At 36.2% G+C, this 144,179-nt stretch overlaps 3 protein-coding genes across 5 annotated transcripts; all 3 read left to right on the forward strand.

The window, feature by feature from the left end:
• Positions 1–21,939: 21,939 nt before the first annotated feature.
• spon2b (spondin 2b, extracellular matrix protein) lies at positions 21,940–35,146 on the forward strand. Its single transcript, XM_006629638.3, has 6 exons — positions 21,940–22,370; positions 23,212–23,442; positions 25,762–25,985; positions 28,761–28,952; positions 29,566–29,749; positions 33,194–35,146. Exons 2-6 carry the CDS (start codon positions 23,220–23,222, stop codon positions 33,370–33,372), a joined length of 1,002 nt encoding a protein of 333 aa, XP_006629701.1. The 5' UTR covers positions 21,940–22,370; positions 23,212–23,219; the 3' UTR covers positions 33,373–35,146.
• Positions 35,147–37,886: 2,740 nt separating this feature from the next.
• LOC102684644 (transmembrane emp24 domain-containing protein 11) lies at positions 37,887–45,309 on the forward strand. The gene is made up of 5 exons (XM_006629714.3): positions 37,887–38,051; positions 38,573–38,664; positions 41,513–41,638; positions 43,107–43,253; positions 44,908–45,309. Exons 1-5 carry the CDS (start codon positions 37,922–37,924, stop codon positions 45,055–45,057), a joined length of 645 nt encoding a protein of 214 aa, XP_006629777.1. The 5' UTR covers positions 37,887–37,921; the 3' UTR covers positions 45,058–45,309.
• A 4,436-nt stretch (positions 45,310–49,745) lies between these two features.
• rnf212 (ring finger protein 212) lies at positions 49,746–75,765 on the forward strand. 3 transcript variants are annotated; one of them, XM_015344819.2, is made up of 14 exons: positions 49,746–50,015; positions 50,444–50,556; positions 55,060–55,179; positions 58,723–58,784; positions 60,916–60,990; positions 62,142–62,198; positions 62,879–62,937; positions 63,062–63,121; positions 63,965–64,026; positions 68,279–68,342; positions 69,378–69,420; positions 71,409–71,466; positions 73,242–73,311; positions 75,031–75,765. In XM_015344819.2, exons 3-14 carry the CDS (start codon positions 55,071–55,073, stop codon positions 75,422–75,424), a joined length of 1,113 nt encoding a protein of 370 aa, XP_015200305.2. In that variant the 5' UTR covers positions 49,746–50,015; positions 50,444–50,556; positions 55,060–55,070; the 3' UTR covers positions 75,425–75,765. The 3 variants fall into 3 exon arrangements, with proteins under 3 accessions (XP_015200305.2, XP_015200304.2, XP_015200306.2); XM_015344818.2 differs by lacking the exon at positions 50,444–50,556; XM_015344820.2 differs by lacking the exon at positions 50,444–50,556 and having other exon boundaries at positions 75,034–75,765.
• Positions 75,766–144,179: the final 68,414 nt, after the last annotated feature.

Raw genomic sequence — 144,179 nt, forward strand, 5'->3', positions numbered from 1 at the left:
GACAATTTGGCTGTGAGATATGCTCCCCTTGTGACTTGCTAAGTTTAGTGTTTTACACCCTGTTGCAAAGAAGTGTTTTTTCTTGCCTTCTTTTCCTACATCAAAGTGTAGAATGTAGCTGCACACTATCATAAATAAAACATAGATAAAAACTAAACTTCATCCTATTGCCTGTAGCTTGGACTCTTATGAAGTCATGTTAAATAAACTTTTTAAGAAATACGGTATATGCCAGTCATTCTGAAGTAGGTTTTAATATGAAGTACAGTCTTGCAAAAATTTGCTCCTGATACTTTCAAAAATTGAAGAGCTTTGTCTAGTCTTCCATGGGGTCACAAACAGGGGAATGACTAGAAGTAAACTGAAAATACTCTCTTAAATTTTAAATCGTTCAAATTAACATTAAGTATTTGTTATTTTAAAATGAATTTTAGTTCTTAGAATTTTAGTTTTTAAGTTCTATTGTGATGCATTTCCATCTTATTTCACATTTATTTTGTATATTTAGATATTTACAACCCAATAAATTTATGGAATTCAGCTAGGAATATTAAGATATAAGCGTTCATTCTTATATTTCATTTTTTTTCCATATTTGTCTGTTATCTTGGCATTCTATAGAAGAGAACAATTATTCCCTATCATTCTACTTTTGTTTGGTACTTTATGGTATTTTAGGACAAATGTACTCATAGTTTGAATGTTTCAGGAGTGGTCATTGTAATCTATGGGGATTCCTTCCTTAATTGTATTCTACAGGCATATCATTTTGTCACACATTTCAACCTGTTTCAAAATAACAGAGCTTGATTGTTTCATGAGAGCACTAAGTAACATGAGCTCATTCTGCAAAAACAGATTCAGGTCATAACATTTCTCTCTCAAGTAGGATTTAAATGTAAAAACCTGTGCATTTAAGTGAACTTGCAGGGGTACCCTTAGTGAGTAGTTCCTATTTTTCTTTTAAAACTCTTGTATGTCCCTTCAGCTAAAATAGCTCATTTGGCCCTATTTTTCAAAGTCTGAGAATCTGTGCTACCAGGAGGCACAATTTAAGGGGGATTGAAAGAGTGAGAGTGAGCTATAACAGAAGTACAGTGTATCTGCCTCAGCGCAGAAGGTCACTGTTATTTGTACCGGAGAGATAAAGAGCTAAAATTGTTCTTTACAGATTAATCACTGTAATACTGAAGGACCGCAATATGTCTAGATAGGAACAGTTCTCACTATACTCCACTGGTACAGTAGTTCTATGATTATACATAAGGGCATCTGAGTGTGTGGATGCTCAATTTGCTGTTCGTATAAAAAAAATCTACCAGTTTTCCAGCCTTACCAATAAAGAGACCAGATTTCCCTTCTGATGATTCATTATTCAAAGATTTCCTTGTCATTACAGAAACTGCTACGTTGGTAGTTTTTTATTTTTTTCCTAAGAGAACTTAAAATTTGAGTCTTTGGCATCACAATCAGTTACCTAACAATTTTGTCAGTCTATCAATATGGTTTAATTTCTTTCTAACTAGCTTAAAAGACATTTTTCTTTGAACCACATTGAAATTACAATTTGTAAACAGGCTGATTTGTCAGGTTAAGCTGACGACAAATGCCTAGTTGCAAATTTCAAGTAAAATGCTAAACCAGTGAGCTCAGTCCCTGTCCCAGTTCTTAGCAATTGAATTAAAGATAATCAACTATCATTATTAGGCAAAAAACTGCAGAATGGACACAATTTAAAGCTATGTAAAAATTATAATACTCCAATAGCCTTGCATGTGTATATTGTATCAGTCCAGCACTGGTTTGGTGGAACATACAGTAGCCACTTCACAAGACAATATTAAGGTTTCAGTTTTTCCTACTGGGAAAATTTACAAATCCCACTGGACGCATCCCCAAAAAGAACAATCTATAGTCTTCACTGAGACCTCAAAAGCAGAAACAGAGTTTAACTCAGTTTCTTAAACAGGTTTCATAAGTCAAGCAAAGCAAGGAAGCAAAAGAAATCACAGACACTATTTACTATGCAGTCTACAGTATCTTGCACACAGTACTAAGGCCACACTCAGGTCTGTCCCAGGCGCACATTTCTCAGGCTACTTATAGCCACTCCCACGCCTTTTATACATTAGCACACATCACAGAACTAATTGATTTGCACAAAGCAATTACCCAATTAACTTATGGCAACAATCAAGTAACTACAGTAATTAAGCTAAATAATTGTCGGAAAACACTAGCTTGCCTTTCAACAACCAAGCACTGTTACAGTTCCTATTTAAAAAAACAACAACTGCTGGACCAAACTCCAGCAGTTGTTGATAATAACTCCATGATAATAACTTATCTTAGGAATGTACCACTGATATCATAAAAGAGGACCACTTTCTAAATGTGCTAAACAACATCTTTCATCTTAGTATGAGACCCTGACAGTATGGCACTTTTTGCAAAATTTTAAAATATCGTCACTACTGTGTCTGTCGCTGTATTTGCTCATCTGATCATCTACAAATCTTGATTTGTACGTGTAGTTAACAACCATATCTGGTATTTAGTATGTCAAAATACTGTAATATACATCCAAACACTGAAAATTTTGGTGAACAATTTTCTGTTTACTCCTCAAGGCGAATGTTTCCAGGCACTTTTCTATGGAGTAAGACAATTTCCCATTACTGTCATTATTTATCTTTTTTTACTGAGATGCTTCTCCAAAGTTCTCCAAAGCAATGATGTCTTAGAACTGTAGTTCTGTTTTTTAGTTTTGTTTCATGATTTTCTCTGCAGCGGTGCTGGAAATGAGTTTGTAGTTCATAGTAGAGGAGTAATATCATTTTAATAGCTATTTAATTGCTTCAGTTAAGCATTCCAATTTAATTGCTTCAATCAAGCATGTATCATGCTGACAAGGACATACATTGAACTCTGTATGTCAAACAATATCACTTTAAAAAACGTTAGTCTGATGGGATGGTTTCTGCATTAATTGTAAGGTACTCTATCTATAGCATATTTTTATCAAATGTACAATTGTATTTCCCTCAACACAGTACAAAAATGACAAATAACCAATATCCCCCATCCATGTTTTTACAGAAGAACTTATATTTCAGAAACATAACATTTCTGATAACAGCCAAGTATAATGAATGACATACTGTCTAGTAATTGTTTTAGGAATTTGAATTTTTAGCTCCTTTTGCATGATGGTTTCCCATTTATTTCATGCTTAAAACAATTTTAATGATTATTGCAGTAAACATTTAATATTATGGGGATGGTATGGTGTTTTATCTTTGTTGCTTTGCAGAGCTAGGGCACTGAGTTCAATTCTGGACCTGTTGTGCTATCTGATTGGAGTTTGTATGTTTTCCAAAACACACATAATTTTCATCTTCAAATCATAAAAGTGTATAATTCAAAACAAGGCGTGTTATGATTAAATTGTACAAATGCAGAGTAAGATTACTTACTTATTTAGAATACTGTGTACAAATAGAATACCGTGTTATTGCATTACAAAAAAAAAAAGTATTGCTGCTCTGGAATCAGTCATTTTCTACTGACTATCGTACCCCTGGGTTTGCCCTATATGCGCATCCTTTCTTTCTCTCACCCCTTCCACTGTTCACCAGGAAATAGGAGGAAGAGGGCAATCATATAAATACTATCCCTTATTTGTTATGTGATACGGTACTATAGCTGTGTCTACACTTCCTTACATACCTCTTGCAACATTTTTGTGACATAGTTCCTCCTGGCTGCCTGATTCCTGATAGCTCTTGCAAGTAGAGTAGCCTAATTCCCCAGTCAGCTCTCTTCCTGACTATTCACCTGCCTAATTCCTGGGCAGCTCAGCTGATGCCCCAGGCAGCCCTCAGTCCAACAGCTCACTTTCTGTTCATCAGTCTACCTATCCTGCCCTGTTTCTCTGGTTCCTCAGCTTTCCCAAATACTCCTGGAAAACCCTCAAGGCCTGTGGCTGTGTTTTAACCTTTCAGCTTGCCTGGCACTACTCTGCAGCAACTGTGCATGTAACAGTGTGGAATTATCTGCACCTTTGCCAGGTGTTTTCCCAATCTTGAATTTAGTCAAGCTTTTTGAATTTCTGTTAAAGTGATTGCTAATTGTCCTATCTTGGTATCACGTGCACAAGTCACTTGTTTACTAACTAAACCAGAATGTGCAACATTGATGTAAATTAGGAAGAGCCGTGATCCTACCACAGACCCTTGTGGCACCTCACTAGTTACAGTACATCAAGCTAATTTCAGCGCGATTTATCTATACTCCTCATTTTCCATCTATTACCCTGTTCTCAATCCAAACACATGTATTACCTTGCATGCCTATTGCATGCAATTTGAGAATTACTTTTTTATGAGGAAGTTTATCATAAGCCACTTGAAAATCTAAAAACCACCATATCATGTGAGTGTCCATTACTTCTGATGCTTGTCCAAAGAACTGTAACAAATTATTTTATGAAGACTTACCTTTTCTAAATTCATTCTGACTATGCCCTTATTTCCATGCAAATGATCCTTAGCTTAATTCTAATTATTGTTTCCATAATTTTGCTCGTAATACACATTAAGTCTTATCGGTCTATAATTGCTTGGTTCAGTTTTGTCACCCTTTTAATACAGGGACGCTACATTAGCAATTTTCCAGTCAATGGGTATCACTCCTGTATTGAGTGCATGTTAGAAGGGTTTTGTTTGTTAATGATCTCTGAATAACAGCTCTTGTTTCGTAAGTACAGTTGGCAAAATACCATCAAGCTTTATTTAAAATTCTTCTATTACTTGTAACATTTCTGCCCCTTCTTTGTTAATGCTCAGAACTAGACTGTTTAACAATGCACTTTGTACTTCCTCAGCCAGAGGCAAGTTGTTGATTGGCGAACACCTGAATGAAATATACATTTACTACATCAGCCATTATCTAAATAACAAATGACATAATAATAAATAAATGACACTTTACCTTATCCTTTATTATAGGATGTTCAGTTAAGCATGTTTAGTTTTGTCGTGCTAAGGTTTTTTAGCTTTAGTCACCACAGAGGAGCGTTTGATTCATGATTCATGTATAGCATTTCAATGTAAGACAAAAAAGAACCATCCACTGTGAAAACAAGAGTGTTCTCAAGAAACACTCAGCATTGTTAGCAGGAAAGGAATAATTAAGAAGGTTTCCCAATGGGAAAAAAAAGCTTTGAATGTCATATTCTTTGATCATTGTTACAACAGAAGAGTAGACACCAATACCAATTGAATATGTTCAAAGAAAGTTTAATTATTATTTTAGTTTTTCTGACCAAGTTTCTGAAAAAAAGTTGTAAAACATGACAATAACAGAAGAACTGTTGCAAAACTATTGTCTTGTGCTCAGCCCAGATTTATTTTCTTCTGCTTTCAGAGATGGAGCATTTGGGTGATATGGCAAAGATCAAGCTTTAATTTCAGTTGTGTAGTTTATTAAAGTTGTGCCAGAGAAGCATTAAAGAAAGAATGAGATTTCTTGTGGATCCCAAGATCAGTGAAAGCAAAGCCTGTGAATATACTGAGAAAAAAGGAAGACAAATTGAAAGAATCAGGATTGCATATGCACTACACTGTGTTCAATCAATTAAAAAGAATGTGCAAATTTGTTTTCTAGATGACCAATGTAGATTTGCATCAAATGATTAATATGAAGTTAATTAAAAACATTTTGTTAATGTTGTTGTGCCATTTCATACCCAGACATAACTTTGCTATTGGTTAAAATAGAATTGCTGTGGTTTGAGAAATAAAGGGAAGAGTGGTTGTTAAAGTTATCCTTGTACAGTTGATGTATTCATCACAGACCACTTGTGAAGGATACAAACACACTTATTAGAAGTTAAATGTATTTTGCATGCTCTGAAAAAAGTTATGTCTGACTTTTGTGTATGAAGCCCTTTAATTTGAGATGTCCTTGAATGTAAGTCTTCTCAGAACTATAATTTAAATCCAAGAACACTTGGAATGAATGTTTGTGATATGTAACCTTTCTATTTAACCCATCCGCTGATTCCAAGAATCATCGGAACATCTGGAAATATGTACTGTTCAAACCTGGAGACTGAAAAAGAAAACGCAACAGAAGAAATTGAGATGAAACAGTACCCCCATCCATCATAAACAGGTAAATGGAAAATGCTTTTCTACAAGTTTGTCCGAGCAATTAAATAGTACTGCTTCCCATCATTGCATTTAATTGACAAAAGCGTTATCATCAGCCAATCTCAGAAGTGAAGCAAGACCAGGACAAGAGATCTACAAGGAAATCCCAGTTAGTTTTGTAAGAGGTGGACCTGTGAGGTGAGTGTTGGACCAGCGAGCTGACACTTTCCTTCCTGGGCCAGAATGTCCAAACAAACGCCCCAGACATGCTCAGACACAGGGTACTGTCCTTAAGATGAGATGTCAAAAGGAGTCTTACGCTGCAGAGCCCCTTACCCGGGTAAGGCATCGCGAATTACTAAATTAACAGTGAAATCCAAGGTCAAGGTCTAAAGGCTAGCAAAAGGTCAAAAGCCAAAAGAGAAACTCGGCAAAAGATATCCAAGACAAAATCCAGAAATCATGGTCAAAAAGGCAAGCCAAAAATCCAAAAACCTTGACAGAGTCCCAGGAAGCCATCACAAAGGAGGAGATGTATAGCTCTCAAGGTCTAAGCCAATCCTGAACACTGTGGGGTCAGAGAGCAGGGTTTAAATAGGCTGGGGAAAGGAGGCGTGGTGATGTTAGAGTACTAGGATTGGTTAAGGATGTCTCATTGATCTACAAACTCCCCTGAGTGGATAAAGTAAGAGCCAGTCATTTAGGGGCCCTCTTGTGTTGGGATGCTGCAACTGTAACACCGAGGTCTTGACTAATACTGTAGATCATTAAAGATCACATGACGCTGTTCATTAGAGTAGGAGCATTACCTTAACTAAAATCCATTTCGAGTTTGCACAACCTGTCCTACCTAAATTTTTCCTTGATTTAAATGATGAAGTGATTTCTCATTGCTCCACTCCATGTGATTGAGGAGGAATTGATGTGGGGCTGCTGGCACAAAATTGGGGCTGCACTTTCTATGTAAAGTGCTTTGGGACACTTGACAAGAAAATCTAAATGCTGGGAATTATTAATACACCGGTTCTTCTTTTTACGAATGTTCTTTTTATGAAAATTTGATACTACGGAGCCTGTGAATTGTCACCCACATTTTGAATAACAAAAACTATGAAGCGGTACAAAGAAACATTTCGAAACCTCCTCCAAATGTAGGGAGTGAAGAGGAAGGTATCGTAAAACTCGTGTCGTATTTAGTGTTTGCATCACATTTCACAAACTCGTATGGGTAAGAGCTGGTAAAGAGCCTAAAGACTGGCAGGAGAGACATTAGTGATGCAGTTCGCCGCATCTAGCTTTGAGCATTGTTCACTACCGTGTGCTCTCTTCCGTTTCATGTAAAAATATTTGTGGTTTAGACTTTATCATGGATCCTAAAGGTGTTACGAAAATAAAAATTGTGAGTGTGGGTGTAATTACATAATTACACCAAAAGAAAATGAAGTAGTCACTGTACAGTACTGTACTTAGGTATGATTAATGATAATAACTAGGTAAGCAGTGTTTTTATTACTAAAAACACAAACCACAGTATGAATATTACTATAGTATTGTTTGTTTTGTCATTTTTTGCTGAAAAAAATAAAAGAAGGGGTGATATTTTTGGGGTCTGGAACAGATTGTAATTTTTTCACCATAATTCATAATGGAAATAGTTTTTATTTTATATCAATAGGAAGAAAAGTACATTTGTAAATAGAGGTACAGGTGTAATTCTTTATTCCTACTTCAATATCAATCACCAATTTTAAACACCAAAATAAAAACACATAGTCCAGATTGAACCACAATTTTGGCATCAGCAAATTGTGAAGGTGAAGTTGAGCTGCAAGTCAGTCAGTAGGCCCATGATCCTAAAAATACAGAATGATTAAAGAAGAAGAAATCTCACATTTTGGATCTGGCACATCAAAGTTCAGACCTAAACTTGAAATGCTGCGACAGGACCCAAAGCAAGCTGTTCATGCAAGGAAATTCTCAAATGTCACTGACTTGAAGCAGTTCTGTATGGAAGAATGGGCCCAAGTTCATAAAAACTGATGTGAGAGACTGATAAGCAGTTACAGGAAAAGTCTAGTAGAATTGTTAGCTAAGAAGGATAGTAATGAGTTAGTGAATCTAAGGATTCTCATGGTTATTTATATGAGGATATTTACTGTTGGGTAATTTAGTTAAGTAATGCAAATATATCTTATGTATGTGTTATATACTGTATTTAACTAGGTTCATCTTCATCTTTTATTAAGACTTTCATGACGTTTTAATTGAATTTGACATAAATGTATGAGAAAAAAGACAAAGGTGGTTTGCAAACTTTTTCTCTGCTCTGTACATTTAGCTAATTTTATATTTCTATTTACATACTCCTTATGTCTTCACTTGAATGTTTGTTGCAAATAAATAGTCCTTGTTTATTAAATAATACTAGATCCCATGGAATTCTGTATAAAGTAATAGGCAATATTAACAATTAACTTTATTGTATTTGATTTTGAAGGTGATTCTGCCTAGTAACTCATTTCTGTCATCTTTTTTTTAAAACTTCGAAAAATGCATATATCTGCATACAGTTTCCAGGGAAATTCAGCTTTTATTTATTACATTTTTTTAGAGATGTTTCCAGTCTTTTATAATGGGAAGGTTATAGTATATTTCTGAATACAGTCTCTTAGGATCACCTGGACATGGAGACAACAGCTGGAAACAATATTGAAATACATTAGTATGGCTGATAACCCTTCCAGCTGTGCCCATTAGAAGACAAAGTCATGGCATTGCTTCCACAGACACTAATAATTAGGAGCGGACCAAAAGACACATTTGTCACCTAGTCAGTCACAAATGCATATGATTAACTGCTGCATTTTTAGTAGTAAAGCCATCAGTGTTATGACTCTCATTTCAACACACCAGCATAGCAGTTGGAGATTACACAGAGCGGGCCAGACCAATTTACACATCATCACTCTGGGAGATGATACTTCATTTCAATCTGACATAAGGTGTAAAACTGTACTTGATAAAACATGATCTATCCCATGAGCACAGTAGCCACTTCATTAAACCATTGCATGACAGATTCACTTCCATCACCGTGTTCTAGATGATATTTTATTATCTTCAAAAATGATTGAAGTATCAGCATCAGTACATCACAGGCACAAAGCTGGGCTATTTAACTGAGGCAATCTGAGCAAAGGGCCTTGCTCAAGGTTACAGTAGTAGTTCAATACCTAGGATTTCAACTCAAGTGTTGAGAGTGTCGAGATTTTACAGCATTCTCAATCTTTTGTCAAACATTTTCTTTGCTAGTTCCTTTGCTTATGCCTTTAGAATTTACTGTTGTATAATCTTTGGTCAAACCTTGAAAGTTCCTACTGAAAGTGAAAGAAAGGATACAGGGATTTGTTAACTGCAATTTTAGAGCACTGCCATGCAGTAATATTAAAGTGATAAAATTATAACAATGGCAAGGTTATTAAATGCACTGTAGCTATAGATTGTATTTAAGGGTGGTTATACTGTAGGTTCAGGGTTATTTAAGTCCAATTCATCACACTTTATGGATTACAGCTGTATGACATTCCAAACTTGAGCAAGGCAACAGAATGACCTTTCAGCTTCTGCACAAAACCAATTACTTTCTTTCCTCAGGTCAACATGAACCGAAGGAAAGAACACAGGGTAAAGACAAACAAGACGGATGTCAGAAAAGCCATGTGTGAGTCAGGTGTATTAGAATTAATTTGCTGACATGCCTATAGACACTTATGATGAGAAATATGAAAAGGCCAAAATCACAGTGGTATTGAAATAAATTAAATTGTTGATTTACTATTTCAGCTAGGTCTCTGTAATACAAAATCCACATAATTAAAAATGGCAAGTCCCAATTTTATTTTTTAATTAGGTTTTTCAAAAGTAGAGTATCTTCCTTGAAGCTAGTTGCCCTAAAGCCTGCATTGGATGTGAGAATTTGAATTTAAATCTTCTAATTGAAGACCAGGTGAGGGACATGTTAGCAAAAAGCTGCTGCTTCATAGCTTTTTGGTTTGAATTTATTCTGAGATACTGTACTTTCTGCGATGGCTCTTTCTCCCAGTGTCCTCAGTAGGTTAATTGGTGTTTCTTCCCAATAATGTCTGTCTAGGTTAATTGAGGTTTCTTTGCCATGTTTGCTTTTGTGTCCTGCAGTAATGTTCTGTCAAGGGTGTAGTCATGCTTTGAGCTTTCTATCTGTATCACTGGATCAGAACATGGGTGATTTTCACTATGAATAAATTGTTTTCTGATAATGAATTAACTATACTCTCTCATCCTAGCGTTAATCCCGCATCAGCAGGATCCGCTTGTCTCCATTTGGTGGTTTGAGCCGACGTTGCCATTAAATGCGACTGAGAATACTCCAACCGGCGCGTCGCTCCACCTGCCATCGGAGTGGTGGGGGGGGGGGAGGAGAACAAAGTAATGTAGCCAATTCATAGAGGGGGATTATTAGGAGGCATGGGAAATTTGGCCAGGGGTTACACCCCTACTCTTTTTGAGAAACACCCTCGGATTTTTATTGACCACAGAGAGTCAGGACCTCGGTTTTACATCTCATCCGAAAGACGGCGCTTGTTTACAGTATAGTGTCCCCGTCACTAAACTGGGGCATTAGGACACACATGGACCGAAGGGTGAGCGCCCCCTGCTGGCCTCACTAACACCTCTTCCAGCAGCAACCTTAGTTTTCCCAGGAGGTCTCTTATCCAGGTACTGACCAGGCTCACACCTGCTTAGCTTCAGTGGGATGCCAATTGTAAGTTGCAGGGTGACATGGCTGCTGGCTAATGAATTAACTATACTAAACTATATATATACAGTAGTAGCACCCACTTGGGGCATTTTGATGGCTGCTCCGTCCCCTTTAGCCATGCGCACGCAAGGTGGGCTGGGAACAGCGCCTGAAGGGCGGGACTTGGGGGAAACTCTTTCCCCCCGTGTCTGCTCTAGTGTAGGTGCAGCGCTATAATCCCTGTGCACGTGTGTGTACCTTTCCTCGGTTCTGGCTAATAACTATGTAAAGCCCTATATATGAACAATATACAGTATGTGTTGTTTAACCCCTCTTCCTGAGTCCTACGCCTGCTCCATCCCGTACCGAACCTCGCAGTCGTTACTATATTGTACAACATAGGAAAAGAGTAAGGTAATGTTTTTTGGTTTCTAAAATTTGTGTTTGTATGTCTTTGGTATACTTTCATAGTCCCATTACAAAGTTTTTTGAAAGCAACATTTTAGAAGGTGGAGATATGGAATGTTTGAATTTGTAGAATTCCCTAATTTAACTGTGATTATAAAAGGAATAACGGATCAAAAAGAATGGAAATATACAGTATGTAGCTGTGTTCTATATAACAGTCTGCCTTTCAGAGCATTTTCCATATTATGGTTCCTGTTTTCTGAGTTAAAAAATAAATCATATGGAACATGAGGAGAAACTACTATTGTTTTAAAATTTCATTAAAAAACACAGTGTATTAAGAAAACACAGCACCATATGTGCTGGAGTAAAATGTGCTGAAATTCACTCAAGTTCAATATCTGCTGAATCTACTTTTCGTGTAGAATAAGGCTGCAGTCAACTTCCGCGCAGTAACTTCTAATTGTTTTTCCCATTTCTGCATTATTTCCTTGCTTTTCTATACCCCGTGTGACTTAACCACAGCCATCTGGATAGCTACATACCCATCTGGAAATCAAACAAAGCCATCTGGCCTGCAGGATCACTTATCTGTAGTGCAGTTTCTAGGAGAAAGGCATACAAGATACCACCAGAGGATTTTTAAGTACTGCTGTTACTATATAGCTTTTCTGGATTTTTATGAAATATCTTTTTTTAAAGAATAAACCCAATGCAGATAATTTATTGGTTTGCTTTTACATGCTTCTCATCTATGAAAGACTCTTCAACATGTGGTGCTGCTAAACCTGTCTAAGGACATTTGTTTGCATAAGCTCAGAAATTATTGTAGCTCACATTTGTTAAATAATTAAGGAGCCAAGTTAAAATAAGTAAAACATATTTTAACAGAATGCTGTTTTATCAGGCTCATGTTGCGTCTAGTCCTGACACGACAATTTACAAGCTACAGTAGCAATCTTATAGGACATGTTTTTTCATTAGCATTTAGCATTTCATCGTTCTTCTGGGGTCCTGTGGTGAGTCCCCTGACTTCTGTGAAACACTAAACTAAAGCCAGTATCAATCTCCTTAATGATCACACAGGAAAAAATACGAGGGTATTTAAACAAAACAAAAGCGTATTAAAAACTTTACTGCAATCATTTAAATGCAGAATGTTAAGCTGTAATTCTATATATTGTTATATTTTACAAAGAGATGCTGAAAGAGAGTACTGTCATTGCAAGAAATATCAGCATACACAAGTTTCCTCTTTTCATCATTTTTGTTTTATGGCAGCAAATGCTTAAAAATCAACTGAATTGTTATGTAATATACAGTAACTCTAAAGTGCTTCACCAATTAAAGATTAATGTCTGTTTTACCATCTTGAAAATCAACCTCTTGTACAATATGTTAAACTACTTTCAACATAGAAAGGTTGCTTTATCAAATGAGAACTGCAATGCTATTTTTCTATTTTGGGGTAGAAAGAATCGGAATTGATGAGTGCATTTTAAATGACAATGAAAGTAAAATGTACACAGTAAGGCAACACAACCTCCATTAATTTGAAGCAGCCTTATTACATTGTAAACGAGAGGGCTTGTCAATACACCTCTTTCAATGCAATAGAAATATTACTCTCGACTTTTGAAAGCATTTTGCTGACAAATATTACTTGTTAATTCTGCATGGAGATCACTTTGGAACAATTCTGTGGTGAAATGTTGGCTCTACAACCTGTACTTTTGTGCTCATCCATCGCACTGTATTAGTCATTACAGTGACTAGTGAGCAGAAACGGCTGTGTCCCATCACAATTCAACCGAACACTTGCTCTCGAGACCAGTGGTTTGCAACAAAGTGGTGACCATACAGGATTTCAAAAAGTTCATGATTTACCATACAGCACTTTCACAAAGTTCATGATTTTGTGCTTAATTTGGAATTTGTAAAATGTTGCAAGACTGTCAATTGATTTTGTTACCGTGCTTTAATAACCGGTCTGAGATATTGGGATTGCAGTTCCCCTTTTAGACAATTCAGTGTGTAATCTTTATTCGATGTGATCAACACTTTTTAGACTTTTGTACATTTGGTGTGACAGGTGTACAACAAAGTCTTACAGTAACAAACCCTCCTGAGTCAATATGAAGAGTCAGTCTTTTCTGCACTGATGTCTTTTTAAACAGTGATCAACAAATAGACTAATCTTAAAAAGTGATACCTGTAATCTTCTTACACAACATGGTGCTCTGTCTAACACTCTCAACTCTGGAAATTAATTTATAACACACATAGACAGAAATGGTGCTGACACAAACAAGGAAGGATATTGTAAGAAACTGCCTCTGTCTGTATACCATGACCATGATGTGAACAGCACACAAACTGATACATTTTTTCACAAAAACCAACCAATTAGCTCTGTTTGAAATTCACTAGGAACAACAACACCCAAAAGCGAGATGAACTATTATGGAGTGGAAATTGACTTAACCTGCTTGGCTGAGGGCCAACCTCCTGGCCATAGGACAAGGAGGCCAGGACCCCCACGCTGGGTAACCAAGGGGTAGCTGCAGAGGTGGATATGGGGTGGAGGTGGGATGCAAAAGTCGTACAAGAGGGAGAGTATGAAATCGTGTTGGTATTTATAGCATTTGGTGAAGGAAGGATGACGGGACCAATTGCTAATTACTGACAGCTAAGTACGACTGAGCTCGGTTGTTGTCATCCCTCCCGAACTTTCGTTATAAACTCCATAAGATTTGGTATGAATGCATCTTTTCGGAAACAAAGCCATACAAATTAACACAGTACAAATGGATAGTACTAGTGACAATCATATAATCAGCAGATGACAATCTGAAACACCTTACTACAGCTGTACCATTATACTACACATATCAATGATTTCAAGAGAGGAAGCATCTGAATCTGTTACATGGGTGAATGACCAATAACACAAAATGTCTATGAAATATATCTATATATTTTGACCAATCCTTCTATCTTTTCAATGACTATTTATATTGGTACAGAAAGTTAAAAGAAGGCTACTTTCACTAACTAGAGCAACACAACATTCGTAGCAGTGCCCAAACTATAGAAACAGTGAGTTTCTCGGGCCTGTAGTACTTAAGCCAAAAATACTAGCAGTGGAGGAAGACAGAAGCAATTATTTTCCTATTTTAAATATGCTTTTAAATCCAAGCACCCATGAGTGCTGTGAAATCAGCTATTTTGAAATGATTTTCTAGTGATTTTCTGAAATTAAGTGATATGCACAACTCTGTCTTTAAAAGCAGTTTGAAACACAAACTCATATATTTAATAGAAAGATTGGCATAACTGCCTGGATTGATAAACACATTCATTTGGAAAAAAACACAAGAATCTATTTGGATGCCTGCTATCCCTTAGTATTGCAGAGTGCACATTTTTATTTTGTAGATTTTTGTAGACCACTAGATTTGTAGATTTTGTAGACCACTAGAAACCAATAAGGCCTATGGTAATCTTAAGCCAGATGTCTAGCTGCCCAATGAAATTATATCTCCTCTTGGAAAAACTTCTACTCCAGTCATTTCCTTTCTAATGTTTAATAAAATACATGCTGTTACATCTGTTTAATCAAAATATTTTTCCAAAGAAAATATCTTTACTGAAATTAGTCTGCTTAATGAATTAAGATGCCTTTAAAAAGCAGCTCATACAGTATTTCATTTTACTTTTATCTGATAATGTTCAATTTTATTCTCTAGTGATCTGTGTATGATATGGTGAAATGGAAGCTGAGTAACAGTTTTCATACAATGAACACACATTAAGGACAAAAGGCATACCTTTGTAAAGTCTTTTAATAAAATAAAATGTTAAACAATCTACATTTACCAAATATAAATGATAGAAAATGAAACAAATAGAAAATAGAAAATGAATAACTAAAACCATACCTATTCCAAAAATAGTTTTACAATCTGTTGTGAACATGTAATGGACATACTGTGTGGCTGGAAAGTGGAAAAAAGTTTACCTTAACCTTCTTAACAAGAATTAGTCCATGTATATATTCTAAATGTCCATATATATTCTAAAAGGCTTTTCAAATGGGAAATTAATGTACACCTAGGGAAACACCTTAAGTACTCATATTTTGAAACTACTAAATCGCAATTAAAGATGAACTGCAATTCTATTTGTTCAGACTGGTTATTAAATCTCGGTAACATAATAAGTTCATTGAAGTTATTAAAAAATTACAAATTTCAAATTAAGCACAAAATCGTGAACTTTGTGAAAGTACTGTAAGTCGCCATGTTGTCACAAAATCACATTCAAGTTCCCATGAATTGCAACAAAATGTCCCAATGTGATCTGAATGCAGAGTTAATAAATAAGTAGTATTTGTGTGCAAAACCTTCCGGAAATTGACAGCAATATTTCTACTGGATTAAAAGAAATGTATTCACAAGTCTGCTTCTTTACATTGTACTATAATATGGCTGGATCACTTCACAAAGTTTGACTGCATGTACCTGGACATGTTGGCTATTTCGTGATGTAAATTGAAGGTTTTACAAGTTACTGTGTACATTTTACTTTTATTGTGGTTTTAAATGCCCTCTTCAATGCTGATTCTTACTAACCCTGAGATATAAAAATAGCAGAGCAGTTCCCCTTTAAAAGGGATTCTATACATGTGTTTCATATTAATTTCAATAATAATTACCAACATGTACTCACTATAAAAGAAGTCTGAAAATCAGCACTTTGTGTGTATCTAAAACGAAGGGATCTAACAGATTTTGAAAGAGTTCAAATAGTTGATACCCAAACTGAGGGTGCATCAGCCACAGAAAGAGGAAAACTAATTAAATGGGCCAGGGGTAACACTGTTGGAAATAATGACAGCATACTCCAAAACAAGAGATAACAGCATCAGGAAAGTGGTAAAGTTATCACAAGTCAAAGACAGGGGTAGAGGGACACTTAACAGGCTAGTTGCTAAAAACAACAAAACAACGGCCTCAAAAATGACCACATAACTGAGTCTACACATGCATGATCCAGTCTCAACAGAAACTGTACGTCGTGAGTTTCACAAAGCTGATATTTATGGTGCGGCCGACATTTGGAAACTACTTGTAACTACTGTATGGCCAACGCACGACAATGCTTAACCTGGTATAACAAACACAAAACCTTGGACTTTTAAGCAATGGCAGAAAGTAATATGGTCTGATGAATCAACACTTTTTCCTACATCTGGATGGATTATTGTTTTTTAACAAGTTGTTGAACAACTGCTCAACATGGTAGTGAGTCCCCTGTGGTATGGACTGCTTTCTCGTGGGAGTCATTGGGTCCAATTATTACTTTGCGTGATAGAATTATGGGCAAGTAATACAAAGCCATTTTAGGTGACAAGATGAAAAACTCCCATATTATCAAGAGTGGTTGCATGAATACCAGAATGAAGTCAAACTCCTTCCATGGCCTCACTAATCACCAATCACCAGCTCTAAACATCATTGAACCTTTATGGAAAGTTCTGGAACATAGAGTGTAGAGTAGATTTTCACCTCCTTCATCTCCCAAGGAACTGGAGACTTTCCTTCTTGAACAATGGTCCAATATCCTACTAGAACCAGTCCAATATTACAATATAACAATATTACAAGGACTGAAGCTGTTCTGAAGGCAACGGGTCACCCAGCTACAGTACTTATGAGTTAATAAATATTCATATATTGCTTGATTTTTCCATTATATTGTCCACCCCCTGTACCTGTCAATACTTTGCCCTGAAGGGGCTCATACATCAGAGGTTAAAAACAGTAATGGCACTCGGAATGACTTCTTAAAAATGTTTTTGTAGCATTTGGTACTCTAAATCATCTGCCAGATGGTAGGTTTTACATTGAGGTTTACTATTCACATACATTTCCTGTAAACACTCCTACTATAAATTTGGTTAAACTTTTGTCCTATAATTTGCAGCCCACATTCATGATCTTTGAGAGCTTGGCTCTAGACAGACAGACAGACAGACAGACAGACAGACAGACAGACAGACAGACAGACAGACACTCTATTGATCCCGTGAGGGAAATTGCAAATTGCTCTACTCTTGGTACCAAGATTCCAAATCAGAGATGTTAAAACAGATCATGCTCTCTACCAGACTTGTGTAGGCCAGCACTAGTGTTTGCTGACACCAAAGCTCTTCAACCTTCTAAAGAGAAATAATCTCTGCATCATGTTTTTTTAAACATACTCTGTGTTGTCTGACAGTTTGTCATCAATATATATACCCAGATATTTTAAACAATGCCTAATCCCCACAATGTCACCATTTATATTTATAGACTCAAATCTGTAGAACTGATTCTTTTGTTTTCTTGATGTGTATTTCCAATGTGCTCCAAAGAGTTACTACTTTGTCAAAGTGAAAGGTTTGTTTGGTATTTTCACATCCCTGCAGAAGGCCAACCAAGGCCATGTTGCCAGCATATTTGGAAAAAACAGTGCTGGTAATGTTTTTTTCTACCATGTAAATAATCACAACTTAGGTATTCTGAGCTAAAGATATCATTCTGTTTTCTTTCCTTTTTGGTTCATTTGGTGACATGTGCTGACCAAAACCATGGTATGAAAAGAGCTTCTGCTCTGACCTTTAATTGGGAAAGCGTTTGACTTTTCAAGCATGTCACTAGTTTTATTGTAGGTAAAGGTACACAAGAAGTAAGGAGTACTTAAGTAGAACATAATGTAGCACATATAAAACATTATGAAAAATATATTTGTGCAGCATGGAAAAACCATCACTTCAGCAATGAGTCATATACAGGATTTTTCTGTTTATGGAAACTACCAGCTACCAGGATGACAAAATGCTATTCAACTGTTACCTTATGTTTTATTGCATATCCACCCAATGTTGAATAGCCAAATGTTTTAAGACTCAGCTTTCTGGTATTAACTCCTGTATAAGCTGGGGAGACGGAAGACCTTCAGACATACTACTCCAATGTGCCCACCTGTTATAGTCATCTTTTGACATGTTGCAAGGTCCACATAACCTTTTAGTAGAGTTGGTACTGACTAGAGGAAAGGCAAAGCTTTTAATGATATCAATGCATCATAGCGCAGGAGTTCTTACGTCAGCACTTGTGAAGACCCTGACCATCTGACCACCCTGCCTGTTACAGTATGTGCCACCAATTGGGGAATCCCAGTCACAGCTGGCTAGTGGCATGGATGAAGCTACTACCTGTGTAACGAAACAGTTCTTTCCCTATCCAGACGACACAATCCGGAATAGTGAGGAAACACTGGGGAGAAAAGTCATGCAGGAATTGGGGATCAAAACAGGGGGCGTGTCCTAGGTGCGCTGGTGTTCAGGGGCGTGAGTCCGGGGCAAACAATTCAGTAGTAATCCAAAGGTGAAATCCAAACACGAGCAAAGTCCAAAGCCGGGGAGTCCATCCGGGAACAAACAAGATAAAACCTGGAACCAGGTCAGAACCGGCGGAAGAGGAATGGGAACAGAGAATAAAACCTTAACGGGACCAGGTACTTAAAGGTCCCGGACTCACATGATATGGAGATCAGATGCAGAGCCGGGATTAACGTCAGCGCCTGGCTTTTAAGGTGGACTGGGAACAGGGGACAGGTGCACAAAATCAAGTCCGAAGTGAAAAGGCCAGAACGCCCTTAAAGGGGAGGAACTACAGTCGTGACACCTCTGATAGGAAAAGTGTGCTTTTGTTGTTTGACCAACCAGACCAACCAGACGCTAAAGGTATTTGTGTAATATGACAAATGTGACACCCGTCACACCACATGCAGACAAGGCCTGTCATCTTGCCTGAATCTGCTAACTCCAAACACTAGTGCATATTTACATTTATTTTGCTCTACTTGTTGGGGTTTCTAAATCCACATTGAACAAACTCCTGTATGTCTAAAATTTGGCAGGCAGAATCTTGACCAGGTCTAGTGCAAATAATCACATTACTCCTATCCTGGAGTCCTTGCACTAGCTTCCTGTCAGATTTTGTGTCGACTTCAAAATCATCATGCTCACCTATAAGGCTCTTTATGGCTTGGCACCTCAGTACCTCTCTGACCTACTATCGTCCTACTGTACTCCCCACCTCGCAACCTTTGCTCTTCCAACTCTGTCCCCAAGCCCATCTATACTCTATGGGTTACCTTCTCCTATTATGCCCCAAAGCTTTGGAAATCTTTTCCTAAGGACATCAGAGAGTCATCTTCCCTAAGCTAAGACTCAAAACCATCTTCTTTAGAAGAGCCTTTGCTTAACTGGTTCTGTTATTAACTCCTTTGCTTCTATCATATTCAGCAGCCCCATCTACTGTCTCCTCCCATTGTGTATTTTCATTGTGCATATTTGTGCACTTTTATTTTTGTTTGTTGTGATTCTGTAAAGCACTTTAAGAAGCCACCTTAAAAGGCCTGATATAATATAAAGTTTATTATGATTTATTATTTCATGTCGGTGTTGCATATCTTTACCGGGTAACCATAGCTATGCTGTGTTGATTCTAACAGAAAAGAAACAGCATTATTCAGTCACCTGACCCACATTATAGATCTACATTGAAGATCTTTTTAACTTCAGTTGAAGTTGGTTGCCATCCCTATGTTGTTATAAATCATGGAAGTATCATACAATAATCAAGGAACAAGTAAAGGTTTATTCCATGCTGAAAAGAGAAGGAAATGTTTCAGCCTGAAACTAGGATCACACTTTCCCCCTTCTCTCAATGACAGACTTGTTTCCTTCTAATCCTCTCTATTCATTTGCAGGTTTTGACTTCACAACTCTCTTCCCCTCTCTCGACTTCACACCACCTGTGTCCACTCTGCTTCTCCCCTGCTCCCACCTCCTCTCCACTCCCAGCTTGTGTTCTCCTGTGCTTTATCAGCTGCTGATTCTCCTCTTTCTCACACACCCAAATAAGGCTCCACAGCCAAAACATTGTGTTTCTTTTCTTTTCTTTTCAGCATGGAATAAACCTTTACTTGATGCAGCTACTGTACCTATTGGAACTATACAATAATCAAATTAAATCAAATGTGAATACTGACAAAATCCAACACAAAATTCTGAATACTACTGTACAGTAATGCCTCTCTTCATACAGCAAAAATAAATCAAAATGTTTTTAAACATATCTCAATTATTTTCTTGTAGGACTGATTTATCTTATATCCAAACGTTTCTTTCCAATAAAAAATCAGACCTCCGTTCACGATCAGGCATGCCAATCCACGTGATAATTCAGCTGCCCATTAATTTAGAGAAAATCCAGAAACTGGATTCACAAGCTATGACAGCATCCAGAATTTTTTATTTTCTTGTCCACTAGGGGAAAGTGATCCCTGTGCCACGTGCCAGCTAAATGATGACATCATCCAACCATGTGTGACTGAAGACAAAACACTTTTTTAAATCCATATAATTCCATTGAAAGGTTCCCAATTAGATAGGTCAGGACTGACCAGAGAGGAACATTTTTCAAGTTATCAAAGTGCAAGCCAGTTGCAGCTTGCTATTTTTCAGGCTAAAAGTTCAAGTATTTGAAAGGAAGAATTTGAAAGCCAGTGGGGATGAGGACGACAGAAAAAATGAACATATAAGAAATGCATGCAAGGCCAAGTAAAAAATGCCTGTTAGTTCCCCACTATATAAGTGTTTAACACGCCACATTAAATCCTTTACTGACAGTAACAGTTTGTAAAATTCAGTTTATTTCCTGGTGAATGTCAGACATCAGACCAGTTAAGTTTAGAAAGTCAGTAGATTTAAAAAGGAGTTTAGACAAAGCAATAGCATGGTAAATACAGCAAATACAATACCCATTAAGAATTAGTCTCTAAATACTAGTGCAGGCTCACATTTATTTAATGTTGGTGTTGCATATGGGCTGATAAGTTTAAGTGATAAGTGTAAGTAAATAATGGATCCAAATGGATTCGGATGATTAGATAGGAAAGACTATCAAAGATAGATGTCTAGCATGGCAGCACTATATAAAGATTGGGGCAGTATTGAGTATTGTAACACATATATTAGATCCAAATTTGGATAGCACTTTCTCTGGATAAAAAAATAAAATAAAAAAAAGTCTGTCACACCACAAGATAGTGAGGAGTAGTTATACTTTATGGAAAAATGTGTCCAGGAGACACAATGCTAAATCCTATACCCAAGGTTGAACAGTGAAAGATAACATGTAAAATATTGGTAGTACGGATGTAATCTTTTGTTCAATGTAGTACAGTACATAATGAAATCATGACTACTTTTTAAAACCAACATTATACATCATATGAATTTTGTCTGTGTGAGCTCTCAGAAAATTAAACACTCCATGTCATTTGGAAAAAAATTAAGGTCAAGCATGTGATCCACTGCATTAATGTGAGTGATTCTTCAGTTAAGATGTGCCTGAAAAGAAAGAAGCACATTTCAATGACTGTTATGCCATAAATGTCTAGTTTATATATAAGTGGAGAGAAGTGCTGCAGTGGCAAAACGAACATGCGGAAATGATCATAGCAGCAGGCTGCATCGTTTTTAACATATGGGCTGGAGGAAACATTGCCTGTCCCACAGTGAGAAGAAATTGACAGAAGCGGTTTGCCAGGCAGCCTGCTGTATTCGCAAGTAAGCACAAGCTCCTCCATGTTCCAGCTGAAGCACTAGAAAAAAACGAAAGCTTGGGGCAACACCGAGTTAAAAGTTTCCTCTTTTGAATAGAAACATCTGGATCTGGGCACTTTGCAGAAAGCTGGAAAGCTGCTGGAGAAATCAAAACCGCTATTAGGCAAAGTATGGTGCACACATCATTGAAACTTTGGGGTCAAAAGGTTGCTATAATTGTTTGACTTGGGGGACTCTGGAAAGGCATAAATAGCCGGCTCTAACTGTCAGCTCTTGCAGTCCTTCCTCCTGCCAGCCCAGACACAGGTGCTGTCTTCTCAGCTCGGCTCCTCTCCATCTACATAAAGTGAGTACAAAGCATTCCAACTTTTTAAAGCTGTAAATAGAATTTAATCTCTTTGTTTTCATGTGGTTCTGATACGCTGGCGAGAAAGGCACAAACGAACTACTGTATAAATAATTGTTCTCAACAGATTATTTTGGAGAATCCTTATGCATGCAATGTAATATAATACCGACATACATTCATTGCAATCAGTTAATTTCCTTTTATCAGCTTCATCCCTGCTTTTTTTAACCAAGAATTCCAATGAATCTGAGCCTTAACCAAGTGTTTCCCTGAGACAGAAAGGTGCCTTTTCTTTCTGTGCATTACTCTTTTATCTGTGAAACATACAGTAGAATCTAAACAAGGCAATTTTCTGAAAGTTGTCGAGCTTTGTATTCTGACATGTTGCATGTGAAAATCTGACTTTTCTACAGATGTCATATGAGAGATATACTCTCTGATTCGATCTTTATTTAAACCCTTTACTGTTTCCCAGCGTTTTCTGAGAAATGATAGACAAGAGATACATCAAACTGTACTCAAAATGTTAAATGTTCCTCCTTACATTAGTAACATATCCCTAGAATAGAACACAAAAATAAAAACATTTAGTTTAAGAATACTTTTAATTATACTCCAACCACTTATACAATCAACGATCTTTTACACACTTTATGGAAGCAGCTAAATGACTGTTTCAGAATTTCGGCCAACCGAATTTAAATTCTTTCCTCCTTAATCATAAGGCAGATTGTCTTCAAACTGTGATGAATCAGGCAACATTTCTTTTCTTGAAACATGTAATCTACGAGGAATTGCCCTGCCGCCTAACATCAGGTTTGCCTCCGTCTTTCCCTAGAGACAGTCATGGAAAAGCTGATGTGTGTCTGTAGATGCAGTGCAGTGTGCTGGCTGGCTGTGCTTGCAGGGCTTTGCTGTGTCTACAGTCTGCCTCTAGATGTAGACCCTGTCTGCACTGCAGAAGGAAATGCCAAATACAGCCTGGTCTTTACAGGCAAGTGGAGCCAGGCTGCCTTCCCGAAGCAATATCCCCTATACAGACCCCCTGCACAGTGGTCACCAGTCATCGGTAGGTTAAAGGTCTATTCACTATAAAAACAATGGATCATGTTTAATTTCCATAGAACTGAGTCCACATTTTCATGTTCCTAATCATTTCTGTTTCTGAATGACAGAGGGCTGACAGAGAAATATTAGGTCAGGCACACAGCAGCACATTTTGGGATTGAGAACAAACTGATGGAGAATAGGACAGATTAAATAGGTGCTGTTTTTTGACCTGCCATTGTTTCAGTGTGGCTGCAGAGTAACACTGTGCACTGTTAAAAAATGTTAAGTAGATGAGTTGTGAGGCAGAAAATGAAATGATTTTGAATTATCCTGTATACATTTAAGCTTGTGAAATCTCTGATTTTTGTCAGTAATTAGGAAATAATAGCCATTAGTTTACTTGGTTCCTAGTAACAAATTAATATCCTCAAACTATTTGTTGAAAGAAGTTAGGGCATCAGTTTCAACAATATGGATGAGCAACTTGTTCCATACTCTCACACCTGTTTGTGTAAGTGCCTCCTGTTCTTAGTTTTGAATCCACAAAACTTACTCCCATTATATAATATAAGGCACCTATGAAATAGCTGTATTTTTAAGATTAAGGCTAATATTAATATTAAATAAAAGAAGGCAGCAGCATCTCGTCTGCACCTCTGTATGCTCTGTGCACTTAGACTACCAAACACGAGGTGGCATGGGGGTTATGTGAATCTCATTACAGCCATCAAGGTTGCAGCCTGATAGCAAAACACCCAAAGAGCTAGGAGCCATGCTGTTCTGTTTCCACATTTAATGAAAAGCTTTACCCTCACTAAGGGTTTAATGACCTTTGCAGCATAGACGTGGTGTCATCCCTCCATCTGTGAATGCAGAGGCAATGGAGAGCAGAAGAGAGAAAAAGTTATGGCTGACCCTACTCCAGATATACTACGATGGTCTCCCTGTACTGCTCATTTACCTCTTAATTTGCCATTTCTTTACCTTTTTGGGCATGTAAGTCTCCACCCGATGGAGCCAGGACTCACTCAAAGGGATGGGGTTTTGTACATGTGTTTTGGGAGCATCAGCTGTTTTTCACAGTCCGCTAAAAACCTCTCAGACCATCCAGGGTGTGCAGCTCTTGTCCTCTGGTTCTAGCTTCCTACAGGGTATAAACACACCCTCCAATTAGCACAAATGATAAAGGTCCGGAAAACACATCTGACTTAACTTTTTATCCACTTACAATGGGCTCAAGAATTATTGGCACATTCGCTAAAGGTGAGCAAAAAAGTTGTATAAATAAGCAGCACAGATAATGAGCTATACAGTATTTTATGCCCCCAAATTTGGATAACTACAGGCTTTTATTCTAATTATTTCAAAACAAATGTGTTCAAATAAGTAATACTATTTTTTCACAAATGTCAAAATGATTGGATCTCCTGTCTCTAGTACCTGGTGTGACCTCCTCTGGCAGGGATAACAGCACAAAGCCTTTTCCTCTAACGTGTGATAAGGTGGGAAAACGCCTTGGGAGGAATCGGAGTCCATCCCTGTAGGCACAAACTTTCCAGGTCCTTGATTTCCTAATGGATTGCAGCACTTCACTGTATTAAAGCTCATACTTTTCCCCATTTTTAGGTAATGAAATCTCATTATCTGTGCTGTTTATTTTCTAGGGATTTTTTGTTCATCCTCATTGGGGATGCCAATAACTTTTGAGCCCTCTGTAACTGGTCCAAGTTATTAAGGTCTCAGAAGAAATAAGAGCCAGAAAAAAACTGCAGCAGTCTAGGGCTAGGGTTACCTCCTATGGGCCATTCCATGGTTCCAGTTCTGACTCAGTGAGAGATTTGATTGGCAGGTAGTGGCAGAGGAGACTTTAGTGACTCCTGACCACACTGGGGGGCTCACCCAAAGCGCTCTAAACTTACTGAAGCTACTCAGCCAGGGCCTGTCTATGCCATCTTCAGCTTATGAGCTGTGCTCTCATCCCCGGTTTGACCCCCGGTTTCTGGCTTGTATTGGCTAACTGGAACAGATCTCTCAATGGCTCGGCAATAATCCATATTGCTGTAACTAGTTTACCCCTAGCAGACACGAATGTCTTAAGACATTACATGTTGGAAATGTTTTCTTGAGCACTTTTATAGACTCTCAGCTAGTGAATATAACAGTATGTTGTCAGTCTAGTCAATTTTATGGAGGGAAAAGTTTGCAATATGGTCAGGAGAAAAATTTAGTTTTTTTTTTAATAGACACACACATCCTTAAAAGTTTATCACTGTTTCTAGCATCTAATGACAACCAACTGAACATGTTTGTAAACACTTTGAAAAATTTCTTTCAAAAGGTGTAACCCATAGCTCTGACTACCATACGTGGCGAAGAAATGAATACGCCAGCAACGGTGTGCGAGAATTTACGGAGAAGGGAGAAGCATGGATGTTAATGAAGGAGGTGCAGTTGGCTGGAGAGAGGATTCAGAGTGTCTATGGTATTTTCTCTGCTTCAGCCATCAGTGGTGGCACTGGACATACTGCTACTGAGTTTGAGGTCTTCGCAAGACACTCTCTTGTAAGTCTGTGTACAGTTGACCCCAGCTGATACCTGATTTAATTGATAATAGGTGGAACAATTGCTTGGTAAAGACACTGCAAATAAACAGTACATAAGTACATAATTGTGATAAAAGATTTTAAATGTAGATCAATCTCACGTTGATTTCCACATCTGTAGGGCAATTCAATGAAAATATATGCAAACAGACTGAGATATTCTTGATTATTACCCAAATCCTTGCGTGCAGCGTGAACATCTGAAATATTCTGTCATTTTAAATACTGATTTTTGAATGCACTGCATAAAGTACACTTACACATAATTTCCATACTTTTCCATATTGAAAAAATGTAACAGGGATTAAATAGAATATTGAGTATTAGTTAAAATTGAATAGAAAATCTTAAAACAGCAGATATATCCTAGTGATTGGAGAAGGCTTCTTTGTAATTATTCCACGTAATTTAGGTATTATTCAGTTAATGTTTTGTGATTTTTTATGGTGAGCGCTTCTCACTATCATCTCACTGCTTTCATTAAAACTAAATCAACAATTATATATACAGAACTTTGTAAAACACAGAAAATAATACACTTCCACACATACAGGCTAAATGTAATAGTTGTGTTTTCTGCTTTCATAATATACCGTTTACAAAATTAAGTAAAATTTGATCCCTTTTCAAATTTACACATTACACGATTCTGAATAACTAAGGCCTAGGTACTGTAAATCAATCCAGCCTGGGTTCACAAAAATGAAACCACTCATAATATGACTAAGATGTAGTTTTCCTTAAGTATGCAAAAATATATTAAATTCCATTTTGAACATGTAGAAGCCTTTACAAATCATTAGGAAATTCATTATAGTAGATTATCTCATGGCTGTGCCACATCTAGACCAAGGTTTTATATCATGCTTTGCCATGTTTGAACTTTTACTTTGCTGTTACTATGTTGTACCACAACAATTGTTTGTAGGGGCTCATTGATTTTATGCATTCAGTCATAATACCACAGTTGGTAGCAATATACTTTTGGATAATCAACCAAACACAGATATCAAATGCATGGACATGTGGTTCCTCTCATTCTGTGCAGGATTATTAGTGTCACTAGAACACTAGAACACTGTGATAAGCCACTGCCTTGTTGAACTAAGACCTAAGTGCTAAGAATGTTTGTGAAGCCCCAGTATAATGTAATGAATTACAAGATCTGAACCAGAGAGGTTCATTTACAAAGTCAAATTTTCTTGACACGCAGTGGTACTGTACATGAGAAAAAAATAAATAAATAATGAACAACCAGTGTATGTGAAATAATAGGTGAACTTCTAGTTTACTTGGCACTGTTAAGGGGGTAATTGGAATCAGGTGGCTAAATAATTTGAGGTAAGTAGTATATGATAAGAAAGTTGTGAGTTTAGTTTTCCATGGTTTTCCACATAAAGGTTAGTAGAAAGACACCATGCTATGCTGAAAAGAAATTTCAGAGGACCTCAGAAAGAGGGTTACACAATTATTTGAAAACATTCTGGGATGTCCACTGTTACTGTCCTACAAATGGAAAATTTAAAGACTGTGGTGACTATACCCATGACCTCATTATCCTGCCAAGATTTCCCCAAGAGCAACCTGGAAAATTATCCATGTAGTCACAAAGAACCCAGGAGTAATATTTAAGGATCTGCACGCCTCCCTTGCTACAGTTAATGTCAATGCTCATACCTCAGCCATCAGAAAAAAAGACTCAAAAAGAATGGTTTTCTTGGTTGGATAGCCATAATTCTAAAAAAAAAAAACAGTGTTTTCTGTCTCAACTTTGCTGAAAAGCACTTGGATGATCCAGAAGACTACTGGAAGAACTTTGTCTGGATAGACATGTCAAATGTTGAACTTTTTGACCAAAATGAGAAACATTTCACGTGGCAAAACAAAACAGTGCTTTCCAACAGAAAAACTAATCCGGACTATCAAGCATTGTATTGGCAGCATCACGATTTGGAGCTGTTTTACTGCCTCAAGACAGTTTGTCATCATTGATTGAACCATAAATTCAGTGCTGTATCAGCAGACTCTGCAGAAGAATGTCAAATCATCCATTTGTCAACTGAAGCTGTGTCAAAAGAGGGTCATACAGCAAGAAAATGATCATTAACCTACAAGCAGATCTACACAGAATGGTACAGGAATAAGATACTTCACATTCTGGATTAGCCAAATCATTGCATGGATCAAATTAAAATTTCCTAAAGCTGATGCAAAAGACTAATAACCAGGTTCGTCACAAATCGCACGCAAGCATCACCACATACCCACGTGCACTGTACACACATACACCACACATACTCATGCACTAATTGATATAACGCTCCTTCCTATTTAAACCCTCTCTCCTCAATCCGTCCGAGCTCACCATTGAGCCTTTTCTCAGCTAGAGCTACTCAACCCTTCGATCCTAATTTCTAGTTCTCTCTCGACCTTTTGATAACGACCTTGGCTTTACGTCCAAGACTTGCTTGGTTTGCTGTCTAACTGTCTGTACCTCACCACACATGTAGTTGTTGGTTATGTACCTGGAGAGGTGGACAGTGATGCAGCACGATTCGTGTCTGTTCTGCTATTGACATTGTAAACCATATAATGTTGAGAATTAATGTTCTATAATGTTGAGAATTCTGGTGTGAAATGCGACAGGTTTAACAACGTGACCAAAATCAGAGTCATGGATGCTCAAGTCTGTCTTAGTAAAAAGAAATCTGCCATCTTTTTGCCAATTTTTCAGCTCTCCTTCATCGTGCGAATTGTACCCAGCCCAGACTGGTTTGTTGGCGTGGACAGTCTGAACCTTTGTGAAGGAGACCACTGGAAAGAGAGCATAACCTTGGACCTGTATCCATACGATGCTGGAACAGACAGTGGCTTTACATTCTCCTCCCCAAACTTCGAAACCATTCCTCAGGAAAAAGTCACTGAGGTGTTGTACTGTTGCTAAACTTCAATTGGAGTGAGCTCTCAAATGCATTGAGTTGTGCCTTTCTGTAAATTCAAATATTTAATACAAGACCTATCATTAATTGGCAAATAATAATAACCTAACTGTTTGCAATATATTTTAACAGAAAATACAACATTTCATATTTTAAAATAAAACCAACTGTTTCCACAAATCCACGCTACATTAAGATTGAATTCAAGTATGTTTTTTTAAGTAAGTTTTCAGTACCATAAAATTTATTTTCAGACTGGTAATTCAATAAGATTATAAATGCCTCAGTTTAATGTTTGTAAGTTGAATGTACTGTAATTTACATTATTTTCATAATTGTGTTTAAACCACACATACACACCACAAAGTAACAGATTTATTAGCTTGCAAGTGTTTATGTCAAAACAGTAAAATGGCTGTTGAAGACCCCTTTTCATTGAGCACAACTGAGCTTTGAAACTTCCATATTTCCATAATTACCACATGCTCGGATTTTTGTTTTTATGTGTTACACACTTGATGAGGCGTTTTAACGACGGCACCTTCACAAAAACGAAGCGGTTATCAAATGAGTAAAGGATGGCTGTTTCTGTTTGCACAGATCACGTCGTCCTTCCCAAGTCACCCTGCCAACTCCTTCTACTACCCCCGGCTGAAGCACCTCCCCCCCATCGCACGGGTGACCATCACCAAGCTGAAAGGAAACCATATCGACAGCGTGCCTGCAGCACACACGACCCCCACCCTCATTCCAATCGACAACGAAATAGGTGACGCCCTTACAAGTAAGCTCTTGACATTTACACTTATCTAATGCAACGGCCCAGAATACCAGCTGTCGGCATGACAACAAGATGATGGCTCTATTATCTGGTAGTTGGCTTCCATTGATGCAGTCTGGTCTGTAATTGCTTAATGTTGATCCCTTAAAACACATTCCTTTGAACTTCATTTTGTCTCTGAGGCTTTCCTTTAGCTTTCACCCATACCAGATGATTTATATGATGATCTTCTAGTTTTATACCATGTGGTATTTATATCTGATATAAAACTGTTGTACTTAACAGCTAATGCTTGTTTTCATAGAGTTTCATTGGCCCAGACTTGTCTAAATCCTTCTTCAATTCATAGTTTGTGACCTGTAAATTCACCTAGTCCGTTATCTTCAAGTTATCTGAAAATGTCCGGATTTTCTAATTTTACATTCCAAGGTCATTTTTGTAGATAAAGGACAACAATGACCAAAATACTGCTTCCTGTAGATATCTGCTAGGCTCTGGCTTCCAATTAACCCAGTGCTGTAATATTTTGGCTGTTTTAAAAGCTCATGGAATCAGTGGATGTTTCCATTCAATCTTTTGGTAGCTTAAGAGTTGACAACATTTAGTCCAATCATTGCTCAAATCCTACTATTACAATTCTACACAAATAATTTAAAATTAACATCAGATAAAAATAAACCACATAACATAATGATTATTGACTGACAATATTACCAACCACATTTTAAAGGTTTACCAGAATTATGAGGCCCACAGAATATTCAAAACAAGAAAAATAAGAACTGTAGTTGTAGATCTGTCTTATATATTTCAATGTCAAATATATATGTAACATTTTATCAGCAAAAAGACTAGTTTTCTCTCTGTCTGTATGGTAGATTAAAGAGATTTAGAAAAATGTTTATTTTAGGAATAATGATCTGTACCATATGCATGACAATCCATTTCTAAATACAAATACTGTAGGTGTTGAAGACAGGGTAAATACATCACTTATCATGCACCACATGAACCTAGTACTCCTGCCTCACATTATGTAAACAATATATTTGCTAGCATGGAGATCATCCCAAACAAGACAATACACATTGACATTATGAACAAAACGTTTTGTGATTAAGTAATCAGGAAATGTTTGTAATGGAAGCAAGGGTTTGATTAACGGTTCAGATTACTTTTTCTCTCTTCTTGTTTCAGTGTTTTGTACGTCGTGCACATGCCAGATCTGTAATAAATGTCACATTGCTTTTGAGTCACAGGTCATTAGTTCAAACTAACTTTGTTATTTACACAGCATATTAAAGTTATAGCAAGCAGAACACAGTTCCAACTGCTAGGTAGCCATTTTGACTTTTAATACATATTCAAACGTTCTAACAAGGGGCTTTTGAAGAATTACATTTACTGTAGTTAAGAAAAAGATCACATTACAGTATCCACCTTTCTCTTTATGAAAACATTACAGTACATGTGCATTTTGCTGTAAGTATCCATCTTCAAAATATGTATTTTTCCAAATGTGTCTAAGTTTAAAGGTTATAGTCTATTTCCTTAGGTTTACAGTATGCTGCACTTTCAGCCTTACGACTAATTTATTCAATGCAAAGGAACAGGTAACAGGTTTATTCCACGCTGAAAAGAAAAGAAAGGAAACAACGTTTCGGCCGTGGAGCCTTCTTCAGGGTGCTATCAATTATTTGCAGTTTACAAGTCAAAATACAATGTCTTCTGACAGTACTGTGACAAAGCAGGAACAGCTGTGGCACATTCACTCTTGATTTCTGCCCACACCCAGAAAATAACTGTACAGAAACAGGATCAGATTTGTAGGCTTTTTCAAACCTTTCTTTACTCTGCACGGATCTAAAGACCTTCTCAAGGATGATGCAGTCCAATTTTTTACACTTTTCCTACAAAAACTTCTATTACTGCATAACAGTAACTCTGTCAGATAGATCTGTTGCATAAGAAGCCTAATCTAAATCTATAATGCAACCACAGGCTTTTCTATGGCAAACTCATTTGTACAGTATATGATTTCTAAACTAAAGAGCCAAGTTATGTATTTAGCTCTGGGCATGACAATGTTATATCACAAGTGATCTGTAAATAATTACATATTTTTATTATGCTGGAGCACCTGTCTTCAGACTGCACAGTCTCACCATCAGATGTCTAAAGCACAGTACATGTTTTACCTGTTAAGGGAGGGGCACAGTACATGTTTTACCTGTTAAGGGAGGGAAGAGAGCTTCTAGTTATATTTCATGTTCATTTTTACAATTTGTCCTTCCTCAAAGAAAAAAAAAAACGACACATGTGGATGCAGGTTGTTTCTTACCTGCGTACACGCCATTTCTCCAGCAGGTCGTCAAGTTCAGAATAAGTTCTTACTGGTGGGGTTTGAAGATGGAGTAGAAACAAATGGCTTCCTCCAATTATACTAACAAATTACATCAAATCCCTCCTGACCCCCTTTGCGTATTTTGTGTTAAATTTGTCAAATAAATGATGTTCTCCTCTGTTCACTTTATTTCTCCAGTAGTGTGTGCGCAATTGATATGAGCCTTCAGGACAGAGGACTCCGGGGACATTCATACTAAACCGCAAACTAATACTACTTCTAATGATTGAACCCTGATAGGCTTGAGCATCATTAAAGCAAATGACTTATGAAAAGATACATTGGACATTAAAGCAGAATTCATTACCATTAGGGGCAAATTACTGCTTGATGACAATGGCAAATGATAATGGAAACAATTGTTTTTCTATTCCCATTAACCAAAGGCCAACAAAATCCACTTTGATTCCACTGCTTCAGAGACTTGTCATTATCTGAGGAACATGGCACATGAGCTCCCTTGGCAGTTCCAAGCTAGCGGTTTCACTAGGCCGCACACAGAAAGGGATTTATAGTTTGTCTTTTAATTGCCAACAAATAAAAGAAATGTTTACACATGGGAATTTGCATTGTAAAATGTAGAAATTAAACAAAGCCAAAGCACAGATATTTCCAATGTTGCAGTAGAGTGGTTTGGGACATTTTTAAATTGTAACATATTTCACCATACACCCACCAAGATAGGTTCAAAAATGACTTCAATGACAATTACACTGCACAATGAAGTAGATTCAATCCCATAACAATAATTAAGGTATCCAAAAACTAAACCGTTTGAAAATATCAGAATGTGATTCGTGATGAGGAAGATATCAAACGCCTCATTGGTTTCGGTCACACAGCTGAGCTTTACTATCAATTCCTTTGAGAGAATGCAAAGTCACATTCCTAGGCTCTTTTAAAAACGTGTGCCACGAATTCCATTTGCCACCTTTGTAATTGCTCACCGTTTGTACAGTACTTACTGTATATCTCAGCTCGGGCAACATACAGTAGGAGATGGGGAAGCGGACAGTACTGACCAGCCTGTCTTTCGGTTTCAGACACCCCGCTGGACTGTGAAGTCTCGGCGTGGTCTTCCTGGGGATTGTGCAAAGGGAAGTGTGGGGAGCCAGGCATCAGACACAGAACGCGCTACATCCGCTTGAAACCGGCCAACAACGGCGCTCCTTGTCCAGACCTCGGGGAACACACGGACTGTGACCCCGACAACTGTGTGTAAATCTCACACTAGATCCTCTGTGTTTGGCGTAGCCTGTATCTCCAGCTGCTAGATGTTTTTTTTTTAAACGGAGTATAGGTACACTAGGATGACTGTATCCCTATGTGCTCCCTGGGGCTTTCTCAAATTAATTAACTGATTTATTTAGGTATTTGCTGCCTCGACATCTTTTCCCTCTCTCACCATTCCCTGATCTTCTTGAAAAAGTCACCTTATCAAATGTAACCTTACAGCATGAAACTTGATCCAAGAGCAGGGAGGATCAGCTGACATACCAGTTTTTCTAAAACAAATCTGCATTTTTCAGGACATGTTTTTCATTATTTACTCTTGATTTAACAGTTTTAAATCAATGTCATCCACATTTTCACGTGCTGTCCCCCCCCCAAAAAAAAACCCCACAATTTTAGTTTCTTTAGTTCATTCCAGAGACAAGAAAGTTTAGCATTTTAATGAGCAACTTTCTCTGGATAACCCAGATGTTTAATCATTTTGTATTTTGGTTTTTATATTGTTTTCATGAGCTAGTGCAGTGCAATACGTTGCAATTAGAACATTAAAAATATCTTTTATTACAATCACATGAAATGCCATTGACTAAATGCTCAGTCTTTTTGGTTACATGGCTCCCTCTTGTGGCTAAAAGTAAACACACACGGATATCAGCAGAGGTAACCCTACGCTACTGTATCCTAAAACGAGCGGGAAAGATTTCATGACGTGAAGAGCTTAAACTCTGGAGTTCTGCCTGTCCTGTTTTAAGATTAGTACATGACTACCAGAAATATTTTTTAATGTAAAATATTGATTTAAAATTAGCCTAATAATACATTTAAAGTTTCTAAATGTACAGGTAAATAATCAGAGATAAAAAAGAGATGACGTCTTTGCTATTATTATCAATACAAGTACATGCGTAACACCTGTGCAAGAGACAATATTTAATTCTTTATTAGCAATTGGAGAATGGTAAATCTAATTTGATAAAAAAAAACATATTGTATAGGTAAACTACAGTTTGAATTATTTTTAATTCTAATTGCTTGAAATGAACCATGGAGATGAAATTTACATGCAATATTATTAATATAAACCTATACTATGAGATACATATATGACTTACATTTTTTTAAAATTAAAAATATTTGCTGTGCAAAGACAAAGTGACTTTTACATTGCAAATACACATCATTTTAAGGTATGTAGCAGACATTATTTTCTTTCTAGTTTTTGTTTTAATTCAAATACATTTTCCAGATTTAGTAATCGAATTAATAAAACACAATTCATTTTTTAAATACTGTCCAAAAATAATAAAAACAAAATACTGTTTATGTAGGTGTCAAAATGTTGCTAAGTTATTGCAATAAAACAATTTTACTGTTGTATGGCTTTTGTTACAGAACACTTTCATTTACTGGGATATCTGGGAAGTAAAGTGAAACCTGTTTTAAAAATCCATTTTGTTCTTTATAAACATGACAGAGATATTGAAAATAATGTGTTATTTTCTAACTAAATACATCATAGTTTCAAAGCTATACTTGGAGAAAGTAGTATAGTTTATTTATGATAGTGATAACTTCAAATGAGTCTTTGTGAAATTTGTAAATAAAATGTATAGTCATGTTTTTTTCTTTCCATGTTTGTTTCTTTTTTTATGGGGGAAACTGCCTTTAATCTTCAAACTATACATAAAACGTCTGTTGGGTGGTCTTAAAAGTGCAACATTGTGGGTGAATTAGGATTAAAGGATTAAAATCCTCTTCATGAACCTTGTGTTTTTTGTTTAATATAAAAGGAGTTCAGAAACCATCAGACTTCACCACAAACATCTATAAAAATCTTCCATTGCTTAAACAACAAGTTTGATTTTGCCTTTAGTGTCTGATAGACGAAGAACACAAGATCTGAAATAACTATACATTTTGATGAAAAGCAAGGGAAAGAGTATTTCTTATTTGCAATTAGATATCAATGGCTTTATCTATAAACATACTGCCAGTTGAAGAACATATCTCAGGTCTTATCTAACTCTAAATGATCTCAATTGTAGTGAAGAGGACAAGAACAGAACAGGCCATGCCACTCATCAAAGTCAGTGATTCTGTAGACAACACCACACAACATCAGACCTCGACCCGGAAGTTACCAGTGTGTCTATATCCACAACATACTTTGGTAATCCTGATTTTTGGGTAATCCCAAATACAATCCCATCCATCTATTTTCTGACTGCTTTATCCAATTAAGGGTCACAGTGGGCACAGGGCAGGGAACACACAGACACGGACAGACGCTCACACCAGGGCCAATTTTCCCAGAAACCAGTGAACCCGCCAGTATGTCTTTGGACTGTGGGAGGAAACTGGGGCACCCGGAGAAGATTCACTTGAACATTGGGAGAGGCACCGCAGGTCTGGAGATGAATGAGGGGCCCAGCAATGTGAGGCAGCAATGCTAACCACTGCGTCATCATGCTGCCCACTACATTGATAACTCTCTGCCAAAAAAAATGTTTCTTGTATCAGTATGAAACTCGCTTTTATCAAGTGTACAACTGTGCCTTGTTTTTAATTTAATGTGAAACAACTTGGGATCAAACTGATTCCCTTCAAAAAGCTGAAGACCTGAGAGAATATGTGACTATTATGTCTTTAACCAAGACTACAAAGATTTTGTTCCTGTTGCATGTCCCCATAACTCATCTGCTTAAGCTCTGTTATAAAATGTGATGCCGCTTTCTGGAATTTCTCTAGTGCTCCTACTGTAGGTCTGTTTTACACAGTGGATCATGTGCTTTGTTATACTGTACTTCATAGGAAGACTTGAAGTGGCTAATACAATTACAATAAATATAATGCCATATAATTACCCTGATGTGGCAATTAGCCTTGCTGCCTCACAGCTTCAGGGTCCTGCGTTCATTTAAGGTCAGGGACACTTGTTGTGTATTTTATCTAAGGATAAAATGGTTAATGCAAATGCATGGATAGATAAATAATTTGCTTTATAAGCACTGATTGATTAAAATGTGTGCACATATTTCCAATGTTGCAAATGTCTTCAATTATTTAGTATATAGGGGGCTGGGAATTTAGTATTTATGCAGATATATAAATATAAATATGTGAATATAACATAAACACATTTAGTTGGTGTGATGATAATTTATTCTCCCAAGCAATTGAGAAATTTCTTACATTGAAAATGTAATATGTTCTTTAACATAACATGCCCCTTCCATTTTAGCCACTGGCTGATTTCACATTTGTACAGTATGTGACCCTGTCAGAAGCTATTGAACTACATTAAAACAGCACTGAAGTGAAGCAGTGTTGCAGTTAATATTCCTGTTTCTGGGCATTCCTGTTTGAACAATCTCAAAGTGACAAAACAAGCACCCTAGAGAAAATAACTTGACAAATTGTTGTTGGTACCGAGTAAAACTATCAAAATTTGTTGTTGAACTCACCTTCAACATGAAGAAATAGAGGAGAACTACTTAACTTCATATTTATGTCATGTCAGCCACTGCCTTAAGAATTCTGTATCACTATTCTACAAATATGCAGCTTCTTTCCCTTAAGGACAATGTTTAAAATACAGTAGCATAAAGGACTTAGTTACAATAATGTAAATGACATAGCATTACTGATTCATACACTACTTTCTGTATGGCCATCTAATTTAATAAAATCTCCTGTAGTTAAAATCCCTCTGTGGAAAACAATAAGATCCGCTTTCAATTTATGTGCTCATTTTGGGTGCTGTATTAAAGTACTTGAGTGTCTTGCAGAGTTTCATGCAGTGAGCTTACTGAGTAATGGATGAATGATTCATATCTTTGTTTTACAGAATGTTTCAAGTATTTCAATAAAGTTGCCATTGCGAAAGAGCATAGTTCAATTTATAACTCCCTTAAGGCAAATGTATTGCCTATTTTCAATCATTTAAAACATAGAATGTAGGCAGGTCATCCAGTAATACTGAGGATGAGAAACATGCAGGCTTAAGAGCTCTTTATTCTACATTTTGTATTTATTTTTAAACCACAAACCACTTTCAAGCATTAAAAAAATAACTGAATTTAAGAACTGTATGTCCCTCTGAACATAAGGCACAAAAGTATTTAGCAATGGTTATTTATATACAAGTATTTTAAGTTACTGTAGAGTTCCAGCTGGTCTCAATTTTTGGATTGTGGTTTTGTTTGCAAATGTTTATTTTTATTATATAGCATTGTTTGACATTACACAAAGGAGGTACATTTCGAACTGTAATCTGTAATCTACTTTACTAGTCTAGAAAATATTTTCTATGTTACCACCAAGAAATGTCCTTACTTATATGTCCTTAAGATACTATATGCTTATCCAAGTTTTCTTTTTAACTGCTCTTATCAGGGCAGCTGGCAATTAGCCTGTTTTCAGAAATGTCAGGTGTTGACTTCTCACACATGTGCTTCATGTTTCCTCCTATTCCATCAGCTCCAGGTTTCAGCTTTTGCTAATTCCTGTTTGCTATTGTTGTGTGCTACGTTTAGAAAATGAGAGTTAGAAGTATTGGACTGTTACTGATTTCTTGCTTGTGCTTGTCGTCCGCTATGTTTTTTGACTTGGGAGAAAGAGAAGAAAAGTGTATAATTGAAGACATTCCACAAGACACTTTAGTGACAGGTGAGTTTGTGCTGCAAAAAGTAACTCAACAAAAAAATCCTACAAAAGGATATGACAGCTGTTAGCTCACTTGGACGGTTTTAAATGTTTTCCAGGTGATTGAATTAAACAGAAATATCATCAGGTAGAAAGACATTCAGTTCACCGGGTGTGATGTAACATTCCCTCTGACTGCATGCCTTACAAGTTTCAGAACTGGAAAAAAAAGTTGCTTTATCATTTTTTATGCTTTCAGAAAAGGGAACGATAGACATTTCAGTGTGCTTATGAAGAAGAGAAAAGGGTATGCATTTCTTAAAAGCACCCCTGCTAAGTAGGAAACATGTGTAAGAAAAAAAGCAACACACATACAGTATTCTAATCACTTCTTCCAATTCTGGGTCCTGGAAAAAAAACAGTGGATAACACTTTTAATTAGATTAAACAAGGAATTTTAACTTAATATTACTTAATGTTATCAGATCTTACCAAATGTAAAAATATACTTGCACATATACAGCATATGATTCCCTTCTCTTCAGGGAATTTTAAAATGGAGCTCTGGGGTGGCAGCAAACGGGACTCTGCATTTCAACTCGGCATGAACGTAGCGGTGAGAGACCCGGACTTTCAGGTAAATATGATGATTGGCACAATTTCTGTTTTAAAGGTAGACAGGCTGGTAGTTTAAATCTTAAATACTTTGTAGGGAATGCAGGCTTTTCAACTAGCAGGCAACAAATATTGATGGAAAACCATGCATATTTTAAAATGCCTTATGAAAATGTTCCTAATGTTGCATTAACGCATATTTTATTCACGTAAATGACATTTGTGATTATCATCCTTTTCCCATCATATGACTTGTTTAAATACACAATGTTTCTATACTGTAAATCTGGGTTCCAGAAATATTAGAGTCCAGGATTTGAACCAAGCAGTATCTAATCATACAGTATATTTTACATTCTTATTTATGTGAAATTTAGAATGTGTGAGCACTGTCTCTTCTGAATCTCCAAACCAGAAGTACAGTGAGTGGGGAGGGATACTGTAGTATAGGAGATGTTGTCCTTGGTATGAGCTGGTAAGCCATCACTACTTGGTCATTAAAGATTCTGCTGGGATAATTGTATTTTCATGGTTCAGTAGAGTAAAGTATAGCAAATGCATTTGAATGTATAGAAAACCTATGGGTATATAACAGTAAAGCCAGGAGAAATATTATATTGTAAAAATAGCATGATAAATGTTCATGAGGGAGTATTTTAAGTCAAATTGATATCGGGTAGATACTGAATAATAAGCAACACAGAAAAGAAATCAAATAGTAGACTTTAATTTATGATTAATAGTTTAGTCAAACTTTTCATTTAATTTGGTACAATATGGTATATACTGTATATCTAAAATATTTCTGAATAAAAATGCTCTTTTTAAAAAAAATAAAAGTAGGTGAATGTTTCAGTTACTGATTCCTTACTCATCTTCATTAGCAATGAAGATTAATTTAGGAATCTAGTTTTGTGCCTCAAGTATTTTCCTGCCTTCCTATTTTATTATAATAATATCTAAATCAACATTATTTCAACTCCTTACATTCCTTTAATTATCACTGTAATTGTTTTGAATTGTTGAACAAAACAACTGAAAATGTGACCAAAAATATAAAGAATTATATGTTTTCAATATGAAATATAACATACAGTTTTATTTTATACAGTTACTGTATAAAGTTTATATTTCAAAGCTATTTACTATCCGGTATGATTTCCTTGATCATCAACCTGATTCTGTCAGTGCTGACACAGAGACCTGATCAGCCTCTGGACAGACTGCTGTGGGCTGCTTCACTACTCTCCTGTGCAGCTGCAGCCAACCGATAAGCTTTGGCTGATTGCAGTTGTCTCATGTCGATGGAGTGGTAAGGAGATCACCCAGATATTCTACTGGACTTAGGTCTGGAGAAAAGGCAGGATTATGGCATTGTTTCCTTGAGATTGTGCAATTGTAGTCCCAAATCACTGTAGGTTCACATTGTCCTGCTGGAAATTCAGCACTTACAGAATGACATGTTGTGATAAAAAAAACTGTTGGATCAAGGACTTTTTCAATGCATTGCTGAGCAGATTTCAACAACTCAACAGTCAGCAACTCTCACCATGTCGTCTCCTTACTTTTTGTCTTCTGTCTGATCTCTAAGGGTCAAAACTTTATCAATTGGAAAATAAAGGTTTCCTCTACTTGTCACGATCGCCACTCCTCCAGACCTTTCTCATTCTGCCTCATTCCCCGCACCTGTTCCTTATTCCAGCCCCTTTTCAGTTACCCCTTAAAAGCCATACGCAGACAATAATCGGCGCTCTACATTGACTCCCGGTTCATGTGAGCCCGGGTCCTGATACGTCTGACTCCGTTATGGTTTTAACTTTCTGTTCCCGTTCCCCCTGCCGGTCCTGACCCGGTTCCCGTTTTTAATCTCCTGGATGGATCCCCTGGTCATGGACTTATGCTTGTGTTTTGGAATTCACCTATGGACTTATTTGGATTGTTTGCCCCGCACTCACTCCCCCTCTCCATTCCCGTCTCCTGCATGACTTTTCCCCCAGTGTTTCCTCACTTCTCTGGATTGTGTCGTCAGCATAGGGCCCAGAAAGAACTGTTCGTGACACTACTCTTTGTTTTCTGACACACAAACGATGTGTGCTTAGTGGCCCTTGTGCTGCCTGTGTGAATGCACAACATTTTCAAGCAGGCAGAAATCTTCAGTTGTTATATTAATGTGCAGGCTATTTCTCCGATGAACATCTTGTACTTTAGCCACTACAGTCTAAAAAACTTCAGAGATCAAATTAATGGAATGGTCCTGTGGTGGTGTGTTCAATATCTGTCTTCCTGGATGTACCGTGTTTATGTCTCTGCACAAATCTGCTGTTAGTGGAATTACAACTTTTCCTTCTTCAGGCAACTTCTCTCAAAGACAGCCCACCTTCATTTGTGCATGCAATGCACATTACTCAGCATGACATACTGTAATTTTTCACTGTTCTTCTGTCGACTAAAATCATGTCTTTCTGAATGGTCATTTGTACAGATTCTTCATTGACACATTTTTTGAGTTATCAAACACTGATGTTTTGCATTTTTGTGAAATCACGTCTTTTCTTATTATTATTATATGCTTAGTATTTGTTTTACCAAAAAAAAAGAAAACCACACAATCAGATAACAAACATATCTGCTTACTGTTTGTAAAAGTAGATTACTGTACATTATATGCTATGCTACTGAGTTTTTGGTTACTGGTTTCAATGCACATCAGTGAACCTTTACAACTACCAGTATCACTGCAACTACTGTAGGAGTATTAAAATTATTTGTCTAGATTATTTTGTTCCTTCTTACAAAGAAACTGAACCTGGCTGATCACATCATATTGATTAAACAGAAAAATAACAGTTGTTTGTGTTCCTGTGTTTTAGACTGTGATGACTAAAAAATACTCCCAGGAAGGAAAATTCTCATTTACCTCACATACTTCAGGTCAACATTATATCTGTTTACAGTCAACCTCAACTACATTTGCTGTTTTTGCCGGAGACAAGTTGGTAAGTTTAAAGTATGAAAACTGTTTGGCTGGTTGCAGTCTTATCATGTTGATGACAATGGCGAGTTGGTCACAGAGCTGTTCCAATGGATTTACTGTAGGTCTGGAGAAAAAGCATGATTTTACCTTTTTTTCCATGAACATTAATCACACGATCATGTAGTCTTGTATTGTCCTGCTGGAAAATCAGTACTTTCAGATGACTTGCAGGAATGAAAAAAACTTTTGGGCAGTAAGTTGTTCTGAAATTCCATTTGATTCTTTACTCGCTTTTGCCCTGTTTTGGTAAGTACCAGTGGTACGGTATTTTACTGACAAATATGGAATCAGACCCCTTAGCACTTTGCATTTTTCCATTTCCTGCAGGTGAGATGTTAAAGACTAAACTGTAAGCAACCTTCCCCTTCTCTTTAAGTTCATTAGGTCAGAGATAAACTACATACCTACAGCATAACCTGAAATGCACTGATAAGATTGAATAAAGCAGCTTATTATGTTGTGCTTTTAAAAGAAGATTGGGTTAGAGTGGAGGGCCTGTAGCCCTTCCTCAGCTCTCATTCACTATTCCACAAACTCATATGTATAGCTATTATCATGTTTTTTTTTTCCCTTTATGTTACGTTCTATTTCCCCTTCTCTTATACAGTGTGTTGTTTCATTTACATTGTTCAGATTCAGGAGGTGGCATGGTGGTAAAGTGGTTAGCATTGCTGCCTTGGAGCCCTGGGGCCCTGGGTTCAATTCACATTGTACTATCTGTGTGGAGTTTGTATAGTATGTTCTCCCTGTGTTCGTGTGGGTTTCCTATGGGTGCTCTGGTTTCCTCCCATACTCATTAGTACATACTGGTATGTTAATTGGTCCTGGTGGGCATCTGTGTCTGTATGCCCTGTGATGGACTAACATCCTGTCCAGGGTGTATCCTGCTTGCACTCACTGTTTACTGGGATAGGCTGTGACTCTGTATTGGATTACATATTGCATATTTACAGTTACCAGTATATTGTCCTTATTTCTCAATCTACAATACAAATGAAATGCAAAGAGGAAGGAGAAGAAGCAACACATTAAAATGAGAAAATTAGAAAAGAATTATAATCAATCAAAACATGTGAAGCTCAAGAGAGCTAGTCTGACCTGCAGTATGTTAAAAAGGAACCAAAAGTTTAAAAAAAATGTACTTTTGTCTTGTTGACCTCAAAAAACCTAACCTTGAAAAATTTGGAGACAGCCATCACCATTCTTGTGAGAGGACTCAGAACCCTTAGAAACAGTATCACAAGCGAGAGGACTTGAGCAAACGCACTGCTTTTAAAAGGGATGTAATTTCCACCTGTGAAGCACGTTTGAGGGTTCATTTCTTTTTTTGCACACCCTTGCAGACTGCTGCACTTCCTAATGACTTAGTTTCCACAAAGAAATAAGTAAAAGCCCATATGATAGCAAGTGAAAATATTCTTGACCTCCAGAGAGTTCACCTGGATGTGCAGATAGGAGAGCACACTCTGGACCCTTCCATTGTCAAAGCCAAAGATACAGTCAGAGCCATGGAGTACAGATTGATGCATCTGATTGAAGAAGTGCGGCACATCATCAAGCAGCAGAACTACCAGAGGGTAAGAACATTCCAGAAGACCCAAATGGTTGATAATACACTAATAAACAGAAAACAAGGAGTACAGATATGGGGTGATGTAATTAGTAGAATTCCACAGGGATCTTCACTAAACACACTGCTCTTCTTAAATTCTATCAGTTATTTAGATTCAAGTAAACTAATAACGTTTGCTGTGCACACGAAACCAGGAGGATTAGCAAACACTGTTGAAGTAGTGGAAAATAAAATTTTAAAAGATTTAAATAAAATTAAAATCTGGGCTTGCATCTGCAGATGATGGTTAATGGAGACAAGTGCAGATTTTTGCACTCAGGTAGAAAAAAAATCGATAAAGAGAATAGAAAATGAGCTAGAAGATTGCTATTTATTATCAATATAGACATTTTACTTACATCTCCTAGACAAAATGTGAATTATTTTTAAAATGTTTAACTAGCAACGCCTCGTTTAGAATACTGTGTACAATTTTGGTCACCATGTTTTAGAAAAGATCTTGCTATTCTGCAATCAGCCTGGAGAAGAGCAACCAGACTATTGCAGAACTTAAGGGAATGTCCAACACTGACAGACTGAAGGAAATCAACCTTTAGTGTCTCTGAGCAGTGAAGATTATGATAGGACATGATACCAGTCCTCAAACCCTCAGATCAATTTGTTACAGGCAAAGAATCAGTTGTGCTTATATTACACTTCTATTCTTGTCAAAAAACTTGAAGATTTTACCAAACACCATTCTTCAGCTGTCAATACCCACAGTGGCTTCACAGTGCAACTTTGGATTTAGGCTAATTTTTTCGGTCAGTCTCTCTCTTGTTGACAAAGTAAACCCAGCGAACACATTCAGAATGAGCAGTGAAACACATACCAAACAGACAGACACACACTGCGTTTTTAAAACTGAGCTCTTCCAACACACATGTTGTTGAAAATGATATCCTGACTTCCTTCAGAAAATGGCTGGATGAGATCCTTGGGTTAATTAACTAAAGACTAAACGGAATAGATGAACCAAATAGCTTCCATTTGTTTGTAACCCTTTTCATGTTCTACTATCGATATTGAAATGAGATGAGACCATTAGATTGAATGTTTGTGTAGCCCCCTTTTCAAACTAAGAGAGTGACTTAGTAGCTGATCGTCTACTTCAATCTCCTGGATACTGGAAAGCAGTAGTTATTGGGAGGAAGAATGATTGCTGGGGATAGTTCTTTTCTGTGCACATTAAACATGTTTATTTTGATAATTGTTACCATGTGAAGATAAACAAAAACAAACAATGTTATCGTATATGTTTATGCTGTGTGTTGTTTAGTGTGTGTATTGTCATTGTTAACAAAAGATTTGTTTAATCCAGTGTATCTGAATTATTACTCTTTTCACTGAAGTTGTGCCAGAGAACGAAGTATTCAGGTGCCTCCAATTATACCAACTGTTCAGGTATATTCTTGGCAAAATCATTTACAAGTTGGGGGTTATGATTATTTAATTGATTTATTGACTAATCCTCTTGGTCAGTTTCTGATAATTCTCTATTTTGTAACCCCTATGTTTGTAACACTACTATCTCATTTATTTTTGTGTCCCTAGCAAACACACTCATTCCTTTTCTTTCCAGCTCTGTGTGTTTTTACCTCTCGTCTTCTTTTCAACAGGAGCGTGAGGAAACCTTCAGACAAACAAGTGAAGACATAAATAGTCATGTTTTATGGTGGGCCATCATGCAGACCTTCATACTCATCACAGTGGGAGTCTGGCAAATGAAGCAAATGAAAGATTTCCTCATAGAGAAAAAACTAGTTTAATAATGTAAGACAAGGGAAAACCATGTGTTGCCAATATACTTAGAGTACTGGTAGTTAATTGTTTAAATACATACAGCATGCAAGCAAATAATAAAAAAAAATAATGCGTATTGTTTTACTATCCTAGACTATCAAGCTGAAGATAACACTTTAAACATTTGCCTCTGTAACAATGACTCAGTTTAAAATGATGGTGTTCCTTCCTAGAATTGAATAACCGTTAAAATCTAAATTGGAGCTTTAATATTTAATTCACATTTTCATTGCTTTCTTTCCTTATTTTGTAAATTATTTGGTGTACTGTATCTTTCCACCTAGAAAAACTGAGTAAATGCTGGAAAATGATGTGAAATTTGGAAGTATTCATTGTCTTTATTTTTGCTCTTATTCTTCCACTTTTCAGGTTGTGACATACTGTAAGCAAAGTCTCTCGAGTGCTCTTAATCAGCTTATAAACTCATCTGGATCTATTTTGACCAGAGCAGCTAGCCTGGAAAATGATATAGTGCATAGAGGCAACAACAGAAAACCACACAGAGAGCATACATCTGTACTGTATATTCAGATCTTCAACAATGTCAGGAAGAAGATATTTTTCTATTCCTCATTTTAACTAGCCAAGTGATGTAAGACAATTCTGTGAATCTCTTGTGCTTAACTTAAATTTGGAAATAAACATGCAAACATTAGTTCCAACAAATTTATTAAGAAAATGAAGCGATAATATAGCTTATATATCAATAATTATAATCTCCTTTCACATTCTACATTTCAGACCATATTAAAAGTTTGTTTGCTCTCTTCTTTGACAAACAATCTGGGTCACAGAGGAAGGGGTTTTGATTCATAAGCTGTAACTGGGAAAAGCATGTTCTACAGAATGTGTAACTGTGTTCCATTGAGTGACTCTTTGACCCTGTTGCTGTACCTTCTCAAAAGTTTTTATTTAAAAAACCATTGCTACGGATGCGCATTGCTGCCACTAAGGGAAAAAAACAATTAGCCCCCTTATCTCGTAATTACGAGATAACAAATTATCTCGTAATTACAAGATAGCAATGCTTAAATCAGTGTATGTACAACCTGTTACGTTGTGCACTGAACGCATGTAGAAGCTATGATGAACTTGACTGGCACTTTCGGTTTAATGATTGTGTCCAGCGCCTGCAGAATTTGTACAGATTTCGACTGGGGTTTAGTCATAATGAAATCTTGCAATTTTTAGCAAATATAAGCAGAATCATTACAAGCATGAGGACCAGTTTTGTGGGATTTAGAGATCAAAGCAATTATGGTTCCGTTATGCTTAAACTGTAAGTCCGCACGTAGCGATATAGGTATTGTAATGGACACGGCCGACATTACAGGTTGTGTGAGCCGGTTGCCAGAGCGGTGACGTCATCGACATCTCCCTTTAGCTCAGCCAGCTGGTTCCCTGTTGAGTGACGCCAGAGACCTGGGCTTGAGCACCAGTGGTGGAGGGCCCAACGGAGGCGGTAGCCGCGAGGGTGCAAACCCACGAGAACCTGAAAGCGCTGTAGTATTAAAGGAATAAATTAAAGGTTTATTCCATGTTGAACATAGAAGAAAAGAAACACAACATTTTGGTTGTGTTACTTTTTTTCTCTTTTCAGCATGGAATAAATAAAGAGAAAAAAAAGTAACACAACATTTTGGCTGTGAAGCACTCAAAGCCAAAATGTTGTGTTTCTTTTCTTCTCTTTTCAGCATGGAATAAACCTTTAACGTGTTTCTTTGCAGCCTACGCATGCTGACGTAGCTACCTACTTGATATAGGTATTATATGATAATTGTGCTATCGCATGAGCACATAAAGTACAAGAGAATTGCTAAGTCATAATTACAAGAAAATTATCTCGGAATTCTCTGATTTTTTTTTTTCATTGGTGGCAGCAATGTCCTTCTGTATGTTGCTTAAGAACTCAAACTTAAAATGACCTCTCACAACATCATATCAGCATGCTAAAGAAAAATACAATAAATATTTATCAATTAGCATGAATATATACATTATTATTTTAAAGTTTTATTTTTTTCCTTGCATTGCAACTATAAGATATGAAACCTTGAAATACCAAAGTGTTTAATGGCAATTTATTTTTTTATTCATAAGAGGTCAGTGTATTGTTACTTCAACGGGCCTTTTGTTTTTATATAGCTCTTCTGATCGGGAGCTGCTGGGACTGGGACTGACTGGGCGGCATTGTTCAGGCATTGTATTGGTGTGCTCTTGTTAGTTACCCTTTGTGTTATTGTTTTATTTAGAGGACAGGGTAGCATTTTCAGCATGCGTGTATTGTATGATGGCCTGGAGTTCCTTACACTGCACCAGACAGAGTATTACTCCCCCTGGTGGGCATAGCAATTCAATTCAACAAGCTTTATTGGCATGACCAATGAATTACAGTGTTGCCAAAACGTAGATAAATGTAAACCAGCTGGCTCAGGTCCTGAACAGGGCTCTTCTTTGGGCTCAGATCTTGGCTCACTGGGGCCTTGTAGTGGTAAGAGGTTTGTCACTGCTTTTTAGATGTGGCTTATACTTTATTGCTCTTTTCCATATTTTGATCAGCAGGGGGTTTTGGCCTAATTCTGCTCTGCATATTTTATTTTGAGTTTTTCTCTGCACATAAAAGCAGGTTTGACAGAACTCAGTGTGCAGAGTTCCTGTGGGGTGTTTATCACATTTTATGTAATCCTGGTCTGAAGGTAGACCCCACACTTCACTTTCACATGGGGCAATGGGTTGGATTTCGTATTCAAATAATTAAAGCCAGATTCTTTTGGGAGGGTTGATGTTGAAAAACCTCCTTTTTGAATAGAAAGCCCTGAGTGCCTTCTCCCTCAGAGTATTCACTGCCAGGTCAAAACTCCCAGACGAGCTGATAGTTAGTCAAAATTATATGTAGCTGGTTGTGTGTTCGAGAGTGATGTTATTCTGTGTAAAGTTGTACCTGTTTCCAGGAGATCTAGCTCTAGCTTTGGAAAATTATGACTCTGGTCTTGTCTGACTGTCAGTGCCCAGGTCTGACAGTACAGCTCCAGCAACGCCAGACTCTCCTTCAGCCCCTGTTCTCTGGGTGAGAGCAGGACCAGGTCACCAACATAGAGGAAGAACTCGATCTCTGTGTTGTGTAATGTAAGGCTAGGCACTGCAGAATCTTCCAACAACTCTGCTATTCCATTTACAGTATATACAGTAGATATTGAACAGTGTTGGACTCAGGCTGCAGCCTCTTGATTCAAGGCCTGCAAGTACTGGGACTGCATTGCTCAGTTTTTGTCTTGGGTTTTCGTTAGTCATGGTGTCTCTGTATTCTTTCTGTTCCTTCTACGTTGTGACCCTACTGGTATGTGAGAGAACGTGCCTGTCAGCCCCTCTACATGTAGACACTGTAGCTATGAGGCAGCTGGCAGTGAATGAGTTGGTTGAGTTTGAGTGCTTGTACTGTATATATGTGGACATTCAAGAATATGTCTGTTTCCTGCATCGCTATACTTCATTAATACAGTAAATAGGGTAGCTACTCATTATTTTGTCCTAAGTAAAAAAATCAATTTACTCCTGATGAGCCCAGGGCACTTATGATGTTTTAGTAGAGTTATTTTTGATGTGTTAAGTACACTCTCACCATGATCATACACAACTGCCAATAGGCTGCATGCTTACAACTCTGTATATATTTTGTATCTGTATACAACCATTAAGCACAACATATTCTTAAACTGCTAAATTTCAATAGTAAGTTTTCTTTCTGATAATGGTTCTTTTTATGTACTGGACTGTATTTTCAGTTACAGAAGATCTTATCAATACATACTCTATTTCCCCATTTTGCACATCTAGAAGGCATGAGGCATGCTGTCTAAGGAGTGGCTAGCCCCACCATGGAAAGCCACAGGCTAGCGGGTCTTTTAGGTCACCCTTAAATACTTGGAAGATATGAGAGCTTTGATCTGATTTGAGATTTGATTTAGCCAGTTAATTGATTCATGAACAGCCAACTGTGATCCTTTGAAGTTTCAGGCTGTTGGTATTTCTACTTATCTCCAAACTACTTATTTGACAATATTATCTATTTGAGTGGTCAACAGAAAGTAATATCTTAAGTGTTTAATTTGTGAGTTAAGGGTGAACTACAGTATAAAACCTGCAGCACTTTGTCAGAGACACCTTTGGCATACTACTAAATACGACAATACACATATTGGGGGCAGGGAATGGATAGCTTAATTTTTTATAAAAAGTCAACATGACATACCATACATAATGTAAACAGTCATCATTTACTGTGATTCCTACCCCAGACATCCTCAAAATCCACAGATATACAGGTATGTACAGTATAATGCAATCCTAGACAGCTTTGCCTTGACAGTAATAACTCAATGACAATTTCAAAGACAAGTGAACATTCGTTAATAAATATTTTAATAGCCGGCAGGGTTGATTAAGATGTACTGTGTGTTGAAAAGTAACAGTCATACAGATCTTGTTAATCTACGGGGTTTCGCTAACGGCTCAAGCGGTAAAGGCGCTCGCCCGTGTACAGTTTGAACTCAAGGATCGCGGGATCACTGGCCGGCGCTCTCTCGGCTTGAAGCGACCCCTTGCAGTCGGCGAGGGACGCGCCCCTTTCCTCCAATCAGGGCTCTATCGGCTGTGACGTATTAAAAGGCGAGAGGGCCGAGGTTTAACTTCCTTACTTTCTCCTGTAGGCGGTTGTGGCATTCGCAATCGTAAAATACACCATTGGTGACTGCGAAATAGGGGGGGTAGAACAAGAATATTGACGATTTAATTAAGAAGAAAAAAACGTGTAGTTGTCTCGCCAGGACGTACAGAGAGTTGCTGACACCCAGTCTTGGTGCGCTGCAGAAGTGGAAATACCGGCTACGCAACGAAAAAAGTGTCACTGTCTTTGGTTCTGAATTAGGTATGGTTGTGTTTCGTCACTACAGATATCATTTTTCATTAGTCCTTCGTGAAGACGCGGGGTAGCAGGTAACGTCTAAGGTTTGAAATAGGTTTAAGTCGAATCTTTTAACACTAAGGATTAACTGCGGTCAAATTTGAGCGCACAAAACTCAGAGCTAATCGCTGTCTTCTATGTGGGTCTATTTCTTCACGAATAACGTACAGTACAGTATCCTGTGTTACGCATATGAATCTCGACAAACCAGTGTCACACGGTACATTCGTTTTCGACTAGAAACGTTGTATTGAATTTGTACTGTAGCATTGTTGCTGGCTCTGAGCCTCATATGCAGATTCAGGATTAGTGGTGACTCATTAACATTTGAACTAAAATGTCCCTTAGGAACTAAATGTGGGATTTCCACTCTGCCATTATTTACATTGCAGGTGTGAAGGGCTTCCATAATTACTGCCTGCATCTGTGCTGGATTATTAATTTTCACTGAACGAGATTTAAATCTGATCAATTGAGCTCAGATTGAACGGCTAGCTTCAACACGGTAAGAGCGAACTGGGTATGGAATAATTTCACACGGTGGGGAAATTTACCCATAAATATATTCTGTCCAAATCTTGCTGCGACTCCTAGGACAGTTATTTGCTCTTTGATGGTTTAATCAGTGGTTTCATAAAGTGATTTAATATTTGAACTTCTAGACGTTCATCTGAAGTTTTTGCAAATACTTTAAACCTAAAGATAAATACTTTGCTTCCTGATATTTATTTATCAATCTGAACAGGAGTAAGTAAAGATACTGTGATACAATTACCAGTTTGTAATGAGTTAAAATGTATTTTTTGTTGATGATTAGTTTCACATTGTTGAGTTTTTTCTACTATGCACAGTCCTCAGAGTGAATGTTATTGCTCACTGGGGGAAGGACAGCCGTGAAAAAATGTGAGAGTACACCACAGCTTTTTGAATTTTGGATAAGTATGGTATGGAAAAAAAACAGTCTGGAAACCGATTTCAAAGATTAAGGATAAACAACATTTCTGAGTAAATCCAACATCTGACATCAATATCAGTGTGTCCATAACATCCATTAATGCTGAAGAAAGCGTCTTTTGGTATTTCAGGGTGGGGTAACCATGATAAATTATGTCACATAACCCACTTTAGGACTCATGCATTGGCATTCCTCTGACTTTGAAAATAAAAATCAAGATTTTCTGTTAATTCATAGTAGGTAATGCACGGATCAATGCCCTGTTTTTACTGTTTTATGAACTAAAGTAAAATTATATAGGATGTAGAATCTCAATATGTAAATATTTAAAAAATACCAAATGTATTACTTTGAACGATATAACTTTTGAGTTACCTTAGTACTATTTAATAATACTTTACTAAGCATATAAATATGCATTAGTATTGACTAAATGCTGTCTGAATTACACAGAGAAAAATGAATTACGTTTTGACAAAAGCCTGAAACTATGATCATAAATAGCTTTCATAAGCACTTATTCACTAAGATGTACCATAATTCAGCACTTTAATTTCAAAGGCTCCCTGTAATGTAAGAGTCTTATTGTGCAAGAAAGATTTGTTTTTGCAAAAGGTCTTCTTTCAATACCTTTCCACACTCCAGTGTATTTTGTGGTGGAGATTCTGGTAATGTCATTGTATAGAGCTCTTTTACAGTATATTGTGCTGTCTGTAGTAGTTCAGGGCCAATTGTAAAGAAAAAAGTCTAAACCAGCAAGCAGAACAGTTACAGGCACAAATTAACACTGGTTGTTAAGTGGCTCAATTAGAACAAAAAACAGCAGACACTGGGGTATTCCAAGAAAAGCACTAAGAATCACTGTAATACAGAAATTCATAAATTGTAAAGGGCATGAATTGTTGAAATAATCTGTCGAATGACTTAATAATAATAATAATAATAATAATAATAATAATAATAATTGCTTACACTTATATAGCGCTTTTCTGGACACGCCACTCAAAGCGCTTTACAGGTAATGGGGACTCCCCTCCACCACCACCAATGTGCAGCCCCACCTGGATGATGCGACGGCAGCCATAGTGCGCCAGAACGCTCACCACATATCAGCTATCAGTGGGGAGGAGAGCAGAGTATTGAAGCCAATTCATAGAGGGGGATTCTCAACTGCAAATAAGCAGTCAGCAAATAGAGGAACACTCTTAGAACTGAACTTCTGAAAATTGAAAGCAAAGTAATTGAAAGCAAAGTACAGTAGCTGACCCTCTGTGGATCAGTTGCAAACGTTTGAATCTATGTTTTAGGTATACTAATGTAGAGACAGGTAGTGTGGTACTTTCAGGTGATCATGGCTAACTGCTCACAGACTTACAGTACAAACAATCATTAACTTTGGGAGTCAGCAGCTGCTCAGGTTTAGTACATAGCTGCAGATTAAGAATTCTGAATTTTAATGTACAGTATGTAAGCAAACCATTTCCTTTGCATGAGACTTCAGAAGATAAATATAAATAAGCCATGTTCGTGTGTATCTTTATATCTACTGTATCTTTTTAATAAATAGTAAAATGCCATTAAATGTGCACATTTAACTGTCACTCTTTGTAAGAATGTAATATCCATTGTGCTATTATCCTACAAAATCCATTAGCCATTACAAAATGGTAACACACAAAATTATTCAAGAGCTGTGTTCATAAAAAGGCCATGTAAGAGAAAACAATAGTGGTTTTGTAACATTCAGACATCTGGGGTAAGTTTGAAGCCCATGTGTTTTGAAAGATGACAGTGTAGTAGTGTATAAGGCTTAAACTGGTGACAAGGAATTTTATTTCAATGTATAGATACACTAACCACAGAAATTCAGTGGAAGATCGGAAAAATACCTTGCATCAGTTGTAGGTGTCCTTCTTTATACAACGTAATAAAACTTTCCCCTAGCGTATGGTTCGCCTATCCCAGGAGTGCCAACTAACATCACTGAATGGTTTCACTGATAAGTAAAAAATGGTGCCTCTTTAAGAGGAAAGTTAAACAGGTGCTGCAGGAGAACTGGATAAAGGGCAAAGCAATTACTACATAATTATAATCATACAAAACCTTAATCACATATTTATTTATTTCAATAGGATTTCAGTATATATCTACACTTTTCAATTATTCATTTATGATGTAGTTAAGTAATGGAAGAATGATCAAGCTCAACAGTGGCTTAATTGAGCAGTTAAAATCATTTTGTTATAGCCCAATAAAAAAATTAAATTTCAAGAGCACATCCAACTATTTACTAGGCTCAGTAGTTCTCAATACTGTCATAATTATGTTGACATCTCTTCTACAATGTTTTTCACATAATAATTAAGCCTATGACTGGTTATCATTCTATTATAGCATACTCTTTGAGCATACATAATATTGCCATGCTGTACAAGCTTAATGTTAGCAAATTTCTAACTGTGATGGAGATAAGCTCTTGTAAAAGAAAGTGCATTCTATGATTCACATGAAAGGTAAAGACAAAAGTTTCTTTTGTAACTTCAATTTGTAGTTCTCACATTGCAATTGTGTGCGCAAATATTATTAGCTTTTGTATAACTACATATACTGCCTTATTAGAATTTTGACATTTTCATATGTTCTCAAATTATGTACATTATCTGTGTTTTAATGATTGTTGTATAACACAGACACAGGTTGGATAACATAAATTATTTATCTATATCTTATAAGATCACTTTATTGGCCATAGACAATTTCTTGTATTAGGAATTTCGCTAACCCCAAGTTGCTCTCAATGAGACACACAGACAGGGAGAGAAGCTTGGGGTCAGAGCGCAGGGTAAGCCATTTATACGGCGCCCCTGGAGCAGTTGGGGTTAAAGGCCTTGCTCAGGGGCCCAACTGGGGCCCCCTGGAGGAATCGGCATTCCACCTCACATTCCAACACAGTTCCCAATTAGCCCTTTTCCCCAGCCTATTTAATGCTGCTTCACACTTTTCCCGGTGATCAGTATTAGGCTTTTCCTGGGTACTCCCAGTCTCATTGTTATTTACTACTTGGTTTTTGGCTTCCTGACCCTGGTTTGTTCTCCGTTTAAGTCTCCTGGTTCTGGTTTTGACTCTCGGCTTCCTTACGGATTACGGCTACGCCTCTGGTTATTTGTACTTTTGCACCGGTAGTTTACCTACGGCTTTCAGACCTCGGATTGTTCTTTCGACTACGCCTTTTGGAGTTTGCCCTGGTTTTCTGCATAGGGTCCTCACTACTAATTCCTGACACCAATGGAGTAGGATTCCTCTGCCTGCCACAGGGACAGATCCTTGGCCACAGAGCCAGCGCACTGCCTCATTTATCTTAGCTATAAAATACAATTATTTTAATTTTAGCTAGTATTTCGAACTCATGCTCATGAAGCCTAAAGCATAATAATAGTTTAGTTCAGTCAGGAAGCTTGAGAGGGCAGCAGTCACTAGCTGGAATCCATTGCTACTGAGTTTAATGTAAGGATATACCTTGGCAATGTCTGGTAGCTCACAGTTCATTGCAGTTGGGACTTACGAGCACACCAATTTAGTTTAGCCTTGAAGTCCTAACTATGGGATCTTCCACAACTGATCCAATACCATGTGCTCAATAAGGTGTTTGACCCAGGACAGTTAGGATTTGTCTGGTGTTGGTGTGAAGTAATTTTGTTCAATCCATTTCTTAAGGTTAACTCAGGTGCCCTCCTGTTCAGTTGCTTTCAGTCTGTATCAAGAAATCTTGAATGTTCAAGGTTCCCCAGGGCCACACATCTTGGACAAGGCAGATTTCTTGTGTGTGTGAACCATGACAGTATGTACTAGATGCACAGAAATGAAAAAGGACACAAGTTTTGATTATGAAGTACTATGTGTTATATAAACATAGATGTACTGCAGTTATCCACAACTAAGCAAAGATGCAATGCGTGTTGCTTTAACAACTTTGAAGATTTTAATTTCATTTTACAGTAATCAATAATATTGTATTGTTATTCTTCAACGACCATGTGTTTTTCTGTCTTCAAGGTCTAACTGGGATGCCTAATTGGATCTTATGCAATGTTTGTTTTCATCAACCTAGCACCAGTCGCCAGCTTGCGGTTACAAACTGTGGCCACATTATATGTGAAGTGTGTTTTCAGAAAGGTAAAATGTCTCTTTCAATATACAGCATGTGTTCGTAATATGCATAATACCTGTACTATATATTATTTTAAGTAACATTTAAAACATTTTGAAATAATCAGCAGAATTTAATAAATTATGAAAACAATAAAACATCTGTATATGGATGCAAAAATTCTAGTTAATTTATAGATTACAGAAAAGAAGAATTTGCTTTTCCACTTTTTATGTCCAAAGTGTTTTCTAATTACTAAAAAAAACTCATCTTAAATTCAAAACTTTAATTGGTGTTACTCATAAATTAGGTGGGTCATTTTTTTTATCCAAACGTGAAGATTCCAGGATAACAGCTGTCTTTTCCTTTTGATATATCTTGCCTTGTGTGCTTTGGCAAAATTGTTTAGACAGCTGGTGACCTATTTTCTATGGAAAAGTATGCTTACCTCAGTCTTCAGAGCTCTGCACAGTAATAAAACAAATGGTAATTCATGGACGTGCTTCAGCTGGCTTGAAAAATGGCCAGTTTTGATGATGAAGTCATCAATTCAAAGCTGCAATAAGTATTATGTATTTAGGATTTAAAACAATCTGTGGCATGAAACTAAGTATACTATTCTGTAATTGTCTGTCACTGAAAATTAAAAAGGTAAAAGATCTTATCAATTTATCATTGCAATGCCAGTCCATGCATTTCTGTCTGTGACGGATGCAAGCATATGTAAATCTTAATTCAAAATTCTGTGAACTCTGTCCTTTCAAAGTATTTAGGATGTTGCATCTTACTGAAACAAGACAAAGCTTATACAACCTTTTTTTTAGAAGTTCTTAGTTGTTGTATGATGTTAGCACTGTTTGGCATTCTCACCGTATACTATAGATAACAAACTACAAGCTAATATTAAATATGTATTAAATATGTAGTCACAAATCTCCGATTTTATCAATACTGTATGATATAGGACTGAAACACAGAGCTTGTTTCCTCTGATCCCACAAGAATCTGGAAGGTTGACGAGACACTCTGTATTTCCTGCCTTTCCTACGTTCCCTGATGTTAACTTCTGTTGGTGTTTTGACACAGAATCTGATTGACTGCACTATAGATACAAGTAATAGGTTTATTCCATGCTGAAAAAAAGAAGAAAGAGAACATAACGTTTTGGCCGTGGAGCCTTCTTCAGGTGTGAGAGAGACAGGGCAGTAGGCAAAGGTAAAGTAGCGGGAGAACAAAGGTTGGGAGGGAGGAGGAGTGAGAGGCGGGAGCAGGGGACAGAAAGAGAGGCCAATCAAGAGGTGTGAAGTCAGAATGGGTGCAGAGAGGTGTGAAATGAAACTTCCAATGGATGGAGAAAATTTAAAAGAACAGTAGTCTGTTGTTAAGAGAAGGGAGAATGTGTGATCCTAGCTGCAGAATAATTTTGGTTTCGGTGGTCTTTCTGATGTATGAGTTCGGAAAACCGTCTTTGAGAACACAGACGGAGAGAAACAATGGTGAAATGAGAAACAATGGGCTTGGAGAGATCCTTAATCTTCACAGCCCTGACGTGTTTTCTGAAGCAGTCTCCGAGTCATTTTCCCTTGCAACAGAGCTCACTGTATCACCTGAAAGTACACATCCACTACCACACTCATTCAAGGCCCCTCAGGACGATTCTGGATCACCCAGACAGCATCTTGTACCTCCAGCAACCTTATTTACTGTATCTCTTGCAGTAAATGCCCAGCCATCTACATTGTAGAAACAGGAAGGAGACTCGGAGACTGCTTCAGAGAACACGTCAGGGCTGTGAAGATTAAGGATCTCTCCAAGCCCATTGTTTCTCATTTCACCTCTGACGGCCACGACCACTCTAATCTCTCTGTCTGTGTTCTCAAAGACGGTTTTCCGAACTCATACATCAGAAAGACCACCGAAACCAAAATTATTCTGCAGCTAGGATCACACATTCTCCCTTCTCTTAACGACAGACTACTGTTCTTTTAAATTTTCTCCATTCATTGGAAGTTCCATTTCACACCTCTCTGCACCCATTCTGACTTCACACCTCTTGATTGGCCTCTCTTTCCCGCCCCTGCTCCCGCCTCTCACTCCTCCTCCCTCCCAACCTTTGTTCTCCCGCTACTTTATCTTTGCCTACTGCCCTTGTCTCTCTCACACCTGAAGAAGGCTCCACGGTTCTCTTTTTTCTTTTTTTCAGCATGGAATAAACCTATTACTTGTTCCTTTGCAGCCTATGCATGCTGACGCAGCTACCCACCTGAACTACACTATAGATAGACTACACTACCTTTCTCACAAGGGTATCACACCAAAATGTTTGTATTTATTGATGTAATACAGAAACAACTTCACATTCTAAAACCCCCACTTTTAACATCTCCTAGAAATGTAAAAGAGTCAAAGAATCCTCCAGCATCTGCAGTTTTGCAGGAGGGATGCATGAGAAAGTCATTCACTTTCATGAGAAAGTCAATCGGCTCAGGCCTGGCTGATGGAGGTAGAGAATGCTGTCCCCGGGTGTTGTTCCATAATATAACATACATGTGCAGTTGAGTTCAGATCTGGTAACTGAGAAGGCCATGACATATGGGTAACATCAGTGTCATACTGATCAAACTGCCAGGTGGCCACATGTGCTCAGTGGAGGGCATAGTCCTTCTGGTAGACTCCCCTCGCAGCAGGCAAGAAATTCTGCAGCATGAGGTAATGATGATAACTCATTAGTTATAACTATTAACTATTTAGTAGTGATTAGCATTGACTTTGTCTTCTAATGGAATGAATGTCCACAAACCATGCCAGGAAAATGCACCACGCAGCAAATTAAGAACCACCAGAACTCTCACTGTTGTAAAAAAAACAGTAAAAGGTGTCAAGTGCTTTAGGTTGTGCCACACATGCACTTGTCTGATTGTTGAGAACATGGTGAAGGATGATTCATCTGACCATATCACATTTCTCCACTGTTCGGTTTTCTGTGCAGGACCCTAAGCACGAGGAGATATTAAGATAAAAGAGATCACTTTATTGGCCATATAAAATTTCTTGTATTATGAAAATGTCTTTTTCTCATACCCCAGCTTTCTTTCCATGAGACACACAAACGGGGAAAGTAGCTTCGGGTCAGAGCGCAGGGTCAGCCATTTATATGGCGCCCCAGGAGCAGTTGGGGTTAAGGGCCTTGCTCAGGGGCCCAACGGAGTAGGATTCCTTAATGTATTTTACATTATTATTACATTATTTGCTTAATGTATTAGCCATAGTGGTGTGGAAGCTCTTTCTTTCAACATACTCAATGTCCCTTATTTATCTGGGTGTTTCCATTTGTTGTCCACTACCTGTACATTTTCATAATTATATAAAATGTCATCTATTGCATACGGCATCTGGACTTCTTTGGTATTTTGTTCTTAAAAATATTTTAGTCAGTCAATGATGCCCTCTGGTGGTGATATTGCAACATATTAAACAATAAAATATAATAGAAACTGCAGATTTGATATGAAAAGTATCAAAGTATTCTTTAAGTATTTTTCTTTACAATGTGTGTTTTGCTTTTTCAGGGAATAAAGATCAGTGTCTTGTCTGTAAAGCACAATGTAAAATTCAGCCACTTTCAAACAAAGTAAGCAATCTTATTTCCTTTTCTTCATTTATGAGACATTAGAAATGTTATGTACTAGAAGTGTAGTACAAAGAATGATACTGTGTATTGTAATGATGCTTTAGTAGCAAAACTATCTACCGTCGACACAACTAAATTTCATGTTAAAAAAATATATTTTAGCCTCAGATGTGTTCCTCTTCCGTTTAATATAGATGATAATATAGTACACTTTTTAAAAGCTTTTAGAACTATGTTTGTACTCATCTGACAAACTGCCCGCTCTTAGCTTTCAAATGAAGGTCATATTTATACTTGTTTACTCTGATTTTAAAAATCCCCCAAAAAAATTTTTAAGAAGAATTTTGTGACTCTGTTTATGCAAATCGTGCATGTATCATTTTGGTTTTGCACATTAAACAATGATTTATTTAACTGGAATTTATTTAACATGTCTGACATGTGACAGTAGATTGTTTAGAAGAATTTGTCCTAGTTTGTGAAATTACAAAATGATACACATTTGTATATTTCATTTAACAATTATATTTTTAAATGTAATATTTAATAATTTTATTATTTAATTTAAGTTTTTCTCAAACTGAAGACTTCAAACTATGAGTACTGTTTATTCCACCCAGCCATTACCATTAAGGGTAAGATAAGTTAAAGTAAATGTCGGCAAAAACCAGCAATGTTGACTGCATACTGAAAGTATGCATTGTAACATATGTTGATCACATACTGTATGTATTCAGATCCATGAACTCAAAATTTGGCAGAGACACCTTTGGCAGCAATGACAACAGCAAGTCTTTTTGGGTTGATCTCTACAAATGTTGCACACTGGCTTGGTGCAGTTTTTACCCATTCACTTTGAAAATACAAGAATCTTTCGGACAGCAAATCTTTAGTCTTTCTACAGATTCTTAAATAGATTCAAGTCAGGAATGTGACTGGGCCACTCAAGGACATTCAATTTCTTATGCTTAAAACATGCCAGTGTAGCTTTTGGCTTGTACTTTGGATTATTGTCTTGCTGGAAGGTGAAATTGTGTCCCAGTTTTAGAGGAAAACCTGCTTCAGACCTAAAATTTGCCAGTACATTGCTCCAACTCCCATCAGTCTTGACAAGCGTCCGAGTCCCAGATGATAAGAAGCACAGCTATAAAGTAACGCTGCCACCAGCATGCTTGACACCAGGGGATATGTTGTTTGCATGATACATTATGTTGGGTTCATGTCAGATGTATCATTTTTCGTGTAGAACAAAAACGCTCACAGTGGCATCCTTAAACAGTTTCCTCCAGCTGTCTAGTGTGGAAGGACATCTTGATCTAGGTAGTGTCTGGGAGCCTTTCACTTCTTAATAATCAAGTTCACCATGCTCAAAGAAACATTAAGGGTCTTTGAAATGTTTTTTTACCCTTCTCCTGATCTCCTGAAATTACACAACTTTATCCCTGAGTTGTTTTGATAGCTCCTTGGTCTTCATGATTGAATCGTTGCTGGAAATTCAGTACCTGACTGAGAGAGTTCTCATGATTTCAGACAAAAACACCCATTATTGTCCCAGACAGAGGTCATTCAACTAATTTTTAAACTTGTTCAATTATTGTTTTAAATTAATTTAGGTTTGCTAAAGCAAAGGATTTTAATATTTTTGTAATTATGACGTTTACATTTTTCTTTCTTATTATCTGTTTTCTTCTTTCTGTGTTTTCTTGCTTTAAATGTGTGGAGTAGGTTTTGTATAAAATATTATTTTCCTAATTAACAAAGTGTCATGACTGCAAGTTTTAAAGCAACAAAATGTGTAAGGGGTTAAAAAGTTTATGGCCATAAGATAACATCCGTACCATGGGATGAATTTTTATTGTCTTGCATTCATTTACAAATAACCACAGACTGCTTACATCTCATTATTGATACGTTAGTTAAAAATGCTGTAGAAGTTATGAAGTCTTTCTATAAAATATGTTATCTATTTTGAACTTTTGTGCCATTTTTATATTTTCTAGTGAAGTAAATTCAAGTAATTTTGCTATCATGGCATATACACTTGTACAATTATAAGTGTACATTTATATGTTAGACTGTAGATTCCCCAAGGAGACGTATTTCTAAAATGCTTAAACCTGTTTTTCTGCAGAGCAGTCCAGAAGTCAAGGCTCTTTTCACAGACATAGAACCAATTTGTAAGAGGTATTGCTCAGAGATAACAAAGGTAATTGTTTCCTTTAAAGTTCTATAAAGTATATATTATTCTTTTCTAATTGGATATATGGATAATCGTTTCAAAAATACTTTAGTAAGCAAATGGATCTAATAGCAAATAGGCAATTACTGTTTTAGACAGAGGTTATAATTCAGTTCTGACAATGTCATCTTTTTGATATTTTTTACCCAAAGAATTTAAAGAAAAATACAATGTTCTTTACAAAAAGGAATAATTTAGTAATTTTACCAAACATAATTTAATTGTGTTAGCTTAGGCTTTGACTTAATGCATATTTTGTTAAAGAATTTCAAAATAACAAAAATAATACATCAAATAACATTAAAAATGAATTATTTAAAATGTCCTTGTGATTAGCTTCAACTTAATTACACAAATTGGAAATTTGAGAGATAAAGCTGGACCAAATTCAAGGCAAGATATTGGAAAACCAGTCCCACCATTTGTAATCCTGTGTGGACTGGAAGATTGGGTTTGTTGTAAATTGTTATTGAACAATTTACAGTCACTGATCTCAGAATTATATTGAAAGTCTGGTTAGTTACCCAGAGTTATCCATATGATATAGATTCAGTAGAAATCTTTTACCATCACTCTTGCAGTTACAGTATATTTACACTGTAGCATTTTGCATTTTTTTCATATTTACTGTGCTTTTTTGTAGTCTCCTTTCTAGTGCAAAATGTTTTTGTGAAGTATCTAAAATTATTGAATTTCCACAGAAGTATAGAAAGAAACTGCATTAAGTAGCAGCAGAAAGTTGTGCACACTTTCTATACTTTTATATCCTATTACTGTTTATTTGCAAGTGGATTAAACTCTCTGGCAAAATATATATTTATTGGTAGTTAACTTATACGTTTTTGATTGCTGTGTTTCCATATTATTTTTCTTCTTTGCCCAACTAAAGAAAAAGGACCATTCAGTAAACGTTTATTTAAAGTTTTATGAGATTGACATTGCATTACATTAAAATGAATGTAATAGGATACTTTAATTGTTTTTGTACTGTGACTTGTAATGTTCAGGATATTTGTAATGTAATATAATGTAAAATAAAAAGTGTAGATGCTATTGCAGTTGTTAAATAATTGCTTCTACAATATGGTCACAATATGGTTTTTGTTTTTTTTACACAGGTTTTAGAATTTCAAGAAAGACACAGGAAGAGGCTGTTAGCATACTACAAACAAAAGGTGAAATTTCTATTCTGAGTGCAAGTCGTCTTTTTAAATGAATAATCATGCTTTTTTGTTCTAACCACAGATTTGGAATAGCCAGTTGTGTATTTTTCACATCCTGACTTGTAGCTACAAACCCTTCAATTGCGCATAGGAGAGAATGAAAAAATAATTTTGTAAACAGTATCCCTGTCATCCTTCCTTAACATTTTCATAGATTTCACAATAGTACAGTTAATGCAATGTTACCTATGAATGCAGTAGTCTTGCATTTTGCTCCTTATAGTTAATGGTGCATATAATCTTAGCATATACAGTATGTGGCTTTGTAATATTGACTGAGGCATTCTGTGGAACAAATCTGAAATACATTGAAAAGTAAATACATTTTGAAACAGAAAATGTCTAGACGTATGGCAGTTTTAATTTCCCTCATACTGTAAGTAAAGGCTAATAACTGTTAAAATCAATTAATTCTTTAATACTTCATATACAGTATGTCCAGTACTATTTGTTACTGATACATTGAAAATTATTATTTAGAAAACTTTACAAGGAATTGCCATTTATCTCTATTTGGAGTTAAATAGTCATTTAAAAATATCAGTAGTAAAAATTGTGTTTGTGTTTTCAAACAAATCTGGGGGCAGAGTCTTGTCAATGCTCACATTCTTGAAAAAACTGCTTTTTTACAGAGTGAAAAAATGGAAGCATCACTTCAGAAGATGAAGGGTGAGATGCAACAGATGAACAAGTAAGAAATCTTTGCATTATTTCTTTTCAAGTATATTGAGCTCAGTAAGGTATAATGTACATCCCGTTTCTTTGTTAAGTTAGGGAAGTGTTACATATTTTTTGTGTTGTCTTTTAATTTACAGAAAAATTGGTGAACAGAAAGCCTACATTGCAAAATTGGAATGTTCACTGCAGAATCAAAGGTAGGTTTCTCTATTTTTTGTTTTTTTTTGAAGATGTGGGCAAAAATGAATCAAGTCCTTTCCAGAATATAGGCTGTGTCTAAGGGTTTGTTTCCATGTGTATTATAACATATAATAACAATTTGGGAGGAAGGTTAGAATTAATCTCGCATATTATCACTCACACCCAGGGCAAACTAAACTAAACTAAAATGTTTACAAGATATTAATAAAACTGCATTTCAGATGCCTTGTGCCTGTTTAGTATTAAGGCTATAAGAAAACTTGTAGTGGCAGTCCCATTGAAGCATACATAGTGCTTTTGTATAAGAAAAGAATATGAACTGATTAAAGTTTTTTTTAGGAACTTATGTTTCTGTATGAAAATGGGAGGAACTTCCCCATTTTGTTCCTTGAAATTATTGAGTTAATGAGATATACTCTGTCATCTGTCATAATTTATTTTGGTCACGTGAACAAGTGCATCATCACATCATGTGGCAATAACCACATGTATAAAGTGACCTAATGTCCTGAAATGTATTTTTAAATGATGTATGTATGTAGATGTAGTATCATGATATCATCCAGCAGACTCTCTTGACTTGCAGTGCTGTCCTGTGGCAAACTGTTACATACCTCTTACAAAATTAAAATTACATTTAAATTAATCCGGTGTTACTATTACTATTAACATAGTAAGGTTTCACTGTTTGTTTACAATGTTGACACATATGTTTATTTGCTCTTTTGCTTTGCTGGCTGTAGCACATGCACAAAACAGTAATGATAAACAGGATGAAATTAAATATGTCAGTCTTGATTTTAATTTTAACAAAACTGAGTATTTTCTTTTATACCTAGTTTGAGATCACAACAGTCCTATTGCACATCTTCCTCACCTGCCCCATCAAATGCTATAGCAGGTAAGATTTGGATAAGCTTTTGTTTGAGTATATTTTTTAACCAGCCATAAAACATGTTTTAAATCAGTTTCTTAAATTAGCGGAATGTTAAGCTGAGTCTTTTGTTTACATTGATCAAGAAATAATGTTTTATGTCATATTTATTCTCGTGGACAATAATGAGGAACTTCTTGACTGTGAAAGTGAAATGGCCAATTAATTAAATGTTTCACTGAAGTGCTTACTATGAAATAATTAAGATGCCTTGGCTAAGTTAGAACAAAAATCTATATTAAATAATGTTTGCATAAAACAGTGTTACAGGGTTACTAGAAAAGGATAAGTAAATCTCCAGGTCCCCATATTAGTCTACCAATTGATCTCAAGGAAACAAGATTTCTTAGGCTGTTAACAAAACTCTTCCAGCAGTCTCTCATTCTGGGGTAACATCTATTGACTGTTTGCTAATGCAATACACAACTATTAAAAGGTCAACAAAACCAAACCAGGCAATTACAGACAATAGGTCTTACTTCATTTACATTCAGGATATGGAAACCATAAGTAGAATGAACCTAGAGGGTCTAAAAGTTATGTTTTGCTAATCTAACCTGTCGCAATTCTTTGAACAGGCAACAGGTATAATGGGAACAGAGATAGTATGGTTTATTTTGATTTTCCTAAGAAATGATGAAGTCACATAGGTCTCTCAATATGCAGTTGGTATAAATGTTATGAATGCATCTGGACTGAGTAATCCTCCTTAATCTATAGAACACAGATGGGGTGTGAATGTTGAAATTTGTGTGACATAATTAGTGGAGCATCACAGGACATACATCTGTATTAAGAACACTGCTCTTACTTATTTTGTATGAGTGATCCATATTCTGTCTGGTGTAGTAAGCAAACAAAAAAAAACATAATTCAAGATTGGCAAACACCTATAACTTGACATTTAATGTAGATAAGTGAAAAATATTGCATGGAGATAGTAAAAACGAAGACTATAAAAATAAAATGCATAACTGAACCTAAGTGAAACACATGAAACACTTAAGTCTTTATAATGACAACTTATAGACAAAAGTGTAGAAGTGTAGAAGCAGAACTGCAATGCTATTTTTATATTTCAGGGTTAGAAAGAATCAGCATTGATGAGTGCATTTCAAAACAATAAAGTAAAAAGTACTTAGTATCTTATAAAACCTCCAATTCCAATCTAAAAACAGTGTAAATGTGCCATGTTCTGCGATTTAGAATGAGGCAACAGAACTTCTGGCGATGTGAATACATCTCTTTTAATCCAATAGAAGTGCTGCTCTCGATTTTGAAACAGTTTTGCTGACAAACACTACTTGTTAACTATGCATGCAAATCACATTGGAACATTTGTGGGGTGAAATGTGTGCTGCATAACCTACTGTATACTTATGCGCTCGTACATCGGACTATATTAGTCATTACAGTGACTAGTGAGTAGGAAGGGGCCGCTTTATGTTGCAGTTCATGGGAACTCTCGCTTTTACATAAAGCAAGACTAGGGGTTTACGACAAAATGGTGACTTACAGTACTTTCACAAAGGTCACAATTTTTGGCTTAAATCGAAGTTTGTAAAAACGTTCTATAACATCAGTGAATTTATTGTATTATGGAGATTTAATAACCAGTCCGAGAAACTGGGACTGCAGTTCCCCTTTATATAAAGGATTGTTATAGTCAACTATAGTCAACTAGTAGGATCTTATGTAGAATATTGTATCCAATATTCGTTCCCATATTACAAAAAAGATATTGCTTTTCTGGAATCAGTCCAGAGAATAGTAACAGATGCAGCCATCCAAGATGTGGGAGGTGTCAGGCAACAGGTGGTGTCAGGCTTACTACAGTAAGTGCCGTATCACGACGAATATATAATAATTTTTCAAATAATCTGATACAAGATTCCACTACTCTGTAAAACTGCCTGTTGGCACAGTGAACCCTTAAAGTACTGCAGCTGAGTATGGCTGTCACACATATTAGTGATTTCCTGCGCTAATCATATCATATGCGAACTATACTAGTGACAGTTTCATCAAATACAATGATTACATTGTTGAGTGAAGGAGTGGTGCTAGTAACGGCATCTAGATGAAGGCAGTCTGCAAGAACAATGGTCATCAGTAGTATACTGTAGTTGATGTACTGAATGGATATCTGTGGGTATGACTTCTCATGATTCTTTAACATGTATGGCATGACAGGAACTATAGTTTTTTTGTTGATGTATTCAGCTTCATATTAGATATTTATATAACATTTACCATACTATGTTATATGAATTTAATAAACATATCTTTATAGTATACCTATTATTTATTATATTTTATTTATTAAAAAATAGTATTTATTATTTCGAAGGGGCAATTATTTAAAGCAGAACTTGTGCATTAGATGGGAATTGTACCCAGGCTACCTGTGTGACAACCAATATATTTTGTACATGTTAAAAACTAACATTAAAAACTAAAGATAATATTTTGCGCAGCAGCTCTGCTTTGGGGGGGGGGGAGAAAACACAAGAAAATATTTATGCACTTTGTGAGTGGCATTTATTAATTTCACATTTCTAAAATAATTTTCAATTTTCTATGGGTCGGTTTAAAACAGAATCAGAAGTTCAAAGGAAAGCATATAGTATACTGCATTTTTAATTTGGTGCTTGAGCCGAATACCTGGACACCATAAACTACATTTTCTGATCGGTGATTACCATTAATGTTTACCATTAAAATAAATATTTTTTTAATTAATTAGGCTGCATCTATACACACCTGGGTTCACAAATAGAAACATACTTACAGGAAGGGGAATGTGGTGAAGTGTATCAAAACTGAAAGCAGGAGAAAAACTTTTTTCAATGAAGGGACTCTGGAACAAGCAACCCAGCCATGGTGTTGAAGCTGATTCCGGAGTATTTTTCTTGAAATGGCTAGGTGGGATCTTGGGATCTATTAGCTACTACTGTAATGACCAAATAAGCTAAATGGGTTGATTGCCTTCCTGTTATTTGGAACCTACAGTATCTTGTATTCTGTTTTTTTGTCCTAATAGACCACTATCACCACCTACAGTATAGCAGCAGCTTGTTTTTTAAGGGTCATATGTCACAATGCTAACTAGTCTCACTACAAAAAAAGCGAAGTCCTTATTTTTGGGCTTATCAAGACTTATCAGGAAATTTCAGTGTAATGTTATTTAAAAATAATTGATGATTACAGCCTACAGTGTTCTGCCATTTCCAAACTGTGTGTATTTCATTTGTGGTATAGTTGGCAAATGCTGTAAAGTATTTAAACCATATCCTTTAGTCACATCAAATTAGACAGTTCTAGTGTTCGGTCACCCGCAGTTTTCATCATCCATACTGTTCCAAGTCTTTTGTCCAGTGGGACATTCGTTCATTGTAATGTTCAAAGTAAAAAAAAGTTTCTATAAAAATCATACATTAATCATGTTTTAAACTGCAGTATCTATTTCAGCTTAACATCTTTTTCTAATGTAAATTAGATCCACTCATTGTATTTACATAAATGTTGACACAATTACAATTAAAACAACACCTTTATAAAAGAGTATAGTCTAGGCTGTTGTTTCTATTGCCTGATTAATAATACCCTATCTGTTATCATCATAATGTTGTGGTAAGAATTGGCAAGAAACGTTAAACATTTGATTTGTACTGCTTTGTAAAGTTCTTATTGAATGTTTTGATTTTGTCTTTACTGATTGTTGAACATATGCAAAGTCTGATTATCTGTTGTTGTGAAACTAGTGGAAATCAAATTGGAGGAATTTGTAGATGTGCATTGAAATACAAATAATACATTTCCGTAGCTTTTATAATGACACAATAATAATTGTTTTGGTGATGGTGTTAACACTAGTTAATTCTGCATTCAGTCAATTTCCGATAAATGCACATTTAAAAAGGGCCTTATCACTTCACATGCTGAACATCTTCTGCTTTGAACGTGTTACTTACACACAACCAACTGACGTTTGTGCTGTTTAACTTTGCAATTCTAAAGAGACATATTTTTTGTTATGTTAGCAAGAATGTGATTAGGAGAGTTATCTAAAATACTTTAATTTTGTTCCCTTAAGTTTGTTTCAGGTTATTGAATGATTTGTATCATTTTTAGAGACAATTATATGTTATAAACCTTACAAGTAAACCTTTAGTTTTATCTGTCAAAATCACTCTTCATTGCTTTTTGTGTTTTGTAGCATCTTCATGGAAGCAGATACCATTTGGTTTGCAGAAATGCTCACAACCATCACCAACAACCATGTAAGCAGGCTACTTAGATTTTAAAGCTTATTAATTATAAAATATGTCAAATATGATTTGTCAATTTGAAGATACAGTTTGTAATATTTTACAGAACCAATGTTTCTTTTGTGTCTAAAAATCAAACAGTTCCCATTTTAAGGCTTAAATACAGTAACATTTTTCATGATTATCTTTATCTTGTATTTTGCAGGAGGTAAAATTCAGAGACCTGCTGTAATAAATGTGGCAAAAGGGTGAAGGCAGAGAAATTTGAAACTGTTTTCAAGTAGAAAAAGTTTCAAATTGTGACTTTATTTTTAAAATACTAAATTACACTCTCCTTCCTTGACGCACTAAATGAGGTTCTGAAACATTAATCTTATATGTCTAAAAAGCCATATAGATTTTGAAAAGTACTTTTGATCACAAAATATCCTACATTTTGGGCAGACTAATTATACAAATATGTAAAAAATTGAGCAACAAAGTGTTTTATTGGCAAAAGAAAATTCTTAATTGCAAAGAATTAATGCTCCTACAATGATCACTGCTTGACAAATTACAGACCACCAAGTTGTGTTTAGAGTAAAGTCATTAGAGGCGATGTAGAAGTCTCCTGCTCTTTACTGTACAACTCCCTAGATGACTTTTTCAGCTCTTGGTCCAAAATACACACGATTCCAGAAGAGAAAGGAGATCCTTTAATATAAGCATTATTTCCTGGGTTCATGTATCTGCACATACTCTGTGCTACCAACTGTTCGACTACTGAATTTCAGTCTGATGTTTAAATGAGGCTTACTTAGTAGTCGTGAATTTTACTTGAATACTCAGTAGAGATACTAATGTTTCTACTGTATATTTTTACCTAATTTAAAGAATAATCATATGTCTTGAATACATGTTACACATACAAAATATATAATTATAATACACATTTACATAATACAATAATACAATCTGAATACAGGCTTTTTGTATTTCATATGGTATATGCTGAACCACATTGAGGCTCCAAATGATGCATAATATTGATTCTTTATCTTTCCCCAGGTCTGAACCAATGGATGTGGATGTCCAGAAACAATTTAGAAAAGTATGCCTCATAAATTATGGTGTTCACCTCATTATTTTTTATTAAAGCAGTATTACAATACCTACCGTATTTAAAAATATGTACATGTAACTCTTTATATATATATTCTACACAACATTTCAAAAATAAAATGTTTTAATACTGCATCTCAAACATAAAAGAACTATAGGTGCTCTTTTTTGGAGCCAATTGTATGTATAATATTTTATGGTTCTAGTGGTCTATCATATATCTGGCCAGTTTGGGACCCAGGTAAGAGTAGATGAGTGAAATGATGCATCATTGTTTGCTGTGATACATCATGCACCAGCATTAGTTATAGCTTTACCAATAAAGATGAACACTTATTTCAGATTTCTGATAGAACCTGGCATATGTGATTATATGAACCTGGCATATGAAGACAGCTATATAACCTCCTAGTAGTGTTTATTACTACATTTGTGAACAGAGAACTGAGTGTTTATTTCTAGAATAAGGTATTCTTTTCTAGAATAAGGGAAATTAATTTAAAAATTGTTCTGTTATAAAGTACATTCATTAATGTGCCAGATTAAAGAAATCTTTTGTTTTTGCCTTTTCAAAGATATTTTTTACCGGAGAGATTATACATTAGCTCTGTGTGATTAGCATGCGGTTTACTCTTGTTTTGATCAAGGTGTGTAGCCAATCAGGAGGTACATACTGTATGCGGATAAGATAAGTTATGGGAGCACATTTTAGTATTAAGGAAAAGTATTGTTAAATGCTTTTTAGTAGTTTTTGTTACGCATGGATTGCTGTATTTATTAGCATCTCCTGTTTTCTGGTGAGTGAGACCCATTCTGTTACATTATAACAGGATCAGATTGCCTGTGTTTATATACAAAATGAAAGTATAAATCAATACAGATGCAATCTGATGTGCCTTGTACTTATAAACCTTCTTAAGTGCTTTTTTGTGGTTTATTAATAAGTAGTCTGCAGACAATATTCCCTTTTAATCTCCACTCTTGGTCATGTCTGATGAAAGATGTTTTTAGACAGCTGGCTAAAGAAATAACCATCTGGCTGATCTGTCACCCACTATCATTTTACATATATGCTGGATTGTTGCTCTTATCCATAGTACAGTAGGCTAACAAGGATATGGATATATGTTTTTATAGATCACAGGCAATCACCTGTAAAAACATGCGAAATTCAGTTGGCATGAGAATAATTTTAAGCGTTGTATGTGTGGGATGTATCATCTTAAACTAGACATTCAACACTCTAAACACAAAACAGCAAATAGTCACTAAATAACACAAACCTTTTTTTTCTTTTTCATGGAGCTTACACTCTAATGCACAAATGTGTTCTTTACTGTCTTTGATTTGCAATACTTGAAACCAGCTAGCTTTTTGATGAGATCATCAACATCATCATAACTCTGTCATCATGAAAGACGTTATGTATTTATAAAGGCAAAAGAGGATATAGACATTTTTATAGTTGTCTCGAGGCAGGTGCTCTGTTAAAAAATCTGAAGTAGTGTGAAATGTTACTTTTGACGTAATGACTTGCTAGGTTCAAACAGAGATGTGCATGCCCTAGCAGTTTAATTTAATGTTTACATGTGTTTTTAATCCTTGATACACGTCCAAGGCATTTACCTTTTTCATCACATCAGCTATTGGAATAAAATATCTTATCCATTACCTTAAACAAAAAACATATTTGTCTGAAAACATAAACCACATGTGAGAAGAAGCTCTTTACTTCTGTAATGTCTGTAATGGATCTGCTTTGGAGGTTCTGTGCCCTGAGTTCTAAAATTGCTGAATTATTGTTTGAGACTGCATCTCAGAAGGATTTGTTAAAGTCTGATGTTAAAGAAGTTTTATTCCATTATATCAGAAATTCCAATCGTTTTTTGTTAGTTTGAATTATATGTAAACACATTCATCAAATAAATCATCATTACAATTTTTATCTTTTTTATATTGTTTTACCATTGACAACAGCCCGAGATGTCATCAAGTAGGATTTCATTAATAAGTCCACCCCAGGACGGGCATATGGGTAAGTTGGTGACATTTAGAGTATGAATTATTAATATTTCATAAGCACGTTTGTAAAAGATGTGAGAAATGTTGTGCTGTTTTTTATTTTTGTATACTATAAATATTGTTATCCTTTATTATTTATTGAAATGGTGAGTCTTGACCAACAAATATTTTTTTTAATTCAAAGAAAATTATAAATCTAATTTTGAATTACTAACATAAGATTTTTAGTCAAAGCAATTAAAATGAAAGTTATTTAAATCAAGTCGTTTACTTGAAGTCTAGTTGGATTTTTTTGTTGATCTTCTTAACATCATAAAACATTCATTGGACAGTTACTTGGAAAAGCTTCATAGTGCTTAATTTCTTTCCAAATTAAGTATCCTCAGTTGTATCTGGCATTCTGTTTTGCATTTAAGCAAAATTAATAGAATTATTCATTATCATTGAGAGAGTAACTGTTTGCATATCCACGTAAGATATTTTGCTACTTTGCTGGTAAAAAGTGGTGAAGAACACATGTATATTTAGATTTTGCATGAATATTAATGAATTATTGCTTGGTATACCAAAACAGTCTCTACCCTTGTGAAGCAATGAAACACTTTCAAAAAGAAAATACTACTAATAATAGTACTGCAGTAAATGTGGTTTCACCTGTAAAATAATTTACAGCAGCTAAGAAGCTGCTAGTACTATTTCTTATTCTAAGAGCACAAATAAGTTTCATATGGTCTTGAAAAAACTAAAGCTTTAATCCTGATTTTAAATTCTGCAACCCATATTTCTCCTTAATTTTAGACATCTAATGATTATTTTGCCAGAATGTTAAAAGAAAACTATTGAAAATAGCTACAGTCAAGTTATTCTTGTGTAAAAAAAATGTTAGATATCTTTATTGTTGTGACGAAGACAATGATTTGTATCTGTAAAGATTCAGACTTGTTAATTTTGCATTTTAGTATTTAGTGGTTTGAAGCTGCTATATGTTCTATCAAATTTGATCAAACACCAGTCCAATCTTATACAAAATGTAAGTGTCTTACTACTTTTAAAATTAATTGTGCTTCTTTTGAGGGACATGTTTTAAATTCCAAACGTTGGGAGGTTTTGGTCAAAATGGTTGTCTGCTGTGTCATGTTTTATGTGTTAAAGATTACAGAACCTGTTGACTACATTGTTGATTGAAGATGCAGTATTTATGGCATAAACTTTGTACAGTATGTGTATAAAGCAGTGGATTATTGTTTTGGAAACATATTGAATTAAGCATGTTCTGAAACAAAGCAGCACTCAGAAGAAAAGATTTCTGAGTTGGCAGCGTAGAAAAAATCCATGCAGCTTTTATTGAATAGGGTTTTATGACATTTTATTAATGCCAGTCTTTAAAATGTTTGGTATGGAATGGACAGTACTTAATATAATTTGGTTAAAATTAATTATAAATATTTTAATCAATAGGATACTTCAGGAAACTACTTGAACTTTTTGGCCCATTTAAAACATAGCCAGACAAGCTGTTTTTTTTTCCAGACAGCCTCCTCTCTCTTGCAGTAAATGTCATATATAGAACTGTAACTTGATGCATGAGGGCTGATTAAAAAAAACACTTTTGGTCTCTATTTGTTTTAAGAAGTAATATAGTATCTGCAGAAATTAAGATTTCACATCTGAATGATCATATTTCAATAGCACCAGTGACATTATAAGCATTCGTTTTTTGGTCCTACTTATGAATATTAAAAAGATACCGTAGAGTGTAATTTTAATGCTGAATTGTTTGTTGTGTAGGTGCTATCCCCCACAGGGTTACTAGTCAGAGCTGTTTGGCAAATCGCTCCTCTCGAACTGTACCTGTCAGGTAATTTCACATTAGATACCTTATGACGTTCCTCTTATGGCATTCCTCTTTAATTCTTATGTAATTATAATTTAATTGTAGCTTGTGCGACTAGCTATTTTTTTATCTCCGCAATTTTATTAAAATGTACCTTTGATAATTATTTTTGTACGGATTTCATGCCTGACTGTGTATTACATACTATGAAATTTCTGAAATATTTTTCACAAAAGGATTTTGTGGTAACACCATCCAAGCATAACAAGTATAATCTAAGTTAAATCAAGTGAAAGTGGCTAAGAAATCAGAGACATAAACAAATTATTATAATAAACGATGTTATTATACAGCTTAAACCAAGGGTAAAGTTTAAATGTGTTAATAAATTATTGTATGCTATGTAAGCATTGTAAAATTATTGAACTTATCTATATTTACAGATCATATAGTTCATCTATATACAGTAGAATATGTTGGTGGAGAAACATTTACATTTTCTTAGGTCAGCTTTTTGAAATGACAAAACAAATTGTTCTTTTTTTTTTTCAAGGACCTCGCACTTGGAAAAAAGTAAACTTGACATGTGCTTAGAGTACTGACACCAATAAAAGTTTAGATTCTTTGTTGTGTGAAGTGTAAAAGACCTGTTAATTAATTTTACTTGCTTAATGTAGAAAAAAGCTAATGTTAATATAGGTTTCCCCTTTAGAATCAACCTGGGATTTGTTTTTATTATTATTTTATGGTGAATTATTGTATTAACTCTATTACTGATTTTTTAATTCACTGTTTTTAATGTAGGTTACCTTTAAAAAAACTGTCAGCTGAAAAAAATTTAGTATAATAAATCTTTTGTGGCAGGCAGCAAATTAAATATTAGTAGCAATTATTAGGCCTAAATGTTTTGATGAAATCAATTAAATGATCTATATAATTAGTTTAAAAACAAACTTTTGCCTGATAAATGTAGGTGCAGTAATTATTTAATGGCACTTTAATTATGGTTAATAATGTTATAAAGAACATAAGAAATACACCATACTTACTGCCAAGATAATTTGCTAACAAAATTGTTGCTTTTGATGGACCCCTTTAACTTAATATTTCAGAATTTTCAGCCTTGTAGCCGTTCTGAGTAGTAATAAACCATACCATGTAAATAGTCCGTTGTCTGTAAATAAAACATTTGTCAGTTCTGCGTTTTTTCAATTTCTAATTCAGTTCAGGTTCTTGCTGTAAAGTAACCTTGCAAGAATGTGCATATATCTTAATATGAAGCATTCCCATTCTTTCAGGCAAATTAAAGGCTTTTAATATTTTTTTAACTCATCTGTCCATACTTCATGTCCTGTGTCCTGTTATCACCAGTATATGTCAGGAATGTGAAAAATAAATACAACTTTGTATAGTGGAACTTGTACATTTAAATAAAATTTACAAATAAAATAAATAAATAAAGATATTGTTAAATTAATATTATTATAGTATAAAAAGAGTGTCTACTAATACTATTTATATAATACCATGACCATTTTCACAATATGCCTTTAAGGTATGCTTTTCTTTCATTTTTTTCTTTTTATTATGTACTGTAGAAAGTACAATGAAACACTTAATGGAAATTCATGGAATTAGGAAGTGTTATGTATCATTATATATTATGAAATATAAATTGTGCTTGTGGTGTACCCTAGAATGGTTATCTAACACATCGTCTTGTATTCTTTTTTGTGTTCCAAGTAGGACACATTCAAACATGATGACGTCATTGCAAGAATTCCGGCCTGGCAGTGCACTTTCGAACACCATGACATCATCACAAGAATTCCGGCCAGGCAGTGCACTTACGAACAAGATGACATCATCACAAGAATTCAAGCCGGGCAGTGCACTTACGAACAAGATGACATCATCACAAGAATTCCGGCCGGGCAGTGCACTTACGAACATGATGACATCATCACAAGATTTCCGTCGGAGAGGATTGTCTTCTCAGATATACAGAACCGAGGAGACATGGAATGGCTCAAGCTTTAGAAGACAAGAACCTGTCTATTCTTCACTGTCCTCCCTGGTGTCTGTAAGGGAACCCTTCAGCATCCATGGTCTTCTCCATGGTAACCAAGCCAAATGAATGTCACTGGAGGATTATCTCTTCTTAACTAGGCAAAGAGGTAAAGATATTAACATGTTGACAGAGGATTATCTTAAAATTTTCTGTTTGTCCTGGTATTCTCAGTGAAGTGTCCACAAGTATACATGGCAATATTCAAGTGGCTGTTTCTGAAATGTATCCAGTAGGTGTGCGTCTAATACATGAGTGCTACAGTATACCTGACATTATTATTTTTTAATTAATAAAAAATAGGGAAGACAGTGCAAGTAACCCCTTTGTTTATTTACGCATTTTCAGGTAAGTAGTTCCTTTAATATCTTTTATTAATTCAGACTTGACTCACCTTAAAATAAACTTTGTTTTTGGTACAAAACAAAGATTGGTTTTCTGGTGGAACTTGCTTAATCATATTAAAGTTTTAATTTCATATGTATTTTCTAACTCCTTCAGAACAAAAGGTGTAAAAAACATTAATGAAGGTTAATTAAAAAACACCAGTCAACAATATACAGTATCTGAATAAAGGATTTGAGTCTTTTTCAGGTCATTGTTTTCTCAGACTAGATTAATTCTGCAATTCAGCAGGTAGAAACTGTATTTAAATTGTCAACCTGGGAACAATTAAATACACAGATGCAAAAAGTAAATTCATTATAATGTATTTTTGCAAGCACAACTTTGTATTAATTTGTGCATCACAATAAATCAAGTTTTCTCTTGTGAATCAAAACTTTATTCTCTCTAAATGATCTTCTTAATTTCATGTTTAATTAGTATAGGCTTACAAAATATTGACCATTCCAAATACTGTTTCCAAAAAAGATGTAATTAATTTGGAAATACACATAATATTATGCATTGTACCAAAATGCAATACAGTACCAAAACAAAACTGATCATTGCTATGTGAACCACATACTGTAGGGAGTAACTATCTGGTCCCGTCACTGTCTGTAATTTGCTGTAACTGCACCAGAGGTCACTGTTAACCTCTGCAATAAATCCTAACATAATACCTGCAAAGGAACAAGGTTTATTCCCTGCTGAAAAGAGAAGAAAGTAAACACAACGTTTCGGCTGTGGAGCCTTCTTCGGTGTTTCCTTTCTTCTCTTTTCAGCATGGAATAAACCTTTAATGTGTTCCTTTGCAGCCTGTGCATGCTGATGCAGCCACCTAATTGAACTAATATACCTGCCAAGCTACTATGGATGTTTTGCATAGTTTAAGAAAACTGTAGGGGAATGAGAGAAGTTTGTATTGTGAAATGTAAATATAAATGAGAATTACAGTGCTTTAGGTAGTTTATAGGTGGTACAGGTACAGTATGTATAACATATCACATACAAATTCAGTAATTCATTTTTTGTTTTATCCTGTACAAACAGTATATTCAGCTTCAGTATATTTACTTAATATCAATTCTTTATTTGGAAGTTTGGATTATATTTTTGACCATTAGGAAATATGATTGAAGTCTGTTTTTCAGTGTTAGGCTTTTATAAAAGCCTTCCTTCATAACATGAGGAAAAAAGTTGCATTTTTTAAAAAGGCAAATTGTTTTTTGAAAATACCTCTGAAATTTCAATTCACCAAATTTTGAAAGGATGTAAGGAACTGCATTTTAGGAAATATATACCTGAACATGAAATGGATATATAAAACCATATGCATATGGTCTGTGTAACAGTGAAATTTATTTAACTAGTTTTTAAAGGGAGGTTGGATAACTTCATAATGCAAAGAGTCCATAAACCTGGACATATTATATACCAAAGTACATGGGGCTGCTCTGATTTACAAGCTGGACTCTTTTGTGTCCTTTTATTGTCGGTTGGGCGAACAGCTTATATGGAAGCAATTTCCAGCTATTCAGGCTAAAGCAGTGGAGCCAGGAGAAACGGGGTCTTAGGAGAGCTTGCAGCTGCTGCAATTGCTAGCTTCCTGTGGGCAACCATACACGACAGGCAAGAGTGATACAGGAGAGAGACTTGTTGATGTGTGTCCTTAAAAAGTGTCAGATTTTGCAATTAGTGTAGTTCTAGCGTACTAAAGAAACTACTGATGAATTCCATGTCTGAATAATTTTAAATACAGCTTTACTGAAAGATTAAGAAGGTACTGAAAGAAAAAGTTATATATTTAGTTATAACAACAATCTCTCATTTTTATTGTGGTATAGTTTTTAATGAAAACACAGCATCATGAAACTTAAGACTGGTTTCAGTTTTTTTTTTAACCCCTAACTGGAGTTTTAAACCCAAGAAAGGTATTATTGAAATTATTAATGAAGAGCAGTATGGACAATCTCTGCCTGGAATTTTAATGATGCTTATGGGGGTTTGTGGAGTGGGTTCAGGAGCAAAGTAATTCTTTTAAAAACAAATGTTTAAATAATTTTAGTAGGAAATATTCAACAGGGCTAGTTATTTTCCCAAAAGCATAACGTGCCCATCTAAAGGAGAAATCGGTGCAATTCAATTCTTTGTAGTTTTTATTTAAATATTTAAATTCTTATGCAGAGAAAATACAATTTTCAATAATACACTATATAAAATGATGATCATTACTGAACTCTCTATTGGATACTCTTAGAGAGCACTTCATATTTATAGAGATTCAAATTGGATTTATTTCAGACTTTTTAATGCATCATTTCACGCAGATTGCAGATGTTTGTGTCCCTGAAGAACATGTTCAGATTTGGCTAGATCGAGAAGAGACATTAAAAGACACTTATTTTCTTACCAATTTTTATTTATTTGAAACAGCAGTAACATAATGTATTTCTGGAAGGCTACTCTAAAAGAAATGTCATGAAAGTGAAAAGAAAATGGAGATCTGGCTAGTATATCTTTTAACAGCCCAAAAGTGAACATTTCTGTGTTATTTTTAAGCTGTTCCAGCTACATTCTAGCTGATGGTTTCAACGTTCCAGTCCAGTGACATAGTTATGTAGTAAATGCTTATGAACAGTTTATATTTCCTATACATCGGATCTGAAGTTCTAGTAAGGGGCTTTGTTTAATATTTTGTACACGGTGAGTGTTGTGAGTCAACTGCAGGATGAAGATTAGGACAAAAAAAACATTATTAGTGGAAGTCTGTTTCTTTTTGTCAAGTGTAATAAAGATTACATGGAAAAGTCTCATACACATTTTTGTCAATCTGTTACTGTCATAAAACATGATTTGTGGTTTAAATATTATTTGTTCTTAAAAAGCCCACTGTTCAGTTACCTTGAAAAACATTTTGAAGACAACAAATGCATGTTTCATAGAGACAGTTTATTGTTAAGGGTTTAAGGCATATTCCTGTTTTTTCCGTCTTGATGAAATGAAAGACATGAATGTCTTGACATTTTTAATTTGTAAATCTTATGGGGCTAAAATGGATAACTAAAATAAAGTTGTGTATTTATAAGAATTGTATTTCCCTTGTGAAAACCACCTACTTTGTGTATGTACTTTGAAGACACTATTGAAATACAGCACTTCAATAGCTTTTGTAGTAGGGAATATATCATATTTCTCCTACATTTCATGCAGTATTACCAAGGTTATTTGATTATTTTACAACCACCTCATTTGGAATGGTCAAAAATGTTCATGACTTGGCCTACATGACCCTGTACCCACATGAGGAAAATAACAATGCAGACAGGCTCCTCCACGTAAACGACAGCAATGTACAGGAGCTGTGGTGCCAACTGGAGGAGAGGTGCATCCTTCACAGATGTCACCACAGGGCTGCAGGTGTTGCTGCTTCAATGGGGTCAAGAAAGCCCTGGCTGACTAATTCCAACCCTAAATTAAAACCAACTGTGCAGCCCTACCTGGGGACTTGGGTTTATTTACATGTGATGTGTGTTTGCACAATGGGCTTCATTTTAGATGAGGATTTCTTGAGGGTAACCTGTTGGAACATAGTCAAATCTTAATAAACCAAAGAAGAGATATTAATTATTAAAGACATGGAAACATGCCTTTCAGTCATTTGGTAATGATGAGGCACGAGAAAAAGAGCATTGACCTCTGCATGAAACAGATTTATGTGAAAATCAAATAGAAACAGACTGGTGTTGAAGAATAGCACAAACCGTTTACATAAAGTAAGCGAAATTACAGAAAAATAAATTCAATCGATAGTTGGATGTAAAAACTGTAATGGTGGGATGTCACTGGGATGATGGGCTCACAAATTGGGGAATAGCCCATCACAAGTGCAGATACACCTGCCTCACAAACACATCCAATGCAATAAACAGAACAAACTCAGGGGCACAACAATGGAATAATTTTTCCAATCTTATATACATTAACATAAGCACCATAACTAATCAAAAACTTCAAAGTCTCAGAGACGTTCACAGTACACTTCAGGTCTGATCTTGTTTGCATGGATACTGAATACTGATCGTATGTAATGGATATAGGTTCACAAGATTGGAAGGCATGCCTGTATTTTTGTTCTGGAGATCATAAGCATTTTCTATAAAGTAGAACTTGTGGTGCCTTTTCGTGTAAGTGGCAAAACACGCATTAGGTGGAAGATATCAGCAATCTCTGTCCCTTCCTGCCACAGAATCTGTACTCTTACACCTCTTGCATTTTATGTTGAATTCATCCTGCCTCCACCCCATCTCCACCTTTGTAGCTACTACTTGGGGGTCCTCTGAATGGGGGTCAAGCCTCCTTGTCCTATTGCCAGGAGGCTACCTCTTAACCAAGCAGACTAAGCCAAAACGTATACTTAAATACTGAAACATCCGCAAAGCATCTGATTCTTGGATGTTGTAATTTCTCATGAAATGAAGCCTCAGTTATTTGCACTATTTTAAAAACCTGCTTTAAGTTATGGAGTTGGACAGTGAAACTGTGAACCCAAACCACCATCCCAGTAAAGGTTAAACGAACTATTTATTTGGTGCAGCATTTGCATAAGCAGAACTGTTTCTGTACATTTTATTGGATTGTGGGGAGTTGTGGTACAGTATTGTGGTGCATTTGTTCTCAAATTGTATATTTAATATCCACATTTTAAAATATCAAGTGGTTGTCTTTAGCTTTGTAAAATGTGATTTTATTTCAGAGCTGGTGGTATTAGATTTCTTGTTTGTAAGCATGTTAAAATATTTTACAACACATTTTGCAGTCACATAAAGTTTTACACACCACAAAAAATCATTAATTTTTACGGACTCTATAACATCTAACATTTTTTGTTGTGGTAAGGAATTAGTTTTTACTAATTTAATACTAATCAATGTTAAAATATATTTGCTCTTTACTATTTTATATTTAAAAAATCTGAACTAATGTGGATTCAATTTTGCATTGAAAGTTTGTTGCAGTAACACTCAAGAGTTTCAATTTTTATTTATTTATTGTTAGACATGATAAGGTCCTGTTATAGTACAACACTGGCATAAGATCTGTCATCAAAGCTTTGCAGCATGCAGTTTGTGCAAACCTTATTTTTAAAGGGTTAGGGTTTAATATAATCTTTAATCAGTCTTTAATATGTATAAATGTTATTTGAAGTATTGTCTTAGTAAATCATTGATACTATAAATCAAAATGATGAGATAGCTTATCCCTTAATTATGATATATATATATATTTGGAAGTCAAAGTGTTGTGCTTTACAGTATATAATCAAGAGGTTTTCCTTTGTGTTTTCTGCAACTTTAGCCTTTGGGCAAATAATTGCATATTACTACAGCAGAGCCCACTAATGTAATAAGGAATTATACTACTGAGATGAATCAACCTTTGGCAAACATTATGTGAAAAATAAAAGCTTCCAAGTTGGAAAAAGCAAAGAAGGCAATACTCCAGAGGAAACAAAAAGATTTAAGCTTTTACAGGTATTTAGTTTAACTGGAAAATGCATTTATTCTGAAGGAGAGATTTACTGTCGTTCCGCATTGTTTCACCAGAACCCCCACTCCCTCCCAAAAACTAATACACTAAGACAAAGATTCATGAAACACCTTGCTAACATACAGCTGACACTTTCACTCAGGGAGAGCAAATGCAAGTCTTTAGGTAATGGACAGGGCCAAGCCAGACGAAAACAAGACCCATTGAAACTTGCTTCTCCAGTTGAAACTGTCCCTCCTAGGCATTTACTTTAAATGATGTTCAAAGGAAATTAATCACAAAAGCATCGTTTGAAGAGGTGTGGTAGAGGTAATTGTGGTTTTTCTTCAAATAGGTTGCTCGACATGGCAGATATGAGTGTTTAAGTACAACCTCCAATGCCTCTTGATTGCTTTGGGCCTTCAGGGAGGAAATAGCTTTTACGAGGACTAGTTGTGCCTGTCAAAACTATTTTAAGATTAATGGTCTGGTCAGGTATCAGTTCATGATCCCCGTCTTAAAAAACAAAACAAATAAAACACCTGAATATAATATATAGCTGAATAATAAAAAAAAATGTTTTCTTGAAATTACTGATGTCTTTTTATCCAGACTGAAGATCTCTCAGTTAATAGACTAAGCTTTTATAAGACAAATTATATGTGGTCTTGTAAAAAGACATCAGATAATATTGAAAGCATGTGTACATTGCTACCTTGACACATCCCATTAGACAGGGTTACTACAGACATTATAACCAGGTTATATGCCACTTGTTGGCTTTCCACTAGAAATAGTTTAAAACCTTTTAGATCAAATGTTTTACCAGTTGAGCATAACATTTTTAAAAGAGATAAGGTACCATTTAAGAAAGCAAATTGTATTGATATTCAGCAATTAGTTAAGAACACGTGGATGCTTTTTAGGAGAGCTGAGTTTTCAAACTGCCATCTTTTTTGCATCAACGACAAGATGGAAAAGTTCAAGCTTCAGCTGTCTTCACAGATTGCATTCTGAAAAGTCTCTAACAGAACATACGGGAGACACCGTCTCAAACGCTTCTTTTTCTTAAGTTCTTTCGCATTAAGGAAAGCATTCAATTATTAAAATTTTGCACAAATGTTAATTATAGTTTATAGCTGAGGACAAAGGACACCAAATGGATATACATGGAGAGTATAACTATTAGAAAATATGATCAAATTACTATAGATTTTTGGAAGATTAAAATGGATGAATGAAAAAGATTGTGCTCCAAACACACACAAAACTACAGAATGTACCTACAAAAACAACTACTGTAGGTTCATAGGGGAACCCAAATAAATTCAGTTTAAGTAACCTTTAATTTATTCAGTAGGCCCGAAATGAATGAGTGCCTTTCCAATAACTGGCAAATAATTTTATATTATTAGACATTTTTTTTCAAGTAGCATGTGCATTTGCATTGTGCCAGTCCAGTGATACTCACCCTTGGAGTTCTGGTGTATTTTCTAATTTTCATTCTCAGACTTCATTGGAATTTTTCACTTGGTCTGTATTACCACTGTTTCTAGGCCTTACTGCTTGAGGACTGCACAGTATATTACTTTTAAAACCTTGTGGACAGCAGTCCTGGAATGAATATCACTGCACACTTAGGAAAATTGGAATATACTGGAATACCGCTGTGTATTACCGGAATTTCAATGTACTGTATAAACTGCTGTTAATAGAAATCCCTGCTGCTTAGCTTGGCTCAGCGGGATGTGTGATCATTTTTCTCCATATACTAAAATATAATCATTTTCAAGTTAAGTGTGATCTACGATACAACATATGATTTCAAAAGAGAATTCATTCAGAATATACATTTGAAATTTGGTCATAAAGACGTGCGCCATTTCACATAAAACATCTGATACGCAAATAAAATGCCTGGAAACTCCTAAATCTGCTGCAGATGCCCCATGTTGTATACTTGCAGGTAACAGTCACAGCTAAACTGTTTTTTGAAATGGTACAGCTGGTTTTATTGTAAAGACACATACAAAACCTCCAGAATATGTCTACAAAGCACAGGAACTAACAGAGTTCACCAGAAGAAATGAAAGCCTTTTAAAACCTCCTATCAGAACAAAAACAGCGTGTTTTTGTGTGTCGCTATTGTGAAGAGTAAACCCTAATATGCCATAGATTAAATCTCCGGGCTACATCTTTAAAATAAACATCTGTGATCTACTATGCACACAAAGTTGGAGGAAATTTTTTTAAAGAGTACAATGAAAGGTGTAACCAGTTACTGAAGCTTTTCACGGCGGTTAAAAACAAACCTTTTCGGGAATCGTGTCTCCTTTGGAAAGCTCACACTTTATTTCACGTAAGAACAGCTTGCGGTTAGAAACACGGTTTTTCACGCTGAGTGAATTCAAACAAAATATTAAAGAAATGAATACAACATGTGAATGTTTTTAAAGTCTCCTAAATGTACTTGGAAAAAAGGAGCTTGAAACATTTGAAGTTCCTGCCACCGTAGCTGAGTCACTCCGAGTGCACTCATCGCGCTTTAAAAACAAGCCAGCTTTCTACTACGGTACTTTTTCAAATTCACCGCTTCAGGCTATTGATGTTGTGTGGCAAATGGCGAAGAATGTACTTTGACTTTCACACTTCAAATCCCACGAGATAAGATGCATTCACGGATAGTTTCATCAGTGATTCTCCAAGTGTAAAACTTCACACAGTAGTATTGCTGGAAATTAAGACAAGTATTAGATTTTCGCTTGAAATATTCTTTACCTTTCAATAAATGTGACATAGATGTTGTAGCTATGCATTGCTGTAATAAAGCTGTTGCATATGTGTTGAATTTAAGCAAAAAAAAAACACACGAAAGAGATGTTAATAACTTACTCATGTTCTCAAATTCAAAAACGAGAAGATGTAAGTTTCCTAAAACAAGCCCAAAACGAATAAGGAAGATGTTAGAAATCTCTATGGCACTGACACATGCTTGTGGGATATTTATTTTTCCTTCTAATCCCCACAATGGATTTCCAGGCTAAAGTGTCAGATCACTACAACATAATATCGCATGGTCTTGAATCAGAACTGGCAGCAGCCAGCACAGAAATGCTGTTTTGTGTGGCAAAAAGAAGGCCCAAAAGTTATTTTCAAATTAGTAAAAAATAGTTTTAATGCCACTGTATCCAATGGTAATTACTATGGTTGGCTCAGTTTGTTTTGGTGGTAAAAGGAAAAGGCCTCAGTGTTGGCTGCAAACTCCTATCTAAAACATTGCTTTCGCAGCCTCCTCCTGCCCTCAGTTATAGTTACATGCGTTGGCAAGCTGATCTGTCTTTCCGTCTTAAAAAAAACAACAACAATCTGATGTATTCTTCAGTTCTAAATGTTTTTTTTCTTATTTTTGGTCTGTGGTGAATCTCCACCACAATTAGTCTTTTACAATTTTCTGTTCTAAGTCTTCTCTCTGGGTAAACGCAAGGTATCCTCCCATGTAGTAATACTGAAAATATGCAGGCTGATGGAACAGTGACTGCTCCCAAAATATCAAACAAATACCTGATACGTTACTTTTTCAATGTCAAGCAAATTTAACGACTAGTCAATATGTCATCAATAACACATAGGGTACAAGGTGCAGACAGTGGAATGTATCATGCAAGATGTAAACATTAAGTTAACATTTAGTGAGGGCTAAAGCACCTCTGCTGCCTATCTGTTGAATATCATCTGCACAATTGAACATCCAGTGCCAGATTTCCCATTAGGCACTATAGGCACAGGTGGGCCTGTGAAATTTTTAGGGCCTACGAAGGAGGTAAACACTAGTGACTTACGAAAAACGAGCTGAAACAACATGCTTGCGATCGACTCTAGGTGCTTCCAATCAATAATCAAACGCTATCTAGCGGCTGTTCTAGAAACTAGAAGTATCAAAGTGATGGTCGCTCAACTCTCTCCGTCAAGCACGTGGTTTAGCATTAGAATAGTTTAAAGTGTATCATGTCAATCGATGTAATTCAATTGACGTTCACCCCTTTTTTTTTGCACATTTCAGAGTGAAAGTGCCTAGGGCCTACGAACACCAAACTATGGCCTTGTGAACATCGTGGTCAAAAGAGCTTCAAGAGTTTACATTGAACTTTCATGTGGTCTTGGTATGCAGTGCAGCCTGTATTAGTTCAATCACCCCCACAGGTGCTGGGATTGCCAGGGCCTGATCACAGAAGAACAATCAACCAGTTTGGAGGCACTTTGACATTTGTATTTTTTATCTAGACTTTTTTGTTGTCAGTCCATCTCTTCTACTGCCTGCCTCTTCTTCTCTTTCCCTGAACTGTCCTTAAAAGATGGACCTGGACTGGCCAGATGATCATGTTACCTGATTGTACCACTTTTACACTTCTTCATCAGAAGGTCTTCATCTGACAAGACACATGGGGAAATGATGTTATCAACCACTTTATTACAGCTATATAAATGTGATACTTTTTTAATTAAAAAAACATTTTACTGAAATACTATTGTCAATGAAGACATTCTAACAAGAATATAACACAGTGCAGAGTCTGATCTCAGGTGTCTTAACTCTGCAGAGGGGTGTTTGATAGAGTGTTAAATTCCATCTTGACACTGAAGATTGTCAGACATATAAATCAAGGTTTTAATTTCCTTTCTGATTGCAACAACACAATTATTTTCTCGTGCTTCTCTGTGGATATGCCAGAACAGAGAATGAAACCCAGAGAATTCTAAGAAATCACATTCTTTCATCATTCCGCAAAAAAAAAAACAACCCTCCTGTTGTTGTCAATAACACAGCACAAAGTATTTCTGTGTTCTAGCATTCACACTGCAGTACTTTGAGTGATTTTCTGATGGGACTGACTTTCCATTTGCAGACTGTCCACAGGCATTAAAATGATTAATGCTGGTGGGAACACGCACACTGAACTTATAAAGCAAGGAAAAAAAGTAAGAAAATACAAAAAAATGTTAAGGTCTTTTTTAGTTCATCCACTAGCAATAAGTCAAATGTCCCAGATTTACTGTGAACTATACTTCTGTGTATGTACAGTACATGCGGTATCCCATCATTGTACAGTCCATGATGTAATGACAATTTCTAGGACAAATTAAACTACGTGTTTAGATATGAAAATATATTTTTTATCAATGCACCAGGAGGGAGTGACTCTGTCAAAGTTTTGACTACGAAATGAAACATAGAATTGAAGAGTGAAGGAAAGCATGGCTTAAATGTATGCAATACCATTATGAAGAACACTCCTGAAACTTTCATTAGGTTATCCTTTTTATATGAAATAATTCATATCAGTGAATCCATAGGAGGTTCATAACTTATACATTAAAATATACATATCTTGGAATAGTCTTAATCATGGGGCATTTACCTTATATCGGAGACATAGTTCCACATTCCTAAGGAAAACAGAAAATATTCTTCAAGAAAGTAAAAGAATACGTTTTGAAAACACTTTCTCAAACAAAAATGAGCCACATGTACAGTACCCTTCCAATCTGCAATCTCCAATTGTTAATCATCTCACTTCACTGGCATGCCCCTCATACAAGCTTGGAAATAATGACGATTTTAAATGCTTTCTTATCATTGCATTTTAAGCAAGGACATCTCTGCAGTGCTCACAGAAGAGTTAGCATCCTTTGGAGGAGAATTCAGTTCATTTTATTAATATACTTCATATTCACTGAGAAGCTTGTGAAAGTTTGTCACATTAGTTCTGTAGAAAAAAAAATTGGAAGACTCTGTATGACATTTAAAGTGGGCAGAACTATCTAAACATCTGAAGTTAACAACTATGATGCGTTCAATTGAAGATTAGGCCCATGAAATACAGAGGGTATCTGTCCAAGAAACAAGAAAGGGAATGGAGCATATCCTTTCACAAATCATTGCAGTCCAGTGTCTAGGGGTAAGAGACGTTAATGAATTGGAACTGTAGTTATAATTCCCTTAATATCTTTAGAATTGTTAACCTTTTGTTGACAAAGTAATCATTGATATTGTACTCACATTTAGATTATTTTGTGAACTTTCAAGCATATTTTTGTAGTATGTGCAGATCTGGAATAATGGTTCAGTAGTCCTGCAATTACTTGTGGTTTTCTGTTTAAAAGCCGAATAACTGGTACTTATTGTTACATTGTGACTAATTATCAATGGATAACTATATTTTTTCTAACTAATTTATGGTATATACTGTATGGGTAATTAGACAATTCAGTACTCCTCTTTCAAAATGGGCATTGTCAGCAGAAATAGCAAATAAAATGTAATTTAATAATAGCAAATAGCAAATTCATTTTGGAATGTCTTCTATGTGTAAGAAAATAATAAATGACAAGTTTGGAAGGTGATTTAGTCACTAGATTGCAACTAATCTACCTTTAGCTGCAGATTTACAAAGGGTCAAGAGTCTTGCTCAGACTATTTACTGTTCTAACTGTTAATAAAAGTTAAGGCCAGTATTTGTATATCATGTATTACTGCACTGAGCTGGCACAAACCTTTCTTTCTACAAGACAACAGCAATATTTCTGGCAGAAACAGAAAGCTTTTAAAACAGAGCATGGTGCTTTCATGGTACAGTAAGTGTTTCTTTAAAATGAATTTGTGTTCTGTTCAGCAAAAATGCCTGCAATTGTGATGAGCCAAAGGATGATCTGAGATATTAGTACTGTTTTAAATTTAATGATTTATGGACTAGAAAATTGTAACCATGTAAAGAATCAGATGGGGTTCAGTCACAGACTATTGTGAAATTGGACTGTGTAATTCTGTCAGCACAACACAAAATCACAAGGTGTCTTTAAAAAAGTTGCTTTTAGAAACAGAATGTGCATCCACAAAAACAAACTTCCACAAGCCATGCTTTCAGTTTCAACAAGAGAGACACACGTTTGATTTGTGAGAACAGAAACATTAAGGTTTCATCTATCACCAGCTCTGTTTTCTAAATGTATGGCTAAGAGCACAAGACTGATTGTTTTATTAGTTTGAAAGTACTCAGAATGCACTTCATAATGAATTAATCAATCTTTAAGCTTAAAAAAGTAAGGTTACCCTTAACATGATGCCTTCATGTGTAATTAACACTCAGAACTGAACATTCTGTTCAATCACTCTCAAAAACAGAAACTAGCTTGTTAAAGGGGCACTGCAATGCTATTTTCATATTTTGGGGTTAGAAAGAATCAGCACTGATAAGTGTATTTCAAAATACAATAACAGTAAAATGTACTCAGTAACTGTACATCAATTTACATCACAACATACACAAAATGTCTAGGTATGCACAGCGCCATGTTCTGTGATTCAGAATGAGGCAACAAAACTTCCGGTGATGTATTGTGTCCTTATTACATTGTAAACAAGCAGGCATGTGAATACATCTCTTTTAATGCAATAAAAATATTGCTTTTGATTTGGAGATGGTTTTGCTGACAAATACGACTTACGTTCTTGTTAACTCTGCACGTGGTTCACATTGGAACATTTCTGTGGTGAAATGTCTGCTGCACATCCAGTATTTATTCGCTCGTACAGCACATTACATCAGTCATTATAGTGACTAGTGAGCAGGAAGGGCCACATCATGTCCCGGTTTGTGGGAACTCTAATGCAAGTTTGCAGCAACATGGCGACTTACAGTACTTTCACAAGATTTTGTGCTTCAAGATTTGCACTTTTCTTTCTATAAAGTCAAAGAATGTGTTTTGTTACCGAGATTTAATAACCTGTCTGAGAAATTGGGACAGCAGTTCCCCTTTAAATGAACAAACTAATGAATGAAAAGATGAACAGGTGAAATTTAAGAATGGATACAAAGAATTGCGGCTTTCCTTGATAGCATATTGACTCATTCCTTATGAAAGATTATGAAATGTACAGTAGGCAAGACAGGTCAGGTTCAATTTAAACTTGAATGGAATTTGTAATAATAGTCATAATTACATATCAGTGAGCTCATTTTCTAAAGGAGGAATGTTCTATTCTTACTTTGATGTCTACTGAACTTTTAACTTAGTTGTTGTTATAGCTGTCTGACTGGAGCCCAGTTCTGAATATGGCAGGATTTAGCTGCACCACATTCATCAGTAACAATACAAGAAAAATAAATATACTGCATGATAATATATACCTTTTGTGGTATCTTCCATAAAGAATGTTGGTTAATCCAAGCTCTTTCATTTAGAGTATATTCTTCAGAATATACAGGGCTTCCAGGTGTCTTAACCAGCAAAGGAACTTGCCTGGAGTCCAAGCTGGCCTCTATAGCTCACTGCTAGCTGGAGCATGGGCTGTGCCACTGGCTGTCTGTGACTGGGATTCCACAAGCAGCAATATACAATTGACATAACACTGTTAGAGTCAGGTTAGGATTAGTCGGCCAGGGCTCTTTCTACACAGCATCAACTCCTGTGATCTGCAGAGCACCTGCAGGCTTCCAGTGATAACAACTCACTTGTAAGGCACTGTGGAGCTTGCAGCACATCAAATGTAAAAATGGCAGTGCAGGTGGGCATGTCAGAGAAGCATATTTACATGACTCACTTGTCTAGATGAAGTCAGGTACACACAGCTCAGAGCTAGGTATGTTCTTCCCTGGCAGCGCTGATCGCGTTCCCTCAGAGTTTTGAAAGCGATTTAGGGGAGTGGTGCTCTTTGATGAGCACCTACTCAGGCCCTGTTAGAATATGAGATTTCCTTTGAAGAAGGTGTACCTGACAATCAGTTACTGTACAGTATATCCCAGAGCCAGCGTCATGATTCCTCTAATGCTAACAGGTTAGCCTATTCCTGTAGTTGTGCTGAAACTTTCAAGTTGTTCAAGAACATATTCCAAGGTCTTAGATACCTGATCTATGCACACTGAAAATAATGCAATATGGACAATGAGGAGCTTTCTTGCAGGTGTCCTAGAATTTGATTTTTTTCAGACATTTCTAAACATTTGATGTGGATTGTTTTCCTGTTTTCACATCTTCTTTCTTACATCTCTTAATAAAGAGCAAATGTTCACATTAACTCTGTAATAACCTCTGATGACTGAAAAGTGCATAATCACACATGCTGCTTGTTAGGTTCAAGAGCGTAACCTAAGATCTCTGAAAAACCTCTGTACTAGATATTCACAAGACTTCTCATCCATTTATAATGTTTTGTGTGGAGAGAATGGGTGAGGAGTTTAAGGGTTCATTTATATTGTTGGAGTCTCAGGACAAAAAAATGCTTCAGAGGCCAGCAGTGCCCCCATTGGCTTGGGCACAGTGTGAATTGTAGAGAGAAGAACGAAACTTACTAATGAACCCAGTACTTAAAATACCTGCATAGTCTGCAAAGGAATGTGTAATAGGTTTATCAAATAGGTTTATTAAACATTGTATTTTCTTTCTTCTCTTTTCAGCATGGAATAAACCTCTTACATTTTCTTTTGCAGCCTACGCATGCTGACGCAGCTACCCACCTGAACTACTTCATACCTGCATAGTGCTGTAAGTCACACTAGAATATATATACTTGTACAAGAATGCCCATGCAGGGGTGTCCCCTTTGATAGGGGCGGTGGGGATGGGTTGCTGAACCGTGCACCACAAAAGACAGCATCTTTATTTCTCGACACCTCCTGTGCATCATACACAGATAGCTACCTGTATTGCACACACAGACTGATTCCCAGTGTACCAGTCTGGATGCACAGCCCCTCATCTATTTGGATGCTAGCTTTCAGATTGTTTGAAACCAGCTGATAACAACAGTTACAAATCAAGGTACCTCTAATACTGTAACAAAACAAGAATGGGGCAAATGCTTTGGGGCCACACAAGACAAATTATTCAACTATCAATTTGATACTGTTAAAAAAAGTTTAACACTTGTAGCCTTTCTTAAATTAAATCCTAATGGTTTGAGCCATGAAAACTACAAGCCTGTACAAAATTAAGGCCTTGACCTTTACTTCTATTTATCAGACCAGCAATGTGGAAGTACATTCTGTCATTTCCTAAGAGTACACATGCTTTGTGATATGGTTAATTTTATTTTTTTTAATGTTTAATACATGCAATATGTTTATAATTAAGACTTGTAAACATATTGTTACAATATGTGCTGGATATATTGTTTTTCAGGAGCATAGACACATTGTTATTTTACAACAAATTAATATTAGATTGGCTTCAAATCTGTATTGTCATCTTCATTTAAATTCACAAATTGAGCCAGAGTAAAAATAGAAGATGTGAAGTAGGCAATTCTAATGGAACCTGTGTTTTTGAATTCTTTGGGTAGCAGGGTTTAACAAGACTAATATTGTTGATAGCACTCTGCCACCCTTTGTGTCCAAAAATGATTTTTTTTGCCAAAACATACAGCAAGGACACGACACATTTTGGACTTCTAAAACCATATCAGGAGCTCAAAGCACTTGAATAACGTTGAGAGGCCAGGCTTTGAATGCATTTCTTTGATTGCTGTCAGTACAAAGGGCTTCATATGGTAATGATCGTCACAAAAATGCACGCAATCAGAGAGTGCACCCACCTGTTGCTCATTAGCAAAACGCAGCCCTGATACAGAGCGACAGGCTGTGTTATTTGTTTAGGCAAACTTCTCTCTTCTTGCAGTGCTTGGCAAATCCGAGTGGATTTTACAATACGGACTTCAGACAGCTAATATAGCTTTAAAGTTAAATTAGCCTGGGTTAAAAATGTGCCAAGAGAAAGCAGAAACAAAAAGTCCTTTTTGCGGTACTGGCACAGGGGAGCGATTTGTGCAACACCCCATATCAAAATGCGGTAGGTATAATGTAACATTCATATTGCCGTCAAGCAGTGCTTCTATGCATAGCAGTATGATTGAATGACTACATATGGTTGCAGTTGTTTGGGTTCATTAAAGCTATTTTGTTGTTTTTTAACCTTATGGAAGGAGAGATTTAACAATGCTTTAATTGTGTTATACAGATGCACAGACTGCATTGTTTGGTTCAAGACATGCCTTGAAGCAACCAGGCTGTCATTTAAACCTGGAATGAAGCATTTCCAACCAAATGAAGGGGAAACTCCAGGAACCTATATTATTAGGAGAATATGTGTTAGAGATAAAACAATTAAACCTTGGTACTTTATCATTTATCAGTTAAGCTTTTGCAACAGCTTTAGTTTGCTGTAAATAAGCATATGCTGCTTGTCAGGATCAGTTTATTTCCCGTCAAAAGCTGATGACAATGCCAGCTTTAGTGGAGATGATCGTGTTTAAACAGGCTATTGTGAGCTTTTTTGTTTTTATTCTTGGTTTACCAAGTTATAATGTTTACACTTGCATATAATCAATTAGTGTTTAGTATTAACACACCATTTTGGATTAGCCAGTTGTTATTCACATGCACACCCCCATTGCCACACACACATTCCCAAGATGATCTGAGGGAAAACAAGAAAGAATATGCGAGTCCTGATCCAGCTTAAGAGATCGCTGTTGTAAGGCAGAATTGCTCAAGAATTCCCTTGAACTGTTCAATCTGTTCAAGACTATTCAAATGCTCAGGGTTTTTTAGCACCTTAACCAGCGAAGGACCTCATTTAAGGTGTATGTTAAGCACCACAGTCCACATGTTGCACTTTCGAACCTTGACTCTTCTGGGTCCAATTTGTTAGAATACTGCCTGGGGTTGGCTGGATTTTAGATGGTAAGGTTATCCTCATTTTACTGTGTGTAACAGGGCTTAGTGTGCAGAGGGAGTTGCAGAAGTGATGTCACCTCCCCTCTGACATCTTCCACCTGGTATAGTTGCCCTTGCCCTTTCATCTCCTGATCTTGCCCAGAACTTGGTCTAGTTTGACATTAGCCTTAAAGAGACCTAGTTACCATTGGTGACTAGCGTGGACTGGGTTCATGTTTGCCAACTCCAGGATTTAGAAGCCTGCAATGTCTGAGCATTAACATTATGTACATGAACAAAGTCAAAACAAAGTGGTGCACTTGTCATTTGGTCCCTGCAGTGGCCTGATCCATTATTAGGTGGAATTCATGACATGTTTTTTGCTGTTCAGTTAAAAGAAATGAAAAAGAAATGGGCTTTTATTTTTTTTTTAAACTTTGCTTCATTTGATTTGCAGTGCATGTAGGCATCAAAGATGGATGTTATAAAGGAAGACGTTCTTTTCGCCTGAGCAAATGTAAGAGTATTTGTTCAAGAGCAACAGTATTCACCCTACTAGTTCCTGCATGTCTGCATCAATACCATGAGCTCATCTTTGTCTTGGTGTTGTAGCCCTTGGTGATAGATATCATTTCAGTAGCTTTCTTTTCTGTTACTTTAAAAAAATATTTGAATTTCTATATGTGTGAACAGGCTGGATGCCTTTGAAACATAAATGCATCCTGACAATGCTGGTACAAGTTGATGCTACATATTGAAATCCTGTGCTAATGGTTTGTGGGAGTTTTCTGAGTAAATTCCATTCAGGCTGAGACTGAGGCTCCCCCTCAGGGAAGCTGGTGGTTTCGGTTTGTCACTCACAAAGAGGGGTCAGGGAGTTTTCCCTCTTCCTGTGCTGCTAGGGGGGTTACAATTATATTAAAAACATTCCGTCACTTAATAGGCCTAAAGAAAACAATTAAAAAACATGTTTTCTGCTATTGCTGATAGGTCTTGGTTGCCATTCCCTCTCATTCCAATTTAAAATGGCTGCCACTGGTTCAAATTCTTTCTTGGGTGCTGGTGTGCCAGCACAGTAGTTACTGTACAAAATACAGTATCAGCTTGAGCAAATCTTTTAAATCCTAGCTTGCCTTAATGAATGAATAAAGTGCATGATTGTCAAATATAATCATACAATTGTTTCATTTTATCAAACAAATGACCCATTTTAAGTCAATTTGAATACTGCTGGATTCATATGCTTTGTGATGAGCATTCATTTAATTGAATGGCCTAAACTAGATTATGGTCTAGTCCAGGGGTGGAAAATCTGCAGCAGGTGAGCCATTATTGGCATGCAAAGGGATTTTTAACGGCACGTACAATGAAAGTGGCACATGCAATATAAGTCTAACAATCCACGAACAAATGAAGTTAAAAAATCTAAGATGGACTGTTTTGTAATCCTCTACAACATGATACCCAATGAAAGTACTTTGGCGAAGAAAAAATGATGCACTTGGTTTATTTACTGCATAATATTTAGTGGGGCTAACCTATTGTTTTCACAGATTGGAAATCTCACAATCTGTGCTGCAGATAACATTTGTAAAGAGTTATAAACAAGTGTAAAGAGTTTCATTATGATGGTGGAGAGAGATGACATGTTGCATGCAGCTCCTCACAAATTGTACTTTGTGTCATGTTTTGTGATACTATTGTAAACTTTATACATTCAAATTAGGTGGTGTGCAGTCAGCAACTTCTAACTCTTCTGATATCGGGTGGCAAAAAAATCTTCAGGTCATATTCAATAAATTATATAATAATTACAGATATTAACATGCTATACAGCCATTTATACAATCATCCAAACAAACATTAAATCAACTACTACTTGTTTTCGTGTCAAGAGGATTTACAGTCTGTCAGCAGGTGACCCTTGTGTCAATGTGTTGTGTCAGGACTGCACTGACTCAGAGAAGGTTGTGCATCTTCTACAGTTCTCCAGAAGGGTCTCGCAATGTTACTGTATGAAGCAAATGACAGTAAAATCGTCTAATCAAATTCTGAATTTGTAGTAAGAAGGTTGCTCCACAGAGCATCTGCACCTGCTCCATGACTTGGGGAAGGAGTTGTACGAGTTGACATCAAAATCATGCTCAAGCTCATTCTATGGGTTTATGTTTACATCCTGTGATAGAGTTGGATCTAACAGGCTGCTGCCTGAGCAGAGCTATTTCTTTTTCCTGGGCGGTGTGCTGCTGTGTAGTTGTCTTTGGAGGTGACTGTTCTCCCGTATACGTGAGAATCCTCGTTGAACGAGGAGAATAAATCGTCTTGTCGATAGAGCAACTGGTTCTGTAGCAGGCTTGTGAACACATTCGGTTCTAGGCTTGAATGCCGTCTGTGGGTGCGTGGGGATCTTAAAGTGCAGCCCTGATTAGCCTCTGGTGTAGTAGCTGCGCATTCCCACACACCGCGGAGTGGGGAGTGCAGTGGGAGGTGTGTTCCACTGTCACAGTTCATTGACATTATGTCAGTACTGCCAGTTTTCCCTCTCTTCAGTAGTGAAAATGGTCATGTGTGGTATAGATGACGCTGTGGTGAGTTTGATTGCACATCTTTTTTCAAGTCTTTCACTCAATAATACATTAAGCCCTATTCAGCAGGGTAGACCAACAGCAGCCCTTACTATTAGCCAGACAGGGAAATCTTTTGTATGGCACTTCAGCAAGACAAACTACCAATGGTATGCCTAGATAACTCAATTGAAGAAGTTCTTCTGTTGTATCTGTGTTTCAGCACGGATTATGGAGCATGAAATCACAAGGCTTTCAATAATTTGAGCTGTTTGACGAAGGCAGATAAGTTGCTCTAGGATTCACCTTGTACTTGAAAGAGCCTATAAAATGAGATACGTCTGGGGACACCTGTATTTATCTCGCACTGGATCAACAGAGGAAAAGTGAGACTGACGTGTCTGGTTCTCAATTTTCTGACGTGAATTGTCTCCATTGAGCAGAATTTCTTCACTCTGGGAAGGATAAAGACTTATGTGAGGAACTTGACAGGACAAACGAGGTTGTCATCCTTGACACTATCACTATCAAGAGGGGTCTTCTCATCCAACTCAAGAGATAAAACAAACTACAATGAAGTGATTAAGTATTCCTTGTTAAGAAGTGGAGGATGGACTTTCAAGTAACCCAGATCTGGGGAGTGTTATGGTTTATAATCATATGTTGCCTGGTGATCTTTTGTTTAGCAATGCAGGCTATTTAATTGTCAGTGTTTTATGAGTGAGCCTTGAGGGCCTAGTAGTTGGCAGCAGAATGTGTGATAAATAAATGCAATTGCTTCAATTTGGGGCAAAGATGTTGTTTCAATTTTAATTTGTAGCGATGTTGCTATCAGCTGGCGAAATAATTTGGTCTGCTAAACTTGAGGTTGACTGTCTGCCTGCCTGTAGTTTATTTTGCACATGTAGCTCAAGAAATATGTAATAAAAGTGAAACATTTGAAAGCACCACAGTTGTTGTATTTGTTCTGGCTTTTTTTCTTGTGGCATTGTTTTTTTCTCCGTTGTTGTAGTTTCCATATTGCAAAGTGAGTAAATGATCTAATGATAGTTTGTGTGTATGTGCATGTGCACACTTGTTTGGTGTGAACAGTGAGTTGGCTGGTTTGTTATGAGGATGGTTTGGACATGTAGCAGAAGGGGGGCACTAAAAGTGCATTGCACACCAGTGTTCAAACTATTTCTGCAGCAATCACGAATGACTGACATGCTTTGTCTACTGCCCATCCATTTCACCTGCTCGTCTGGGCAGAGGCACTGAGCACAGAAGTGTGGCAGGCGTGGACACCACCAAATAAGACCAGTATTCTTCTGGTGAATGTCCTATCATTAAAAAATCAACTAGACAAACTCAGAGCGAGGTTGCTTTTTTCCGGCAACTTAAGTTTTGTATTATTTTCCCTTTCCATTTGCAAGCCCACCAACAAAAACAAGTTACAAAGATTTCTGAAACATTCTTGTGTACATATACTTATAGATATCTTACATTAAATTCTCATGTATGTAGATTTTCACTAGAAATACAAATGATATTGCTTTTATGAGGTTGCTTTATCAATGGGATTTGAGAGACATAGCTTACCCCAACTCACCTGATTCTGAGCTGGGGATTTTAATCAGGCCAATTTCAATAAAATACATCCTAAATACTATCAGCACATGTCTTGCACCACAAGAGGTGCTAAAACTATGGATCATTGTTACACTACCATCGAGGATGCCTATTGTTCTATCCCACATTTGCATTTTGGCCAATCGGATCACCTGTCTGTGCTCCTTCTACCTGTTTACAAGCAGAAACTGAAGCATGATGGGAGCAGTAATGAGAACAATACTATGCTGATCCAAGGAGACAGAAGGTCTCCTACAAGACTGCTTTGAGTCTGTGGACTGCACCATGTTACCATCATCTAACCTTACTGAGTATTCAACAGTCTTTATAGAATTTATTAAGAAATGTGTGAATAACTGTGTACCTATGAAAAGCTCTGTCTTTTTTCATCAGAAACCATTAATCGCAAAATTCATTCCAGGCTGATTATCCCATTATTATTTAATATTATCCACCATTATTCCAGTACCTAAGAAAAATAAGGTAACATGTCGCAGTGATTATCGTCTAGTGACACGTCCATCATAATGAAGCGCTTTGAGTGTTTGGTAATGGTGCACATTAACTCTTCATGGACACAAACTTCATGGACAATCTAGATCCACTTAAATTTGCATACCAACATAATAGGTCTACAGCTGATGCCATCTCCCTTGCACTGCACATTTCTTTGGCTCATTTAGACAATATAAACACCTATACCAGATTACTATTCATGGATTATAGTTCAACTTTTAATACCATAATCCCATCCAAATTGGTCACCAAGATTTTGGACCTGGGCCTCTCTGTAATTGAATTCTGGCTTTCCTTGGATGGGTAGAGCTCGATCTGTGAGAATAGGCAACAGCATTTCCTCCACACTGATCCTTAACAGCGCCTCCAGGGCTGTGTGCTCAGTCCTCTGCTCTACTCCCTTTTCACTCCTGATTGTGTGACTAGACACAGCTCCAACTCCCATCTTTAAATTCACTGATAATACCACCGTTGTAGGCTTATTGACAAACAATAATGAATCGGAGTACAGGAAAGAGGTTGGTGCCAGGATAACATCTTCTCCCTCAATGTCAGCAAAACTAAGGAGCTGGTTGATGATTTCAGGAAGCAGGTAGGAGGCCATGCCTTTGTCAATATCAATGAAGCTACTGTCGAGATGATCTGTTCTGAAGCTGATGATCTGAAGCTGATGTCGGGAAGTTTCTGGACATACACATCAACTATAATTTGACCTGATTGCACCATATAGAGGAAGTAATTACAAAGGCACATCGGCGCCTCTACTACCCTAGATGACTCAGGAGATTTGGTATGTCTACACAAACACTAACAAATTTCTACAGATGTACTGTACGATAGAACGTATTCTCACCTTACAAGCCTTACAGTTTGGTATTTCTCAGCTTATGGCCATAAAAAAACTACAGAAGGTAGGAAGGAGACAGCCCAGGCCATCACTGGTACAGAACCCCCGTCTATTTAGACCATCTTCATTACACACTGCCTCAGAATGGCAGGTAATATAATTAAGGATCAAAACCACCCTGGGCAAGCACTTTTCTTTCTTCTTCCTTATGGCAGAAGATTTAGAAGTATAATTGCCTGAACCTCTAGGTTCAAAGAAAGCCTCTTACAGCCATAAGGTTTCTGAACACCACCTCTTAATCATCTTACCCCTACTTTACACTACACTATTTTTGCACTGAACTTACAATATTGTCACTATGTGGTTTTTGCATATTGCTGCTATTTGAGATCACAGCTGTAACCCTTCTAATGTATACTGCTGCTATTGTATTCTGTACTAATCTCATGTACAGTGTTGGTACCTGTAAAGCTATGCATACTGCTGCTACTTGTATTTTACACTACTATTTTCCACTGTGTTGTTGGTACAGTATACATGTTATTGTTTTATGTTTCTTGTCTCTGATGTCATTTGTTATATCATTTGTCATGTGAGTACGCATTTCATTGTACTCAATTACAAATGGCAATAAACTTGAAACTTGCAAATCAAACATTTTAGACAAAATGGCAGTTTTTTAAGAAAGCAAAGTTATTTTTCACTCATTTCACCCCTTTTGGAGAGATGAACATGCATTTGTTCAACGTAAGGACTGTGCTCTTTGTGCTCTATGTTGTGAGAGTGTTGTTTGTTACACATCAAATGGCCAACAAGATTTTCAGAGAAAACACGACAAACACTTCAAGGAAGAGGCAAACAAGGTCGTGTCTATCAAACTTACCTGTATCTGCTAGATTGGTGGAGAGATTCATAAGTAAAATGACCGAAAATATTGCTAAACAGAAATTGTTATTAAAAGATGTAAAAGTATTTAGCGTTGCACATGATGCGTGTGAGGATATAAACAATGTACTGTATCGTGATTAGTAATTCTTGCAATTCTTGAAATATACTGTGATTCAGATGAAATTCAATTAGTGCTTTGCTGCCAAAATCCTTACAGTACATGGCACAACTACAGGGGGAAATATAGCTAAGACATGTTAGTTGTTTTGAAGAAAAAGGACTTGACATGAAGAAAATATTTTTTTGTGATGACTGACAGTGCCCCTGCTATCATTGGTAAAGAGAAAGGATTCATAAAGAATGTAAATTGGTAAATTTACATTGTCTTAATCATCAGGAAACTCTGTCGTGCCAAGATTTTGAATTACAAGCTGAATAATGTGATGACTTCAGTGCTGAAAATAGGGATTTTTCTTGTTGCACAATCTGGCTTGACACACAAACAGTTTCGAACTCTACCATTAGACTGGAGAGCTCATCAAGGAAAAATGGGGGAAAAAATTACACTGTGCATTTTCATTTATCAATTTAATAAATGATTATATTTTGATATAAACATTTTTATTAAACAAAATGTGAGTTGGGCTATGATTCACAAAAATGTAAAAAAAACAATGACAAACAAACCCATAAAAACAAGTATATCCTTTGTCAACTGCCCATCCATTTCACCTGCTAACTCTTGGCACACCCCTGACCCCTGACCTTGACCTATATAGATCAGCATGTTCAAAGACTGGAAGGAATTAAAAGAAGCCACCAACATTTTATGCCTCTTGTATAATGTAAACCTGTGTATTGATGTACTGATGTTTATTATTATCTAAATAAATTGATTTGGATTGTAACAATGTGGGAGTGGGAGGAGCCACAGTGTAAAACTCGACATCCCATCGGAGGGGGTGGAGGCACCCGCGTAAGGTTGGCAAAAAAACGAAAGTACAAAAGGTCACAACAAAAAGAGAACTCAACCTTCCCCGGCGGAGATACATGGCGAAAAGAAAAAGAAAAAGAAACGAATGGTAAAACGACGGCCTTACGTTCAGGCACAACCCCCACAGGTAGAAGGTCCTCCCCTTGCGGGGGTCTTGCGGGGTCTGCTCGGCCCTCCAGGAGGTGCTCAGTGTGTCTTAAAGGGTCCCAGCAGCTATGGCTTGCTGTTAATTAGCCAGAACAGCTGTGGTTGCAAAGGAAACACAACACCCTTAATCCAAGGCTTCGCCTCCACACGGAATACGCCCAGTGTAACGCCAAAAAATAAATGGATTCTTAAATTTTTAATGTGTTTTATATCTATTTATATCTTTATTGATTAGTTTTTCCAATTTAGATTAAATTCATACTAATTGTGGATAGTAAATGAACAAAACTAAAAAGCATTTTAAGTTGTTTGAGATGTTTATCGATCTTATAAACCCTTATTCACTGAGTTTCTAGGCTGGATGAAAAAAATCTCTACATTTTCTTAGCGCTGTTGAACTACTGATCCAGTGTTTCAACAATGTGGTTTTAATTAGGGAAGCAATATGATTTCAGTTCTTACTAAATGAAATATGACAAATGTGTTGAAATTTACAGCATAGGCAGACATTCCAGAGAAATTCCACCTATTTCCCTTATCCCCTCAACAAGAGTGAACATTCCCCAACATTTATTTCATAATTTATATTCACAACAAACGTATATGACGGAATGACAGCTTAATTAAATACAACAAAAATTCTGCTGTCTTCATGCACAAGTAGACTGACAAATTTGGCTTTTGTTTTTTATACTGGAGGGTCCCTGATTTACAAATATAGACAACATACTAAAGCACTAGGGGTTTCATAAATACAACATTTGAAAAACTGGCTAATTTAATTAAAAAAATATAGCTAATATTAGCTAATGTGCTTGAATTTAAATGTTTCCATATATCCTTGGATTTGTTTTGCAACTAAAGCAAAAACATTTAAAAAGCTATGAAGCAACAATTTGGAATTTATCATAGAATTACTTATTTCTCCTGATTTGTACCATGCCATTGCAAATACAGTGTAGTAACACTTCATATACATTGCTTTTTATATTTGCCTTTACATTAGATTTTATACAGTATATTTACTATACATATACTGTACCATATACTGCACATACAGTAAAGCACTGATGTAAGACCTGTATTTAAAGGAGAGGTTGGGAAGTTTCAATCCAACATGCTCCTTAGTGGAATAAGAGATGTTTGAAGCAATATGTTCTTTCAAACTATCCATTCCTTATCTACCTCAAATAAACTCTGACATTATTTAAGAAGTTTCCTTCATTTTGTGTTTGCAGCAGCCCTTTGTTTAACCTAAATATTTGGTCTTATATAACAAACTCTGTTTGATCTGTGCTGTGAATTTGAAAGGAAATGGGAACCATGAACATAATCTGGAATCATATCTGGAAACTGTAAAGTTATAAAACATGTTTCAGCTCATACCCTGATGGACAAAACAAATTACAAGAAGACCAGAGGTCATGTTCATGAATGAGCATTTCTCGTCACTATTGAATTGTTCGAACACATTACAAGTTGTTATATGACATTGTTTTTGAAGAATATGTCTACGATAATTATTGCCTGTGTTCAAGGGACTTAAATAAAGACAAGGGGCATGTGGTCAGGCTAAGGCTATAGCAGCAATTAGGCATGAGTCACCTGTAATTTGGAAAATTAAAAACGATGAGAATGGAAGACCATTTACTTCTTGCCTTCAGGGTTTCTTTAAGTACGCAGGAAAAGCCAGATTTCAGTTCAATGTGCTTTGGTTAAGTCAGTGCACTGTGGTTATTAAGCATACTGCTTTGGAGAAGTGAAGCTGTTCATTTCAAGGTTAAGCTGATCTCACCTGTGATATCTGGTTTAAATCATGGTCTGAAGACTATACTGATCTATCCCTACATTCATACTTTTTGGAAGTTAAAAGGAATCAGCAAAGGGGAAGAAACTCATAGCCTTGCTTCTTTAGAAGGATTTGAAGATATTTGTACAAGCTCTTTTGTTCCTTTTCAAAAAGGCTCTAATATAGAGCAGATTTCCTGTCAATGATCTTTACAAACAAGCACTTCACATGCATTTGTTGGTGTTTTAGGCACATACATATTAACTCAAGATGTTGGTGTGCAAAAGAAGAAGCAAAAGCTTTACATTACCAAGTCGTGTGGTTATATGCTCAGTTTTTGAAATGTAAATTTCTGTAGAAACAAATTTTGGGAAAGTATCACAAATGCATGAAACTAAACAAAGATAAAAGGAATTAACTGAGAATTGTCATGTTTGGCTTGAAGCCACAGGAATTAGTTTAGAGGACTAATTAATTGATTGATTGATTGATTGATTGCCTGAAGAAAGCTGGCTATGGGTAATCTTGCCATGTTACTGTTGCTAATGTCGGTTTAGAAAATTTAGTTTTGCTAATGTAATAGTTTAGAAACTGTGGACTTGTGTAGAGATAATTTAAACAATATGTATTTTTTGTATCTTAAGATTAGTTAAGCACTGATTACATAATGACTGTGCACGTGGAGTATAGCAGGCATATCTGTTCTGATGTGATGTCTAATGCTTTGTTTCAGGAGCAGTCCTTTTAAGATCAGGTTTGTCAAAGATAATACTGCAATGAATGAAGTGATTGAAATGGAAATGAGGTATACAACAATGAATAAAGAATGGTATTGATACAGAATCGAGAGTTAAATTTAAATTATTTTCTCTTCTATTAAAATTCATTTCTGTGATGCAACCTATACAGTATAAGGTGCAAAGGGTATTACGTGTCAGTGAGTACATGACTCTTACACAGTTCTCTATAAGTATCTGCAGAGCAGTGTTCTGCCTGGTCCTGAAGAGCCCCAATCAGTTTGAAATGTATTTGTAAATCATTAATTTGAAAAGGCTGGGAGGCAAACATAAAATATCTATCAATTACACAAATTATTTATTTAATAAAGGGTGCTCGGGTCCATAAGGATTGAGGGTTTTTGTTCCAAGTGATATGTAGATGCGTTATTTGAACAAATCAGTCACAATTGATGACAAGTTATTTTTTCATGCCTTCAGAAACGGCTGACTTGATGACTAGTTACGGAACCTGCTGGATTTGGGCTCTTCACAGGAGCTGGATAGAAGATTCCTATCTCTGACCAAGAGAGTACCACTCAAGAAGCCCCCCACAGTGGCTGAAAAAGCCAGAGCATGGTATGAAATTCCATCGCAGATGGCTATAGTAGCACTATAGTTATAATGCTACCATGTTTAATAATGTTCTGCAAAGTCAATGACTGGTGAACATGCATTTAGTACACTAAAAGGCAAAATATTAAAAAATATTTCTTTTTATTTTAATTAGGGAGCCTAGGTACCTTTTTTTGCGTGAACATGTAGTAATATATTTCGACTTCTTCTTGGACACCCCTCAGTGCCTGTTTCATTGGGATGCACATTTTGTTCTGCAGCCTAAAAACACACAGGTGAAAATGTGGATAATTAAAGGGGGTTTTGAAGCACTGTACCAAACTTTTGAAGTCGAGTCTACAATCTGTTTCAAATTTTGCTGTTCTGTCATAAACATGAGCTCATCTGCATTTCATTTATCACTAAGGGCATAGGTTATGAAGACACTATTAACCATATGTTAACATTTTTACCACATTTTTCAAACGATTTACAACTACAGGTGGGCTAACAGAATGGGTCACTAGGGAGTTCTACATTTATCTTAAGGAAGGTCTGCGAAGAGGACCTGCAGGAATATTTGGGGCATTTGAAAGCTGATGTTCTTTCGATTTTGCTGTGTGTCTGGCTTGGACGGAGATTACCTTTACTAATGAGCCACTGCAACACTGGAAGAACTGTGTTTCTGGAAATACTTTAGCCAGTTTAGACTCTTATGGTTTCTTCTACTATTATAGGGATGGAAAAGTACCACTCATGGTATAAAATATAAGTTTGTCCCTTCCAACTTTAAAACTCAAAGATCATATCAGACTTCAAAGGTAGCATGCAACACTGGTATTTTGAAATAATTGCTTCGGGAGAATAACAATACCTTCCAGTCTGCATCACAGTCATGTTCTCAAGTACTGCAACTGTTGGTCAATAATATGGCCAGGATTCTTGTGACTTAGCCACTGGTTGCAGACACCATTAAATTAAAAGAACTCAGGAGAGGTATGGTGCTTTAGCACTCATCCTAAGTAGCTTGCTGTTGTATACACAAGTTAGACACACCGTGGAGGGGAGATAAACAGAATGACTAAAGAATAAACAATTTCCTTTTCAGACTCATTTATCCAATTTAATACTCACAAATTGTGGGATTTGCTACCTTGACCGACAGCTTACCTTGTCAGGCATAGGAATTGATCTGAAACTACATTCCAATCAGTCACCCAATCAAGACCAAAAGAAAACCTGACAGAGCGACGTGCAAATAACTAAACCAATAAGTGAATAATTAAAATTGAGACAAATAATATTGCTGAGGTTGAGAACACATTCTAACCATGAACAGTTCATTATTAATCAGAGCCCCACACAAACAAACATACTGTATATACAAACGGGGACTGCACAGGCCATCTGTCTCTGATCGATTGGTTCAGGCAATTCTGCGTGTGATCATCAGGCTATGACCTTCACAAGGCTTCTTTAGTATTTCTTTAAAGCACAAGATCGTAAAGCACAGGTAAAGGTCATGCAAGTGTTGTCAGGCTTTATTTTTCATTGCCATTCCACTGCAGATGAAAGACAGACACTTGTCTTTGAAGAGGATGAAACATCTTTACTGTGGTATTCCGAGAGCAAGCGTGGCTAAGTAATCTTGCTTTCAGTTATCCTTTTTTTTAAAACGTTATGTACCTTCTTATGTTAGAATGTACCTTCTAAAATATATTTCCTGTCAAAAACTAAATACACAGTGAGATAATGGGTTACAAGTTACCATCCTCAGGTCAAAGTATATTGCACAGACATTTTGTGTCATACAGTTACCTCACCAAAATAGTTCAGCATTAAAATGCTGAATTATTAAGCATCAGTGCAGAGTAATGAAGGAGGTTTTAAAGCTCTGGACTCCTGATTGGAGAGTCACAGGTTCGTAGGTAGGATATTGCTATTTTACCCATGAGCAAGGTACACTTAAATTTGTTCCAGAAAATGCCCTTTTGTATTTGTGGGTTTTCTACAGGTTATCAGTGTAAATGAGAATTTCAGTTGACTTGGGTGTTAAAAATTAAGTACTAATTACAGTATATTGTACTTATAATTTAATCAATATTTTCAGGAAGACACAGAGAAAAGATCTTATTTTATTGGACATGACTCCTTCATAAATAAATGATAGACACTGTTAACATGTGGTTCCATTTTCAATACTGCACATTGCATATCAGTGTATTTGCTCCTACATCTGTTGAAGAGATGAAACAGGTAAAACATATGAATGACCTCTGGTGTATTGGCTGGAAAATATGGACTGAGCCAAATGTCTTCCTATGACCTCGGAGCCCTAGATGAAACTTTTCCAAATTCTGTCTGGGGAATGATATACAGTGTATTTGGCCAAATGAAATGCCTTGGTGACATACAGTGTAGAATTTGACCAATATTCCTTTATCTAAGTGCTGAACAAGACTGATATTTATAACTTCCAACTCCTCCACTTGTGTTCTTTTTGTATGCTGATGTCTGTTCAAGTTCTAGTAAATCTGTACACCTAGAACTAAATGATATTTCCAGACTTGTTTTCAATCCTACACATTTTCATTTATGTATTTTTCATAAAATGATTAGAAAGGATAGAGCTTACAAATTGTAATCTATTGTCTCCCTTATGTCCACCATATGGGCAGTTTTCCTCTTCCTGCTGATGGTTCCAGAATGCTCCCACCACCCAAAGTGTTGGCTGACCCTTAACCCTTTACTGCAGGGTGACAAAACTCAAAGCACTGTAAAGCACTGTAAAGCAGTGATGTATACAATACATTTCTTGTTGATCACCATCGCCTAACAACAAACATTTACAATTGTATATGTCTCTTTTTCTCAGCAACAGCAATCATGCAAAGAAACTAAATTACTGTATATTTCTTTCATTCTAGTTTAGTCAATTTGCATACTGTATGGTGAGGATTGTAGATTTATCACATTGTTTGCACTTAAGGTTTTGATTTTGTGCAGACACCTTCAGTTGGAACTGTCTTTGATGTCTATAAATGCATTCTCCACTTCAGGACTGAAACCGAGCAATCAGAAGTGCTTTAACTAGATCTCATAGCTAGCTGCTGTTGCCCTAGTTGCCCTACCCATGACAATTAATGTCATTTCCTGTTTGAAGACATTCAAACAAATTAAACCTCCTTAACTCGATGCTCTAGTGCATAATTTGAGATTGCTGAACTTTTTACAGCTGTGTCTTCCTAAGTGAAGACAGCATTGATAGGGCCCCTGAGTACTGAGACCTTCAACCCTCAGAACAACCCCAAGATCAGCCCTTTTGTGAAATATGATGATACTAATGACTGCATGCATGTAATGGTTCTCTGGAGGACACAGTACTCTTTTCTGCATACAATTGTCCAAAAGATGAACTCTGAGACTACAACTGTTGGATGTTTTTTAAATACCCAGTCTATGGACCTATTATAGTAATGATGTGGATGGGATGATTCCTTAGCATAATGTGCAAAGTACTGTCATAAGAACAATATGACAAAGAATAGTAACATTCAAATATGGAAGGAAGCCTAGTTCTGTAAATTATATAATTCACTCTAGCTTCAAGTTAAATTACTGTCTCTGTTGTTTGTAAAGCCAATGACTCAAACTGTGTTTCCCGCTCTTAGTACAACCCTTTCCTGATAATGAAAAAATTAAATGATCAATGAGAATTTTGCAAAACAAATTAGCAAACCCAGTGAGGTCAGTGGACTAGGTTTTACAACTCCAAGAGGTTCATTAAGGTTGGGTTCTTGCTTGTGAGCACACAGGCTGCTGTTTTTTTAATCCTATGCAAATAATGCAGAATAACTCAGAGAAATGTGATAAGAAATGTGAGAAAGGGTACGAATGAGAGGAGGTCACTCAGCCCATCTTGTTAGTTTGGCTATATTATATAATTGATGTAGCCATTTTTTGAATGAAGCCAATGTATCGGCTTCAAAAACATGGTTGAGAAGTTTGTTACATACTCCCACAGTCCTATGCTACTGTACATCTATCAAACAAATATTTTGACATATTAAAAAACCTCTCCCACTGTTTCTTGTCATGGTCATAAAAGACATAGACAGACAGTAATTATACCACTGCATAGTATATCACATAAGGCAAGCCATGCAATTCTTTTAGGATAACATCTCAACATTGCTTTATGCAATACCAAGACAAGAAAGTGAACATGAATAGTCAGAGCAAGTGTCATTTTAAGACATCAAAGAGAACAAAGACTGTTAAATTTAATGATCCCTTAAAAATGAACATACCAGCAGGCTGACATGGCATCAAATAAAACAAGCTAAATTGTTTTTTATTATTTTTTAAAATGTTTAAAAAATATAGCATTTTATCCCAGGGAAATATATTTACTGATAATACACATTAAGAGACAGAGATTAAGTTGATTTTTGTGATCTTGCAATAGATGCTAAAACAACAGTTAAACTTACTTTGACTAAGTGCAGGTACAGTTGTGCTGCAAACATTCCAGAAGCAGGAATGTAGCCAGTTCTTACAGAAGTCTAGTATCTGCTGCAAGGAATTAAAAACCCAACAAATAAGTATGAGAACACAAGCATTTTCTGCATATTGAATGCCTCTCAGTATACAGTATTTACCGTACAAAGTACTTACACTCTGGAGTGAGGTTGCTGGGTAAGGCCCAAAACAACAAGACCTTACACCGTTGACCTCTTCACAAAATGTATGTTCAGTGTTTCAACAACCTTCAAATAATTGTCCTTTCATCATGTTGGAATGAGAGTAAAGGTCAACAGCACAGCCTGGTTCAACTTCCAAAATGAAACAAGATCCCAAAATATATATTCAAGACCAAAATGATAGTAAATTTCCTTTTTCAAATTGAAATCATCCAAAGCTTTCAAGAAACACATTTTAATGTAATTAATGTCTTTCCTCAAGTTTTCTTCTATATAAGAAAATATTCATTTTTTAAATTGGTTATCATTTTTCAGTCTTGATTATTTAAGTAAGCATGCTTTATGTTATGGTGATTTATCTGTACTTGAAATGTGAATCGTTTTTTCTTTTCAGAAAGTTGCTTTTTTCTAACAGAGGAAAAGCACTCTTATTTATATTGGAAGGAAGCTAGCCTTACTTGAAATGAAATATTTTACCTTGAATATGATAGTCTGGCAATTTTGCCCCATAGCATTTTTAAATTTCAGTGTTATTTTAAAATTATGCAAAGGCTTGAGAAAGCAGCCAGTTCATCAGACAGAAATTACAGTATATGAGATAATCCAGTGAGAAGGATTCAAGTTTAGACTTTCTTGTTTTTGAATTGTACGGTTAGAGTGGGGTGGACTGTGGGAACACTTTCAGTAGAAGTAATGTTCTCACCGAGCAGACTGTCTCGTACAGACAAGAAAGTATGTCTACTGGAGAATATTGATAAATTGGGCACAGCTTCCAAGTCCTTGTGATCTCCCAGTGATATTAACCATGCCCCAGATCAAAGACAGTTAGAGCTTTATAAATCTAGAGATCTGTATTTCTTTATATTTCATAATATTTCTGTGGCCCCAATATGCAACCTCTCCCCAATAAACTGAGTAGTCAATTTACTAACCTAATCCAGTCTCCTGCATAAAGCACTTATTATACAATACATTTACTGTATTACCGGAAATTGAATCCACAGAGATGATTCATTATCACTCCAAAAAGAACAACTAGCACTTATCCAATGCCTAATTAAAAATATCCAATAAATGGCAAGAAATATCTAAAAGCACCTGATGCGCAGTGAGTTTTCCTCCTTCTCACTGGCATCTTACTGCTTCCTTGGCTTTGTTCCACAGGGGAAGTGGCAGCACTCTGGCCTCTGCTTAAGGTGATGTAGCTTAGAGAGCAGGGCTAGACCTGTTAAAACCTATACAACGTGTAGGAAAAATGTTTAAGAAAGGTTACAAACTAGAGGGCAAGTAAAGACTCAAACAGCAGGCTCTGACACAGAGCTTAACTCTATACCAGTGCCTAAAGTACTATGAGAGCAGACCTTAAATATTCTGCATCACCTGTGGCAAATGTGGTGTGATTGCATGCAGGCACAGGTGAAAAAGGCTTCCCGTCAGAATGTGTGTCCATGGTAACCGACACTGAGTGACAGGTGAGTGGAATTGTAGCTGGCCCCTTGTTTCTAACCTTCCTTATGCTTTTATGCACTGTATACACATGTTCCCCAATCTGCAAACAAGCTAAAACAAAATTACCACCCTTTTCCAATAACCCGATAAATGCACCACTGGAACTACTTGATGTGAAATGGGTACCAAGATTTGTGTGAAAAAAACAGGAAATGGCAATCTTTGTAAGTCATACGTTTGGATGAAAGCATTAGTAAAAGACCTTTAGGGAGCTTCTGATGACTTTAATTTTTCTGATCACAGATGTTGCAGTGCAAAAAAGAACTGCTCTGGTAGCACTGCTGAAGTTCAGTTTTCTGCGCAAGCCCTAGTAACACTGCAATCCCAATAGAGTTATTCCTCTCTTCCTCTGGCACCTTCACAGTGTATTTAAAAAAACGTTGAACCTCTGTACTTCTATTACTTCTATTCTGTACTACTATTTTTTACAAAGAGAAAGAGATTTGCAAAACAGGGATATACTGTGAGTGTTAGAGCGGCGGTGTAATAAAGAGCTGGACCCTATGCGGAGCACTTAGTACAGATCCGAGAGCAGATTATCCGATAGGGGCAGAGCAGAAGGCTAAATCCAATATCCAAGGCTGAGATCAAGAATCAAGAAAAATCCAAAACAGAGAATAGCGCGGAATGAGTAGACTGAGCTGGCAGCAAGCTGACAAGTCAGGGGACTCTAATACCGAGTCAAGACAAGAGGGCTTAAATAGCGGAGAGCTGAGGCGTGATTGGAAAATGAGGTAATTAGTGAGGGCGCTTGCGGAATGTGGTTGTAGCAGTAAGTTCTAGAAGGCACTACACATCCTTTCATGATATTATTCTCCAAACAAGTAATTAGCTAGAGATGCCAAATTAAGTAATTATATGAAGAAATTAGGTGTTTAAATGTTAAACATTTCAGTATAATCAACAATGTAATGTATGATATGAAGCTTAAAACATTCTATGGGTGTGCGAGTTTCATGCCATGAATCATCCTGAACTTAAAAGTTGTTTCCATGGGCACATTGACTGATTCACCACACTGGTTAACAGACGCCTCTGCAAGTCATTTATTTTACAGTGGCCACAACTGACAAGCTTCCTGTGCCTCATGGTTAATTTTACAGAAGGAAGATGAAATTTCTATGATTAGGTGAGTGCTGTGTCTCTGCGTGCCTTGCAGAGTATATACAGTATGCATTTTTTATTTCTTATGGTATGTCTATCTTTTTTAGAAGGTCTTATGTGTTGAAGTTGTAAGTATTGATTTAAAATGTGCTCTACCCTCACACAATCGTGATTAAGAAACAAAACAATCTAGACTGTCAGAAGGGCCTGCTTTTTGTAATATATGGCTATGGAAAATAAAGTCATATGGTCTTTTTTATAATAGGATTTGATCTTGGCGTAAGAGAGAAATGCGTCATGGCCAAATGTTGCTGTTGTTAGTAGTGGGACCATTTGAACCAAATTAAAATGAAATTGCCATCTTTCAACCACTTAACAAAAATGAAGGAGGAAACAAATTTAAAAGCCCCGGCCAAATCCAATCCAGTTCAGTGCAGTCAACCAGAACCTGTGGCACCAGTAGTTTGCAAAAAGTCATTAGTAAATATCGGCGTGCCTCTCAAGTCAGATTACCTCCACTATACAAAACACTCTAACCTCCTTCTGACCTGGTTACTTTATACGAGCTGATTTCCCTTTTCCTTTTGAAAGCATGTTCATTAAACTCAAGTGCCTCTGCTAAGTGTGCAAATTCTTTTAAAATTTCCAATAGGAATGCTTGTCGCCTGCAATTAAGCATTTCTCCTCCCCGATATATATATTTTTTTTCATACAAGGTTATACATTCAGCAAGGCTGCTTTAAAACAAAGGGACTGAAACAGAGTCGTCTTCTTAGTAATCACACAGTCCATTACATCACTGGAGCAAAACAATGGATTTCCTGAATGGTGAAAGGAAATCCTACCTAGACTAGAAGTGAATGAAGAAGGATTCACTTTCTTTAATGGAATAAATACTATTATTCTGCAGAGACTGATGTAGCATCATTTACATCTGCAGACTGTGAGAAAGCTCTTACTGTCGACCAGGCCACCAGCTGCTGTTTTATTCATGCAGCCACTGTTATGCTCTGTGCCCACTTTAAAAGATTGCTTCTCTGATACCATCAGAAGGAAGGGAAATTGACCTGTGCTCTGCCTCTGAGATGTGTGCCTTCACTGTTGTGAGTCAAGCTGAAACTGAGAGGCAGGCAGACAAGTGAGGGCATTCGGGAATGTCTTCATTAGCTTTTTAGAATTGCATCCTTCTTCTATTATAAGAGGGAGTGAATTCACAAAGGCACTGCTTGTGTTCACAAGGGACACTTCTACCATGCATCTGATGGAAGAATGCAAATTGACAAGGTCTAAGTTTGTTTGCACTTGAGTGCTGATGTGTTGTGTAATTCCCATTATCAGTGTAAAACATCACCTTGATTATTTCTTGTCCAAATGAAACTGTTGAACTGAAACACATTGACACATTTATTTAGATATCACTGCATATAACACCTTGAGTACATGACTCATTCTGCTGAAATCTCTAGCAATCTTTTGCATTACTATATCTTTCTAATCTGATCTAGTCTGCAGTGCACAGCTATGAATTAATCAACTCAGACACAAAGTCTGGATTCCTGACTGAATTTGATTATGTAGATTCACAGGAACAAAAGATGTGGGAGTCTAGAAATAAAAAAAATGTATTTCATGATCAAAAGCACTAATTAATTGGTTTCATGAAACATTGCTGAGTGCGTTTATATCCAAAATTCTGCCACTCACTTTATTATTTCATTGTTTCTTCCAAGACCAGAAGAGTGTTAAAAACTTTTATAGTGCTAACAATAATTCAATAAATACATAACATATCACAAAAAGAGACTAAAATCATAATCCTTTCATATAGTGTGTACATACACAAAAACAGGGATACCTCCAATAAAATCCTATTGTTGTAATAGACTCCTATACACAGAACACTAATTTCACCATCTTAAATACGCATATTGTCAGAAAGCTGGCACCTGAGTCTAAGGATGGTATGACATCATTGCTATGCCTAGATGGTACAACATGGTACAGCATGATACCATAAATGCTTAATTGAGACTTGGTCAACATACTGTATATAACTGCTCTTTCTTCCTTTTTTGTTTAGGTTCCCATCCTCAAGAAACGTTTTCTAAGCAGCTACAGTACAGTATATCCCTACTGAAACCTTTGAATATGTGTTTTATTTTTCTTGAAAAAAAAAAAAGAAATACCTGTTCTAGCAGCAGTGTTATATACAAGCTCTCTACTGGATCCTTACCTACAGTATCATGTAGAGAGTTTATTCTGAGGCACCTTACATCAATTTTGAATAACTTTCTTGTGAATTGTATATAGTATATCTAATGTATCTTCCTTATGCACAGTATGGGTGAAACATGTGGATAGATGTAGACTTCATTAGCTAACACCGTGATTGCTAGACTCTTGTCATGTAAGAATTCTTTCTCAGGATCAATAACATACACCACATACTGTATTAAAACTCGATAATGGGCCTTGAGACGTTGTAATAGTTTTTGGAATGTCTGACAACCAATGACATTGTAACATAACTATTTACTTTCCAGTTTCCATAATTATTTCTAATGCTGTATGTAAAACAATTAACCCTAAAGGAATTATTTTCTAATAAACCTGTACACATTCTGCACACAGTTGTATTAATCATGGATAATGAAAGCATATCCATTTTATTGTAGGAGAAATGCAGACTTTGATGCACTAGTAAGATCTCTAAGTGGTTGCAATGTGGTAAAAGCAATTTCTTGCTTAAAGCCATGTCTGAAAGCTGGGTCTCCCATTATAGGGAGCCTGCATTATACAATGTTACTTGTGTATTAAATAAAAGACCAGTTATATTGTATGTTGTGTTATCAACAAAACACAAACCACAAGCCATTTTGATCAAGACTTATTTTACAAATATATTATTTTACCATTCTTCCTTACAAACCACTTAATTTGGCCTAAACAAACTACAACAAAAACCTAACAGAGCAAACAAGTTTAAAATGAGTATTTGTACAATCAGTAGAGCCTAAACATTTCCTGACACTCCGTTTCTTGCCTCCTGCACCATCAAAAATGCATTTTCTTTTGTGCCTGTTGATTATGCTTATTCATGGGAAAGAACACCAGGTTAAAAGCATTAACGGGGTTATTTTGCACAATCAAGGCCTATTGAATCGCTTAAAAAAACATCCTCACTTCCCTTCCTGCGATAAGGATCTTCTTAGGTTAAGCGGCTCCCACTGTTCACTTCATTCTGGAATGCAGGTGAAGGCACATGGAATGGGCTCGATTAAACAAGCAGACTTTGGTGCAGCTTACCATCAACTAAGAAGCCACTGTCACGACTTCTACAGATCATCTATAACACTGTTTCCCAACCTTTTAAACCCACTGCACAATTACATAAATAGAAAAATGTTATAGCATGCTACCCACCTATACCCACACATGTCACCGGTCTCAGCATATTATTATTAGTATTATAAAACAAAACTTCCTCCAAGTGTATAATTCCCTTTTCCTGGTGAGAATTGATGACAACGAAACACCGGCGTTTCTCTGATGTGCTGTGATTTTGTTTTTCTGTCCGTCAAACTTGATCCCCAAGAAAACAGTCTCAAAACTATATCGTTTGAATGTGCAATACGACATTTTGGTTGCTCCACAAATCTAATATATAGACAATATTTAATGTATTCCTTTTTATATGTGTTTTTTCAATATTCCAACCCATTAATGTCTTAAGATAACTGGCTGAGAACGGCTGTTCTATAACCTATAAAATATACATCTTCTGTTAAAAATATATCGTCTACACAGAGAAATAGTGTGCTGAAATGCTGTGAACTTCCATTTCCTAGTAAAGTTACTGCTATAATGTGGTAGTGGATTATACTTTCTGTTGTAACTTGATGTAATTTCATAGATGTTTTTTGTCAATTAAAATCCAACTGATGTGTTTAATAAAGAGTATCTTAATCCTATGATAGACAATTTGTTTAGAAATAATTACTTAATTACTTGCATTTTCGGTTGAAAAAACAAGCAGCCTGATTACACATTGACATTTTTATGTTGGTGAATGTCACATTTATTAGGGTAACTGAGTATTTTCTAAGCTTTTCTAATTTGAAAAGTTAAAAAAAATAGCATTTCATATTCGTAAACTGATATGCTGGCAACATCTTTCTCAGTAATATAACTATTTTGATTCCCAGTTTTATATTATCTGTTCCTCAACCTAACTTGGAAACTCTGCTTCACTCTTGCATGCCTCAAACAAGAAAAAGAAAAAGTGGTCTCTAATTCCGATTTCAGCCTCTTTAATTGTGTAATAACATTAAATAACCCCAAACAGCCTACAAGAAATCTGTCGAGCCTTGCCAAGTAGTTTCCTGAATAATTTCTTTGCACATTTCTTCACCTGGAGAGCAAGATGCACAGGATATATAGACTTGTTCCTCCTTTACAGCCCTTACACAAGTCCTACACTGTGGTAAGATTGATTAATAAATCACCAGAACTGTCTTCGTACATACTGTATGTTACTGAATGTGGTTTTCTTTGGGCATCATCTACTGCAGACGATGCAGTAGATAACATTAATTGTCCCACTCCATTTAATGTGGTTAGTACTAGCCCCAGATGAACAGTGTCAGAGTTAATGTGAACTGCAACACTATTTTTATATTTCGAGGTTATAAAGGATCAGCACTGATGATTGCATTCAAACTTTGCCAACTAATGCTACTTAATTGTTAACTCTGCATGCAGATCATATTGGAACATTTCTGTGGTGAAACGTCTGCTGCACAACCTGTGCTTATTCGCTCATACCTGTACATCACATTACATTAGTCTTTACAGGGACTAGTGAGCACGAAGGGCTGCAAATTTCAATGCATTTATATTGTTACTGAGATTTAATAACCGGTCTGCAGTATTAGTAGCAGACCAGTGCTCATTGTTGTAACAAGAATCACTTGACTATCTGTTCTGGTAATTGTTTCCAAAGAAATAATAAGAAAGTGGAACAAATTAATATTTGTATAATTTATGTACAAATAATCCAACAAGCTCATGTGCCATAGTTCTGTCATAGCCTAAAAATGTTGCATTAAGGATTTCTTCCAAGATTAGAGTTATCAGAAAAATGGGAAGACATTTATATAACCCTTATGAGGATTATAACATCCCAGAACCTATCATGGAAGTACAGGGCACAGGACTGTTCATTCCATTACAAGGCACACACAAGCATTTAGGGGCATTTTAGAAACTGGAACACCTGGGGAAATATTGAGAGAACATGCAAACTCAACACAGAAGGCACCCTAGTCTAAAGTCAAACTTGGGACCAATACTTGTCAGGTAGCACAGTAATCTGCCACTCTACTGCCTGGAATAAACTGCATGTATAATTTAATTATTTTGTTCTGCAATTATTAAGCGATTTCAATGGTTTTAGGAAAAAAGATAATTTTTGCTTTTTCTTTGCAGCTGAAACATTTCAAGTACATTTGAATCTGTTCCTTTTCTCCAGCAAAACTGGAAATAAAATCTTGATACACAGGATATAGCAGAAGATATATTTCTAGTTTCTGGAACTGGGAACAAACAACTTTATGTTAAATTAAATAACAGACCTAAATTAAACAAAACTCGTACATTGAACTTGATAATTTTTAATGTGTTTTTAAACAAATTGTGTGTCCAAAATGAAGCAACATGAGGAGGTGAAGTGACACACATAAAGGAAGTCAACACTGCAATTTTATTTATTTTTAACTTCTCATTTTCCTCCACATTTGCTCAAAATTAAAACAACCTTTGGACAAGGACAATCTTACTGAGTGGGGGAGAGAAATAAATAACTGAACTCCTTAGGTAGGAATGTGCTATTTATGGTTCTATTGGCATTATTTTCTGACAGCAGGTTTTTAAAAGTGTTGCTGTATGCCCTGTATTGCTGCCATGTGCCATCACACACAATACTTATTTCTGTAAATGACTGTTTAAAAGATGCTTTGCTCTTGGTTACTCTTATTTTACAGTGCTGTTATTTTTTTTTAACTAGATCAAGTTATTTAAAAGAAATAGTAATTAAGCATGGTGAATTTGGATCATCACAAATAAAGAACATGCGACTGTTTTTAAGTATATTAGGATTCTGGGAAATATATCAATAACTGTATTAGTCTCCATTTGTGGTTAGTTTATTAGGGCATATTTGCACAAATGTATGGATTTATGCATGTATTTAGGATTCCCAATCGTTTCAATTTTAATGTTTTTTATACCTAATTTGTAATTAAATTAATTAATTAAATAAACCAAATTAAATAAAATTTGTAATTGTCAATTTTGTCGTTACAGATAGGCTAATAAGCAAGACTTTATGCTTAAATGGAAAGAATGAAGAAGTGCAGATAAGCTCCTCCAACCCACCTGTGCGTTGATTCCTTCATCTTTGACACCTTACAACCTCTACAGTGATGTACGGGAGGTTCAGTGTCAAATGAAGGAGATGCACATCCCCCATTAGTATCACTGCAAGCCTGCTGGCACCTGGGAAGTTGCAAAGGTTGCTATGGATCCTTAGATCGAACAGGCCTGACTGACTAATTCCAGCTCTACTGACCATCTGAGCATTTGTGTCCCACAATGTGGAAATCACTGTCATAGGCAGCTACCAACATGATCCGAGCTCAACTCACAAAGCCTGAATTACAGAGCGTAACCTGTGCTCAGAGATAACATGTTTAAATATCAAGCTACAAGATCACTGTTTTTCTTAAGCACTGTTTGGTATTGAAATCTTCACCTTCACTTTGTTCATCTGAAATTTGTAGTCAAACAATTTGGAAAATACTAATCTTTATTTATTTCCTTAAACAAGACTCATTTATTAGAAAAAAAAACACTGTATATTTATACTACAGCCAGCATTTTACTTTTGCCTTTCATAACCCAGATTTTTTTTAATTCTCATGCTTTCAAAAGACCACCATTTTAAGTTTCCTTCTATATAGCATGTTAAAATGATACATTCATTAGGTAAAGTAAAAACCAATTAATACAAATTGTTTCAGGGGAGTCACTTGATGCATAACAGGTTGTATACATTTTATTACATCACTTCAATGCAGAAAACAAATACCCAACAATATCCTTAGTGATGTTACCTGTTATACCTCAGAAATATGATCTACTGTATGTTGACATGACTCTGCTTGTAGGTTATAAAGGATTGCTGACTAACATTTTGATGTTATTTTAGTTTTGCTTTCAGAGTTACCAATGATTAGTACCACAGTGCCTATTTCTCTTTTATACAAAGTTCTTCTCATGGATCTCCTTATGGTCAGGAAGGAACTGAAAGCGGCAGTCTCACCCTTCCCTGGATTTATTTCCACAGTATAGAAAGATATTCAGTCATAAATTTCTACTCAGATAAGGAGGTCACAAGACCTAGCGACCTACACATCTTGTAACTCACACATGGTTTACAGATGGAATAATATGATTTGTTCACTCAAGCTAAAAATGACAAAAATAAACTAGCTAATTGGAGAAATGAACTTACTTCAATTTATTTTGCCTTTTTCCTAGACACATTCTAAAATCTCTCAGGTTATTAAATGGGGACTTCTTTACCTCTTCTGCTGTTTGAGTGTTCACATCATATGACAGTTATATGGTTATTAACGTATGAAAGCTATCATTTTAACAACAAAACTACAGTATGAGGATTCTTCTTGAATCAGTTTAGCCAAGGGCCTCAACTACTGTTAATTACTTTAAAATAAATAGAACCTTTATGTGTCAAGGCAGCAGTTGAGATATAGTGAAATAATAACAATATCTCTTCCTAGCCATCATAATCGCATTTGAAAAGGTTCCAAAATAAATATTTTATAAAAGACATGGGTGATGTCAACCCAGAATTTTAATGCTTAACTATTGTGTGAGATGGTAAAACTGAATGAGTAATGTCATTGAAAATGCTTTCTTACAGGATGTTGTTATAAGGCTTTTCAAAGGTCTGACTTGCCACAGCATTCTTCTCTCCCTGTCACTTTATTTTAAAGTCCAAAAAATATGTCTTTACAAATACTGTATCATGAAATAGACCCCATAGCCTGGAGGGAAACACACTGCAGGACCTGATAGCTTCATTACAGGGAATTCACAGTTGCTATAGAAAACATAATAAAAACAATAAGATAATATCTCTGGAGCACTTTGGAGCATTGTTCTGTGACTTGACTGTTTACTTCTTCAAGGTAGGCCACAGTTCAAAGTATTTTTTTCTTTTAAGATGGGATATAACACAGAAGACATAATTTACAGAGTATGGAAAAAAACGCAAGCAAGACGAAAGCACTTTATTCCTATGAAAATTACTTTTTAAACCAAGCCACACACACCTTCACAATTAGTCCTTACATTATGCTTTGACATTTTTTTTAAACAAGAAGTCACCTAAGATAATTATTCATTTCAAAATGCTACAGGAAAGGGCTTTTCTTTTGGCTTTAATAAATGTATCCAAGAGTTCAAACATTTTCTAAACAAACTAATGGAGCCTAGAGGGGTTTTCAGAGCTTTTAAACTAACGAGCTGGGTCACAGAGGTTTTGGATCAGCCGGAGAAAGCCCCCACTTGGAGTACAGGGTGGGCTGTATAGTTTGGAGAGTGCTGCTACAGGCTGAGGCTGGCTCTAGCCTGGAGCCACGCAGGCCAAGCTTCACTATTTGAAGTTCTCGACGAGTGAGGAGAAGTTAGCCAGAAGTCAGCCAACTGTGAATCCTGTCTGGCCAGGTACCTGGGTGACTGGGCATCATCCCTCAGACATAAGGGCTGTTTCCAGCAACTGGGCTGGCAATTTTGAGAACGTTGGATGCACAAGCCTCTCAGAAAATGCCTGCTCATCACCAAGGCCACAGCTGTAAGATGTCAGAGTATACACTATGTGAAATATGTCTCAGTATTCAGGGCTAAATAATAATGATCTGTACAGGCCTGGAACGTTAAAAGAGGAAAAGAACAGCCAAGTCTATGAGGTAAATACAATAACAAAACAAATAATGTAACTTTACATTATGGACCTTTGAGGGGAATATTAAAAAAACAACTCTCACAAGTATACTATTCAATTGAAAAGGAGAAAAAATCACCAGTGCTGTAGTGGAAGTTAAAGAGAGTGATGGAAAATGCTGTAATGTTAGGCTGTGCTTCTTTGAATGAGTATTGTACATAGCTGAATACAGCTGTATACAGTATACAGTAAATTAGCTATGTTTATCAATGACTAACAGTTTATTTGTGTCCCTCCATTGCGTCCTTTGAGAATCATGCCTTCATCATTGTCTTCTCTTTTTGTTTGGTTCCAGCTGGTTACTTCCCAGTGAAAAAAGAAGCCTAGAGTATTTACTGTACATAAATACCTTCACATCTGAAAAATATTGAATTGCCAGATAACTGGCGTAAATAATTAAACTAGGATTATAATGCTTGAAATAGATGCAAAATGTGAAACGCAGAGGCCGAGATGAAAAGATATGTTTTGTAATACCTGTGGATACATATTCTCACTTTTGGCTGAACCCTGACCTGCTGATGTGCAACATATTATTCTTGTTTGTTTTTTATTGGTTACCATTGACATAACATTAAGAGGGCTTTCTGAAGAGCCATTAAAGTTACACCCTTTGTACTCCAATTAAATCCTATTTTAGTACTTCAGCTACACCCCAAAAATAGTTATGCATCCTATTATCCAGAACTAATGTAAGGGTGACACTGATGCTTAAAACCCAAAATGATCTGTGTTAATATGCACACAAATTTTCATATTTAGAAACCAATTGTAATTGACCTCACATGGTGGAAAGTAGGCAGAGACGACAAAGCTAAAAATATATTTAGGTGGCCACAATGCATTAAAGTGGAAGGAGAGGCAGAGGTTCTGATGATACCAAGGAATCTGTTCAGCCTTCGAAGTTACCATTATGTGTTAAGACAAGGATCTATAGCTAGTTTAATGATAGAGGTGTTATAGAGATTTTACCATCCGAGCAGCACACCTGGGACTAAACTGATGCTCTTCAAGATACAGTATTAAAGTGTCATTTAATTTTTCATTCCAGTAGAGACTTTTTTAAACAGTTCCCTCTGTAACCATTAAAAAGGCACATCTCTATATATACAGCCTCATAGATTCTGAAGGTACACAGAAACATGTTCATTATTTCTGACCAAATGTATTCACTTTTAGAAACAGTTTTAAATTTACTTTAACGATCTGTTTTAGTACCAATATTGATAAGAAAACATTTGATTATTGTATTTTCAATATTCAATTTTTTACAGTAGTCAAATCTTTATATCACAAAAACGTACCATTTGGAGAAAAGGGTATCATTAGATACAATTCCTTTATTCCTTTCTCATAGATATAATTTTGTACTTTACTTTCATCCTAATAGAGGGTGTCTGATGATAAATGGAGTTTTAAACTAAAGTTTGGAAAGAGATCAAACCCTCTTCTACCTATCTATTGTGTGTATAAACGTTTCTTATAAAAATGTATAAATATCTGTTATAAATAATTAAGTTATTGCTTACTCACTTTACCGCATGCAGGTGGGTTAAACTGACAAACCTCACTATTCAAATCACGCATCTTCTCTTATTTCAATTAGGATTTGATCAAACTGTTGAGGAATAAATACCAAAGTAAAAACATGATTGCTCAAATATGTTAATCTGCTTTTATTAAATAAATTATTTTATGAAGTGTAACATTAATATTACACTTCGTTGTTCCTTTTTATACATAATTAAATGACCCTATAAGTAAGGTGGTAGTCTTCCAATAAATCATTAGTTTAAATATAATATTCTATACCAGAATTTAAGATGCTGCATATGTCTAATCCTAGTGTAGAAGTTCAGTGGAAAGCTGCTTTTAAAGCACTAATAAAAAGATACCCCTGACTGAATAATACTGATTTCTCATGTTAATAGTGATTACAGTCATTCAATTTGCTGTAGATTGTGGTTATTAAAACTACTGTATAGGATAGCTCAGCCATTCTCTCCACTGATAACTTTGACAAGCACTTTTTTAGAAAGCACTGTCTGGAAGAAAGCTCCATATCACCTAGGGAATATTGCCTAATGTGTCCTTTTTGTACATGAGACAGTGAAAGAGGTATTGAGAAATAAGGGTAGCATCACCATAAAATGGTATGAGATAGAATTTCAGGTATAAGATGAAGAGGTACTGTTTCAGCACACAAGTACATCCTGCAATGAAAGAATGCATAGACTAGAAAGTGGCCTTTTTGTGCAGCTCCTGATATGACCCTGGCTTTTCTGGGGCATGTCAGAAGGGTAATTGCATTCTTGTTTGTTGGGGTGGGGTGTGAGGGGTGCAGGGCAGAGTGTATATTTGTGTTTCTATTCAGCCTGCCTGTAGAGTATGCTAAAAGACATGACAAATCTGCCTTAAGTAATCTTAATTAAGCCTCTCACACAGAGCTCAGCACTTTGTCACTCACACGTGAGGCCTGTGCTTTAGAAGGTCGCCATTCACGGTTGTTGCTCCTCTGATTTGTTTTCTCTGCACAATCTCTGAAAAAAATCAATCTTACTCAAGGAAAAGAAACTTATTTTTATTGGTACTCTGTCTCTTTCTGATGCCTGAAACAAATTGACCACAAATTCAATTAACATTATATGATTGATCTGCCCTTAAATTCTACTGCATTAACAACAGACCCTACAGAAATATTTCTAGACAGATAAATGTGTATATATACAGTATACAGACACAGTATTAGAATAATTATGGATTTGTTTATAAAAAGTGGTATTAAATACAAATAATAGAATGGAATCCAATTTCACATGTAAAAAAGAAACATCACAATGTCAAGAGTGGAGAGGGATGTGTTTCAATCTGGCTGCTCACTTCGGCTTTTTTCCTTTGACACCTTTCTTCAGCAAAGGGTTTCAAGTTGCTGCTTGTTCGCTTTGTGCTAATCTTAAAGGGAACAGGAACGTTTCTATTTGCTCCTAGGATATTAATATGATCTATTCTGGGCTGTTGTCTATCATTTTAAGAGACCTAATCACTTCTGGAAAGCCTGGGATTTGAGCTTAGCTACTTCTGTTATCAACAGCAGTAGTATTCACAACAATAGTGACAAACTGTATGCAGCTAGGCTGCAATACATTGCATGGAATTGCCTAAATGAAATTTTTATTTCTTAATGGTTGAATATTTAATATTAATTCTCCCAAACTGTAGCATTCAGCACACTACAATATGGTCATAATCTGTCCTTTAACAGCCCTAAAACAGGTGTGGCACTTCTCGATTGTTTGCATGACAACCAGTCACAATTTACAATCACTTACTGTGGTGAATTTTGCTTTTAATCAAGATGGAATTCTACTACACATTTTGTATGCAGGTATTTGCTCTGTTTCCATAGTTATAACTAATTCTATATATAATTAGCACACCTCATGTTGCTCAGTTTGCTTTAGTGTTGTTGTGGAGAAGAAGACATACAGTAGGAGCATGAGAAAAGTTAGAAATGAGAAGTAAGCAGCTTATTTATCAATGGATTCATCTACAGTAGCTAGTTCATGAAGGAAGCCATTGGCTTCAACCCCACAGCTGGACTGCTTATTTCATACGTCCACAGGCCTTGGAGTAAAGCAGTGCCTCTTCTTCACATTTCAACGTTCACTCAACTCAGTCCTCCGGGTGGACTTAACTAATTCCTTTGAAGAATTTTGCATACATACATCAGTTCCCTTCATACTCTTCTCTGTTACAGACTAAAAAGGTTAATTTCTTTCAGCCCATTAGTGTATAACATTTCCCCATAATGCATCTGGTTGCTGTTCACTAGACTGATTTCACCTGACCAGAATTATACTCAATAATCTAAAAATGGCTCAACTAGTGTGTAGTACAATTTTAACATAACACCCTCTTGATTGAAATTCTACACTAGTTATTTTATTGCTGTCCTCTGTTTCTAAGATGTAAATTCCTCAACAAAGTTTCCCCAGTGTTTGTGTATTTGTATTTTATGTTTTTACTACCTTCATGCAAAACCCTGCACTTGTCCATTCATCATCTTCCAGGTGTTTGCTCACTCTTGAATTTCATCTTAATCTTTTGTCATTTAATTTGAAGCTTCTACAGTGTTCACTAATTTGCCTTATTAGATATCCCCCGCAAACATGTCTTCTGTCGTTTACTAATTCTGCCAGAATCTAATTACAGTACATCACCCCAACGTGAACATTCATCATGAACATTCATCCCTTAGCTATACTGTTTTCTATTTAGTAATCAATTCTCAAATCAAGTACATGTAATTTCCATAATACTGATCCTCTATAGTTCTACTACTTTTTCCATACTTTTGCCTCTAGTAGAAGTTATACGTATTGTTCTATTTTTACTTAGGTCAGGTTTGTCACTCTTTTTATGGATGGGTACCACATTAGCAATTCTCTAGTCCATAGGCATTACACTGTACCTGTTGGACTGTTGGAAAAGTTGCATCTATGGCTTTTCAAAAACATCTCTTGTTTCCTTGAGTAAACATAGTAAATTACCATTGGTTTCTGGAGATGTATTTATCTTCTGTCCTTCTAGTACCCAAAACACTTCTGCTTCTTCTATGCTAATTCTGGTTAATAAACAACTTCCTTCTGCTGTCTGGGGTGTATTCTTGACTTCTCCCTTAGCCGCCAGAACTCTTTCTAACCAAAATACAGTACATCGTTTTTGAAGGCTCTTTTGTGATACTTTCTATTTCTTGCTCCAAATTCCACATTTTGTATTAACAAATGGCTAAATTATTCCTTTTGCTCATGTAATTCTTTATTTTCATTATTTTATTTTTGAGATTTTGTGGCATGAAGAGGAAATATTTGGTCACTGGAAGCCAATAAGAAGGATATGCAAGAATGCAGATGCTTTAGATTTGTTGCACAGCTCAGGTTACATTTGAATCTCATATCCGTTGTTTTGTGAAGAATTTGAAGCCTCTCTTTAGATTTCTAATATGTTATGAAAAGGGTAAATTTGTTCAATAAATGCTGCACAGGCTATAAAGACTATGAATGTTACATTGATATGCATAGTACAGTATTCATTCTTTGTTTTTTTCTGGTATTGTTCTTTATAAGACTCCTACTCTTTCATTCTGGAAGGAATCCTTTGAATGAAAAGGAAACAAAAACGCAATGGCAAATGAGTCAAACAGTGTTATTACAAAAGCAGTATAGGTCTGGTAATAAAAGGCAGATTTAAGCCACTGTCTGAGCTTTGTGCACATTTTTCAATCCACAATGCCAGCATTTAAATGTGAAAAAAAGGTTAAGGTATTCAAAATCAGAAGTTCGATATTAGATTAAAAAAGATAAGTTCTCTTGTTACCGATTTTAGCAGGATTGCAGATGTAAGATACCTGTTTTCTCCATTACGTCAGCAGCCTGTTTCAAAGCCTGAGAAATGTGGCATTTGCTGTATCAGTTGACTGAAGAGAATTCAAGTTGAGCTGAAAATACTTCTAAATCATTTGTTTGACATTCGTGGCTCTCCAAGGTAAAGTCCTAAGAGATATTTTTACCATCTTCTCAAAATATTTTTGCCTTCCCCAAAGCCAAACTGAATACTTTCGGAATGAAAAGGAGGCAGGATTCCAAAAAAAAAAGAGTCATACAGTACATTTCTACAGAGCACACAGACAAAATAGGAGAGTAGTATATACCCCTACGGTATAACATCCATCCATGATCAGAAAGCTACTCTTTTTTAAGATTGTAAGGTTTGCTGCAGCCTGGAGCCTGGATGCAATGGGCGAGCTGGAATAACAGTGCAATGCAGTGCAGACACACGTATACACTTACAGTATATAGGCTATTTCATAGTTTTTTTTCTTTACTAGAACTAGAAAATCATTAAGCTACAGTATGATGCACTTTTATTGATAAGAGTTCTTGTTGTCTAGACAACTTTGCTTTTATAACATTTACGAATGATGATATAATTTATTGTAATGTGTCCTATAGATATTGCAAACCTTTATACTGTATTTGTGAATTTTAAATGTGCATATCAGTACATTTACAACTTACAAATTATCAACATGTGGCTCAGTTTATTGATTGGATCTGGTAGGATCTGAAATCTACTGTATTTGTATACTGTAGGTACATTTTTGTGCAAAAGTGGAATGATTATACTAGGTTACAGTTGAATTCACCGTATCTACTGTATATAGTATCTAAATATCTAACTAAGTATTTCAGGTGGTTATACAAAGCGACTGAAAGCTTGAAAACCTATATTTGATTTATTTTATAGGATCAAGGATTTCAATGTGTGTAATATCATTCCTTTGTGATTTTACAAGCAGGGTATATGCACTATTGTATCCTGTTCTTTAATGTAATCCTTACAGGTATTGTCATATATTTGTGTGCCAATAAAACTCAAACAATAACTTGCTATTGAACGACGGTGAATCTTTTTTTTGTGCAAAGTGGAAAAATATGCTGGCATCTTTGCTATGCCTGCCAAATATACGCTTCCTCTGAAATATCAAGTTGCACTAACAGTTGTTCTTCTATATCAGATTTCAGATTAACGTCACAGGAGTGTTAGATGGAAGCATTTTGTGCTTGCAACATATTGTTTCTTGCCCACAAGATATTATTTTATGCTTATGACACTGTATATTATTTAATACTCAAGACATTATTTCATGTTCATGTTTTTCCAGCATGTCCCTTTAGGGGTTTCCTACTTTCCTGCATGTTGCCACAATTATTTAAGCGCTGCAGCTGTTTAAGAAAGATAATTCCCCAGGTCTTGGAGCTTGAATAGTGGCATATTGATTCACAGGACAAGTGGCTTACACATAAGATAAGATCACTTTATTAGCCATATACAATTTCTTGCACTAGGAATTTGTCTATTCACATACCCAAGCTTGCTCTCTGTGAAACACACAGACAGGGAGAGAAGCTTGGGGTCAGAGTGCAGGGTCAGCCATTTATATGGCACCCCTGGAGCAGCTGGGGTTAAGGGCCTTGCTCAGGGGCCCAAAAGAGTAGGGTTCCTCTGCTGGCTGCGGGATACGAATGGGCAACCTTCCAGCCACATGCGCAGATCCTTAGCCACAGAGCCATCGCACTGCCCCCCCTTTTTTAAAGATTTTTAAGGCCAGTAATATACAGTAAAATGCCACAAATATGTATGTACTGTAAGACATCTCAGTAAAATGTAAAAATAATTAAATAATAAGTAACGTTTTTTTGTACCACATGTATTTAAATAGATTTAAAGGGCATGGATATTAATGGTGCCTGACATTTTGTATATCTTACCATATTTTATATAGTATATTTATGACACATAAAATAAAGAGCTTGTGTATATCATTTTCATTTTCCTATCATTTACTGTGTTGATTACAATTGTTAAAAAAGATCCAGAAAGCATATATATCTTATAAAAGTGTGTTTTGTGCTGAAACATTTGTTTTGATTTTACGGACATTCAGGAATAATGGACAATGTACACTGTTTCTGTTTCATGGAATTTTTCATCTGGAAACTCCTGTTAGATTTTTTCAACAATTTTTTTAATCTCCATTTTCATTTATAAAAAAGCTTAAAAGTATAACTGAATGACTATTAAATTCTATTAAACTATTAAATCAACACAAACAAGCACATGCACACCTCTCTGACTTCATATGTCCACACATTGCTAAATAAGTGATAAGCATAAGCGATTAGTTAATGACAAAAACATCCCATGAATGGCAATTTTGTAAAACACCTTCAGTAATCAACCGGCCTGTGAATTTTGGACTCTCTCCCTTCTCCAAAGTCTTCATCTTCTTCCTAAGGGAAGAGGCAGCATACTGCCCTTCTGCCCAGGGAGAGGGAAACTAAATTCGATGGTTTGCTGAGGGCAGTGGTTTTCAATCTAGGCATTAAGATCCAGGGGTGGGTCAAAAGGTGTATAGTTTCTCTGTTTTGAAGACTAAGTATGAAAATTGAACCTGAAATTGAGTTGTTTTCTTTTTTGGGCTTAGCTCCATTAATGCACATCAAAAAATGCACATTAAAAAAAATTCAGATTGGGTCTTGATTCATTTCACATACACTGGTGGGAAGGGAGGTTAAAACATGTAAAAACTACTTGTTTTTACATAAGGCCAGAGAAGCAGTGTAAATATGCCCTTAATTTATTTATGTAATAACTAATTAGTTGCATGAATAATCCCTCCATGTGAACTATTTTCACCAATCAGGTAGTGCTCATCCAAAAAAGTGATTCAGCATCTTTCATGCTTTGAATTTTGAAGCGGTGAAATTTTTTTCATTAAATCTCATGTTGTAGTAGTTGTAGACCTCCCCCACTTTCTTTTCTGGATGGTTTCTAAAACCTGCAAGTCTCTTTGGAAAATATTGTATCCTTGTGTCTATGACATATTAGCACTGTTTTGTGAGGTCTAGTAAACAGCAACAGTTTAATTAGCTGACTGATATCACAAGTTTGACAGCAGGGTATGACCTCAGTACTTTTAATCATTAAGACAGTTTTAATTTACCAATTACTTTCACACTACAGATTAGGCAATTGTTTACTTCAAGCAAATCATCATATAAAACCCTGAAATTTGACAGATGAAGCCCTTTGTTTATACTGCAGAGAAATGGCACTTTCTTAATGAGCTTAAACCTCATATTGAATGTTATTGTTACCAGATGAAGAAGAGCTGCTTCTGCAATTAAATAAACTGTTTATGCACCAGCACGAGTCCACATCAACACAATTAAAGCCCTCAGAATTGAAACAGAACAGTCTTTAAACTTGTTTTTAACAGAATGGATATTTACAATATAATTTGAAAGTGCAAAGTCATGAACTTGGAATACTTTTTAAATCCTTAATGTGTCGTTGGTTTTCCCTTTTGTCATGCTTTTTTGGATTAATTCAAGTTTTTGCTTAATTTATCTATCATCTTAAGTGATCAAAAAGCAGTTACCGGAACTGGAGATTCAATACATTCATCATGAATTCCATTTATCATCAGCAGCTCAGTAATCATCCAGTAATATCCTTCAGCATCAAGCTTCAAGGTCAGTGCTCAAGCTACAGTATGTAGTATGTATTTTAGTCTTGACTATGGTTTTGCAGCAAAATCATTTAGATATTTAATTTCAGATGCCCTAGTCCATGGCAACATGCAATATATTGTTATAATAATGATACTGTATACTACAGATAAACTGAATCACAAATAAAAATATTTGTGTTTGTATTTGAAAAAAGAGAAATTTTATAGGACAAAAGTACAATATTGATGTACTGTATAATAATTATAACTTAGAGTAAACTAATTACTGTAGGTTAGCTAATCATTGTTTTAATGTAGATTATGTAAATCTTACTGTAGTAGCCAGTAACAATTCCTTCTTTATGTTTTTGAATGAAAAAACATGTGGTTTTGTGAATTTAATGGAGGGTTTTCTCTCTTGTCACTTGACACAGGTGCTATCATAAGAAAACATGCAAAACCTTTAAATCTGACATCAGGCTATTCAATTATTATGATTTATATCTACTACATTCTCACTGAAGCCGTTAAAGAACAATATCTTGTCAATTGTGTTTTATAAGCTGCACATAGTCATGCAAACCTTAATTGTTATAATCTGTCACAAGAGACATTAGGGGGATTCTATAAATTAAGAATACCACTAAATGTATTTGGAGATTTTTTAGATTGGGTGGAGCTACACAAAGATACTATAGCTCTTGACACTGGCATGACCCAATAGGCAAACAAGTCCCAAGAACATCAAACCTGCACTCACACACGAAACAAATATGAAACATTTGGCATCAACTGCCTCCCAGCATGCATTCTGCTTACTGGTGCCAGGCACACACATAACAACAGGCAGGCACAGAAAGGGACACAGATGATCATAAGCCAAGGCAACAGATCAGGAGCAAGAACAGTGATCCGGAAATGGAACATATAACACACAGAGCTTAGCAAAAGCTACTCAACTGGAAAAAAATTAAGAACACTTACAGCATCAACTAATAAACTGGGCCATTGTAAATGGCCTTTGAGTAGAATATTATGTTTCCACAGGGTTTTTAAGATACTGTACTTTCAGGCTAGAGCTATTCTACTCTTGTAGCAAATCAGCTTTGATAAGTATTGGATATTGCTGTGTTTGAGATTAAACTGTACAATTTCATCAATTTATAAGAGGATTGGGATCTAAGAATCATTCTGGCCAAGGAAGGAGATGAAAATCTGTCTGTTGCACATCAAGTTCACCGTCATTACCCAGTCCTGAAAAATTATTTTGATTGGACCCAACAGTACTTAAGTTGTTGTAAGAGCATGTCCTAATGGTTTGTTTCTGCTCTGCAAAAATCACTACAAATAAAATCATTCCAGAATGTCCTAGAAATTATCTGTATCAAATAAACTGCAGTAAAATACTTTACAGCCCATCATTTCTGACAGCTTGTGCACCACCCTCTGCTTTCAGGGTGGTAGACAAAGTCCCTCAAAACAGAAATGTAAAATGCATTGCAGGGTTAGATTTAAATTTGGAAGTTAATTTGGCCTGTCAAAGATTTCCACTTTCTCCTAATTAACTTCTTAATTGCACTGGTCTTCTGTTACGTTTTTGTGGACTTACAGTATGCTTTGTTTTTGCATTGCAGTGCTGTGTGGTAAAGTACTGCCCAACAAATAGGGAAGCATTTTCCTCTACATTAGCAGAAAACAAGTTTTTCTAAACTTCAGAACTCATTCTACTGCCGTAATAAATTAGTTAAATCATCAATAACGATGAGTTAGTCAGTTCCAGAGGTGGCCATGCGTGTCCAAGCCAGACTTCACAGATGAGGTGGTGTTATTTGGAGCGTCTGCAGTTCCTTTCTGTCTCTATATTTCTTTCCATCACTTTAGTGAAGATTTAACTTTTACATCTGCATATTATACTTTGTTCCAAATCTCTCCTGGCTCTTCTTTCTAGTTATGAGCAAATTTCAAATCATGGAGGTTATAATATAATGGTTAGTGTCATTATTTGATTAAATGATTGCATGCATTATCCAAAAATTAAAATTACTTGAAAATAAAACATACAGTGCCTTACAAAGGTCTTCACCCCCTTCCAATAATGTCCTCTTTTGTTGCGTTACAAATGGTGTATGTACTGTAAGTTATATTTATACAATACAGTATTTATCAATATATATTTTTTAATATTTTTTATATTTTTAAAGTAATACTTGAACACACAGGTTTAAGTTTAGTTTTACTAAATATATATATATATTCACCTATAAATGTGTATACTCATTTTATCAAGTTATGTCATCTTAAAAATCAATTGAAAATCTTCACTCAACAAAAATGTATTAATGTGGGGCATCATTGGCAGATCTTAATATTTTTTCTATGCTGTATATATTACATTCTCCTTACCATTGATATTAATCTTGTGATCACAAATGCAAAATGCTTCACTGTAAATAACAAAAATAACAGTATGACATAAAAATGTCATATTTTGTGGGTGGAACTGGAGATGGAGCAAATTAATTCTGAACTGCAACTTGTAACTTTATTTCCTGCATAAATATTAACAATAACTGTTTATTTTTACAATTAAAAGTTGTTTTTTCCTTACACAAACTGTAATTTGTTTTTATGTTTTTAAAAATACATTTTGTAAGTCGTAAACATCACTCAGTGCTATGTGGGGTGTAATAATCCTGACGTTACTGTATACTGTACATTTTTTGTAAAAATACTTACAGTAGAAATGTCCCATAAATAACACAGGAGAAATGCCTGCCAATGATTGACTTTAGGAAATGTTTAAACAAAATATGAGGACAGAATCTTACTGGTTATGCTCTCCAGATAAAGAATACTTCAGGCTTACAATATATCAAAAGCAAGCTATACAGTATGAATATCTGTTTATCTCTTTAGTTTAATTGTCCACAAGCCTGAAAGTGCCTATTTCTGTTGAGTATTTCTGTATTTCCTTAACAGATGCCTATTAAGATGCAAAGGGTACTTCAACAATAGTTAGGAAAGGAAGGAATGGCGAACAGGGGGCGGTGCTGACAGTGGTCAGGGGCAAGGGGGAAGCGCAGACAGAAGTCCAGGGAAGTCCAATCGGGAAATCCGGGTGCAGTCCAAAATCCAAAGCTGGGTGATCCATCCAATACAAGACGAAAAAGGCTAAAATCCGGAGAGGAATCCAGAACAGGACCAGGGGTTAAAACTGACGAGGCCAGGCGCTCCGAGCCCTGGACCCAGCAAGTCGGGATGCCGATTGGAAGCCTAAGCCCTCAAGCCGCTGACGTAGGGCGACTTGAAGCTAAGCTGGCCTCTGGGCGTCTCTCTTCCAATGCAGAGCCCTGAGGTTCCAGAGCACCGGGTTTAAATAAAGAACGGAACAAGGGGGCAGGTAAAACGTGATAATGAATTTATGGGTCGGAGCACCCTCTAGAGGAGGGATGACGATAGTGACAACTATATGGGTTTGATCTATGGAGTCCATATCCTTGCTATGCTTCTCATGATTAACATGGCTAATTTGAAATAAGACACAATAGTAACTGCAAATCTTCCAGTTGCTCAGTTCAAAAAATGCTTCTGGCTCAAATATTAACTTAAAATGAGAAAGGGGCAATTAAGAGATGTATTAATAGCCTTCCAAGCAAGAATGTCTGGAAACATACTCTCAAAACGGCAAAGTGGAAGATGCTGATTGCTTTCTAAACAAAATTAAAAGAATGTTAGCAGCTAGCCCTGTGCCCTTCCAGCCTGAAAAAATCCTCAAAGGTCTTTTGGTCACCTTCCTTGTTTATGTCAGGGTCATTCTGAAGAATGCTATATAAAAAGCAAACCTATCAGCTTTGTCAGTAACAGTTACAGTGGCTATTTTAAAATATCCCTTGTAGAGACAAACGACTGTAGATTTTACTGAGGGAATCAGTGGCTTAAGAAATGAAGAGATGTCTTTGTTTTATAGTGCTGTGTGTTATTCTTAATAGAAGGAATGTTCTTCACTTTTCATCTTCGATGTTCCTCAGTTTTGTAAGCGGTTTGGTGTATAGCCCTTTAAAGGAACATTTTTATTTTTATCCTCTGTAAACTCCTTAACAGCTGCAGCTTTACTCAGCTGATCTAATAGTGGTGGACATCGGTGAGAGGGTTTTCAAAAACTGACCCCCAGCGGACATTTGAATGCTTACTTCCCTGGCCTACACTTGATGTAAAACAGATGCAAAGAGGCGAAATATGTTGGCGTCTTTATCATACCTGCCAAATATTCATGAGTTCACCACTAGGTATAAAGAATGACTAAACATGTAATGGGATGATAAAGAAGTACATTAAATTGAATGGAAATGAAAAATATTCCTTCAGGTCTTTAAAATTGCCTTGGGAACCTTTTAAATGAAACAAGACAAGTGTGGTTTGTGTTTTTAATTAAGATTCCCCATAAATGCTTGAAAGACGTAACCTAAGGCAACAGAAAGCACCGGCACATGATGGCTTGGATGGGGTTATTATATGAGAATCCTTTCTTATTCAATCTATCATCAATCTATCATCATTGCTGACTATTTGAACTAATGTCATTCTTTGAGGTATGCAAGGGACATCTGCATGAGGAAATAAACAGAAAAAGTAAGAAGCCATTGGGGATCACAGTTTATTTGCATTAGTAGTGTTGGGGGGAGTCAAGATTGAGCTCATGTTAGACCAAATGCCGTGAATTAACAGTTTGGCCTACGTACAATATTTAGAACATAAACAGTGTAAACAAGTAGGGTAATAGAAGACATTAAGATAAACAGACCTAAGGGGTAGAGTGTATTCTTCTATAGTTAGTGAAAAACTGACCATATAGAATGAAACCCTACTTTGACACGTAGCCAAAGAACGTTAATGATCCAATGACTGCACCATGGGACAAATATCAAGAAACACTCACAGCTAAAATGAATGTTTGTGGTGATACAGCTCATTTGCAATTAAAATGAAAGCAGAGTTGATCTGTCTATGCAGAGAGGTAATTCTTCAATTTGAGTTTTAGTTGCAGGGAGGTTTTTATTCACTATTCCTCTTGATTCAACAAACTCTTTTATTCCTGTGCCTCCCTAGGGCTTTGTCTGCAGGAGGTGTAAACAAGAGGCTCTGTTAAAAGCATGACACCCAGTAGTCTACTGAACTTTTGATATAGGTGTTTTCCTTTAGGTATGTATGTATGGGTTTATCCATGAATGAGGAATCCAGTAACAGTTCATAAACAAGGACAACAAAACATACAGTACAATACAGGAATTCCTTATTATCTATTTTGTCTTAACCCATCTCTGCAAGCCAAGCAGGCCAACAGCTTTAATACTAGCTCCAGAAATCCACACCTAGGGCGCTAACACACGTATGATGCAAGAAAGAATAAGGTGTATACAGTACATACTGCTAATACAGACATAGTTCATCACAATAAAGGGCTGCATCCATATTCCTAATGCAAGGGAGTTGAAGCCTATCCCAGCAAACAATGGACTCAAGGCAGGCCACACCTTGGATGTGACACAAACACGTACACACCCATACCAGTGCCAATTTTCCTAGATTCCAATAAACCCATCAGTATGTTTTTGGACAGTGGGCGGAAACCAGAGCACCTGGAGGTAACCTAGGATATGTAAACACAGGGAGAACATACAAACTCCACACAGCTAGTACCCCAGGTTCAGAACTGAACCCAGGGTCCCAATCTAACCTCTGTGCCACTGTGCTGCCCTGCGCAACAATTATCATAACATTTTTTCAACTCATAAAAATAAATTCAAGCTGATCATAAGAATGTCTTCAAAGGAAAGTAAAGAACCCATCTTTCCACAATTATTCAAAGTTAGATAAGCATCAAAAATATAGTAGCTTTGTGAACAAAGACCTATACTTCATACTCTCTTTCATCTTTTTTCTTGGGCAGATGATTTGAATTTTTCATTTGATTTCTTTCATTCCTGTCTGACAGTCCTTCCATGTAAAGACCTCTTGCTGTCGATAAATCAAAAGTATGTGGAGGTGACCTCTGAGAGGTCATTGTCTTATTTTTTGTTTGGCTTTGTGTTCAGCTGTGATGTGCTTGCGCAGATGTGCCATCTTTCTGTTCTGTGACAACTACGAGAGTCTTGAAATACGTCACCACAGTGTTTCTCCTTTAAAGTGGAAGGAGCTTTCATCACCCCTATCAAGGTGTTCAAGGTGCCTTTCCTATCCCCATTCCGAGAAAATGTCATTTTACGAATGAAAATAAGTTCCAGGTGAGCAGAAATGCTTATAGAGTTTGCTTCTGATCATCTGATCATCAAAAGGATTTTAAAAAATCTCATTCTTTGCGAAGTCAGGTACTGTGTACTAGAATGTTTTTTGTACAAATAAATTCTAGTCTGAGCTAAACAACTGTCTTTTAGATGTTCTTTACGCGTTAGAAAAAACTACAGTGCCTAAAAGGAGTCTCCTGTTGCTCTGATACCCTGTCTCATGGATTAGAAAACACCAGTCATCAGGAGCAGAATCCAATATACAAGGACGATGACCCTTCCTCAAGGATGTCAGTAATGGTTAACATTGTTGAGGTCTTGGGTTTAATTCCAGACCTGGGGTGCTATCTGTGATGATTTTGTATATTCTCCATATGTTTGCATGGGTTTCCTCTGGGTGCTCTGGTTTCCCCCTCAGTCCAAAGACATGCTGTACTGGTAGGTTAATTGACTTCTGGGAAGATTACTGTAGCTCTTTTGTGAGTGTGTGTCTGTGTGCGCCTCCATCCAGGGTGTATATGTAACGAATATGCCCCTGCGTATAGCAGGGATCTTAGCCGCCAGGGCTGAGTGAGTTCTCCTTTAGCTCAGCTGGCAAGTTCCCTGTTGAGTGATGCTGGAGTCCTGGGTTTGCGGCCAGGCAGTGAGGGATGAACTGGCAGGGCAGGGGCAGCTAGGGCGGAAACCCCAAGAATCGTTACATATAGTGTACCTTCTTCTGCCCGTTGCTTACTGGGATAGGCTCGTGTTCCCCTGTGATCCTAAATTGGATAAAGTGGCACAAAATGGGTGGATGGATAACATAACATAACATAACATAACATAAAACATAACATAACATATTTGAATCATGTGTGGAACGTTATGGACTATGTAATTACATTTAGTAAATTCTGCACTAAATTTATATAATTTTAAATTATAGTTAGGTGACAGTTAAATATCCAAATGAATATCCAAATCTTTTCCCTAAATTTAATCCCTCCAAGTAACTTTTCCTTGCCACTCTGCATATGAAGTATAAAAGATTATTTGACAAATATGAGTCATAATGAGTCACAGCCAATCGCATTGACGGATAGGAAATATTAAAACTACCCCATTTCACCACAAATAACTTCACATATGCTGGAAATCACTGTCAAAAATTAGATTCTCACATTTACTCATTTTGGCTCTGCTTAGGAATCACTCAGAAGTAGCACATTTTTCCCAGTGGGTGATTCTAGGTTCAATTGCTTTATAAATCAGAATAAGTGGATTACCACAGAAGAAAGATATCTTTAATACAGAGAGCCCTTTCCCACACCTCATATGATCCATTAAACTGAACCTGTTTGATAACAAGATGAGTTCATGAAATTTAACATCTATTAAAAAATTACCCGAACATGATAATAAGTCAGGAAATTTATCTTCAAATTTCACCACAGAACTAACATGATTGGATCTGACCTGTGTCTCCCAGCTCAGAACAGTATGCAAGAAGAGACCTGTGGTCCTTTGAAGCCTCTCTACTTTGTGTAACACAGAGTAGACTAGATCTACAGGTTTCCAGACACTGTGAAATTTGTCTGTGCTGGGTATTAATTTCAGTTTTTGGTAAGGGAATATATTTTAACACAAAGAAAGTACTCAAACAGTGTTTATTATTGTAATGGAACCCTGCTGTTATATTCTGAGCTCTTGCCTAGGGTGTGATTAAAGGCGGGACATTGTTTAAGGTTCCATTGGTGCTTTGGAAAACTGAGTTAGTAATAGAGATGTTGGGGTATACATAAAATATAATACTATATAAATCTTTTATAATTTGAATATAATTACAGCATACAGTATTAACAGAATGACATAAATGTAATAATAAATAATGTCTTATGTTGATTTTCTAAATGTTAGCAAACAAATCCCAAAACCTAAACATAAGCTAGGCCATATCCCTTAAACCTAGGGTTAGAGGTGAAATTACTGGAAATTTTAATAACACAATTAATAACAAGTTAATAGATTGTTTATAATAGGTCGTAATAGAGACCAAAACTAAATGGTGACCAAATACTTTTTGGTACTGAAAGGGAAAGGGGAGTAATATATTTAAAAAAAAACTTTATTTTCAGAACAAAACTTTCTAAAGGGGGGGCGACATGGATGTGCAGTGATTACAGTCCTGGGGCCCTGGGTGCCATCTGTGTGGAGTTTGCATGTTCTCCTTATGTTAAGAATCTGGTTCATTCCAGGTTCTTCCTCCCACAGTCCAAAGACATGATGGTAGATTAAATGGCTTCTGTGAAAACCAGCTCTAGTGTCAGTGTCAGTGTCTGTGTGTGTCCAGTGTTTTTCAGTATTTCATGAGCACACATACTGCACTCCACAGCTATAATGTTCCCAGTTTTCCTTATAGTTTCATCATCCATCTCACAGTTCATTCCGTAGTCCTGGCAATACACTGGTATACTGTAAATCTATCTATCCCCTATAATAATATTGATCCTGTAGTTTAGCTCTTGTTATAATTTCTGCAATGTTACACAAAATACAGAATTATTAGGCTACTTCAGCAGTGTGAGTGTCGAGTCTTGGTTCAGAAGGACCATTGTGTCTGAAGGCTTTAAAGATTTCTTTAGCTAGTTAAGACTTGGAATGAAAACCCAAAAACCAGCATTGGACACCTCTGGTCTAAATTGTTCGGTTTCATCTCCCTTATTGTATGGATGTGCACTACATCAGCAGTTTTCCAGTCAGGGTATTAACCCAGTCTTGAAAACCTGCTGCGACAGTTTTGTTAGCAGTTTATAAATAAAGTCTCTTGTTTTTTTAAGTGGAGTCGGTAGAACACCATCAGGCCCTGGAGATCAGTTTATTTTAAGTACTTCTAATACCCCTAACACTTCAGCCTCTTTGTATGCTAATTCTTTGTACTACACAGCTTTGTCCTTGCTGAGCCTGTGGCATGTTGTTACATTTTTTCAGTAATCACCTACAAAACTGTTTCATTCAATATGAATATTCAATATCATTTCTGTTTTATTATCTAAATGTTTTCCATCGTTATCTCTAAGACACCGCTTTATTTCATCCTTTACTGTTTTATACTATGAATTGGCTACATTACACTGCTCTCCTCCCCACTGATAGCTGGTGTGTGGTGAGCGTTCTGGTGCACTATGGCTGCCGTCGCATCATCCAGGTGGATGCTGCACATTGGTGGTGGTGGAGGGGAGTCCCCATTACCTGTAAAGCGCTTTGAGTGGAGTGTCCAGAAAACGCACTATATAAGTTTAAGCAATTATAATAATAATAATAATTATTATTATTATTATACTGAAAAAATAGTCATTTTGACTCTCATTCTAATGTGCTTTGTTATTCTTGCCATTTATTGCGCTGCACTTACTGAACTGGATGCTCCTGTTGGTTGTCAGTGGTGTATTAACAGAGGCAGGAGACTGGAACTGCAGCTCATTAGTTTTTCTTGCCCCTTTTTGACACATGGGCATACTAGTCACTCAGGGAGGAGAGGCTGGTAAGACGCAGCTGCTCAGTCAGGGGGGTTGACGCACGAGAGGGAGAAAGGGAAAGGGGGCCCCTATTTCTAGAGGCAAGGAAGGGGGAAATGATCCTACAAAATATGGAACAGTCAAGGTCAGGTGCTCAGGCCCCCAGGCAGTGTACATTATATTCACATACACTCGTCAAACCTTTGTCTTCCTATTGCCTATGGTTACATCACTAACAACGAAAAATAGGTTATTTCATAATGGGTGTCTCATGTATGATAATAAAAATGATTTGATAAAATCTGCTTTTGGGGAATTAGAAAATGGTGTACAGGATCTAAATTACCATACTAAAAGAACAACAACAGCAACAATAACAATAACTTTTCAGGGCCCTCCACTCAAAGCATTTTACAGGTAATTATAACACCAATGTGTAGCATACATCTGGATGAAATGATAGTAAAAGAACAATCTGCTTTTCTGTTATTTGATTATGTTTTCGTCTCTGGACCACATTAGGGTTGTAAATGAGAAATAGATTAATTAATCTATTAGTTTTTGGTACTATAGCACACTGACTGCTTACAAAATGATGAGATGGGTGAAGATTTGGCAATTTGTCTACAGTCTCAATTTTCATGTCTATTAATGCAGTGCCTTGCATCTGCTAAATGCTGCCTAGATTAATTGTTAGAGAGCAGCAGTAGCATTTCTGATGTCTGCAAATAGACAGCGAGGTTTAATAATAAAGTTCTTAAGTTCAAGAACTCCTAAGTATAATAATTACAACTTATTTTCTTACAATGTATTATTATCCTTATAACAATGCAACCAAAGTTACGGTATTCACATATGTGCATCTCAAAACCTGCAGGTCATGACGTCCTTGAGACCATAACTATTTATAGTTCAAGCGGAAAAGAAAAAATGAAGAAAAGGTGAGGGTGGAGATTCTGTGTTGCTCTGTTTTTGTTTCTGGGTTCCATTCTGGTACATCCATCCCACTATTGAAAGACTTGTGGTTACACAGCTTCCATCCTTAATAGTACAGCTGCTACTTGGTGTTAGGCACCTTACCGAGCTGCTGACAGAAGGCTTCTTTCTTTCATCCTGCTACGGAGGATGTGCAGTGAAAGGCCTAAAGACATAATGAAGATCAGGCTGCTATTGTTTCAGCTTAGTTGAAGACTTTAAAGGCTTGGCTCCCTTCCCTTCTCCCGTACCAGATGTTTCGTGACCGTGTATTTTCCCCCCCGTTGGTGGAGCAAAAAGGAAAGACACACAACACAATGGCCATAATTTGTTTGTTTGTTTTTTTGTTCCGCAAAAGAAATGGTAGTTAATCAAACCATTGCACGACTTTTGTATCAAGAGATAAAGGAAGGCAAATAGAAGTCCATTGAAGTCCCGATCAAACAGGAAGGTTTTCACAGGTGTGTCATTCACAGAGCCTGACGACATTCAGGCAGTGAGGTCCCGTGTTTTTTTTATGACTGATACAGAGAACAGCATAAATTTGTTATTGAAAACAAAATGTACTGATAATAATCATGTTCCAGCAACACCATAGACTCACTGAAGCAGTGAGTGGCTGTTTGAAGGCAACAGCTACTGTAGACGTCTGTAAAGGTTATTATTTCTGCTTAATTCAAGCTTAGTTCACTTCATTTAAATAGCTCTAGCTGTTTATAAGAATGCCTTGCCTTACATGCAAGTTGCACCTTGAAAGTACAGTAAAACATTTTTCTTTTACTGCAGTTTCTTCTGACATACAGCACTAAGGGCCCTGGACAGAGAACCAATTATTAATCCATGTTAATCCTCCAGAAGACTCAATCTAAAGAATAATGTGGTAAACCTGACAGACTCCTACTGACTCACATCAGCTAATGCAGACTGTTGAAGGGAAAGTATTGCATGTACAACTTCAGTCTTTAAGGTGTTAATGAACCTGGACTTCAGAATTATTGATGAGGTAATGCAAGCAAAGATGATGGCATTTGTGTCCCTGTGTGTGTCTGGTATTTGTTAGGTGTTTGCATGTGTCTGTGTGTGTTATTTAACCTTCTCCCTCTCTGCTTATTTCAATAAAGCAAAAGGTGCATTTTATTCATTAAGGATCTCTTTTTGACTGTAAATACTGAGGTTAGGCATAAATAAAGCATAAATTGTTCCAAAAAATTATATTTTTGATCTGAAACCCGTGCAAACACTACAATGTATAATACTTCAACTGTGCCATTCAGATGCAAATCAGTTCTATTTTTCTAGCAGAGGAAAGAGGGGGAGGGTAAAGTATTGTTCAATTAAGCCTTAAGCAAAACAGAATTTTCCTCCAGGTGAGACCTTCTCTTTCAGGATGTAAGTCAACCAGTTTGTAAGCTAGTCTGGATTTTGTAGACAATCTTTTATTTTTATGATACATACATGATTAAATACATGGAAACAAGTAATAGGTTTATTCCATGCTGAAAAGAGAAGAAAGAAAACACAATGTTTTGGCTGTGGAGCCTTCTTCGGGTGTTGGGTGATTAAATACATGATATGTGATTAAATGTTAATGTCCTATTGACATATATATCTTATATTTTCAATTAAATTGATCCCATACTTTCATTCCTTTCTGTTATACGGTAGTGAATTCTAGATAATGTAAGCACACAGTACAATACTGTACATTCAGTTTTTGGAAACAATTTAAGGATTGGTTTAAGTAAAACATTTTATGGTAAAACCAAAAATTCTTAAAGCTAATATTTATTCATAGTATGTTCACAAAAATGTATTAGGAATACCACAGAATTCACTTCCTGCTTGCAAGCCTGGCCTGTTGCATCTGGTGAATAAATGCAGTATTTCTTTGTGAATAATTTTGGAAGGTTTCACATTCTATAGTATCTGGAATTTTGGTTAAACCCTACAAAGAATATATCCCTTTGCCTTTTCAATTGTACCGGCAAATATTTCCAAACTGACAATAGTGTAAATGTCTATTCGTTGAGGAATTTGTAAATGGCCATCAGTATAACCATAAATGCCCTTTTATAAAAATTCCAGGGTGTTGGGAGTTATCTGTAGGTTTTAATCCATGGGTTAGTTTATGATTCATCCAAATACACAGAGGAATACAGAAAGTTACTGATTTTTGATAATATCGGAATAGATTCGGCATGTTTCTCTGGTTCAACATACAGTAAGACCAGATTTATTCCTTCTTTTCCCTCTGTGGTCATTGGCCAAAATGTTGTCTGGCAAGGGAATATAAATGACTTTGGATATTTCAACATCATTTAACTTTGAGAAGTGAACATATTTAGCTCTAACATTTGCATGGCTGTGTGACTGAACTACGTTTGCCAATATCTATAATCCCAGGTCCAGGCAGCAAAAGGTGAGAACTCATTTTCCATGCATTATTCCACACAAAACATGGCTGAAACCTACATAATATGAAGTGATTCCTATCTGTCAACAACGGATATCTATGCAATTTTCTCCTGACTTGTTGTTGAAAACTCAGAAATGCGATGAAAACATGTTTTTGTATGATTCAAGCTTTCAGGCTTACATTAAACAAACAGCCTGCATGATGCACCGTATTAGTTTGCGTCCTTTATAAGGAATTCTCAGTAAAGAACAGAGGACATTATGCTCAAGGACAAAAAAAATCATGAAAAAAACAAATTCCACGTGGCGTGTTTGACATTATTTTCCATAACTCCTTTGTCACCATAGAAGAAAGTAGGCTGCAAAAATTGTATTTCTTAAATGTAAAACTGACAACCATCATGCAAAGTTTTTTATAGATTTGAAACTGTTTTAGCAATTAAGCAATGGAACATATAGCATAAATGTAATGCATTTTTACATGTCTGGCTCTCTAATGCTGTAATAGTCTCATTTCTTCTTGGATGTTGCATTTTCTATGCGGTAACTTTACAGGTATTTTATGAGGCGGGCAACTAAATTGTCAATACCATGGATTATCCGCAGTGTTTATTTAGGGAATCTAAAAGACCAGCTGCTCAATTGGTGTTCTGTTTTACGGTTTTCTGGCACAGACTACAAAGGAAAATGTAACTAGGGAAACCTATGGACTGTCCTTCAGGAGCACAAAGTGTAATGACTATTGATTTTCTTGTCAGGATCTACAGATGTAATCTGTCTGCGGTAGTGATGCAATCTTAATTTATTATACAACACTGTCAGGGCAGACTAATACTTGGTCACTCATTACTTCTTCCCAATATTTTTTTGTTTGAACACCAAATACCAGTTGACTTGTTTGCCAGATGTTATAAAGTAAAAATTATCAGCAAGACTTGTACAATTTATGAGGTTATCAGCAAAAAGGAAAGAGCACCAGTGCTAGTCATGTTGGAATGGCAAATGATAAGGAAGTGGACAATTTATCCTCCAGAAGTTAAAAAAAGCACTTTAATATGGGAAAAGACTTTACAATGAAATCAGTCAGGGAGAGAGACCTAAGCCTCCAGAGCCTTGTTGCTTTGAAACTTACGTACAAAAATAAAATTCCACCAAGGGTTCTCCATTAATGGTGAACACAATTTGCAAAATGGAATCCACCTACAGATAAGAGGTTCACATTAAGTTGAATAGAAACCATGCCCACAGGGCTTGAAACCCTAATCGTGCAGTTTGACCTGGAAACCCAAATTGCTGTCCCTGTTACAAAATGATTTTTTTAAAGCTTGAAATGGGACAGACTAGACCTTTGGCATTCTTATATAATTACACTTGTGAAGAATTTTGTGACAGAAACATGTCAGAAAACAAGAAGAGGCAACTAAACTAATATTGGCAGAGCTTGTATCCACAGAAAAAATGTTAAAATTAATAAATGTACACACTTTTAGAATTAATTCAGCTCATAAGCTTTCATTCAGATTGTTGGAAGTATTTCCCTATACTGTAGGTACTGTTACTCTCATCAAGCCAACATTTACAAGATGATATCTTAACCATTACCATACATTCACTTTTCATTATTAAAGAGAACCTCCTAACTTCTGTTTCAAATCTGTCTTTGCAGTGTATGAAACACCTCTGTTACTGGGTTCAAGTACATTCTATATATTAAAGAGGGGTGGACTTTGTCAAGCCATCTCATAATGTTTTACAGCATCAGTTCAGACTCCCTAATGCCTTCTTTCCTTTGAAAAAAAACCTCTTCTTTGTAAAATGTAATTTTGTTGACTCAATAGATAGGGTTTCCAGCACTTGAAGAACATCTCTGA

The sequence above is a fragment of the Lepisosteus oculatus genome, chromosome 1, assembly GCF_040954835.1.
Source record: "Lepisosteus oculatus isolate fLepOcu1 chromosome 1, fLepOcu1.hap2, whole genome shotgun sequence".
Lineage (NCBI taxonomy): Eukaryota > Metazoa > Chordata > Actinopteri > Semionotiformes > Lepisosteidae > Lepisosteus > Lepisosteus oculatus.

Excerpts from the sequence above, each read along its gene's own strand:
- rnf212 (XM_015344819.2), top strand. The coding sequence starts at position 55,071 with ATGCCTAATTGGATCTTATGCAATGTTTGTTTTCATCAACCTAGCACC. Across the intron at positions 58,785-60,915 it reads TTCAGCCACTTTCAAACAAA|AGCAGTCCAGAAGTCAAGGC; the intron begins GTAAGCAATCTT and ends GTTTTTCTGCAG. Across the intron at positions 63,122-63,964 it reads TGTTCACTGCAGAATCAAAG|TTTGAGATCACAACAGTCCT; the intron begins GTAGGTTTCTCT and ends TTTTATACCTAG.
- LOC102684644 (XM_006629714.3), top strand. The coding sequence starts at position 37,922 with ATGAGAGTTAGAAGTATTGGACTGTTACTGATTTCTTGCTTGTGCTTG. Across the intron at positions 38,052-38,572 it reads ACAAGACACTTTAGTGACAG|GGAATTTTAAAATGGAGCTC; the intron begins GTGAGTTTGTGC and ends CCTTCTCTTCAG. Across the intron at positions 38,665-41,512 it reads TGAGAGACCCGGACTTTCAG|ACTGTGATGACTAAAAAATA; the intron begins GTAAATATGATG and ends CCTGTGTTTTAG.
- spon2b (XM_006629638.3), top strand. The coding sequence starts at position 23,220 with ATGGAAAAGCTGATGTGTGTCTGTAGATGCAGTGCAGTGTGCTGGCTG. Across the intron at positions 25,986-28,760 it reads TCTTCGCAAGACACTCTCTT|CTCTCCTTCATCGTGCGAAT; the intron begins GTAAGTCTGTGT and ends CCAATTTTTCAG. Across the intron at positions 29,750-33,193 it reads AATAGGTGACGCCCTTACAA|ACACCCCGCTGGACTGTGAA; the intron begins GTAAGCTCTTGA and ends TTTCGGTTTCAG.